This window comes from Chenopodium album, chromosome 24 (assembly GCF_948465745.1).
Source record: "Chenopodium album chromosome 24, dcCheAlbu1.1, whole genome shotgun sequence".
NCBI classification, from domain to species: domain Eukaryota; kingdom Viridiplantae; phylum Streptophyta; class Magnoliopsida; order Caryophyllales; family Amaranthaceae; genus Chenopodium; species Chenopodium album.
Genome location: NC_137857.1, coordinates 12,695,559 through 12,836,588, shown reverse-complemented (window position 1 = coordinate 12,836,588; position 141,030 = coordinate 12,695,559). Strand labels below are relative to the sequence as shown.

The 141,030-nt window shown below is 33.9% G+C and overlaps 8 protein-coding genes and 2 non-coding genes across 10 annotated transcripts; 5 read left to right on the top strand and 5 right to left on the bottom strand.

Annotated features, from left to right (window-relative positions):
• Window positions 1-13,472: 13,472 nt before the first annotated feature.
• On the top strand, window positions 13,473-18,907 carry LOC145610037 (uncharacterized). The gene is made up of 5 exons (XM_081665281.1): window positions 13,473-13,965; window positions 14,745-14,962; window positions 15,422-15,550; window positions 18,311-18,442; window positions 18,627-18,907. The coding sequence occupies exons 1-5, from the start codon at window positions 13,557-13,559 to the stop codon at window positions 18,762-18,764; spliced, it is 1,026 nt and encodes a 341-aa protein (XP_081521407.1). The 5' UTR covers window positions 13,473-13,556; the 3' UTR covers window positions 18,765-18,907.
• Window positions 18,908-19,483: 576 nt separating this feature from the next.
• On the top strand, window positions 19,484-20,425 carry LOC145610565 (cytosolic sulfotransferase 1-like). Its single transcript, XM_081665880.1, has one exon. The coding sequence runs from the start codon at window positions 19,484-19,486 to the stop codon at window positions 20,423-20,425; it is 942 nt and encodes a 313-aa protein (XP_081522006.1).
• A 484-nt stretch (window positions 20,426-20,909) lies between these two features.
• On the bottom strand, window positions 20,910-22,709 carry LOC145610038 (protein STRICTOSIDINE SYNTHASE-LIKE 10-like). The gene is made up of 3 exons (XM_081665282.1): window positions 22,362-22,709; window positions 21,772-22,038; window positions 20,910-21,491 (listed from the first exon to the last, which is right to left on the bottom strand). The coding sequence occupies exons 1-3, from the start codon at window positions 22,658-22,660 to the stop codon at window positions 21,056-21,058; spliced, it is 1,002 nt and encodes a 333-aa protein (XP_081521408.1). The 5' UTR covers window positions 22,661-22,709; the 3' UTR covers window positions 20,910-21,055.
• Window positions 22,710-27,636: 4,927 nt separating this feature from the next.
• On the bottom strand, window positions 27,637-43,265 carry LOC145611139 (elongation factor G-1, mitochondrial-like). Its single transcript, XM_081666385.1, has 19 exons — window positions 42,799-43,265; window positions 40,850-41,071; window positions 39,020-39,141; window positions 38,788-38,938; window positions 36,894-36,965; window positions 36,597-36,692; window positions 36,386-36,474; window positions 36,114-36,180; window positions 34,805-34,843; window positions 34,579-34,639; window positions 33,556-33,665; window positions 33,340-33,483; window positions 33,124-33,245; window positions 32,459-32,584; window positions 32,092-32,212; window positions 30,460-30,560; window positions 30,310-30,370; window positions 28,257-28,310; window positions 27,637-28,178 (listed from the first exon to the last, which is right to left on the bottom strand). Exons 1-19 carry the CDS (start codon window positions 43,192-43,194, stop codon window positions 28,071-28,073), a joined length of 2,262 nt encoding a protein of 753 aa, XP_081522511.1. The 5' UTR covers window positions 43,195-43,265; the 3' UTR covers window positions 27,637-28,070.
• Window positions 43,266-58,389: 15,124 nt separating this feature from the next.
• On the top strand, window positions 58,390-70,089 carry LOC145611864 (uncharacterized). The gene is made up of 10 exons (XM_081667245.1): window positions 58,390-58,964; window positions 59,982-60,059; window positions 60,297-60,338; window positions 60,429-60,534; window positions 61,997-62,055; window positions 62,150-62,191; window positions 62,272-62,376; window positions 62,462-62,549; window positions 63,861-63,907; window positions 69,396-70,089. The coding sequence occupies exons 1-10, from the start codon at window positions 58,458-58,460 to the stop codon at window positions 69,471-69,473; spliced, it is 1,152 nt and encodes a 383-aa protein (XP_081523371.1). The 5' UTR covers window positions 58,390-58,457; the 3' UTR covers window positions 69,474-70,089.
• Window positions 70,090-72,117: 2,028 nt separating this feature from the next.
• On the bottom strand, window positions 72,118-80,724 carry LOC145611788 (tRNA (guanine(9)-N1)-methyltransferase-like). The gene is made up of 3 exons (XM_081667157.1): window positions 80,211-80,724; window positions 78,359-78,718; window positions 72,118-72,955 (listed from the first exon to the last, which is right to left on the bottom strand). Exons 1-3 carry the CDS (start codon window positions 80,703-80,705, stop codon window positions 72,593-72,595), a joined length of 1,218 nt encoding a protein of 405 aa, XP_081523283.1. The 5' UTR covers window positions 80,706-80,724; the 3' UTR covers window positions 72,118-72,592.
• Window positions 80,725-100,925: 20,201 nt separating this feature from the next.
• Window positions 100,926-101,032, top strand: LOC145612902 (small nucleolar RNA R71). The gene has a single exon (XR_014106807.1). It is a non-coding gene; the product is annotated as a small nucleolar RNA R71 (small nucleolar RNA).
• A 19,564-nt stretch (window positions 101,033-120,596) lies between these two features.
• On the bottom strand, window positions 120,597-122,906 carry LOC145612526 (pentatricopeptide repeat-containing protein At3g03580-like). The gene has a single exon (XM_081667879.1). It carries the CDS (start codon window positions 122,904-122,906, stop codon window positions 120,828-120,830), a length of 2,079 nt encoding a protein of 692 aa, XP_081524005.1. The 3' UTR covers window positions 120,597-120,827.
• A 135-nt stretch (window positions 122,907-123,041) lies between these two features.
• Window positions 123,042-123,114, top strand: TRNAE-CUC (transfer RNA glutamic acid (anticodon CUC)). Its single transcript has one exon. It is a non-coding gene; the product is annotated as a tRNA-Glu (tRNA).
• A 1,310-nt stretch (window positions 123,115-124,424) lies between these two features.
• On the bottom strand, window positions 124,425-127,929 carry LOC145612042 (tubby-like protein 8). Its single transcript, XM_081667420.1, has 9 exons — window positions 127,188-127,929; window positions 126,783-126,897; window positions 125,831-126,007; window positions 125,650-125,705; window positions 125,458-125,566; window positions 125,274-125,369; window positions 125,091-125,183; window positions 124,839-124,906; window positions 124,425-124,740 (listed from the first exon to the last, which is right to left on the bottom strand). The coding sequence occupies exons 1-9, from the start codon at window positions 127,685-127,687 to the stop codon at window positions 124,665-124,667; spliced, it is 1,290 nt and encodes a 429-aa protein (XP_081523546.1). The 5' UTR covers window positions 127,688-127,929; the 3' UTR covers window positions 124,425-124,664.
• Between the last annotated feature and the right edge of the window lie 13,101 nt (window positions 127,930-141,030).

Sequence of the window (141,030 nt, the reverse complement as noted above, 5' to 3'; positions counted from 1 at the left end):
TTGCTCATCTTCTGTAATACTAACTTGGCTTTTCATCTTCAGTTTTCAGTTGTCCACTTTGCATCTCAATGTCAGGTCTTTGGGTAAACTAATTCGCCGTCACAATGCTATCTTTCATCCTCGGTTTAGAAAAAAAAGGTTCTTCAGTTGATTGCCCTAGTTTAGTTGCAGGTTGCCAGGTGGTTCGTGTTGGTACAAAGCGTGATCGCGGGCGGGCCTAGTGTGGACTTCAAGTACTCCAACTTGGCTCGAATAGTTTGCTTGCAAGTGTCTCTTTAGTGCTTTTGTTTAGTGTAGTGTAGTTGGTTGTTTTAGGATTTTATTTTTTATTTTTATAGTACTTTGTGTTAAAAAAATTTTTAAAAAAAATTGTCTTTTCTGTTATGAAATATCGTGTGGATGACCATTATCCTCCTTTGTATCATTCCGGAACAATCTAGATAGGGTTTATATTCTTATCCAATCAAGCCCTAACTATATTGTATGTATATATATACCTTATCATATGGAATGAAATACACAGATTTATTTTCTCTCAATCTCTCTCATATTTCTTCTTATTTTATAACACGTTATCAGCACCATTCTCTAACCAATCGCAAAATTTTACAAGATCAATCTTTGGAGACGTGATTAATTGCTACTGCTTGATAAAGTGAAGAAATAAGATAATCGATTGTCATCGGGGTTAAATATCAATCCTCACCGAGAATAAATATAGGGGTATAACCATGTAAGTCTTTAATTTTGTTGATAACTTGATATGCCAATTTGCTGCCGACAAACCATGACTGATGCATAATCTTTTGTTTTATTGAATTGATTAAATAGCTTGTTGTACATATAATTTCATGATTATTATGCTTGAATATTTCTACTGTATTAATTGATCCTTATTCTCAACATATTGAGATTAATTAATTATATGTGACTAGAGTAGTTAATTCTCATATATTTTGATTTAACCTCTATTAATTAAGGAATTTAGTATACGATTGTTAATGATTAATGGTTATCATTGATACTCTTTTATAATAAATCATTATATAAGCTTTATTAGATTATGGTTGATATTACTGTACAAAAATTTAATGATTCTGTTTTTTTTTATACTTCAAAAACGTAATTTGATAACTTTATACATAATAATAAAGTTAGCCTCTTGTTTACTAGAGATAAGAACAAATAAAGTCAACTATATATTTAATTTGTTATGCAACAATATTATAGAATTATATTGTTAAGATTAAGTAAAAGGCTTCTTTTTATGTGAGGCAATCAGGCAATACTCCTACATGTTAGTTCAACCCCAAGCCCAAATATAATGACTAGGAAATCAATTCTAATTTGCATCCTTAATATTGACCAATTGTTTATTTTTACGATGACAAACATAAAGCTAATTGCTTAACCAGTCAAAGTGGTTAGACTTCCTATTTTCTTGGTTTGTTGGATAGTAGTTAGGAATAGATAAATATAGCTTGTATTTACCTCTAATATGTAGCACTGACTTTGTATATTATCTTTACAATTCGTTATTTTCCTTATACGCAACGAAAAAGATAATTATATTAAAAGGCTAATGCCATAAAAGTAATTACATCAAGAATAATTAATTTATACAAAGAAAATTGATTTGAGAAGGCATAATTACAATCGAAATATTGCAGACTATCACCCCATTAATTATTTGCATCAACCAAGTACTGCACATTCTTAGAACTAAGATCCCAAAAGTATAATACATTCATAACACTCTTGTAAGCCTATTTAAGGCCACATACTTAGTCTTAGAATAATTCGAGTCTTCTCTACTCTTATACTATATATGTTCATCTACAACTTATATTACTAATAATCGATCTTTATTGGTTTGATTGAGGGATGAAATTTGCATGATACCTAATAGTCTAATACTAGTAATATGCGTATCTTTATGATGTATAACTATAAATCCATGATATTTACACATCAATGGATAAGGATAGAACAAACTCTATGAGAATAATTGATATTAATTTACAACAATCTTGATTACATTCCATTATATTGTATGGGTGTGAAGTTATATAGCAGCTTTGACTAATCTTAACCTTTCCTCGTATCAATCGGCCTTAGCATAATTTGCATTGGGTTATCATGTTAATAATGCAATGTACAACAAAATAATGTTAGTTTATATATGAAATTTCGTGTAGAAAAGTAATTGAGTGCCAAGTTTGGTGTATATATTCTGAATCACCCATTTAGGATCAACCCATATTTTTAGTTACTCCCACATTATTCTCAATTATTTAGGATCAATGTTGAGATGTTGATTAATGTGCGATAGAATTCGATTATATATATGATACTCTATGCCTACATTAAGTTGATTTATATGAATGATGATGTGTAGATTGAACATGAAGTACTCATATATATGAATTTGAAATTCCCATCCTTAAATCTATGAAGGGTCATAATGATAATAATTGAAGAAATATGAAGGTACTTATTTGACTTAGAACTTTCTAATAGTTTCTAAAGTATAAGAATGAATTTATGTACAAAAGATTTTGAATAGTAATCTAGATACCAAACTTTGGGTGAGAATAAGTGATACTAGATTAACTCACTCCCAGAAGTGAAAAATAATTTGCATGATATTTTATTGATCATATCTAATGGAAAAGTTCATAAGAAATGTAAACATGCATGAGTACATAATATTCAGTTGAGTAAGAAATAATTTTATGAATTTTATGAAATTGAGCATGACACACTTTTGAGAATTTTCAATATAACGATTCTTATAATTGGGCAAGAGGAAAATAATAACTTTGCTTTGTTTGATACATGCATTGTTAAAAAAAAAATTATGGCTTAAAAGGAGAATGAATTTAAAGATTGTTGGACTATTTTTATACCCCCATATGCAAGGATTAGGGGGAGATAGTGTTTATTACATTGTTTTTATGTAATCCTTGCACATGAATAATGAAATATGTTGATGGTCAGTTTTGTACATACATTAATAGAGGTGACCACATGATGATAATCATATATTTTGAAATGATATCATCTTGAAGATGGATATAAATGTCATTGATCATATACTAATTATAAATGCTCTAATAAAAAAAAAAAATTATTGTCCTAGAAGGATAACATCGGTTACCAATGAACCTAAAGCATGTCTGAAGCGTTGTAGTCCAATAGAGTTAAGATATAACAACCATCGGAAAAGGAATGGAGCAACTATTGATAATGACAAATTTGAGGAAATGATAAATCCCATTACATTTCTAAAAGAAATCACTTTTAGTAAAATTTATATGTTTCATGATTATATAAAAGACTCTAGAAGAGTATGAAATATTCAACAAGATTAACATGTATCAAGATAATAGTCAAAACTCCGATCCAGCAGAGTATGAGTAAATTATTGGATAAAATATTTGTTGATTGTCTTGCCAATTGTATAAAGAAACACATGTTGATGTTCAAATATCACATCAAATTCATGGCCATGCATAACGTAAGATTAATAATAAAGTGATCGCTAGTGTTGGAAAACTTACCAGAGTTTAATTTAGAGAAGTGATTGGATGTGATAATTAAATTAGGCCATCGGGGTTGAATAATTACCCGTTATGGAAACCTGAAGTTTCATTTGATAATGTGCTGACGCTCTTTCAATGTTAAATACATGAAATAAATTAAATGGCAAGACAAAACATTGAGATTGAGCTATATTTGGATTGTGATTTTTTAACAATTTGGATTAAAAGAAAAGTTCAAGAGATAATACATTAGTTTTTCTAAGTAATTGGTGGCCAGAAGTTCACTAGAATTATTTATATGTTGACAAATATTAGGTGACTAGAAGCTCACCATGTACAAGTTATATATGATAATTTTAAGTAACTAGTATCATACTATCAATGTTTCTAGTGATCCCGAAGATCATCACCTAGTGAAATTACAAGAAAGTTTATATCTGTATAACAATTCTCTTGATTGGGGCTATTGTATGCATGTCAGCACATAAGAAATAGAAAAGAAGGAAATTCAACTGCACAACATATGTCTCCCCATTGATGTTGAATTATTGATCTCCTGAAGAGAACAAATTGTGAAAGATTTAATAATAAATACATATGTATTATGCAATGTATAGTTAATGAAGAAATAATTTAAAATTGCTCTCTAGAAGATATAAAAGCTTGTTTTAATATAATTATTCTGAGAGATAAATTTCGTTGATTATGATCCTCCCATGAAATGAATTTTATTGTAAATTTGTATACTAAGTTGGTGAAGAACTGTGATGCCTCTATATATGAGATATTTTACCAACTTAGAGGGAGAATTGGAGTAAGTTGGCAAAAATTAATTAAACTGATGATCCCTATATAAATAATGGTAATTTGAAATGTTTTCTAGCCAACTTTCGTCCATATGTTATCAAGATATGTTGCACATTTATGATTTGATTTGTATTCAGTTATGACTCATGTTGCATAGCGTTTGAAAATACATTTTGGTCATATTATGTGTATACATTGAGATAAAATCTTGCCAATTGTACTTGAATCACTACACCTGAAGTGTAGGTTGTATATGATCGGTTCCAAAATAAAGATATGTTTGATAGATATGATATTTGGCAAGATAGTGCAGTTAACACTAATAGTGTAATAGTATATAAATATCATAGTGAATGAAATACCCTAAAAGTGGTATAGATATCTGAATTATTATAATAGATGGCCTATGATGTAAGAAAAATTATGATGGTACCAATGAAAAATGTATTCAGATATCATTGTCAAAATAGCATGCAAATTAAAATTGTACCTTGAGGAATAATATGATGATACCGGTATATGATGGAACCGATAAATAATGCATGTGCATGATATAATGGACTAGTGAATAAGGAATCTAGAATATATGTCCATTTTAATGTCGACATAATGATAATAATAAAAGTTTATCGTGGACCAGAAGTCCAAAGAAATATGGATTTTTAAAATCCACACTGTACAGTGTCTTGCATTATTTCGAGTCTTATTCATATTCATATGCATGTGTGAGTCTTAGGTTATTGGATTATTCATTACATATGTTCGAAGTTGTAAATGCATTACTCATTGTATAATTTGTTAATTATGTTATCATATTTTTATATCTCATATTGCATGCTTTAATTAATTTCTATATAATAATTGTGGTGTATGTCAATGTTCATTCAAAGTATAGTAAGACATATTTACAACTCTGATGGAATATTAGAAAGAAATACTTATGTTCCAATGGGCTTATACTTGTGATGAAAATATTGATGGCGTCGATTGAATAGCATGTTATGAATCATGTAAGAAGAGTTCCTGAAAAACTTATGTACGACGTATTTAAATATTCAGCCCTGCAAAGTTTATATCTTGAATATTGCAATTCAATTATTATCAAACTCTTGATAAGTCAATGTGACTTCTGACATCTCAACCTGAAGATTGAGCATATGAAAGTTAGTGAGAATTACTAATTGTATTTGCAAAAGAACTATCATGTCAATTACGAATATTCTAAAGAATATCAACGAGATACTTATGTGTGAAACTATTTTATTATGGTCTAGAAGAACCATGATAAATGTATATAATTACGTGTGTTATATTAATTCATATGAAATTGAAGAATGGCATTAATGATATCAAGTTTTGTCATCAAATTATTATTAATGAAGTTTGATCAAATAATGATCATCTATTTCTATCATTAACGACTTTCAGAAGAAGTCATAATCGTGTTAGTTTAATTTTTAAATCAACTACTAAACAGATCGAGATTTGAAATAATGATATTGGAGATAAACACATGTATGGTGAAATGAAGACACTTCACATGTTCACGAGAAGACTTGAAGAATTGAAGATGCAACTTCAGCTTAAGAGAATTGAAGATCAACTAATGATATTTTACTTACTACATATGAGAAGATATGCAAACATATTGGATACATTATTGCGGCACTAGAAGATCTCAAGTTATGTATTCATCAGGGGGAGAAAATACGCGCTGCACTATTTTTCCCTTGACCATGGTTTTGTCCCACATTGGGTTTTCCTGGTAAGGTTTTTAATGAGGCTGTATATCGAGCGTATTACGAAGAATGTTGTACTCTTTTTCCTTCATTAGGTTTTTATCCCACAGGGTTTTTCCTAATAAGGTTTTAATGAGGCACAGTCTTCGACAATGGACATCCAAGGGGGAGTGTTATGAAATATCGTGTGGATGACCATTATCCTCCTTTGTATCATTCCGGAACAATCTAGATAGGGTTTATATTCTTATCCAATCAAGCCCTAACTATATTGTATGTATATATATACCTTATCATATGGAATGAAATACACAGATTTATTTTCTCTCAATCTCTCTCATATTTCTTCTTATTTTATAACATTTTCATCATATTGTGAGTCTTATGTTGAGAGCTAATTACAAAGTTTGAGGATGAACATTCGTTTTAGGGAGAGTAGATGTAAGGCCACAAATGACTACCACTACCCATTCTGACACCGGCAATCAAACATCGTCAGTTAGTAGTCAAATGAGATTATTGCACTTGATTCTCATCTTTGGGTTATTAGGATTGATGTAGGTGGAAAGAAAAATACTTATTTAAAGGCTCAATTTATGCCCACATAATTGGAGGGCAACCAATAGGCTTATATAAGTTTAAGTAGGTATGGTCATGCTACCATGGAAGTTTGTAGACTTGATCAAGAGTGGCCCGTCCCCACCCAAATTTCAAAAATAAAAAATATAAATAAAATAAAATTGAAAAGCCTAAAACAACCTTTTTTATAGTAAAAATTTGACCCGATCAGATTTTTGTCCGAAAAATCCACTTAATTCTTTGGCCCGAAGTGTTGGGCCTGCTAGGCCCAAAGGATTGGCCTGAAATGGGTCGATTTATTTGGGCAAAGCTTGGCATAGATGAGGTGGAAGACTAAATATAGTTGATTAAAAAAAAGTTAAAGATGCTCTAAGATACATTGATTTGTCTATGTCCTCTTTTAGCTCATTATTACTAGGTTTCTATACATTCCTTAGTTAGTTTTTTAAAAAAACACGCCTCAAGAGCGCCTAGGCGATAGGCGAAGTGAGGCGTAGGCCAAAACACCTCAGCCTTTGTAACACCCCCGATTTACTAATTAATAATAAACAAGAATTAAAGGAAAATTAACGACCTTTAAAATAAAATTGCGGAAGCATACACCTGAATCGGAGGTATTACCGCCATACTCGACAACCTGTCAAGTGTTAAGGCTTACAAAATCCCAATAATTACAACCCAATAAACTAGGTGAGCTATTTATACAACTTTACAAACTTGTTATAACAAACTAAGCGAAATACTTGAGATCCTTTAGCATACGATGACTTGATCAACCTGTTACAATCTTCACTGCTCACCATTAAGGACAAATTCCAAAATAGATCGTCGCAGGGCCACCATAAGAAAAAGACATGGCCGCAAACACAAGTACCACAACAAAACAACACACACACGTCGGCAAAAAGCTGAGTAATCACCATATATCAGAATACAGAGTATAATAAAATAATTAACATTACTAGCTCAATTAAACAATGTAGTTCAAAACTACATAACACATTGTACTCTGAAAATAACCTTTATCAACTCAACCTCGAATAATAATAATCCTCTACTCTACTCATAACCAATAGTGTGCCATGCTCTTTGTTCTATACCTAGCCTTGGATATGGGTAATTCGAATAAAACCAACAAGTATAAAAACTTGAATACTCCCAATAATTAGAAAACACCTTGAACCAGACCACATACGGGCCAATTCCCACTGTAGGGGACCATAGAAAAATAAATAAAGATTGTACCTCATTCTTAACTCATGATCATTATCTCATTACCAACATACCAAGGACTAGGTTTATAACGTTGAGCCTCAAACCAAGAACAAGATAATAATCTCAACCTTTTTGATCTCATACATCGATCAAATAATCATAAACTTGATAATAAATAGTATCTCAATAATGGCACGAGCTCCCAATTCATATATGACGACATATTCGGTTCATAAAATATCTCAACTCTTATATGGCTAATACTAGTACCCAAAATTAATTAATTTTCAACCCAAAAATAATACTCTGTATTAATAATCCTAAACCTCAATAAAACAATACTCCCTATAGCAACAACATTAAAACCCTAGAAATTATCAATCATAAACAATTAAACTAATACGATACTCATATCCAATCAAATTATATAACACCAATAATCAATCATATCATATACAAATTTGATCACATGAATTACAATTATAAAATTTACCCATAAAAATAATACAGAGTACTAATAACAAATCATATCACACATAATAGTACGAAATATAATACAAACATCTCTAAAAGTTTCGTGTGATTACATATAATAATAAAAATACAAACGTCTCCAAATTGACACAATGTGATTACCTTTCGAGAGTATTAACCCACGGACTCAACTGATCTCACAAAATCCACGGACAGAATTATACCAAAACTTGGCTTATGGAATGCAAAATTCATCATATTGGAAGAAGGTTACAAAACAAATAAAGGGTTGACTTTGGTTTTAGAAAATCCAATTGATCACGAAAGTTTTTTTTTTTTTGAGAATTGGATTAGCAACATAGGATTAAACTGGAGTACATGGAGGCAAAAAGTGACGGCAAATTGCAGAGGTAAGGCTTAAATAATAAAGATACAAAATCAATTAAAATAATTAGGGTTTAATAATATATAGTTGTTGATAAAAAGAGTCCTATTTAAATTAAAATAGGGTTTTAAAACTTTCCAAACTCTAAAATAAAAATTATATGAGATTAGAAAAGTTATTTAATAAATAAAAATAAACTATATATAAAATCATAAAATATTCGGGTATTACAGTCTTCCCAGTCGCGTGCCTCAACTGTCTCTAGAATGCGCAAGGTGCAATGCCTCAACCGCCTTAGGTTTAAAAGCGTGAAAAAAGGGGATATCGATTAATTTTTGTAAAAAAAAAAAAAAGAAAAAACAAAAAAAAAAGGAAAAACCTTTTTTCTTCAAATTGAAAATACCCAGTCTTTTAAATGATAAATCGAGCAAAAGCCCCTTATTTTATTAATTGAATGAAATTGATTTAATTTAACCCCCAATTAACCCTAATCATAAAAAAAAAAAAAAAAACCCTAATGTACGAAATACTGAACAATTGGAGAAATTGATTGGTGGTGCTACAACAGTACCTTTCTTGGTACAGACAAAAAGCACGGAACATACAACAATTTTGTAAAAAATATCCAATTTTATGTTTTTTTTTTTATTATTTTTTTATTTTATTTGTTATTTTTTTTTATATCTAAAGAACATATGTAAAAATAAATAAAGAACATGAAAATATTATGGCATAAACATTTTTTTATGTATATCCACCATAATTTTAAGACAAAATTCATAGAACATTTCACAATAAGCAATGAACATTATATCACAAATTAAATAAAAAGTACATTACATACATAGAACATGGACATATGTTCTTTTCACTCTTTGTTGGTGCAAATAAGTTCTTTTTACTTTGGTATATGTTCATTACATTTTAATAGTATGTTCTTTTCACTACAATTGAATGTTATTTACATTTATATAACATGTTCTTTCCGCGAAACGGTCATACGATGCAAGGTACCCACGTCTATAGGAACCACACACTGCATTTGTGACTTTTTTGTTATAGTCCAATTTGTGATTTTTATAATCATTATTATTATATTTATTATCTATTATATATTTAGAGGAGGACCATTAATTAATTAAGGTCCTTTTAGAGGGACACCACAGCCGGTCCCTTTGGCTTATACTCCCTCCGCCCCCTTTTGTTTGTCACTTTTGAAGGAAAATCACAGGAATTAAGGTGGAGAATGTGAAGTAATGAAAGTATATGAGAAAGTGAAATTCTCAACCGATATAATAATTAAAATAAATAGGAAAGAGACATTTTCAATTAACAAAAAAAAGTAATTAAAGTACATGGGAAAGAGAAATTGAGAGATTCAAGAGTGTAAACGTTAAATTAGTCAAAAGTTGGTACAATTTTTATGGCAAATGTTAGGGTAAAATAGGAAGAGAACTTCATAAGGACAAAAAAATGAGGGTATAAAAGTCTTTTTATATATCTTAATAATTATGAAAATATGAATGTGACAAACATTTTTTGTCACCAAAAATGGCATAAGTGAAAATTCTTGCCTTATATTTTTGGATGTGATTATTTTATTAGCTAATTTGTTTAATTTTCCTTCTTTCTTGACTGATTTATTGAATTTTTTAATCATTGTTATTGATTTATTATCTATTATATATTTAAAGGAGGGGTATTAAGGTCTTTCTAGGGGGACACCACATCACTTTATATTTTGAAGCTTATCTTTTTTGAAAACCCTATCTTAAGTACTACACTACTACCCTAAATTATAAAAAACCTATATATTCTAAATAGCTAGACCTAGTTACTATTTTTATGAGAATCTTTATTACTACATCTGTTAATATTAACTGTAACAAAGGGGTGATGCGCAAAATTCTAGGCAAAACTTTTAAGATAGTTGATTATAGAAAAAGGATAGAAGATTACCAAAGTTAATTAAGAACCATGTGGATCTGGTTTTTTAGAAAAAGGAGGGAGAGCATCTGATATTTAAATAAAAAGGAGGGGACCAGTATTTTAGTTGGAGAGGGATTCTCTTCCCAAAATTTCACCAAAAAGTTTAAAATTTTTAAAGTTCTTCAAATGTTTTCCCTCCTCAAGCATTTCATATACAAAGGAGAGTATAAAAGCAACCAAGTATGTTCATAATTCAACATTACAAACCATAGAAAGTATTTACTTTTACACCATGAAGATACGCTATTGCGTGAGGCTTGCCTCACCAATATCTTCGTGAGGCAAGCCTAAAAAAAACAAGCACAACATCAATAAAACAAGGGGTTGTTGGAGGATATGTATAGTTTATCGGAGACAATAATGTATAGTTTAATTTGTTGGAGGATATGTATTATTTGATAGAGGATATGTATTATATTAGAGGATTAATACTGCTCGTGAGAGGATATGCATAGTTCCTTATAATATATGTATTATTTGATAGAGGATATGTATTTTTTTTTTATACAAGGATATATGTATAATTTGTTAAATGATATGTATTATTTAATAAAGGATATATACAGGTTGTCGGAGGATATGTATTATTTGATGAAGGATATATATTATTTTATAGAGGATATTATTTTCAATAGAGAATATATTTAGGACGAAAGATGATATCATTATTTCAATAAAGGACATATTAAAATCAAAAAAATATAAAACAGGTCATCATCCATCAACACATCATTCCTCTTGCCATCATATGCAAAAACAGGGAAAATAGTACCATGAACATCTACTAGAATCATGATCCAACAACAACAAGGATAAACAACCAAAAACAACAACCAGGATGAGCCCAGCAACAATAAGGATCAACAACCAATTACAACAACAATAAGAATCACCAACAAACAACAACAATCAGGAATAACCACGAGCCAAAAACATATAGGATCCAACCTGAAATAGGATCAACAACACTCAACCAAAGGGAGACTAAACTTTCAAACTAAATGTGGTAACAACAATATCAAATCCAAAATCAGTCAACCAAGGATAGAACAAGGACTTCGATAAATAAATTCTTGAAATTTGACACATAAATACCAAAACAATTTAAAAATAAAGGGATAATAAATAGTTATGCTGCTAGTTCAGTAACATCCAAAGTACTCAGGGTGAAACTCCCTCAAATAACCCAGGGTCAATTTGGTCCTCGTCAATTGGGTAGCTAGATCTAACCCACTTTGTTCCCGAAGAAGGGCCATCACTCTACTGTTTTAGAGGGAGGTCCTTCACTTCCTCAAGATATGGGTTAGTAGTATCATCAGTGAGAGGGGTTGTTTTCCCAAGATCTAAATCACCCCCATCATGAACAATAACCATAGAACCCTCAACACATTTATACCTTGTGTATGAAGAAGAACCCTTAGCACCACCATTTCCGTTGGAAACGCCAATCGCAACAACTTCCTCAACCGGATCTGCTTTTTGAACAGGCTCTTCATCATCTGAAAGCTCACCAATCTTCACATCCATACCCCGAATCCTTTGTAGAGCCAAGTACGCAGCAGTTCGCATTGGTTTCATAACCCCGGTACCCTTAACACATTTGTACCTTGTGAATGAAGAAGAACCCTTAGATTTTGGCGAAGTAGCAGAAATTGCCTCATAAGAGAACAGATCTGAGGTGTTTTCCTTACCAAGATTATTTTTTGGGGTTTTTTCTTTTGGGGGACTCATTAGAGGATGATTTCAGAGAGAAAAAGGAAGATCTAATAAGGAGAGAGAGAGAGAGAGAGAGAGAGAGAGAGAGATTAGAATACGAATGAAAGAGAAGTGAGAGGCGGACTCGATTTTTAGGTTTTGAAATCTGGAGAAGAATCTTGTTTTAGAGAATCTCTATAGTGTAAATGCATGTGGTTGGGGAAGAGCATTCAGTGAATACGTTGGGCAAATGAACAATCGTATTTGAATTGGAATGTGAAAAGAAATATTGTTGGGAAGTGATTTAGATTTTTTTGGTTGGAATGATTATGCTGATTTGCTAGATGACTATTCAATGGCTACACAAAAATTGTAGCCACTTTATTAATTTTTAATCTAGACCCTTTATCGTTTAGGAGGAGATCTCATCCATTCATTTATTTAACCCTATTTATTAAAATAAAAATTCCAAAGCCAAAAAAAAAAAAAAAAAAAACTGCTTTATCCAAAAAAAAAAAAAAGAAAAAAAAAACTTCTTCTTCATTAATGTCGTACTTAATTAACGTCTTGACATACTCCATATAAGTTCCGATTTTTGTAGGTGGTTTCCAACGAACCTTTCTTTCCATAGGAGATTGGTTAATTTCCATACACAGTATAATATCAGGGAGTTCTAATTACATAATCAAATACATATGCAGAATAATTATACTTGATTGCGTAAGATTACAATTTATGGAAGAAAGGTACCAAGAAGATGATTAATGGTGAAATTTGGCGGATGAAGTTTTGATTTTTGTTATATAAGACCTTTGACTCTTTAAAGACAAATTCAAATGGGTAGTGCTACTCTAACTTTTTAAATTTAGGGGTAGTTTTTTTGATAAAATTTTTTAGTAAGTAGTTGTTTCCAAATACCTCTATTAAGCATGTAGTTCCTGACAATTTTTCCTTTGTTATTGTTTGTACCTCATTAAAACAAGTAAACAACCTTTTTCTCACAAAATATTACCCAATCACAAAATGAACTTGGATTACCCTATCTTCAAGATTCCATTACATGTAACATACCACAAAAACAACAAATGACCCACAACCAACAGTAGCAGACTAGCACTACCTTATTCCATGGCATCATTCTTATTCACCATCCCTCCTACTTCTACTGCATCATTCTTCCCCAAAATCACACCCATTTCAAACCCAAATTCAATTTCCAAAATCCCAAAAGTTTTGGGACAATCCCATTTTTATTCAACTCCCAGAATTACTCCTTCCATTACAGCATCATCAGCAAGCTCATCAATGGCTGCTAATGTTGAAAAGGCTGAAACTTTAAAGAGTAAAGTTGTTCCTGCCATTATTGTTGGTGGTGGAAGAGTTGGTAGAGCTTTACAAGACATGGGTAATGGTGATGATTTGTTGATTAAAAGAGGGGATCTTGTTCCTCTTGATTTTGATGGCCCCATTTTAGTTTGTACTAGAAATGATGATCTTGAGGGTGTTCTTCAAGTTACTCCTCAATCTCGTTGGAAAGGTTAGGGTTCTAATCTGCTTTCTTTCATTGTACCTTTCGATTTATTAATTATTAATATTATGCTGTATATGTGATTAAGTTTGAGGAATTATTGTGAGGCTTATTTTTTCAATTGATTAATTCTAAAATTTGAAAGGGTTTTTTTATTAGGGTAATTTAATCCTGATGTTGTGCAAGATAATGCCAATGTGTTGAAAATTTTGAAACAATTTGGTTTGTGTGTATGGAGTGTATAATTTTGTAACAATACAAAAGTTGCAGATTTGAAAATTTATCATTGGGTTGCTGGTTTTAATTGCTAAAATTGGAAGGTGTTTCATGTATTCAAATTGTTAAATCAACAATCATTTCAGCATCAAGTAAAAATATTCCTATGACCTCTGTACATAATCCAACAAGGACATACACATCCTTTTCCTTGCTTACAATCAATCTTTCATTACTTTGATGTGTTGATAAGAATTGATCAAGAGTTTCCCTAAAAAAAAAAAAAAGAATTGATCAAGAGAAATAGAATGTGCTGATGTGTTATTATAAGTCTTGCTTTCCCATTTTATTTTGTTTTATTATATCATTTTTCTTTTTATAGAAGTGATATGTGAGTTTTCATAGTGATATTGACATTCGAGAACCAACTGGTTCCCCTAATGTCAAGTTTTCAGCACTGCTATAAACTGTTGTATGTAAAACTAGATACATATGAATATGCCTGGTTATATTTTAAAAATTTCTGTTTCGATCATGTTGATGATGGTTGTATCCTGCTCATAATCCGGCAGATTTGGTCTTTTTCCAGAATGGGATGCTGGAGCCATTGTTTCACAGTAAAGGTCTTGGTGATGCTGACCAACTTTTGGCATATTTTGCGGTGGCTAAGCTTGGTGAACAACCAATTGATGGTAAGACAGACACTAATCCAGAAGGTCTGACAGCAGCTTTCGGCAAATGGGCTCCTGCGGTAGCAGAAAGATTACGTGCTGGAGGCCTTTCTTGTAAGGTAAACACAATGGGCTTGAAGCTTTAATGAGTAGTGTTCTTATTTTAGAAGAACTACTATTTAAGAACATTTCCTTAGTTTATAGAGCATAGGACATGTTTTCGCACAAGGGAGGTGTTCCCACAAGAGCTTTTGACTTATTTTGTAGTTTTGTAATATTACTTCCAATTTTCCTTGAGTTGTGCATCAAATTGTTTGTCTTGTTCCAAGAACGAAGAGGAGTTTTGTAAAGTAAAGTATATTAATATTTTTATTTATTTTTAATAAAGAGATGCATCAAGTTATCAAATAAAAAATACAGCTATAAAAGTTATGTTGGAAATGTTATGATAATATTCCTATGTCATTACTGATGTTGAAATTTGATTAGCAGTAATAATCCGTGCATTGAAATGCCTCATGGGCTTATATTTAGAGCATATTAAATAAGTTAATTTTTCTGATTGCTGATGACTGCAGGTACTTGATAAGGAAGCATTTCAGAAGCACATGTTAGAGAAACTGATATGGATCTCAGCATTTATGCTTGTTGGAGCCCGTCATCCTGGAGCAACAGTGGGTGCTGTAGAGAAGGACTACCGATCAGAGGTATGGCTAAATTTACTGAAATTTGGTTGTTAAGGTGGGCCAACTTAAATTTTCCTTCATTGTGCCAGATGTATTAAACGTCCCATAACAAGATCATAACCCCTAATTTCCTATCATCATGTATCTGTGGTCTGCTCATGTCCCATCCTTAGGGAAAGAGGATATACCACTATCCTTCTTGCTGACACTTATTTCTCAGCAATTCCTTTCTTTTCCTCTTCTATGGAATACTTAGCTCTTAGTCTTGCTGAATATTTCATAGTTTCTTCGTATTTGATGCTTCCTGGAAGAAATACTACTAGTAGAGGTTGAGCTTATTTTCTTGGCTGTAGATTGTCAGAATTTCCATGCCTTTTAACTTGTGCAGCATGTCAAGGCATATATGCTTTGATGACCAAAAAAAAAAGAGAAAGCAACAGATGTCAACTTTGAATTATGCAGAGATTCATATTTTTTGGTTTAAGCATAGAGGGCCAAGGAGAAAGCCGAGAAACTCGATTTCATCCATATAGTGTTGGCTATTGATGACGAGTACTGATTTGATCCTTGTATTGATAAAGATTATACTTGGATAGCTTAAGTTTGTTTTCTCTTGCATACATATAAGCTGCTAATTATTTTATAAAACTGAATCCCGTGTTTTAGAAAATAGTGATTGTCAAATGAAGGAAATTAAATAAAAAAGAACCAAAGCATACACTTCATTTTACCAGCACTTTGACCTGAGTCTGGAAACTTCAACCCTTCTTTTTGGATCCAAAGTATTGTTCATCACTTAATCTTCACTAAAAGGTAAATCTGACACCTGAACCGACCCTTTGTCTTATATGAGCTCTTTGATCCAAGTGCCATAGCTTTAAACGAATTTAATTAGCTCTGTTAAGATGAAAGTGTAGCTGTGTAGAAAATTGGATTTCTGTGTCACTATATAGGCATATCTGACAAAAATCCACAACCATGGTGAAGATGGCGAGATAGATGCTGCATTTTGTCCATAAAAATTTGGGTTGAGGGTGGCAACATGCATCTATATCTTCTTAATAGATGTTCTACTGATTTCGTAAAGGATGGAACACCTTGCTATAGACTCAAAGCTCAAGATACTCAATGCAACAGTAACTCACAAAATAGAGAGAAAAGCTTGGAACTTTCTTTAATTAATATTGTAATGGAGGCTACAAGTTTAAGCTAGATAAAGATAGCTAATGTAAAGATTGAATCTTGCAATACTCTACTACTAATTACTACTCTATGATAGCATCAAAATCGGCATAACATTCTCATACCCTACTCTCCCCTTTTATACCCTGCATTCCTCTTACAAAATACCCTAATACAATCAATAGTTTTGTCATCTACTGCCTATGTGGCTTTCACAGAAATTCAGACTTCCTCCCACAATTCTTAGTGGTCATTTTTTGTCTTGTTGTTGCTGTCACGTTGCTGCTCTGCTTGTGCCCTGCTTGTGCTGCTGATTTGTGCCTTCGTGTGTACACCTTGAGTGGTTGCTGCAGCTGACTAGCTTGGTCCATAGCACACCTTTGAAATTTTGAAGTTTTATTGTGATTTTACCTTATTTTGAGTTTGGTTTATAAGGTCAGAGCAGTTGTTCCAAATTTCATGGTGGATTAGGGCTTGTTGAATTAGTTCTTGGTTTGTAAGTAAAGAAATTTGGAGCTGGCATCTTTGTTTGACAAGGGAACTTTGCAAGCCTTTATTATATCAGATTGTGGTTGGTGAAAATGCTTCAAGGACGATGACCGGGAAAATTGATTCTAAAATCAACACCACTAAGCTGTAAATTGATTATTCACTCTATGTTTAGGGTTAAATGACTTGAATCTATTTTTGCCCCATCTTAGGCCTTGTTTGGTTAAACAAAATAAATGGGGGAATTGAAAAATCATGGGAATTTAGAAATTGGGTTTGTTTGGTTGGCTATAAAAAGTTAAATATATAGGAATTGCAAATTCATGGGAATTTCCAATTCCTACAAAATATGGGAATTAAATTACCAAGGGTGCCCTTGGTAATTCAAAATTCTCATGAATTGCAGTTTCCTTTATAACAACCAAACAAATTTATGCAATTTCTAGGAAATTGAATGTGAGAATTTAATTTCAATAAAATGCGATTGCCTATGGGAAATGAGTTCCCGTATCAACCAAACAATACCTTATATTGTTTACAGTTTACCTAATACCTTAAAGTTTTAGTGAACTTAGTTTTAGTCAACTTTTTTACGTTGTAACAAAAGGAGTTCCAGGGTGCAACAGGATTTTTCATTCTGTACAAATTAAGGTAATTGAATCTATGTTGCCTTGGTGGCGCGAAGAACATATTTGGTTTGAAGAACATAGTTGCTTACATTGCCTAATGGAAAGCCATAGCTGCATGCTTCACTTTTAATCAAGCTGCATTGCAGTTGAGAGAAAGATGAACGTGAAGGACTTTTATTTTATTAATCTTTTTGGAGATAGCAAGTCTGCCATTGTTATTCGATGTAGATTTGAGAACATTAGGAATTCTTGAAGCTTCAATATTAAATGCTGAAGAGAGCTCACTGTATTACTCAATAAGTCGCTGCTTTTCTTCTACTGTACTTCTTAACACAAGCTTGTATCATAAGACTATTCACTTAAGTGTTTTTGTGCATACTTTTACGTGTAGACGAGAATATAAACCAGCTTATGAAGGTTTAAATCTATGGATCATTATAATTCTCTTTGTAAACAATCTCAACTGTCGACATGTTTTCAGGTGTCAGTTCTTATTGCTGAACTTGCATCTGCAGCTGCAACAGAAAAGGGCTTGGCATTTGAAGAAGGAATAGAAGAAAGATTATGTGCCTATTCACGTACTGTAGCACACTTCCCCACGGCAGTAAAAGAGGTGAATCCCATCTCTTATTTTCTTATTTATATCAAGTTCTGCTATTAAAGGACTTCAGAGAGATGGCTAGACTGCTGTAAAACATGTGACAGCTCCAAATTGAAAGAGAGAATCACTTGGGAAATTACGATATTCCCGCTTAGCCCTATATGTTTCTAATGCTTTCATTAATCTACTCTTGCAGTTCAAATGGAGAAACGGCTGGTTCTATTCACTTTCCGATAAGGCAATTTCTGAAGGAAAACCTGATCCTTGCCCCCTTCACACTGCATGGCTAGAAGAATTAAATATTGTGCAAAGAAAAGAGTTGGTAAGCAAGTGAACATCATAATTGTATCAGGGATCAAAATATTCTGTATTTATTCATTCTTTTACTTGTTAATCTTTTTTCAGACATGATTATAGAAAATTATACAAGTCAATACAAAATTTTATGTATAAAATTATCAGACTTCATTATTTCCACCCACTCATACTTTGAAATTTGAGGTTTCAATATCATGTACAACTGTACAAGTACAATAGTACATGACCAAATCAACTAAAAAGTTAAACTGATGATTGAAGTCTAAAATTGCTTTTTATAATCTTTAACTATTCTACTTACATACATCTAACTTCGTATTATATTAGAGTCAATTAAACTACCTACAGCTATGTAGCCCTTTAAACTGCTACACAAAAACAATGGGGGAGTAGGTTGTATATGAAAAAATTTAATTTATTTTTGATAAGAATAACGCAACGCCCTTATATTACTGATATAGAGACTTTCATATAATATATAGCTGCTGGGCTGCTGCAGACTTTTAAGAACAAACCAAGCTGCTGCTTTGATTTAATTCTTTGACTGCCTTTATTTTATTTGTTTGTTCAATGCTCTATAATTGTGTGCATTTGATTTAGCTTGTATAGAAAATTGGCAACTTGTTATTTTTTAGTGAACAATATCTGTATATAAACTAAGAACTCTACATACTTCAGCTATCAAACAAAGTACAATAGAAAAGTAACAAGAAAAGTGTATACTAATCTACAATAATGGATTTGAATCAAATAGAGGAAGATGAAGAAGTTCAGAAACTGATAGAAACCCTTCCGAAAGTTCCCTTAAGGGGCTCGGATTTTCAAATGATCGAGTATCAAGGTTTCTACTACTACAATGAAGAGGATATTCCTACATTAAGAAATGCCATCACGTTTCAAAAACACTTTGCTGCTCGAGACACTGATATCTTCATTATTAGCCCTGCAAAAACAGGTACAGCTTGGTTGAAATTTCTGCTTTTCGCTGTTGTTAATCGTGTAAATTATCCAAGCATTGATCAAATACCTTTAAACTCCCATCATCATGGAGATCAGCTTATACACAGCCTAGACTTCTTACCACCAACCACATCGTCCTTTACACATCTTAATGAGCTTCCGTCACCTAGGCTCCTTAACACTGCTGTCCCTTATGCATCCCTTCCTGAATCTATCAAAACTTCAGGATGTCGGATTTTGTACCTTTGTAGAAACTCATACGACATGCTTGTGTCATTCTATTACTTCTTCATAGACTACGCTAAGAAGGCCAAGGGAGATGATTTCATACCCCCTACTCTCGAGGATTGCTACCAAGACTTTAGTGAGGGTAAATTTGTTCCTGGCCCTTTCTTTGAGCACGTTCGTCAGTATTGGGAGGCTAGTACAGAGAGATCAGACAAGGTATTGTTTCTGCAGTACGAAAATCTGATAACCGAGCTCACAATTCAACTGAAGATGTTAGCCGAATTTATAGGAATGCCATTTTCCTCCCAAGAAGAAAGTGATGGTATCATACAACAAATTATAGACTTGTGTAGCTTTGAAGATAACAAGGCCGTGAAAGTGTGGGATTGGACCAAAGACGATCAGTTTACACCCGACATGTCGGAAAGGATGGCTTTATTGATGCAACAAAAACTTGAGCCTGAACTATTCTTCAAATTGATCCCATAAATAAATAATGAGTTGCACCCTTTTATTTGTTTCCTTAATGCTTTAATTTGCTTCCATTCCTTACTTTACCTCAAAGTTTTCTAGTAATAGACCTTCTAGTATGTTAAAGAAAATTTGTTATTCCTGAAATATAAACTACTCTACACAATCTAAAATTTCATGTTTGTACATAAAGTGGAGATTTTGTAATTTTTTTTTTTTTTTAACCCAAATCTATTGAAATAAGAGAGGAGATATAACCACTTGAGCTACCTCTCACTCTCATCATCGTTTTTTTATACGTGGACAACTTTTGATTTTTTCAATTACACTAAGGGCCTGTTCTCATTTACTGAACTCAACTGAACTGAATTGAACTGAACTGAACTGAACTGAACTCAGCTGAACTCAACTGAACTGAACTGAAATGAATATTTTATAAGAGAAGGAAATTAGGAGCTGAACTGAACTGAGCTGAGCTGAACTGAACTGAACTGAACTAAACTGAACTGAACTGAATTTCAACGTAAGAGAACAGGCCCTAACTTTACAACCCACCTACAATACCTAATTTATTTAAAAGTTTATGAATACAATTTTACAAACCATATTTTTTTATACATATAACCTAAAATTAGTTACAAACAATATTTAGCTAGTGTAGATAATATATTTTTGAATAACAGAACATATCCACAACTTATTGTGAATTTCTTTCACATCACTACAATCTACTATATCATTTGTATGTAAACTTTCAAGTATCATTCCATCCTCGTTGATTTTAACAGGTTTAGTCGGGTTTTGGGCAATCCAAAAATCTCCATAAGCATTTCGATTGATGTTATCCGGTCGTCCTGTAAGTTTCATAAACACTTCGGTTATTCCGGCTTTCGGACCGGTTAGCCAGTGCCTTTGAACTTGATATAGAGTTGTTTCCGCTACAAGAATGAAGTCCTTGTTCTTGCTCAAAGCTACTCCATTTGCGAATGATAAACCTCTAACTAACACGGTAACACATTTCGTGTTTGGGTTATACTTCATTAATCTTCCACTTCGATCTTTCATATCTATTTTGCTGAATTCCCTGTTAATGATTATACTTCATTAATCGTTGCAAATAATATGAAACGAATGTAGTAGATTTACATAACAAGTTATATTTGCAAAAATATACGAAAAGGATTAATCCTAGTCGTACGTAAAATGAAATAGAGTTATGCACATTCTGTTTTCTTCTTAATGCAACACTTTTTATTACACGCTTATCAATTTGTTATTTCAATCATTAATATCTTTTATTACTAATATAGTAATATGTAAAAATTATAGAAATTTGATATTATAAAGTACTCGGTATATATTACCATCGATGATATTGAGAACTTGAATCAGTGAAATAAATGTCACCACTCTCAGAGTCGATATCAAGGTCGTTTAGAAAACGAAATGGTACCCCATCGGCACTGGTGGCTAGTGAAGTGGCGGCACCGCCTTTACGATCAACTTTCACTAATCCAAAACTTGAATCAGCAATGTATAATTCACATGATGCCATGTTAAACTTCAACCCAAGAGGTCTACCACAATATTGTTCTAAAGGAGAGTCATTTAATCCATCACATGCATTTGACCTGTAATAATCATAATCATAAAAAATAAATTAAAATATGTTACATTTCTACAACGTATATAAATATTTACGTTACTCTATTTTGATGTTTTTGAGTTTATATTGAATAAACTTTATAAATCCTGTAGCGTATATAGACCATTTTTTTAATTGCTTTTTTAAAAGTCACAAGACAGGTGATGAGAATTACTCTTAGGATAACTTGAAATAGGAGGGAAGCGAACTCTAACCAACTTATCCATCCCTCTCTCTCATCTCGACGATATGTAAATTTAGGATTTCCTTATACGGAATAGGTTAAGTAATTAAATTTAAGATGTATACCTATCTTGACTTGTTATTGCAAAGACGGTCCAACCAATTGAAGGGCCTTGCCACTTTAATATCCGACCATCCGAAACTCCAACGTACGGACCATTACCTTCGCAATCAAACGCGGTAGATTCTGCACCTACCGCGTCGAGTCCGAGGGCTAGATGATGATATTGTCGTTCATGTGCATGAGATTGAAAGCCAGGAAGATATACGTTAGGTATATATAATCTTGAAAGAAAGGAAAATTGAGCTTGAGTTTTGAGGAAGAGAAATAATAAAGAAAAAAGAATAAAAATTTTCTGATTCATTATTGTAAGTTATCAAAGTGGTAGGAGAGGTATTAATATTTGTAGTAGTGAAGATTATCAATAACAAAAGTTTGGCAATGAAATTAAAATTTAGTGCAACCTAAAGTACGAAACCATGTGAGAGTAGGGCATGAAAATGATACATAACCATTAACCAATGGATTTATTGCATAAAAAATAATGTAAGTTGTGGCTCACTACTTCTACCCCCACAAGATTTAAAAATTTGGGTCTACCTAGTGCAAGTTAGATTTGTTAGACTCGTCCAGAAAAATACTCCATCCGTCCCCTTTTGATAGTCCCTTATGGGTAAATTTTAGTCCCAAAATATTCACCTCATTTGCTTTTTCCAACAACCATTAATATTAATTTTTTACCAAAATTTCCATTAATTTGCAACAATATTTGTGCAAATTTAAATTTCCCATGTAAATTTTGTTTTCTCATATACTTTTATTACTTTCTCTCTCTACTTTTTTGCATGCCCAATGTCAATTTACTTTTTCAATATATTTTTACTATTCTTATTTGTGTTTATTAATTCCCGTGAAAAATACTCATAAGGAACTACTAAAAGGGGACGGAGGGAGTACTTTCTTCGTATTAACTTTTTGATAATTTTACGAAAATATAATTTAAAATATGTAAGTAATAGAATGTGCATTGACAAGCGTAAAATCACTGATACTGCAATAAAAAAATAAAATAAAAAGAACCAACTACAGTACATCTTACATTACTCCGTATTATTTAATTACAATATTATTTAATGATTCCGAATCCACATTTCTGACTTCTTGTAGTAGTGAAGATTACCAATAACAAAAGTTTGGCAATGAAATTAAAATTTAGTGCAACCTAAAGTACGAAACCATGTGAGAGTAGGGCATGAAAATGATACATAATTAATGGATTTATTGCATAAGACACAATGTAAGTTGTGGCTCACTACTTTTACACGACAAGATTAAAAATTTTGGGTCTATAGATCATCAATTCCATACTACTAAAAGTGAATCTAAGAGAACACTTGTCAATGAAATTAATACTAAGAGAACTCTATACATGAATCTGACTATCTGAGGGTATACAAACTGGTTATGTGAACTTTAAACTATATATGTTGTAATACGGTATTTTAATATTAAAATATAATAATTAACCAAGTGAAGTGATCGTGGGTAATTTATTATGTTGTTTGATGGTCAGTATGTGCTAAGTATTGACACATAGCACTTATATGTTTTAGAAACAAATAGGATGACAAAATGTACCACTATAATTTCATAGGTGACAGGTTGTATTTAATTTAAGAGAAAATAATCAACGACATATATAGGATGACAAAAAGTACATTGCATGCATAATAGTACACAAAAGTATTGTTAAGACAGCTTATACTTTAATGTTACATTATAGTAGACAAAAATGTACCATTGTAGAAAAAAAATCAAATGAAAAAAAAATCCCCATTATGCCCTCTTATATACATGCCTTTTTTTTTTTTTTTTTTGACGAGATCTTATATACATGCTGAACAGATAGGTGCTATACTGCTATGTGCCTATATTCACTCGGATGGATGTATTCATTATTGATAAGAAAATAGTGAGTTTTGTACGAGCGAGTAGCTTTATCAATTAATCTAATATTTACAGCTCAAGCTGCAAAATTTAGAATCAAATAAATACGAATTAAAAAGCTAGTAGTGGAGTTGAGTTTAACATTAACTTGAATATATATGTCCCTACTAGCTTCTATAAAAAAATATGTATCTATTAGGTTAGGTCCCTGTTTAGGCATATCTTAGAGCCTATTCACATTTACGTAATTTCAGTTCAGTTCAGTTCAGCTCCAATCAGTTCAGTTCAGTTCCAATCAGTTCAGTTCCAATCAGTTCAGTTCAGTTCAGTTCAGTTCAGTTCAGCTTTTAATTTCCCTCTCACATAAAATATTCATTTCAGATCAATTTAGTTCAGTTCAGTTCCAATCAGTTCAGTTCAGTTCAGCTCCAATTAGTTCAGTTCAGTTCAGCTCAATTCAGTAAATATGAACAGGCCCTTAGTTGAGTTGATCTAGGAATTTGCTTAGGGATTAATAACAATCAAACCTTAAACATCAAACACAATAACAAGAACAATAATAAAGCAATAAACAAATTATTATAATATAAAGGAGAGAATTTAGAGTTACAATACTGAATAAGGATATGCTCCTTAATCAGAATGGATACAACTCCGAGAAAACTAGTGTATTATTAAAAAAAATTCCCACCAAAATTACTTTCTAAAAAAACTATTACATTAAATAAGATTGAATTTAGATATTGAATATTATTTTGTATAAAATCTAAAGTAAACTTCTTTTATCGACTTGCACATTATAAGGGTCTGTTTTGTTCACCTTATTTTCACTTATTTCAGGTGTAATAAGTTCAGTTAAGTTCAAATAAGTTCATATCAGGTCTAATAAGTTTTAATAAGGGTTAACCAAGTACAAATTACATCTAAAATAAGATTTAATAAGGTCTCATAAGTTCAGATAACTTCTGGTAAGTTCAGATAAGTTCATATCAGTGAAAATCAGGTGAATAGAACACACCCTAACCATCACATATTTAAATATCTTTTCTCTCTCAGGTTTTTATTGTTTTAATATATACAAAGTATATTTCCTACGGATTAATATTGATAAATCGATTTATAGTTAGGGTCTGTTCACATTTACTGAACTGAGTTGAATTGAACTGAAATGATTGGAGCTGAACTGAACTGAGCTGATTGGAGCTGAACTGAACTGAACTGAATTAAGCTTAAATGAATTTTTTATTAGAGAGGAAAATTAGGAGCTGAACTGAACTGATTGGAGCTGAACTGATTGGAGCTGAACTGAACTGAAATTAAGTACATGTGAACAGGCCCTTAGTCACGTTCATGCATTGCACATGGTTTAACCTAGTTTAATGATAAAAGCATAAATTATGTCTTGTCCTATAATTTATTGAACATGGAGTTATCTCATAGGTCATGACGTGTCAAAAATATCAGTAAATAAACATGTCAAAATTCTGATATTTCAGTGTTTAGAAATTCGCTTGTCATGGAAATAAGGTGGTTGCAAATCTTGCAATGGATAGAAACGAAAGAGAGGGGAAGGTGGGAGCTTCTCTAAAGGAAGCAGAGCAATAGAGCATGCCAATGCTAAAACTCAAAAGTATCAATTATCAAGTGTATTAATTGTATTTTTTCAAAAAAATAAAAAAAAAATAAAAAATAAGTGTATTGATTGTATCCTCTTTGTTTCTCATGATGGTTCTATGGTTTTTACTACGAGTATATGCTCCGTATAAAATTTCATGTTATGCAATATACTACTTCGTATTATATTAGTCACGATCAAAGATGGGCATCGTGTCGTCGCGGGCCGTGCTTGGCCGTGCCAGGGTGGGGCTCGTGCCGTGCCGTGCCGGCTTGGTAGCGGGTCGTGCCGTGCCGTACCAAGTTTTGGCACACCCTAGCCCACGGCACGGCAAGGCCCACGTGCTTTCCGGGCCGTGCCGTGGGCCACCGCAGTTTTTTAATTTTTTTTATTTTTAAAAATATTTATTATACAAAATTGATGTATATATATTATAAAAATAACGTGCCGGCGGGTCGTGTCGACGGGCTGTGCCGGCGTGCCGATGATCGTGCCCGTGCCGTGCCAAATTTCAAAATTTGTGTTCACGGCACGGCCCACAAGTGGGCCGCCGTGCCGTGCCGTGCCGGAAACGTGTCGGGCTCGTGCCGCCCGCGTGCCACGGCCCATGCCCACCTTTAGTCACGATGGCCCAAGTAGTGTCTAAACACACATTGCAGTAAAAGTGATGCAATTATAAGAAAACAAAGGGAGTATGTAATATTTGTATTTCGAAGACTTAGGTCCAACGCATAATCATTAAGTCACAAATTCATGCAAAGTAGGGCAAGGGAAAAGATTTCATATTAATCATACCAACAGCTTTGTTGAGCATGATTTTTAATCCTTAGTATTAGTATTAAAGTACCCTCACGATATGAAGGCTTTGGATACGATGGAATGGATGAAATTCAATCCATCTATCGCATGGAAATGATGATTGATCTTATGTAATTACTACCTCCGTTACAGGTTATGTGCAACGATTTGACATAAAGCAGAGAGGAAAAATGTATAATCGTTGCACATAACCTGTAACGGAGTTAGTATATTTTTTTGACACAATCTTATGTAATTATCTTGCAAACGCAATAATTCAACAAATTGATCTCAATCCATTTATTTGCATCCTAGTTCCCACCCTAGTTACAATGAAACAGTAGCATCAATTGCTGATTTCCCAATTAGATTTTTATGGTTAATCCCTAGTGCCAAAAGCACAAGGCTAAATACATAATCATTAACCAGAGAACTTACTGTGCTCCGACCAACAATAGGCAACCAAGTCTCCTGGACAAGCAACAACTTAAACGACAACGTCCTTAGCTTGTGACTACATAGAATAAGACACCCTAGGTTTGGGTTGGTTCAGTAGGTGAATCCTGTATCTGAGGTGTTACTCTCCTTATTTGGTTTCCTAGTCTTGCTTTGGTTTCACTGCCGATTTACTTAAAACTTGCTCTTCTTCCTTCAGATCTAGTTTGATTGAAATAAGTGAATGCTCCTAGGTGCCTAGCAGAGATGAAGAAAATTCAAAGAAAGATAAAGTGCAGGAGTGAAAGAGCGACGAAAGGCAGGGAAATTGATCAGAAATCGATCAAGACTTGTGGCTGTCTTCGCTGCAAACTCAAGGTAAAAGGAGATACTTCATAGTAAAGTTACTTCGTCCTCTCCATTTTGAAGACACGCGCATATAGTTCCTTGGCTGTACAAATTTTGAAATATGCAAAACTGTATCCTCGATTCTTTATATTACAAAAAAAGAACAGACTATATGATAACTACGTTGTACTAGTCTTAAATTAATCCAGAGGATGATGGGTGATATCTTTCTTCCCAAGGCTAAGATATAGCTTAATACAAATTATTAGAGAAAGAGGACATAGATGAGACACATAACAACTGAATTTTCATGGCGTTTACAAATGTAAAATATAGGGCGTAGGGTGAGTTCACAGCATTCTAAACTGCAAATACATCATCAACTATAATCAATAAAGAATGTAATCATACAGCTATACAAAATCATCCATCTTTTAGAGGAATGACCCACAAGTATAAGAGGACCCTGGGGTATATCAATCGGCATATTATTCCAGCTACCAAAATCTGTAGTCAGCATAAGACATGAAACTCACCTACATGCTAACTGAATGCTTGTTATCTGAGCATCTTGAACATCCAAAAAAAATGTATATCATGTAAATTCACCTTTTCCCTGTTAACATATCTATTACTGTTCGGCTGCCTTTGTGGCCATATAGTCGTTCACCAATTCCATCTGCACATCTTGAGGAACTGCAGAATGTTCTTTGTATTCCATTGAGAATTCACCTTTTCCCTGTGTTGAAGATGAAAGGAATTAAATCACAACTACGTGTGTAACAGATGTGCAGTATACATGGTGAAAAAAGCTAACCTGTGTCATTGAGCGCAGGTCTGTGGAATATCCAAACATCTTGTTCAAGGGGATCTGTAAAGACAGAGAAGAAATGAATTTTCCTATAAATAACTTTTGCGCATTGAAAGTGATAACTATCATGTACACCAAAATACTATCATATTAAATAAATTCTTCCCCATCCCACGGTCAAGTTCCTTGTATTTCTAAGTTGCTCCTTTTTTTCAGTTATATATATATATATATATATATATATATATATATATATATATATATATATATATAGGGGAGGGATCCGGTGAGAATAGGTCCATATGTGAGAATTCATACTTATATGAGAACTGATTTAAATTTTAGAACATGTGAGTAAAATTTTAGAACATGTAAGTAAAAATTTAGAACATGCGAGTTAAAATTTAAAACATGTGACTCAAATTAATATTCTGAACATATGAGTAATAAATTAGAACATTTGTGTGAGTAATATGTTTAGAACATCTGATTTTAGGATTTGAACAAGTGATTAAAATTTTAAAATATTTGCTTTATGAAATTTTAAACATATGAGTAAAATTTAGAACATCTGACTTAAGATTATGAACATGTGAATAAAAATTTAGAACAAACTGATATAGAATTTAGAAAGTGTATACGCTTTAAAATCTGGAACATATAATTAAAAATCTTAGAACACACGTTTTAAAATTTAGAACATATAAGTTAAAATTTTGGAACAAGTTATTTAAAATTTATGACATCAAACTTAACTAAATTATGGTTTAGAACATGTGAGTACTAAATTAGAACATTTGATTTAATTTAGAACACCTAAGGAAAAGTTTAGAACATCAGATTTAAAATTTAGAACATACGAGTAAAAATTTAGAACATAAAGAGTGTTCTCACATATGAAAAATTCTCACATAAGAAAAATTCTCATATATATAGGGGAAGGCTCTTGTGAGAATTTTTCTTATGTGAGAATTTTTCATATGTGAGAACACTCTTTATGTTCTAAATTTTTACTCGTATGTTCTAAATTTTAAATCTGATGTTCTAAACTTTTCCTTAGGTGTTCTAAATTAAATCAAATGTTCTAATTTAGTACTCACATGTTCTAAACCATAATTTAGTTAAGTTTGATGTCATAAATTTTAAATAACTTGTTCCAAAATTTTAACTTATATGTTCTAAATTTTAAAACGTGTGTTCTAAGATTTTTAATTATATGTTCCAGATTTTAAAGCGTATACACTTTCTAAATTCTATATCAGTTTGTTCTAAATTTTTATTCACATGTTCATAATCTTAAGTCAGATGTTCTAAATTTTACTCATATGTTTAAAATTTCATAAAGCAAATATTTTAAAATTTTAATCACTTGTTCAAATCCTAAAATCAGATGTTCTAAACATATTACTCACACAAATGTTCTAATTTATTACTCATATGTTCAGAATATTAATTTGAGTCACATGTTTTAAATTTTAACTCGCATGTTCTAAATTTTTACTTACATGTTCTAAAATTTTACTCACATGTTCTAAAATTTAAATCAGTTCTCATATAAGTATGAATTCTCACATATGGACCTATTCTCACCGGATCCCTCCCCTATATATATATATATATATATATATATATATATATATAAAGTACAACTATTAAAATGAAGCAACATCTATATATATATATATATATATATATATATATATATATATATAGATGTTGCTTCATTTTAATAGTTGTACTTTTCAGTGAAGTATTTCCGTTCACTACTATACACCTAATTCACGCAAGTATTAAGTCACCCCCAAAAGCAACGACACTGAACTACTTGCTTTCTATACCACCCTGACTCTCATTAACTAATAACATACACGTGACCTACAAATATTCTTGTGACATGGACATGAACTATAATTACTATGAAACACTATCTATACACAGAAACGAAGTAGAGATGTGACTCGCAAAATAGATACAATCAGTTTTTGCACTGCAACTAAGAACATCATTCAAAGGTCTTACTGAGGTAGCCTGGTTTTGATGTGAAAAGAATTGTACTTACATGTGCAATAATGACAGAATCATCACCATCCTGGTCATTACCAATAATCAGACCTTTTCTCCTATAAAAACGCAAAAGGAATGCATTAGACTACAAACAGATAGGAAGTCTTCACATAATTAGGATAGCAGATCGACAAATACCACTTACTTGTTGATATCACCGGTGACAGAACCTTGAAACTCGGATGGTACTTTAACCTCCACCAACATTATTGGTTCTAGTACCACAGGCTTTGCTTTTGTATAGCACTGAAATAAGATGTAAACAACATAAAACATGAACACTAATAACACAAGGGGAAGGAGCACTTTTGGCAAAGCAAATTAGTTAATTAGAGTAGGCAAGCAGAAACTTCTCATCTGTTTGTTTGAGGGATAGGTAGTCCAGTGTTATTGAGGATATCAGAAAGGGGATACTGGGATAGCAAGCAGAAATTGTTTTTTTTTTCCTTTTTCTTGTGTGTGTGTAGTTCGGGACTGCCCGTGCACTCAAGAGACTGGGATTGTAAAGATCAAATTATAATCATCTATCAGTTTTCCCCATATTCTCTTCTTAAATTCTGATTTTCTGTTTTATTACATGTACACAAAACAGAAAGAAAACAACTGGAGTTCACTTGACATCATCTTGCTCATTATAACTACATTCAAAAAACAATACATGTAATATGGATGATATCCAACATTACCAACAAACTTCCAAACTACTAAACAATAACAACAAAAGCGACAACAAAATAGCAAACTATTTTACAGATGACACAATATATAATAAAAAATAAAAAGACCTCACTAATGCATTATTTGGAAATATTACTCTTTAATGCTTAATTTTTAGAAAATCTAAGATGCAAAATAAAAAAAAAATTAAAAAATTAAAAATAAAATATAAAAACAACAACAACCCAAAACTAAACAAATTGCAATTGAACGATTTCCCAAGAAAATGTATTAATCAAAATTGATTCCTATTTTGCGTCGTTTTAAAAACTTATTCCCTGAATAGTGTCCACGTAGGATCGGGTATTAGATTTTTTTTTTTTTTTTTTTTTTGGGTTCAGTGTAGAACTGCAATTGGTTATAGCGGTTTTACATTTACATGATGAATTCATATAAATTAAAAATTGGGCCCTACTAAAATAAAACATTTTCTCCGTGCCACATCTCCCCTGTCTCCCCATTTTCTCTCTCCTCAACTTTCACTCTTGTTTTTTCCTTTTAAAATCTCTTATTTCTTCTTAGATCTTCTCTCTTCTTTCTCTCTCTAAAATCCAGTTTTTAATTGTAATTTTGTTTTGATTTTCTGGGTAATTTCATACAAGTATGCATTCAGGGGAATATCTCAACATATATATTCAACCTCAAGCACTTCAATTCCCATGTAATTTTTTTACTTCCTGTTATAATTTGTTTGCAATTTTTTACAGGTGGTAGGTCTGTTAAAAATAACTTGCAGGCGATTACATGTAAAATAGTGAGATGATTTTAGTGGGACGATTACAAAACTTGCAGAAAGAACCGTCAATAGCAATATTGGTTCTTCAAATACAACCGCTACCAATGATTGCAGTGTAATTGTAAAACCGCTATCACCAACTATGGTTCTACTTATAAATAAATAAATAAATAAACCAAGTTAATACCCGATCCTACGTGGACACTATCAAGGGAATAAGTCTTTTAAACACGCAAAGTGAGAATTAATTTTGACTGAAACAATTTCTAGGGGAACCATTCAATTGCAATTGAAGCAGAATTTGAAAAAGGGACATGAAAAAACCTGTCTAAAGGCATATATTGAAGCCAACTTAAATGCAAGTTCACTAGAATCCACAGCGTGGGATGCACCATCAGTTAAACAAACACGAACATACTCCACCGGATGTCCAATAAGGGAACCCCTACACAAACAAACAAACAAAAAATTAAAAAAAAAATAAAAAAAATAAAAAATAAAAAAAAGAAAAAAAAGAAAAGAAGTTAATTTCTCAATAACCAACCAAACTTATTGCCAGGAAGCACTAAAACATACCCAAAATAAATATAATACATAAATATTAAGTAAATAAACTTAAAACATCCAATCCTTTCAAAAGAATGCGTTAAAGTAAATCTTCAAATGATAAAATAAACAAATGAGGACTCACGAGTTTGCTGCTTCTCTAAATCCTTTCTCAATTGCTGGTATGAAGTTTGAGGGAATAGCTTGTCCTACTATCAGGTTTTCAAATTCAAACTTGGTTGTCGATCCCATAGGAAGTGGTTCAACATAACTACAAAAAAACAACATAAATAGCAGCAAGCATTAGCTTGAAAAATGCAAAATACAATAAGCAGCTCCACGGATTCCTTAAGAGATATATGACAAGATACTTCCTCAACTACAAAACTCCAAAGTAAAGAGCATTTCTCGCTACCCAACTTTTTTAGGGTACCTTCATAGATCAGTGGAGAGCTTTCCACTACATCTATCTAGGGTGTATCGGAGCTGTGAGTGAAATTAGACCCTACATATTTACGTATTAGTTTCTTCGGAGACCTGTATTGAAAGTTTATGACACCCGCTGGCATGTGGAAGAAATGTATATACTAGGTTATTGCATCTGAAATTTAATTCAGATTTTGGCATAATTGCCTAGCTGATTTCTGTCTTTACTCTTATATATCATCTTTTCAAGGAGATGGCATTCTTTAATATTTTGGTTTGAGAGGGGGTGGCAGGAAAACTAATTTTCACAGGCACATTAAAATATCTTCTAAAGCTCCAATTCAAGGATCCTTGCACCAAAAAACTCAAACAATTTCTTCTTACCCACACACTCTTCCATATTGACCCTGACCTCCACTTTGCTTCTTATGCAAATAATCAAATTCAGCACGTTTAGTAATAGCTTCTCTGAAATTAACACGAGGCTTTCCTGTTTGTGCTTCAACCTGCATCGAAAAAAGGTTAAATTCTGATATAATACACACTTAATATTATACTGCGTGATTTTTTAAATATCATAAGCTTTATTGTCAATAGTACCTTGTATTCTCTTCGGATGCGCTCAACATAAATGGATAAATGTAGTTCTCCCATACCAGAAATAATCGTCTGCCCACTCTCAGGATCTAACCCCACACGGAAGGTTGGATCTTCCTTCTGGAAACGATTCAATGCTTTTGAAAACTGTCAATAACAGATGCATCAGTTAGATGAGGCAGTACCACTGCATCAAGATTTGCCAGTTCCAGTACTCACCTGCCCTCCAGAATCCTTAGAAACTGGTGAAACAGCCAATGACATCACTGGTTCAGGAACATTCATAGAAGTCATAGTGTACTTGACCGTTCCATCAGTGAATGTGTCACCTGGAAACATAATTATATCCAAACATTAATAAAGAGGTTTGACTGGTAAAAAGAGAAAATCAACAGGGGAAATGGACAAAATTTATTCAAAGTTCCAGACTTCTCTGTTTTTAATTTATCTTTTAGGACATGTCATAAGGAAATATAGAGTAGAGATCTCATGAGAAGATATATATACGAAGTATGTAATTTTTTTTTCATTAACATAATACGCCTAATAAAAATATAAAAAATTAAAATTTTAGAAAAAAAAATCGAGCTAAAATTAAAACAAACTTTTTAAAAATATATATAATCTGGTTCAAAATTATGCACATAACAATACAGCTGAAACAATTTGCACACTTAGTCCCACAAACTATATTACCCAAACTTAGATTTGGATGTCGTGCCTGAGTAGATCATAGAATCCGACACTCTACTCCAAAATAGTAGTTATAATCCATCTAAAAATAAAGCAATTATTTCTTTCTCGACTCTCTTTGAAAGCAGGTGATAAAGCCTAAGCTATTTTAAGCTTCTTCTCCGTCTTGACTCGTTTAAGATACAGTTATCATATAAAGTCATGAAAAAATTCTCCCGATACTTATTTTCATTTTAAAAATAACAATAAACAGTAATGTAGTTTAAGAATGTTGTCACCCTTCTCACTTTAAGATGTTACATTGGATCCCAACCCTAGTAGTCTATATATATATATATATATATATATATATATATATATATATATATATATATATATATATATATATAATTATACATAGAGTACTTTCCAAAAATTAAAAGCAATCATTTGTAAATAAATCTATAAGTTTGACTAATGATGTGCATTTTATCAGTAACCCCTAATTCATTCATACATGGACAAAGGAAGGGATAATCACTCAATAGCAATCTTAGAAAGTATATAGACCTGTAGCACAATCGACTCCAAATACAGCAACAATTTGTCCAGCATGTGCCTCTTGAATGTCCTACAACATGAGATATCCCAAGTGAAAGTATTAGAAAAAAACCAACAGTGTCAATCAATAATATTTCTTTATCTAAACAACTCTTACTAAGGTAGAATGGATGCATCAAAACTTGACTATGCATAGGTCAAAAAATATAGAGGATCTTATTGAGAAAGCACTGACCTCCATCTCATTAGAATGCATCCGTACAAGGCGAGGAACCTGATGTCAATACAGTAAAGGTGAAAAATAAGGCACAATTTAATAGAGTCAATAATATACATTTATACAATTAATATAACCACTACCACAGATTCAGCAAACAAATAATTTCAGATACTCCCTGTCCCCAAATAAATTCACTTTTCTCCTTTTCTGAATAAAACTATCATTTCACCTTTATCTATTTTCTTTATTCATTTCAATCAAACACAAAACCCACTTTTTTTTTTAAATTCACCTTTAATCAACCAAACTACACCATCTTGTTATTTATATTCATCTTTAATCAACCAAACCTCACTATCTTATTTATTTATTCACCTTCCTTAAAACGTGTGCAAAAGACAAATAGGACACTTCATTGGGAAAAGAGGGAGTAACAAGGATACTTCAAATACTCTGTCCATATAACGAAGAATTTTAGATTAATTGTGTCCACTAAATTCTAAGCAAATAAGAGAACTACCAATATATGTGCACGCCAAGGAAGTGTAATTCAACAATAAAAAGGTTGAACAACCAACCCTTAATCCTCAAAGGAGAAAAAATAAAATAAAATTAATGAAGGTAGTAAATAAATGTTAAAAAAAAAATTAAAAAAAAAAACATTAATGAAGGTAGTAAATAAATGTTTTTCCATAGCCTAATGAGCACATAAGGAGTGGAGAAAAATCAGAGAGTCCACATATTTTTAGAAAAGGAATATTATATTAAGCACAATATATATTCCCTCCAATCCAATTTATTAGACATGTTTCTTTAATCACGTATGCCAATGCATAAAATAACCAAATTAGTAAAAATTTATAAAAAAAAATAAAAATAAAAAATAAAAAATAAAAAATAAGTTAATTTAGAATATACACTTTGAGAGGAATCTGAAAAGATCCCATGACTATGTTTTTTCAAATCAAAAAGCTAGTTGAATTAGCGTTTGTGAATAGTGTCTGAAGTAAAAATGAGTCAGCTAATTTGGAAGGAGGAAGTAGGATTACAAACTCAGATAATGAGTTCCCTATGCACAATAGAGGGGGTACGAGGTGCAATCCTGTTTAATTCTGAGTTCTAGTTTGTAAAATTTCTTTTGGTAGATGGAATCGTGGAAGATTTATGCTACCAACTACATTACATTAAGATTTTTTTTTTCATTTTTAAAAGCCAGTCTCACCCCTTTCTGATGAACATCATACATTCATACTAATATGGGCGTTGGGAACCTTGACCCATGCCATCTGTAACGAAGTAACACCAAATGGCAACATCGGAGTACCTTAAGTCTCTTGCCAGTGTTGATATTATGTATGAAGTCCCCTTTCCTGATGACACCCTCATATATTCTGCACCAAAATCAAACACCAACAATATTTGAAAGTCGGGTTTTAAAAGATGGAATTTCTAATGTTTAACCTGTCTGGGTGAATATATGGATCAATAAACATGACCCATTGTTTGAAACTTGGGTACATCAAAAAACAAACTAGCATCAAAATTAATTATCTTTAAATAGATAAATAAATAAATAAATAAAGGCATTATTTGTACCTCAAAAATGTCAATTGACCAAATCGTCCTTCTTCCAATTTAAAAGCCAGTGCTACGAGAGGTCCTGTTGTAGACCCAGGTAACAAAACCTAAACAAAACAAAACAAAAAAATAAATAAATAAAATAAAAACACTTAGCTACCGTTTATGTGTAATCCAATCACCCGACAAACTAATTTTAACTGCTTATTTACTACTACCAGACAATTACCTTCTCTTCATTATTATTTTGATCCAAAGCATAGTTGTTGACTTCAGTAGGACAAGGCAAGTAATTGAGAACTCCATCAAGAAGTGGCTGAACACCCTGTTATTTAAGACATACAAGAATGTTTAGAAAATAAGAAGCAGAGCCATCGATAATTAATTATCAGCTTACTCGTCATATATTAGCATAATTGTATTTCCTATTTCCCTATTGGTATTTTTTATCTAAATTATCCTCCTAAGAGAGAGAGAGAGAGAGAGAGAGAGAGAGATTTAGGAAAAACGGCATCGATCCAAGTACCTTGTTCTTGAAAGCAGTGCCCATGAATACAGGGACAAATTTCCGGGCAACAGTAGCCCTACGTATCGCTTCCTACAAAAGAAATAAAAATCCATAATAAATTCATAAAAGAACAATGTACCATTTCATAGCATAACAAGAAAAGTTCTAAGATAGGATAGTTAACATGTAGATTGAATAACTTTCCATCCTGCTGAGAGCATAGAGTTCACAAGAAACTGAGAAAGACCAAGGCAAGAAAAAATAATAGAATATGCACTTAAAATTATTTCAAATTTTTATGCTGGCTAATCAGTTAATGATAGATGAACAGAAGAGGTAGGCCTGTTAATAGACTTTTGCCCATTAAATAAAAAGTAGCAAGCCAAGAGCAACATCCGTCACAACAAATTTCATCAACAAAACTTTTTCTGCAACTACAAGAAGGCTCATTAGTCTGCCGGATTCAAAATGAATGTTGCCTACATTCTTCAAACATGTCCAGCAGTGCTCGCAGCAAGAAGATAGGTCAGGGATAGAAACTAGAACCTTTTTCCAGCATTTCAGCATGCTTTGCACTTTACTCATCTATGTTTCTAAAGGAAACTAAAATCAGGAAGATAATGTTGTCTAACAATCAGTAGCTTCGATAATTCAGGAGCTACTGCAAACTCAACAATCTTTCAATGTAATGTTGGGAAACTAACAGATATTTCTAAAAAAGAAAAGGGGGGAAATCAAAGGCTGACAATGAGCACACTTTTAGTTACAAAGCAATAAATTAATCATTCTTGAAAGAATGTTGTCAAGTGCAACTTGAAGAAAGAAAAAGCTAGCTTATGCGCTCCACCTGAAGCCATAACAATCAGTCAGAGCTCAGTGTTGCAGATTATCATAAAAGTAAAAAGCTAGGATGTTCATCCCAATAAAACAACGACAACAACAACAACAAAGACTTAGTCCCCAAAAAAAAAAAAAAAAAAAAAAAAAAAAAAAAAAAAAAAGTGTTGCAGATTATCTAAAAGGAAGCATAAAAACGTAAACTTCAGCTCCCAAAACTATAAATGATACGAGTATACACTGCAAAAGCAGAACAAAAGCCACTCAAAACGTGTTTGTTAGTTTGAGAGGGACATGAAAGTATAATCTTTGATGCTCTTTAGGGTACACTCTATAATGCTCTAACCAGGAAGCAGTGATAAATGTTTAAGTCAGAAGTTCCAAAAATTTTTACTGACACTTGATTCATAACAAAGGTCTGACACAGATTTCAGAGGAATTTAAGTGCAGTAAGATTCATGTACTGTTTTGAAATGTTGTTGCAGCTTCCTAATCATATATTTCAAAAATCTGTTGTATCATTATAGCTTATATAAGTTATCACTAGGTATTCTTCCCTCAAAAGATACAGTGAAAAACAACAAAAATTTACACCTTTGACTTAGAAGCAAGAATGAACAAATGTTTTCCATCCATAGAAAGTCAGGAAGCAGTGCACCTCCCAGACGGCTCCTTTATGTTCCTTGTTAGATTTCTGTTGATTTCAGAACAGAAGACATTTGTCTAGGCCAATGAGGATCAGAATCCCCATACAGATAATGATCACAAACAAAGACAGCTGAATTTCTTACTGGCCTTATACTGCCAGAGCCTCAAAAACTAAAGCAATACCAAAAAAAAATACAGTTTATAATCATCAACACAGTAAACTGAGATTTGGCTATAATTTTTCTGCAGCTCCCAATTATAAATAATCTTTACAGCAATCTCGACACTTGATATATGTATACAGTAAATTAACTTTAGCTGGAGATCTACCTTTCGAAGAACTTCAAAATGCTCAATAAAATCATTCATACTTCAACTTCTTTAGAGTCTGTATTGAGGACATTAGAATTTAATATCACCAACTAACCTCAAGATCAGAAGATGATATGGGTTCATCAGCCAGAAACAACTCAGCCAATTCATCATCAACCTCAGAGACTGCCTCTATCAGCTCATGCCGCTTTTCTGCCACTAAACCTTCCATATCTGCAGGAATTTCAGCGGTGACAACTTTTCCCCTGCAATTTAAACATTAATTATATAAGAAGTCTACATATTGCAATGTAACAAGATGCAGAAGAAAAGTACAGCATACACACCCACTCGATCCTTCGAAATAATAAGCTTTTAAATGCACAAGATCCACAAGACCCTGAAAATCTTCTTCAAGGCCAATTGGTACTTGCAGAGCAGCACTATGATGCCGAAGCTTTGACCTAGCCTGTGAATGAGAAAAATTATTCAGCAGCTAGCTAGTCTTGCAAATACTCTGTCTAATATAAAAATATAAGACCAAATTACACATATTTTAACAAACTAAATTCTGCAGAGCATTCTATTATCAGTAATAGAGAAATTCAAAATACGCCATAGGATTATCAATCATAGACGTAAAGAAGGACTAAAGCCAAATATCTCGACCCCGTAATAGTTTATTCGAAGATAAAGTGAAAAGCTTCCCCACATCTTAGCAATAATGGCTCTATGCCTCTAATGATCTACTCACCAATACAGTGAAAGATATAGTGAAACATTCCCCAGTCTCACTATTAATAGCGCACAATTGGGGACCAAACCTTTAAGAGATATATTAAAATATCGGAGGGGTCAGTCTAATATGGAAGTGTAACAAGTATTTTGGGACAGATGAAAAAGGAAATTGAAACAAGTTTTCTGAAACAAACAGAGTATAATTTTAAGCCCAATCCAAAGCCCAAACTAATGACGACTAAACTCAAACACTAGCATAGTCATCACCAATTTTAGGAGAATATTCCAACAATTTGAATAAAAAAAATTAATAAATACGAAGAAAAAGAAGAAGAAAGCAAAGAATATGAATTTACCAACTGCACAAAGGGAAGAGAGAGAAAACACATGGTGACGAAAACAACCGACTTGCCTCTCACCATTGGAAAAAAAAAAAAAAAAAAAAAAAAAAAAAAAAAAAAAAACAATGTCTAGTTGCTTCTTAAGGTGGATTTCATCTTTATTTAATAAATAGATCCAGGGACTTTCTCTCAAACCCTACATCTAGAAATCTTCAATTTTTTCATGTTAATGTAACTTTAGTGCCCAAATTTCATTCCCTGTTCTTTAATTTCTGGTTTGTATAGGTAGTCATAATTGTATTAGAATGCAAACTATCCTAACTTATTCATTTTCCATACCCGGATCCGTGTTAAGGTACTTTGGCAAATATGCAGAGACTAACATAGCTCTTCACAAATGTCTTGTCTGCTTTCTAAATTTTAGCAAAAGTATCCTATTTGGTAGGCCAAAAAGGGCAATCAGTAATAACACATGTTTGGCAAAGGTATACGGCTATTACCTATACAACCAACTTAATTCACAGATGGCAAAGCCGCAAAGTAGGGCTCCTACAATCACACAGTGGAGTGGAGCACACAATGAGAGTGACCAGAATTATAGATGCCTAAAATTCTTATTCTACAAAACAATGGTTTTAATTGTCATTGTAATAGTAGCCAGTAATATGATGTATTTGGGTGACTCAAAATCTTGTCCTCTTTATATACGGAGTTCAAATCTGATAAGAATTCCAAAAACCTAATCCCTATGGACGATGGAATAGATTCAACATCCTGCAGCCTACAGCCTTCCATTACCCTCTTCAATCCATATTATCTGCTCACTTAACTAACATCACGTATTCAACATTTTATCACTTGTTATATAATGTATTGTCACTTGTCAATTCACAACACCAATAGTAGCTATTAGTATGCATATTAAAGTAATTACTAAAATATTCTTTGTGTTGCTTACCTAAAATTAAACAATACACTCATCGAATGTGAAAACTTGAGGCTATTGGGTAGTATGAACTCAAAAAAGCAATTGCAAATAAAAATATACCTACATTGTAATACAGTATTGCACCTCAAATTATAAGAGATATAGCATACCTGATTAAGAACCTTCCACGGATCAGCTCCCATTCGGTCCAACTTATTAATGAATGCAATTCTTGGAACTTCATACCTCCTCATTTGCCGATCAACAGTAATCGATTGGCTCTGAACACCACCAACACTGCAAAGGACGAGTATGGCACCATCAAGGACACGCAAGGCACGCTCTACTTCAATGGTAAAGTCAACATGACCCGGAGTATCGATGATATTGACCTGATATATAAGGTTTTGAAATACTAGAAATGAATACTGATCTTGAAAAAGTGTAATAAACACATTGCATAAGAGTCACATAACACAAACAATTTGCATTGGCACATGGAGTAAGAGATAAAGTAAACATAAAAGTCGTATAAACTGTCAGCTTAATAGCTTAAGATGAGTATCATCAAACTAATCAAAGGTGACAACTATCAGGATTTGATTTCAATAATGCAACTCATTCTTAAATTCTTACTGTGATAAGATATAATCATACTAAACACATTTCCAAGCAACTTGATCAAAGAAAGACGCAATTATTGTGTCATGAAACCACTCATTGGACCTTTGCTTTGAACTTTGAAGAATAGTTCAATTTTATCTAAGTAGTACAGGGTCAAGGGTTCACTACACTGTTACAAAAGTTCATAGCCTTAAATCTACTCAGCTTTTACAATGTTCAAGCAAAAGATACCTAAGTAAACAAGCATTCTAGGTCCCATTTACCATCCAATGGTGAAATAAGCTACACCCTACATTAAGATCTAATTACACAGTGGAGCCCTATGATGCCTTCTTACTTTCAATAATTTAGAAAATTGATGGAGATGTATTTCCTTTTTCATGCACCTCAACTTATCATAGAAGATGCTCATACCCTTAAGATAAATTTGCATTTAATAATGCTATTTATTTTTTTTTTTGAATAAAATGAGCAAATAATTTTGGCTCAATTGTAAGATGCATCATTTTCAACTGAATATGCTTTAAAAAATCATAAACAAATTATCCACCTACAGTTTAAAAAAAGTTGAACATTCAATTTAAAAAATGTTACACACCTATTCTTCTCATCCGTATCGTTCAAAGAAATTCTCGATCAACCTTAAATGAGAAGTTCAAAGTCACCAAATCACCACCAAAGTCACCAAATCACCACCAAAGTCACCTTTGCATATATAGATAAAGACAATATCACGTCTTTTCTAACAACCCCACCCCAAACTCCTTTGTAGTTTGTACCTCGTCATTCTTGGCAAGCCTTGATCGCCACTATAGTCATCATCCACACTTTGACCACCACCATCAACACCCCTTTAATTTCCATCATAACCCGACATACCCCACCCACTAGGACCATCTTCATAACCCTACACTACCAGTCCACCAATAATTCCTAAAGTACTTGCTCAGTTTCAAAAGCAAAGGACCATAAATTACAAGCTCTTCTTTTACTCCAACCATGCGGAACCCAAACTCGTTTTCCTTTATCAAAGTCCAACTAAAAAACCCACAAACCCAAAAAATCACACTAATAAAATGATTCTTAATGATGTTTTTAACACCTAGAAAAAAATGTATCAAACTTTAATCCACTATCCCAAACAAGTGTACATGATTTTTAAACACAACTTCTAAAGTTACTACACTTGCACATTTTTTTTTTCAACTAATAATAACTAGATTTAAGTTCTTACATTCAAAATCGAACCCACTTTCAAAAACAAATCAAACAAAGTTATACTCCGTAACTCAAAGTATCAAACCAACCTCATATCAAGTATCAACCATATTAACATCAGAGTATTGATTTCAACACATAACAGGAAACAAATGAACAAATTAAACAGAATTATAACTCAAACAAACCCACAAATCAACAAATAAAAATCATTGACTTGAAACATATAACAAGAAATAAAAACGAAAACATTCCAAATTGTGGTAATCATCCATACCTGATACCCCTTCCAAGTACAATAAGTAGCAGCAGATTGAATAGTAATCCCCTTTTCTCTCTCCAAATCCATGGAATCCATTTTCGCACCAACACCATCTCTTCCTCTAACTTCATGGATCTCATGAATTCTTCCAGTGTAATACAAAATTCTTTCCGTCAATGTGGTCTTTCCGGAATCGATATGCGCCGATATTCCGATGTTTCGGACTTTCGATAATGAGTCCTGCAATTGAGAGCCCTTCTCTTCTTTGACGCGGGCGGCGCTGCCGGCTGAGAATAAACGGAAATGGCGGTGGAGGAATGGAGATGACGGAGATTGGGTTTGATGGGGAGTTGATGAAGTGAAAAGGGTGTAGTAGAGGCGAGAAACTGAGGATCTTGCTGATCTCGCCATTGTTGGAGCTCCTGACTAGAAGCTAAACCCTGCAAGCTTTGAATGATTTTGATAAACCCTATTACTGAGGTACTCTCTTATTCATACAAATCATACAATACTTTGTAGTCGACTCCGTATTAACAAGTCCTTCTCGACTGGGGAATTTAAAATGTGGAAAGTTGGATTTAATATTGTAACTAGTGAGTAGCCCGGGCGTTGCCCCGGGATACTACTTTTGTAATTGTGCAAGTGCTAATTTTTAAGAGCATTTAATAGTGTGTATGTAGTAGGTATATTCAATATTTTTATGGTATAATATTATTTAGTGTGAAACATTAAAGCATAACCAACAATTTGCCTAGATGGTTAAACAATAACATTTCTTCAAAGAGGTCAAGGGTTCGAACCTAATGTGCTGACACTTGTTCTGTCGTGCTGACACCTGCTTTGCATATGATATTCCCTGCTTTGCTTAGAAGCTCAAAAAAGGGTCTTACTCTTTTATGTCGGTGGCAACGCAATGTAGCTAGATATTATGGGGTTTACTTTGTCAAATGTATAGAGGTTACCCGTTTAGTGTTATAGGGGTTACTCGGGTTAGTCGGTAGCGTCATATTGGTTAGTGCATGTCTTGCTCTTAGAGTTATATAATTTAATCTGTTGCAAATAGTTATTCGGTGAGGCCAGTTGCACAAAAACGTGTTGCACTTTTTTTTTTTTGATGATAAGAGAAGTGGAAATTGTTTAGAAGGTAGTGCCTAAAAAAATGCATATAATTGAAGGGTTTGGGATTTAGAGTACTATAGTGAATTGTTGATAAAGGAACTATATACTCGTGCTTATGCATGACATATATTATACTATCTACCAAAAAATACTCGTAGAACAAAGTGAAATGTTAGTACATATTGTTTTACAAAAAGTGAAATGTTGGGGATTTTGAGTGTTATAGTGAATTGTTGATAAAGAAACTGTATACTTGTGCTAATGCATGTCATATATTATACTACGTACAAAAATAAAAAATAAAAACATAATAAAAATAAAATTAAAAAAAAAACACAAAGTTAAATGTTAGTAGTACTTTCTTGAAAAAAAAAGGAAATATTAGATGGGTAGTTATTGTTTTTTTAAAAAAAAAAATGATTAAAAATAAATAAAAATAAAGTTGTTGGATAGGTAGTTATTTTTATTTATATAGAAAAAAAAAAAAAAAAAAAAAAAAAAAAAAAAAAACCTTAAATGCATGAGAGCTGAGCATTTGGGTTTTGGAGGATTTTGGTGAAAAGTGTCTCTACAATTATAATATAGATTTGGGAATACGTGTCAAAATCACGAGTCAATTGTTGTAAATAAGGCTCATTTTTTTTTTTTTATTTTTTTTTTTTGTGCAATGTTCATTTTAATTTAATATTTCTACTTTTAGTTATCTTACACAACTCCATGAGGTGTTCGTTAGCTTTTATCTTCATAATATATCAAAAGAAAGAATAAAAACAAACCACTACAAACATAAACATTCATACTAATACATATTGAATGTCCCACATTAGTCATCCAATCTGTTGCGCGATTTGCCTCTCGGTAGACGTGTTAAATATTCCAATTAGGAAACTGAGAGAGGAGAGAACGAGTGTATTCGATAATATGCTCGACAGTCAAGGTACTGCCCAAGTGTCTTTTATTGAGTTGATGACTATTAGGTTATCACCTTCAATTTCAATGTTCTTGTATACCACATTAAAGAGCTAATTTGAATCCTTTATAAAGAATCGTAGCTTCCGCTATAAATACTTTGATGTTGCCGAGGTTGAACGTAGATGCGTTGAAGAGTGCTTCGATGCTATCTCTGATGATGATTTATGTTGCTACTGAGTTGTTATGAATTGAACCATCGAATTTGAGCTTGAATAAGCTGTCGGGAGGTGTTTTCCATGAAATAAGAATGGATGATGGGTGTTGAGTATGAAAAGAATGATTGTGGGATCTCAAAAGGAGAGATCCCATGGAGGAAAAGGTACGTATGAGACTTTTTTGGTGCCACTCATTGAACACAAATTGTGTTCGATGGTAAATCCTAAAGGTGTCAAAGAATTTAGAAGTTGTTTATTTTCCATATCCATCTATGGAGCCAATTGTTGTCATCGGGATTAAGGTTAGGAGCAAGCCAATTGGCTTACTTAACGAGAAGTTTCCATGTACAGTGAGTTCCCAAACAGGTTTCTCCATCATATAATTGAGAAATAGTGGATGCTTATGATTTTGGGTTGTGGTGTATTTAGGAAGAAGAGCCTGTAATTTTTGTCAATCCCATTGTTTTTTAATTAGAATAGCTTGATACATTTTGATGAGCTGAGCTCTAAAAGGCTTTGGTTAGCCACCCAATGCCCATCACCTACCTCGACCACTACCTTAAAATCGAAACCCTAGGTCGAAATTACCCTACTATTTTAAGACTAAAACCTTAGGTTGAAATTAACCCATTACCCTAAGGTCGAAACCATGTCAAGAAGATTGTAATACCCCGTATTTTTATACGTGTTTTATTTAAAATATGTATTTTATAAAATATTTGGATAATTTTAATATTTTAATTATGGTATTTTAACCACTTATTCCATGTAAGTTGGAAATATTTGGAAAGTTATTTAATTATTTTATTTTATAAAAGTTGGGGTTTAATTTTAAAAAAGTTTGATTTTAACAAGTTTTATTAGCAAGGGATTAGGAAAAAACTAACAAAGGAAAGTTAAGGGAAAAGGGGATTGGTAGAGAAGGGGTATAAATATCCCACTTATGAGGCAAATCAACTTTGCCTAGAGTGGATAAAACCCAAGGTAGACTTCTATCTCTCTCTTCTCCTTATTTTTCTTTCTTTTTCTTTTCCCCTTCCCCTTTCTTTTTTTTTTCGGCTGCTCTTCCTCCCCTCCACCGCTGGCAACCACCGACAGCAGGTGGCCGCCGCTGCCAGCAGCCGGCAGCAGGTGGCTGCCGTGCTTCTTCTTCCCCTTTTTCGAGTATAAAAAAAAAAATAAATAAATATATAAAACTTAACTTTATTGTTTTAATTTAATCAATGCTTAAATCTAATTGTAAATTATGAGTTGATGTCTGATTATAATAATTATGTTGATTAATTTTCAGATTTGATTTTTAATTAAAAAGCCCCAATTTTTTAAACCCTAGGTTCTTGATTTATGAATTATTGAAGGATTATGATGTATATTGGTTTAGATCTTTGTTTCAAGTGTTTCAAGGCTTAATTACAACAAGTTTTAATTAAAATAAAGTGCTGGAATTTTATGTAGAGCACTTAATATTATGTTTCTTGTAGGAATTTTAATTTCCCATTAATTGGGACTTAAGTATGGTGTTTTAAATATAATTTCAGCTTACTTTGATTAAATTATGAGGGGTTTTATAATAGTATATATTGCTGGAAATTTGTTTAGAGTAGATTTTAATACTCTATTATGATTTTAATGTGGAGGAGACTTCGAAGTAAGCAATTTCTATTAGTCGTGGCGATTTTAAGATCGTACTCAAGGTACGTTCGCATACTTAGCGTATTTTGGTGATGTAGTATCATGCTAGACTTGATTTAAATCAACAAAAGGTTTTGTGTGAGACCGGACTCACGTGAGTCCAATTTATAACCTTCAAACACACCAACTCCATTTTCTCTCTCCTCCATTTTTACAATCCTTCATTCATCACCATTTTTTTCACATTTTCTCTCTCCTCCTTATTCTGATCCTTACCTCATTGTACACAATACTTCTTCAATGGACTCACGTCGAGGCTTGCGTTTACGATGGATCGCAGTTTAGGATAGCGGTGTTCCTCGACGATGGCTGCCACCGCCGCCCCTGATGAAGAGGAGGGGACGAACACTGCTCTCAATCTAAAGAGTTACCACCAAGAAGGTTGTAGTTGTTGGAACCAGCGTGGTGGCAATGTGGCAGTTGAGCTTCTACATGGAGTGTAATGTAGAGGATTACAAAGAAGAGAGAGAATATTGGGAGGAGTTTTGAGGAAGATGATGACATTTTTGGGGTTTCTTTTTGATGGGTGTGTAGGAGAGAGAGAGAGAGAGTGAGAGTGAAAGTGAGGTTGGGAGTGAGCGTCACATGAGAGTAGCTAGACGAATAATGAATGCCCAGTTGCGGACCCTCTCTTGCCTGACGATTAGTATGTAAAAACTGACCAATATTATCTAATACCTGACCTATATTATCTAATACCTGACCAATTTTGTCTAATACCTTACCAATATTATCTAATTTCTGATACTATTATCTAATACCTGATCAATATTATTTTATTTCTGATACTTATTATTTAATTTCTGATACTTATTATTTAATTTCTGATACTTATTATCTAATATCTGACCAACTTTATTTAAATTCTGATAGTTATTATTTAATATCTGACCAATATTGTCTAATTTCTGACCCTTATTATCTAATTTCTGATACTTATTATCTAATATCTGACCATTATTATAAAATTTCTAACAAATAAATTTTTTTTTTGTATGATTGGACTCACGTGAGTCCGTTCTACACAATATTTTTCCTTAAACCAATTACAAGTAGTATCATGCTAAAGTCTATGTATGGTATTGTGAATTATTGGTGTTGGTATTGAATTGTGAAACATGAATTATTTGTGATGGTTTATAGATTGGAAAAATTATATCTTTGGCGCATGATTATATGGACTACATTTTTATTCATGGCATGTTAGAGTGCAAGTTTAATTAAACTACGTGTTTAATTTGGTTTGGAATATTAAAAAGGAATTTTATTATGGTTCGTATAATTTTTTTATTGATGCTTTAAGCATGAGGAAGGAGCTATATAAGTGTCTATGTACACGAGGAATAAAATGTATGTTGGTGCCTTTGTGCACTTAAGGTGTTTTTAACACTGAGGGATAGGATTTTTGGCGCTTTATGCGTTTAAGGTGTCTTTGACACTGAGGTAGAATTAAAAAGGGTTCAACATTAATTATTATGTGGTCACTAAATATTCAAGAATTAAATTGAGATGTTTGTTGATTGAATAATTGTTGTGATTGAATTATTATGCTTTGAGAGTCATCACGAAGTCTAATAATACGTAAATAACGTAAACGCACCAAAACTCTTGGAACGTATATACCTTGAGTATGAACAATGGGGGGAGTTATGGGGTTTTATATTTAACCATAACTTCTAATGGAGTACAGGACGCTGTACATTCCTTTTTATTTATTATTATGCGCAGGAAATCCGCCACCTATGTGTGGTTTTGTCGCTGGCACGGTTAGCTCCCGTGTCAGTTAACCTTAGTTTGTTTGGGGGAGGTAGAGTTGGAAATCCGTTCGATGCGTAATCAACGCTAAATGAATTATTTAGTGTCTAATTAAAGTGTCTTGTTGACTGTTGTGTGTGCTTGTTCACATGTGCATTAAGGTAAGTGTATGTTGATAGGTGAAAGCATGTTAGTGTGTTTAATTACGCTTATGTACTCAGCTTTGCTGATTGTGTGTGTTTGTGTGTTTGGCCAGATCTTCATCTTGGCCCTATGATGACCCATTTTTAATGGAGAGTAGTGGGGGCAAGTAGAGATAAACTTTTCAAGTATTGAAGCATATTCATGACGGGGCATGAGTGAAGAGTGAATCATGCTAGTTTCCATTAGTTTACGATGTGTTTTATGCTTTATTTATTTATGACATATTTTGTGTGGACTAACGCAAAGGTTTGGTTTTGGAACGGTTTTGAATAAGGGCCTTTAATGGTTCCAAGTTGCAGTTTGATTTTATTTGACTTCGCTTGTCTTGGTTTTAAACTTTACTTTTGTTTGGTTGACTATTGAGTTGACTTGTTTGAACGGTTTTTATTTTAAGTCTTCCGCTGTGTATCTTTGATAATTGCCTTAGTCGTTTTCACGGTGGCGGTAATGTCTTAAATATTCCTAAATCATATTTTAAAGAATAAGACAGGAATTCAAAGGAAAGGAATTTCTAGGGTGTTACAAAGATGAACAGAAGAAGAATAACGGCTTAGTTTCTCATTGAACAACAAATACATATTTATAATACAATCATAGAAAGATCAACAACTACCAAAGTTACCAGAAATATATACTATTTGATACAAGATAATATTTCCCAAAAAATCCCAAATATATCTCAATAAAACCCTAGGTCGAAATGCTAAGGTAGAAATTGCTAAGGATGTTGGTCGAGGTGGTGGAAAGAGGGTCGGGTGGGGTTGTTTATCGTGGGTTAGGGTTGCCGGCGACTAAGGAAGCATGAGCGCAAGTGGGGAAGGTTGACCAACGCCGGCAGTGAAGAGGGTGGGGAGACGGTGGCTGAGCCTGGAGTTGGAGGAGGTGGTAAGGGTTGTTGTCTAGCCATGTTATAGGGGGTTAATTTTTTATTTATTTTTTCTTAAAAAAAAATAAATTTAATTGTGGGACAATTTTTTTAATTAGGTTCATTTTGTATAATTTAATTTCAAGAGGCTCACCATTTCTTTCTTTTTTTCTTTTTTTTTTAATTTTTTTATGAAAGAAAGGATCACCATTTCCATATAGGGGTCACTATTAAGAATTTCAAAAAAAAAAAAAAAAAAAAAAAGAGGAAATTTTGTCAAAAACCACCCCTAAAAACACACTTTTTTTTTGAAAAACCACCCACAATAAAAAAAATGTTGTAAAACACCACCCAAACTAGAAAAAAAAATGTTGCAAAAAGCCACCCATTGTCAAAACAAGTCGTTGACCATATGTGTTGACCACCCTCCCTTAGCGTAGACCGCTTGTCCCATCTCCTTAAAAACCCCTAGAATTCACTGGAAAATGTCCAGCCGCCCTTCTCCCTCCCCACCCCCCTTGAAAACCATGAAAAACCCCAGACCACCTCCGAAAAATTTGGTTGGAGTGATTTTCAAGGTGGTGGGGGGAGTGATTTTAGGGGTTTTCAAGGGGGAGTGACTGTTAGGGCTTTTCGAGGGCGAGAGGAGGCCAAACTTTTTCGGTTAATTCTAGGGGTGGGGAGTGTAGTCAACATCGGGGGAGGACGGTCAGTGACCTGTTTTTGGCAATGGGTGGCTTTTAACAAACACTTTTTTTTTAGTTTGAGTGGCGTTTTACAACATTTTTTTTATTGTTGGCGATTTTTCGCAAAATAAATGTTTTTAATGGGTGGTTTTTGACAAAATAAAAAAAAAATATATAAAAGAGAAAGCTTCATTTAACCGGTTTTGACTTTCACAAGAAGATTTTAAAACAAAAAAAAGGTCAAATTTGTAAAAAAAAAAAAAAACCCTTTTAGATACACCATTTTGCGAAAAAAACCTTTTAAAAGCTTTTTAGCTAAAGAAAACCCGAATTTTAACATTTTGGCAAAAGAAAACCGAATGTGGATTTTTTTTGTTGATGACAACCAAGTGTCTCTAATCCACGTAATTAATTTCTAATTTATTCTAATTATCCTTTTAATACTCACTTAACAATTTTATAACTAAATTAATTTATAAAAATAAAAAAAAGAACAAAAACCACCACCCTCCTGGCCTCCTCCCTTTCCACCTCCCCTTGCAGCAGCCCTTTCCTTTCCTCCTCCCACTGCAACAACCCTCCTCCCCCACGCCACCTACAACCTTCATCCCCGGCGACCCACCTCAACCTTCAGTCGACCCCCCTTACTACGGCCTGCTGCAACCCTCCACCTCCCCGGCCCCTCCCTTCGAACATCTACCTTTCATTTCTCCCTCAAACAATCTCAAACACACAACCCAAATTTGCTAGGATCTTTTTGGAAGCTTCAAAGCAAGTTTTCGCACACAATCAATGCATTTTTGCTTTGATTTTATCTTATAATGTGCTTGAACTTTGCAATTTTTAATTTGTCCATAAACCTTAGAAAAATCGATTTGGGGGTTTCTAAATTTGTGCATCTTGCTTGCAATTGATGTTTATTTTGGCTTTGATTATATACGTATATGATGGCAGGATAATCTGGAAGCAAATTTCAATTGATTTGGACTTGATTTGAGTAATTTAGAGCCAAAAATTGAAAATTGCTTACTTGTGGTGGTCGCCGCCGGGGATACGAAAGAAAGGGATGGTCGGCCGGTGGTGGAGGTAGATCGCCAGTGGTGGGGGATCTGGGCGGCGGGTCCAATGGGGGTGGGGATGGTTGGCTAGTGGTTGGGAGGTGGTAGTTTTTTTTTTAATTTAATTTAATTATTACTTATAAATAGGTAGGTTAGAGAGTGATTAAAAGAAAGAAACAAAATAAGAGACTAATTAAGTGAATTAGAGGACAATTAGTGAAATAGGTTTCTTCTTGCAAAAAAATTGAGGTTTGTTAAGAGTTAATTAATTTAGTCATGGTGTGAATGTCCACACTCCAATTTCTTCATTGCATTTAATGTAGTAGCCAACCCTAATTGCCACCCTCTAAGGTTATAGCCCACAATGTAATAGTGGTTCTTACTACTATAAATAGCCATGTAATTTCATTTGTATGATGCACAAAATATTACCAAGAGTAATACATAAAAGTAGTAATACTTCTCTTATTACCTTCTTCTCTTAATCCTCTAATTTCTATATATTTCATAACACGTTATCAGCACCATCTTCAATCAGTATCCTTATACCGATTATCCAATTTTTACAAAGATTCAATTTCTTTCACAAAATATATTTTGAGGAGTATGCTCTATAGTTGCCCATATGGGATCCTCGATACCAGAAACTCACAATATATTTCTCCACAAAATTACTCTACATAATTAGCCATGTTGATTAAAAATGAGGATATCAATACATACCTTATTTATGATACTTAGTTTGGTAACTCTCATGCATGGTTATAGAAAGTAATATATAATTACTTTTGCATGTGGAAATATTTGTTGTATGCATGTTAATAGAGTAAATTTCATGGTGTTTTCGAACCCTTGACCTCATGAATAAATTAGGGTTCTCGGACCACTACGGCTTGCATCCCAGTGTGATACTTATTTACGTTTATAAATATTAATAGTTTGATTACGATTATTTTACCAGTCTACTAGAACATTGTATGGTATTTTTACAGTAGTGTAAAGCTTAAACGGATAATTTACCCCCCTATAAAAGGCGGATTACACCCCCTTATTTCACCATACAAACCTTATCCCCTCCTTAAACTTTACCCAAATTATCTCCTCTTCTTCTTCTTCCTCCATTTACACCGGTCACACACCATGTTCCCCGTCGACAACCGACAACCACCACACCCCTTTACCTTTGAAAAAGATTTAAGGAAATTAAAACTATATTTAGTTTTCATTATGGCCCTAGTAGTTTTATTAATGGCAATGATGATTTTCATCATTTTACATAAGTAGCGCTCGGTTTTTCGACAAAGGGAATTCATGCATGTAATCTCCGTAGTACTTCAAGTTTTTTTTTTGTCTTCTAGGTAGATTATATGTGCATTTTGTTATAATAAATGTTCCTTTTGTCTTATCATTAATGTATGTCATTAATATTATTATTATTATTGTTGTTGTTGTTGTTGTCGGTGATATAGTAATAGTAGTAGTATTTATTGTTATTGTTATTATTGTTGTTGTCGTTGTTTAACTAACGTAATTATCATGTTTAATTTTAGCTTAACTTTATGTAAATTATAATAATAACCCAAGGGGGAGAAACAAATATGTTTTAAATGGATTATTATTATGATTACAATTTGATTACTTTAATTATCACTTGCTTAATTGGCTTAATAATAATTACCTATTTGATTGTAGTTAAAATGGGAGACTTGATGAAAAGACAATTTGACGTATTAGACTTGTCCGGACATAATTATCTTGAATGGACAGTTGATGCCCAAATGAATTTGAAGGCTCAGGGATTGGAACATACAATCAAAGAAATTACCATCCCAGAAAACGAAAAAGATGCCCCTGCTCAAGTTAAAGTTCCAACTGATCAAGAGAAAGCAAAAGCTATAGTTCTCTTAAGGCATCATTTACATAACAGTTTGAAAACTGAGTATTTAATGGTGGAAAATCCCAGAGAACTATGGGATAGCCTGAAAGGAAGATATGACCACCATAAAAGGGTACTCCTTCCTTCAGCACAATTTGAGTGGACAAACCTGAGATTTCAGGACTTTAAATCTGTCAGTGATTATAATTTATCACTATATAAAATCGTATCAATATTGAGATATTGTGATCAACCAGTCACTGAAGTGCAAATGATAGAGAAAACACTCTCTACATTCCATGCTAACAACATTGTATTGCAACAGCAATACCGTGAAAGAGGCTTTGCAAAATATTCTGAGCTTAAATCTACATTATTGGTTGCTGAAAAGAATAATGATCTTTTGTTGAAGAATCACAACCTAAGACCAACTGGGTCTCAAGCATTCAATGAAACAAATGTTGTAGAAAGCTCAAATCCACCCGAGACAAATGTTGCTCATAGAGGTGGACGTGGAAAATATAATAACCGTGGCAGAGGTCGTGGAAATTTCTGCGGACGTGGCCGTGGTAGAGGCCAATTTCCCCCTAGAAACAACACTCAAAGGGGGCATCAACAAAGAAACAAAAATCAAGCCACCACAAAAGGAAAAGACACATGTTATAGATGTGGCATGACTGGACATTGGGGACGTACTTGTCGTACGGCCAAACATCTGGTAGAACTATACCAGGCTTCCATTAAAGGGAAAGAAAAACATGCCGAAACAAATTATGTTAATGAAGAAAATGTCCCTGGAATTAGCCTTGATGTGTCTGATTTCCACATAGACAATGGTGAAGCTGGTGGTGAATTTATCTTTGGAGAGAATAATCATGTTTAGATAATTCATCAATTACTATGATATGTATTATGTTTTCATTATGTACTTTTCTTGTATGTTTTTTTTTTCATGTTCAAGTTATGTACTCTTAATTTTTCATCATTAATAAAGTAAGTCCAGTTTAATTATCTTAAACTAATCTTATACTTATTATTTTATGAAGATATGGATCTGCCCGAAGTTGGTTCCAAATTTCAATGCCTTTTGGACAGTGGAACAACACACACTATTTTGAAGGATAGAAAATATTTTTTAAAGTTAAAATTATTTCAAGCAAATGTTAATACCATTTCTGGGTCAGCCAAGCTAATAGAAGGTTCTGGAAAAGCTTGCATAATACTCCCAAATGGAACAAAATTAATCATTAATGACGCTTTATATTCGAGTAAATCTCGAAGAAATCTTATAAGTTTTAAAGATGTGCGTCAAAATGGTTTTCATTTAGAAACAATGATAGTGGATCAAAAGGAATATTTATGCCTCACGGCAGAAAAACATGGCAAAAAACATGTGTATGAGAAATTGCCAGCATATTCTTCAGGGTTATATCATATAGATATACGACCAGTTGAAATAAATTCGATATCTAACCAGAAGTTAGATAATAAGAATCTGCTAAATTTATGGCATGATCGTTTGGGTCATCCTGGTACAGGAATGATGCACAAGATTATAGCAAATTCAGTAGGACATTCAATTAGGAATGTTAAAATCCCGCGATCAGATGAATTAACATGCTCTGCATGTTCACTTGGCAAATTAATAATAAGGCCATCTATGAACTAAATTGCTACTGAATCTCCAACATTTTTAGAGAGGATTCAAGGAGACATTTGTGGACCAATTAATCCTGCATGTGGACCATTCCGATATTTTATGGTATTAATTGATGCCTCAACTCGATGGTCACATGTAAGTCTCTTATCCAGTAGAAATGTTGCTTTTGCAAAACTCCTTGCTCAAATTATTAAACTAAGAGCACAATTTCCAGACCATACAATAAAAAGAATAAGGCTTGACAATGCTGGGGAATTTACATCCCAAACATTTAATGATTATTGTATGTCGATTGGAATTGTTGTAGAACATCCAGTAGCTCATGTTCATACACAAAATGGACTTGCTGAGTCATTAATTAAGAGACTACAATTGATTGCAAGGCCATTATTGATGAGATCAAAATTGCCTTCATCTGCTTGAGGTCATGCCATAATACATGCGGCAACTCTAATTAGGTTGAGACCAACTGCTTATCATAAGTTCTCACCACTACAATTAGTTTTTGGTCGAGAACCTAATGTCTCACATCTAAAAATTTTTGGTTGTGCGGTGTATGTTCCTATTGCTCCACCCCAACGAACAAAGATGGGTCCACAAAGAAGGCTGGGAATTTATGTTGAGTTTGAATCACCCTCCATAATTAAATATCTTGAACCAATGACCGGTGATTTATTTACGGCCAGATTTGCCGACTGTCATTTCAATGAGACAGTATTCCCAGCCTTAGGGGGAGAGAAAGTGGACCCACGAAAGAAAGAAATAGAAATCATTTGGAATGCAACACAATTGTCAATGTTTGATCCACGAACAAATATGTGTGAACAAGAAGTTCAGAAAATTGTTCATTTACAAAGCATTGCAAATCAGCTGCCTGATGCATTTATAGATGCAAAGAAAGTGACAAAATCACATATACCAGCTGAAAATGCCCCTGCACGAATTGAAATTCCATCTGGTGATAAGATCATTGAAAATGAATCTCTAGCACGCCGAAAGCGTGGAAGACCACTTGGTTCAAAAGACTCTAAACCAAGAAAATTAAAAAGACCTGATGAGATCAACAATATTCCCCTTACAGAAGGTCAAGAGAGACAAAGTACAGATGAGAATAGAGAAAAAGATGATAATCCGAAAGGGGATGAACAAGATGACCATGACATAGATAACAATGAAACTTCAATAAATTTTGTTTCTACCAGAAATTATTGGAATAGAAATGATGTTATCGTAAATGAAATATTTGCATATTCCATTGCAATTGAAATGGCATCTGACGAAAATGATAGTGAACCAAGAACAGTGGAAGAATGTCGTTGCAGGCATGATTGGCCAAAATGGAAAGAGGCAATGCAAACAGAGTTAAAGTCACTCGAAAAACGAGAAGTGTTTGGAAAAATAACCCTTACACCTGAAGGTGTAAAGCCAGTTGGATACAAGTGGGTATTTGTGAGAAAACGAAATGAGAAAAATGAAATTGTTAGATACAAGGAAAGACTTGTAGCCCAAGGTTTTTCTCAAATTCCAGGGATTGATTATGAGGAGACATATTCTCCCGTAGTTGATGCAACTACGTTAAGATTTCTGGTAAGCTTAACAGTCTCAGAAGGACTAAAGATGCGATTAATTGATGTAGTAACCGCATATTTATATGGGTCACTCGATACAGATATTTATATGAAAGTCCCAGATGGACTAAAATTACCAGAAAACCACAAGCCTAGACATTTACTTTCCATAAAATTAAAAAGGTCACTTTATGGATTGAAACAGTCTGGGAGGATGTGGTATAATCGTCTTAGTGAATACCTTATGAAAGAAGGGTTCAATAATAATCAAATCAGTCCTTGTGTTTTCATTAAGAGATCACAATCAGGGTTTGCAATTGTTGCAGTTTATGTTGATGACTTGAATATCATTGGAACCCCAAATGAACTTGTAAGAACTGCAAAATACTTGATGAAAGAATTTGAGATGAAAGACCTTGGACAAACTAAATTTTGCCTTGGATTGCAAATTGTAGCACTTAAATAATGGTATTTTCGTCCATCAGTTTAACTACACCGAAAGAGTGTTAAAACGTTTTTTCATGGACAAAGCGACCCCAACAAACACCCCGATGATTGTTCGGTCTTTGACTATGAAATATGATCCATTTAGACCTCGAGAGTAAAACGAGGATGTCCTTGGTCCTGAAGTACCATATCTAAGTGCAATTAGGGCTCTAATGTATCTAGCTAACAATACTAGACCAGACATAGCTTTTTCTGTGAATTTGTTAGCCAGGTTTAGCAACGCACCAACGAAGAGACACTGGAAAGGAGTAAGACACTTACTACGATATCTACGAGGAACAAAAGATCTTGGTTTGTTTTATCAATCAAGGCAAGATGCCACCCTCATCGGATATGCAGATGCTGGATATCTATCAGACCCACAAAACGCCAAGTCACAAACTGGATATCTGTTCACCTATGGTGGAACTGCAATTTCTTGGAAATCAACAAAGCAAACCTTAACTGCGACATCATCAAATCATGCTGAGTTGATTGCCCTTTATGAAGCAGGACGTGAGTGTGTATGGCTAAGGTCAATGATCGGCAATATCCAAGAAGAATGTGGGATGAAAGAAGTAACTGAAAGTCCAACCATCATTTACGAAGATAATACTGCATGTATCGCACAAGTAACTGAAGGATATATTAAAGGTGATAGGACTAAACATATATCCCCAAAACTGTTCTTTACACACGATTTGCAGAAGGAAGGGAAGATAAATGTCCAACAGATCCAATCATCTGATAATCTTGCAGACTTGTTTACAAAGTTCCTACCTTCGAAGAGTGTTGAGCGGTTGGTCCACAAGATTGGGATGCGTTGTCTTCATAAACTATGTTAAAATCAGGGGGAGCATTATATGCACTGCACTCTTTTTCCCTTCGATCAGGTTTTTATCCCAATGGGTTTTTCCTGACAAGGTTTTTAATGAGGCAGTACACTAAAGCATATAGTAATATATTGTTGTACTCTTTTCCCTTAGCTATGGCTTTTATCCTAAAGGGTTTTACCTAGCAAGGTTTTAACGAGGCAACATATACCCTATTCTGTATGGACATTCAAGGAGGAGTGTTAAGAATTAATTAATTTAGTCAAGGTGTGAATGTCCACACTCCAATTTCTTCATTGCATTTAATGTAGTAGCCAACCCTAATTGCCACCCTCTAAGGTTATAACCCACAATGTAATAGCGGTTCTTACTACTATAAATAGCCATGTAATTTCATTTGTATGATGCACAAAATATTACCAAGAGTAATACATAAAAGTAGTAATACTTCTCTTATTACTTTCTTCTCTTAATCCTCTAATTTCTATATATTTCATAACAAGGTTGTGGTTTTTTTTTTTTAACTAAAAAGCTTTTAAAAGGTTTTTTTTTTTTTTTTTTTTTTTTTTTTTGTACAAAAGGTTGCTTTTAAAAGGGTTTTTTTTTTTTTTTTTGACAAATTTGCAAAAAAAAAAAAAAAAAAAAAAAAAAAAAGTGTTGGTATTTGCTAAAACCCCTACGTTAACCCCTCGCTCTCACACTTCCCGGCACTAACAAACCTCATTCTCACTTTCAACCACCATCAATGGCGTCCGCAGCCCTAGAACACTTCCTCTCTCACACTCGCCGAATCCCTCGTTCCCAACTCTCCTCCCTCTTCCTCCACCACCGCCGCCATTTCTGCTCCGACAACTCTCCTCAACCTCCGCCAATCCAACCCGTCTCCTACGCACCAAAACCTAAACCCGCCGCCGAAACTCCGCCGGAAAATGTGTCGGAAGATGGATTTTCAGCGAGAGATTTGACGCGAGAAGATTTTCGGTATTTGAAGGATTCGCCGATGACAATAACACCGGTTTCGTATTCGAAGAGAGTTGCGCCGCTTCCGGAGGATCGTGTCACAGTGGAGGAGGAGAAAGTGGAGCTGCAGACGGAGTCGAAGACGATCGAAGCGAATAATCGAGCTGTTCGGAGAGTTTTTAGGGTTGTTGAAGAAGAGAAGGAGGTTCCTTTTCCTACTTTGATTAAGGCGGAGAAGAAGGATGGTGAGAGAAAGGTTTTTGATCTTCAGGAAGCTATTCGCCAAGTCAAGGTTTACTACATTTCATATTTACATTCCTAATTTTTTGTGAATTTATGATAAATTATGTCGCTTGATTTTTTTTTTTTTTTAGTAAGGTTAGATTTCTGCATTTTTTTTTTAATCTTGAGGTTTATAAGTGTGGGTTGTGATGATCGGAATATCGATCGAAATCTTTCGGCATTGTTTATGAATGTTGATGGTATGAATGTTAATTGAATGTATGAAAGATATATTAAGGACTGAACTAATAGGATGTTGAAATATGGTTTAGTTTTGTTGATTAATTTGGTGAAATGATGGTCATATAACCTAATCGACTGGAAGTTAGTTGCTTCTTTAGTGCCCGCCTCCCTATTGCTCATTCGCTGTTGCTTTCCTTGGTTGCCGAGTTAGTGTAGCTTGAAAACATGATTTCTTGCCACTGGAGGCTATCTGCTCAAGCCACTCCAGTGATTTGTTCTGCTAAATATAATTTAATTTCAAGTTGGTGGAATAGTAAGCTGTACTGAATTTTGATTTACTGAAGTATATTAGCCGAATAGAATACACCCATTATGGTGTGTGTTTGTCAAGGTTCCTGTGAGCTTCTTAGAAGCATCATTGACATTCATTGTTTGGTAGGTGGTCTAACTACCATGTAAGTTTTGATGCAAATGCCACGGTGATAGACCTGATCGTGTTTGCCAAAGCCTGACATATGATCATATGGCTAGGTGGTTACTCATTGCTAAAATTAGCAGATACCTCCTGGTTAAATATTATTGAGTTTGAGTATAGTTTATTTCGCAATATCCTGTTGAGTGGTTGAATAAAAATTTTCTTGGATAACCTTTGATTGTTGTCAATAGCTATAAATTGTAACTGCTACTATGCTAGCCTTTTCCCGGGGACTTAGTACTTTTAATGGTTGATGTTGCTGTTATTCTTCACTTAGTTTTCATTGATTTGTGATATTACCTGCTTCGTTGTTTCTTTTCATAAAAATTAGCGATAAGTATCTGTAGTAACTTTCGTAATTTGTTTCAGGCTAATGCTAAGAGAAACTTTGATGAAACTCTGGAAGCACATGTAAATTTGGGCATTGATCGACGCCGAAGTGATTTGGTATTGTGAGATTTCGTGTTCCAGATAGGAATCCATAGGATAGATTTTTATTTTTATAATTTTTTTGGATCAATACGGCGCAGTTTTTTGTTTTTAGATTCCAGACATGTTTCTTTTTGGTCAAGGTGTTTACATATAGTTTCCCTGGAAATGTTATGCTGGTGCTTATTTTTGGGTGCTAAGTTGCGGACTATGCTATTGTGGTTGGTGCTAATGCTGTATCGCACTGAAATGTAGGGTGTTAGTGGAGCTGTCGTGCTGCCTCATGGCACTGGCAAGGTACTCTTATACGAGACCTTTTTATTTTTATTTTCATGTTTTTTAAAACTCTCGTTGGAATTTGGTCCTAAGATTTCCCTTTTCTTTTAGATTGTCAAAGTTGCTGTTTTTGCTGATGGAGCTGAAGCTGAGGAAGCAAGAGCTGCAGGAGCTGATATTGTTGGAGCAGATGAGCTTATTGAAGAAATAAGAACTAGTAATTATTCTATTTTCTAACATTTATAATAAATCCACTGCTTTCAGAAAGCTAATTTTACTTTTGCCTGCCATATGTAGTTTGTAGTTTTCCTCTGTAGTGATGAGTCCTGCAACGGGGTTTAACGATCTCAAATAACTCTCTTTTGATGGAGATCTATCTTGATAATTATTGCAAATACTAGTAAGAGACAATCATCAGATAATCATTTAGAATAATCTATACTTAGTATTTAAAAACACAAACAATCATACATATCATGCCACATGTAACAAACTTTATTTTTCACCAATGCCACATGTAAACTTTATTAATCACCAATGCCACATGTCACCTCATTTAACATTTCTTTTTTTTATCCACTTTCTCATATTTAAAAAAAAAAAAACTAGCTTTAATTCATTACATGTATGAATGCTATTTGGTTCATTTTCCCCCAACTTATATCAACACCTTCTACCATTACATTCAATTATCACCCATTCTTGTTCTTTATAAACTATTCATTTTCCAATAAAAATATATCAAAAATTAAAATTTTATACTATGTATTATATACCTATAAACAACAAGGCTAGTTAATAAGTAATAACATAAACCAATATCTTCAATAAAGATAGTCTGAGATATTTATCAATAGATGGGAAAAGAACTGCCACAGATGGAGAGATGAATATTTATTGGCATGAAAACTATGGCCAAATTATTAGTTCCTGTAGAAAATGTTGATTATTGGGGCTTACCACTATCAAGAGCAATTCACCTCTAGAACTAAAAACAATGGAGGCTAGGGTTTTGGGGTGGAGGAGAAAAAGAGAAAGGAAGACTTCTTTAAGGCTTTTAAAGTAGTGCACATTGGTTCATGGTGCTAGCATCATCACCTCATGTAACTCAAGATTCAGAGTGAATAAAGAGGCACACCCATGGTTTTAATTCTAGGATGATATTGAGATAGCAATTACGGTTGGAAAACCATTTTCATGGGCAGTGGGGATGGTTGTGGCTTTTGTGGCCTAATATCTCAAGTTGCGGTAAGCTAAATAAACCTTCATGATGCTGTAATGCGGATTTCATACCCCTGGCAGACCCTAGGTGCTTTAGCAATGTGAGGCACACTGCTCTCTTACATTGTTTGATTCTTCTTACTAGTCAGTACCCCTTATATTCTATAGCACTCTTTCTCTGTGATAGCAAATTCTGGTATAAGAATGTCTATGTGTAATGATTTGGAAAAGTCCACTTAATTAATGAGGCTCTGAAGTATATTGTCTAGATTATACTTGAAAGTAATCTTATTACAGTTTATCCTGTATTCTTATATCGATATTAGAAATATTTGTTATGATGAAATATGTCTATAAAGTTTCTTGTATTTGAAATTTCCCATTTCTGTTTCTTGTTTACTGAAAAGGATTCTGCTTAAGCTATGTTCCACCAACACCCCATCTTTGATTATGTGCAGGTGGCAAGATCAATTTTGACAAATGTATAGCCACTCATTCAATGATGCAGCGTGTGACGGTAAGAAGATAGTTTGCCACTTTGCTTTGTCTAGTGCGAATCATAAGACCACCATTTATCTTAGCAATAATTGTTTTTACTTTTGTTTCTTCAGAAAATAGGTAGAATTCTTCGTGGCCTAACACCAAATGCCAAGGTAAATATCATTCACCAATTTTAAAATTGTTTGTAGCTGTTGAATGATTGAATCTCATGTACTAAGAGTCAAATCTGTAGAAAGGTACTGTGACCAACAATGTTGCTGCGGCAGTACAAGAGGCAAAACAGGGGTTGCTTGATTTCAGAATGAAGGATGCTATTGTTCATGTGGGTTTGGGGAAGGTATGATGTCAAACCTTTGCTCCCTCAATATTCTTATATTTTTATGCTGCAACTACATACTTACTGTAGAGCCTGTCATGTGCAGGTGAGTTTTCCAGAGGAAGCTTTGCAAGCGAATGTTGGTGCATTTGTGAATGCACTTTTGCTTGCAAAGCCTGCAGGGTTAAAGAAGAGTAAGTTACCAGATTTTCTTATTTGCATTGTATAGCTTATCTTGTGTGCTCATACTTACTTCCCTCTCTTCCTTCTTTAATATTGTTCTTCTCTTTCCGTATCTTCTTGTACGTGCATTACTGCTCACCTCTACCCCCTCCTTTCTTTGACGTTGTTCTTCCATTTTCTAGGATTTGGTCTAAGGGGGCTGAGGGATGGATATTGTCCTTGCCTCCTAGGCTCTTTTTAAATATTGCCAAGGTTGTCTCTGAAAATTTTCTGCTCCCTTGATAATAGTGGACTAGTGGTTCTACAGTTTTCTGTAGAAACATTTTTTTTTTCCCTGTTCTGAAACAATTGTCATCTTTACAATTTGTTACAAACATTAGATAATATTTAGATTTTTTTAATCACAACACGGGTGTATTAAAGTAAGTTTGTGATACAAGCTGCACAGCGTCTTGACTCTATATTGCCTCGAGGCTTACAATAGATGAGATGTTTACAGCGTCTTGACTCTATGTTGCCTTGAGGCTTTTGAGACACAATAAGTGAGATGTGTATGTCTGTATACTGTAAGTCTGTAAGCTTTTCATAAATAATCATGAATTCTGGTATTGTTTCCTTATATTATGACAAAGCAATTCATATCTCTATGGCAAAGGAGCTGTTTGGCTTTAAGTTGTAATGGACTTATATCAGGCGAAATGAACATACCTTCACTAATTATGCATTCCAATTGTTATCTCAAGCTTATTAGTCGTAAAGCCTGGTTTTGTGAGTGGGGACAAAGAAGATGTACACCTTTTTAACAATAGGAAAGGATGAGTTCCTTAAGACTGCTTCCTGTAGAGCACCTTACAGTAATAAGAATCCTGTGCAACCACCAAAGGGACCAATCATATACATGCATTTCATTAGTAGAAAACTAGCAATATGCTAATATGTACCTTTGCTCAATTTGTCCAATTGACTTGCCTTCTTAATGCCTACAAATCTATGATCTCTAGTTGTTTCTATATTCTGTATGGTTGGTTTGTCATCTGATGGATATGTGCCAGTGTCATCCGTGATGAGGGTTTTTGCATGACTACTAAATTCTTTGAATTATAATGATTATTTTACTTAGAATGCCTACAATCTCTAGTTGTTTCTATATTCTGTGTGGTTGGTTTGTCATTTGATGGATATGTGTCAATGTTATACATGTTGAGGGTTTTTGCATGACTACTAAAGTCTTTTAATTATAATGATTGGTTTGCTTAGAATGGGAGATTAACCCATTGGGTTGCATGTCATATCTGACGCTTTTATGCTCTTGTATTTTGCAGCGTCAAAATATGCTGGCTATGTGAACTCTTTCCATCTATGTAGCACGGTAAGTTTAAAATGATATGTACTGTAACATTTCCTGTAGAGATTGTTCCTCGGTATATGATTGTGGAATAATCTATGCTTTGATGCTTAACTGTCTGGCCCTCCACTTATAAAGGGGTTGGGGGTAAATATTTTAGACTTCAGATTTGTCATACAAATTGTTATATCTCCTTACCTTCTTTGTAACACCCCCAATAATACTAATTAATAATAAACAAGAATTAAAGGAAAATAAACCACCTTTTGAATAAAATTGCGGAAGCATACACCTAAATCGGAGGTATTACCGCCACACTCAACAACTTGTGAAGTGTTAAGGCTTACAAAATCCCAATAATTACAACCCAATAATCTAAGTGAGCTATTTGTACAACTTTATAAATTAAACTTGTTATAACAAACTAATCGAAACACTTGAGCTCCTTTAGCTATGATCATCACTTAATCAACCTACCATTAAGGACAAATTCCAAAATAGATCGTCGCAGGCCATCATTAAAAAAAAAACATGGCCGCAAACACAAATAGCACCACAAAATAACACATACGTCAACAAAAACTGAGTAATCACCACATATCAGAATACAGAGAATAATTGAATAATCAATATTATTAGGTCACTTAAACAATGTAGATCGAAACTATATTACACATTGTACTCTGAAAATAAACTTTATCAACTCAACCTCGAATAATAATACAATCCTTCACTCAATTAACTCATAATCAATAAGTGTGCCATGCTCTTTGTTCTATACCCAGCCTTGGACATGAGTAAATCGAATAAATAAACCAACAAGTATAAAAATTTGAATACTCTCAATAACCAGAAAACACCCACATACGGGCCAATTCCCACTGTAGGGGACCATAGGAAAATAAATAATAAAGATTGTACCTCATTCTTAACTCATGATCATTATCTCTTTAACAACATGCCAATGACTAGGGTATGTAACGTCGAACCTCAATCCAAGAACAAAATAATAATTCGCAACCTTCTGATCTCATACTTCGATCAAATAATAATTTATAGGCTTATAAGTAAAATCTCAATAATGGCACGAGTTCCCAAATAATAAAACACAACATACTCCATTCACAAAATATCTCAACTCTTATAGAGTAATAATACTAGTAACCCAAATTTAAGTAATTTTCAACCCAAAATAATACTCTGCATTAGTAACCCTAAAACCTCAATATAACAATACTCCCTAAAACAACATTAATCAATTCGTCAATTAAATCATATAATACAACACAGTAATCACATACGAGTATATATAAATTTTGCTCATCATACAAATAACAAATCATAAATACACACAATAATACAATATACAATCAATAAAAACAATAATCTATATTAAACAACTCTAAAGATTAAGACTCATGTGATTACCTTCGACATATTACAATCGGACTACATGTAGTCAAGACAAGAAATAGATCGAGTTACAATTCGCTTGCCGCTTCTCTATTGATCACACGATACAAATCATCATTTATATCAATAATTAGGGTGATGGATAGTAGAGAATGAAATAAAAGCTGATAGAAAGAAACAAATTGGGTTTGATTACCAAATATAACGTATTGGCTATTGGAAAATGGCTACGGCTCTTAGTATATAGATTATAAATATCATGTAGGGTTTATGAAAATAAATATCTAATAGCTCATAATAGAGTCGGATCAAAATAATATGAGGTTTAATATATAGATAAAATAAATTAAAAAAAGATATAATTAAAATATATAAAAATTCTAATTTTTATGTTTTATGAAATTACAAAATACTCGGGGTATTACATTCTTTCACTAAAAGTCTACAATTATTCTTGCTCATTTCCATTTTATGGTATTGTGATAACCTGGAATTTGATGACAGAATTGAAGGGAAGAACAAGTTGAGTTTTGATTGATTTGAAAAGTACAGAAATACTAAACAATATTCAAGCTTTCAAGTGGCTTGATTCTCTCCCAACTAAGCACTTGAGCAAGATGAAACCACTCGATAAAAAATGTCTTACATTTCTCTCTCTAATCACCTCTATTGTTAACCCACTGGTTCCCTTCTCTCTCTCTCTCTCTCTCTGAACTTTTTTTTTCCACTTCTCTCATGCACATTTGAACTACAAAGTCATTTTCTAGTTTCTACTGGCATTCTCCCTCATACCCAATTTAAAACAGGTTTTTGATATAAAAGTGAATTACAAGGATTAGGAGGATCATGTTTCTGGCAATGTTCTAATCTTTTCTTGCCAATGTGCTTTACAGTATTTGACTTTTGTTGCCTTGTGGGTCAATGCTTGTTAATTTATGATGATCCTTGACACGTATTAAACATATTTAATAATATATTTTTCTTGTTAGATTAGGAAAAATTTGTGTATATACATTTTGAAAATGAAAAATTGCATATATGAACTCTTCGTGAGGAATTTAGAGCTGTGTGAATTATATCAATAGTAAAATATGATTCTTTTTAAGCTTAAAAGTGCGGGTGCTTAACTAAGAAAATTTCATATACTACCTCTGTTAACTTTTAGTTGCAACTTTGTGGTATTATTTGTGAGATATAAAATATTTCAAAGTTGCAACTAAAAGCTAACGGAGGTAGTAAATTAGTCTATTATAGATTATGAGACTATTTTAGTTGACAAGCCAATAACCCTTATCCTTAAATTGCCATTAATTTGTTTGCGTTTAAGGAAATTTTTTTTTGTCTTGGGTTGCTGAATGACTTTACCTATACCCTTAAGGTGGTAAGTTTACATGGTGCAAGTTTGAGCAGTGTATGGTTAGTGATGGGGCTCTTATTTAGTTTTCTTGTTTTAGTGAATAGTGGGCCATAATTCCCATAAGTTTGTTTTTTAGTTGCAGTTTCACACATTTTCCAGGGGATGAATGAAGCTCATTTCCTAATGCTTTTAGCAGTCTTTATTCTGGTTGTTGGAGATGTGGACTAATTATAGCTACTTTAGGTTTAGCTTATATGCCTATGTTACCTACAATTAAGGATGATGCGTTTTTGAGTTATGATGTGAAGAATGTTGCACATTAAGGTGTGTGCAACGTTGGTGCTCATTACATCATGTGATCATTGTCCAAGGATTGCCTAGGCAATTTTTTTGTATATATTCATTAAATCATGTGATCTTTATTCTAGGATTATTGCCATGCAAAGCTTTTTGTATTTGTCATTTGTGCTACTCATAGCTAAGGTATTACAGTAGGGTAGAATGACTTTTTATATATAAGAGAGTAAGATAATGTATAGCTTTTAGGCTTTTAGCCTTTGTGTAGAAACCCAAACCCCACTTATGGGATTAAGGCTTTGATTGATTGATTGATTGATTGTAAGAAACCCAAACAATTTGTGAATGAAATACAGAACATTAATATTGTAAACAGTGACAAGCACATTCTTCTTTGTCACATTTTTTAATGAAATTCGGGTCAAAGGATATATATTATGATCATAATCAAATCTTTAAGCTCAAAGCTTCAAAAATCAGAACACCAAGATGTCTGGCTCTAGAAAGAAAAATAGATGGGAGATATATCAGCTCTCAAAACCAATATCCTTACTTGGTTCCACTGTTTGTGGCCATATGTGATATTTCTGCCATGCCTTAAGGCATCATTATTTTCAATGGAATCTATTTTCTATTAGATAAGAAGTGTAAGAAACTAAGAACTGCACGTAGTTCTATTAACAGGCTTGGTTTATTGATGGCACTTGTGCCAAGCTGAAGGATCTGTAAACCTAGACAAATAGTCAAAATGGTTGAGAGCTGGTGAGGATGTGAGGTGACTTCATGGTTTGATCACGGTTGTTTGTTTCACGGGAACAAACAACCGTGATCAAACCATGAAGGGATAAGCAAGTACATAAAGTACCACAAAAAGAGAAAAGTACTAAAAATTTGAGTGGACCACCAATAATAAGTACATGTAAAAAAATAATGTACATACACGAGTGGGAGCACAAAGTTTTAGAGACAAATGAGGTAGTTTGGGTACTTCAGGTAATAAAGACAAAGAAATTTGAGGTTATGGTCTTGGTTTTAAGGCTTTAGCTAGGCGAGGCTTAGTCACCTACGGAAGGCGCGCGCCTCGTGCGCCTCAAAGCGCCTTGAGGAAAATAACTAAGATATAAGCTGTAAATTGAATAATGATGGGCTCTTTTTCAAATTTAGACTACCTTAGCTTTACATCTATTATTATTTAATTTATTATGAGTTTTAAAAATTGGTATTATGTACAATCAAAGTAAAAAATAATTTGAAATAAATACATGCGCCTTGCATACAAAAGGCGCGCGCCTTCACCTTGCGCCTCGCGCCTAGGCTGCAAGGACCATTTGCACCTTGGTGCGCCTTGTGCCTTTTAAAACTAAGATTTTGGTCATTTCATGTCATCTATATATGGTAAAAAAAGTAATGGGAGCATCATTCAGGGACGCCTAAAAAGGAATACGGGAACTATGTTTAGGGACAAATAGAGTACTGATTTTAGTGATTTTAGAATTTCCTAAAGGGGCATTTCATTCAAAAGGTAGTATAGATTTGGAATCAAGAAAGAAACCAGGTTGGTATGGACGTATGGTGTTAGTACTTGTTTCTTACTCCGTAATACCTCGTGTCTGGTTATTGTTTGGGGATGGATTTTTTTTTTCTTTTATTTGATACCTAAAGGTATAGTATGAGTCATACCCACCTCTCCCTTGGGTTTCTAAACCCCATACCTTGTGGGTTTGAGGTATGGCCCGCATGAGTTTAGAAATTGAATTTTTTTTTAAAAAAATTACTAGGTGTGGGTTTTACCCATTCTAAACCCATACCTCATACCTTAAATCTACGAATTAAGTGCCCAAACAATTTTGGGATGTGATTGTAGAGAGTTATGGGCAAATAAATGGGAAAATCCACACTATATTAACTAAAGAAAGACACACATGAGTTGCAACTTGCAGCAGAACAACTTGGTTGTGGGAGAATAGTCAGATTACTGTTACAAATCAAATTGTAAGGGGGTCATTTTAGGTTCATTAACAGAATGTGCTCAGGCAATCCTAGGACAGTGATTACATGATGTGATGTGCACCAATGCCTTAATCGCACAAATTTTAAAGTTCAATTTGATTGATTGATGCTATTAGGTTGTTGCTTGTTTATACATTACTATGGGTTTAGGAGGATTCGCATGATGAATGCATGAATCCGCTACCCAATTTAGGTGCACTAAGTAGGTTATATTAGTGGAAATAAAACTTTTGCCTTCAAAATGATAGTACACCAGCCTTCAAAATAAAAAAGAAAGCTACAGTTTGTTTTCTTTTGTTATTGGGAAGTGATGGGATATTCTGCACTACCTGCGCTTATGCAATTGTATTTTTCATTTAATATATTGGTGCTGCTAAGTTGCTTGTACTTGTATTTTTTACTTATACCATGATGGTTTGTGTTTCCCTTGCACAGATGGGTCCAGGGTTTCCTATATCAATACAGTCATTATCCAAAGCTGCCGACCAGTATGTCAAATTGCGTCCACAATGATAATGCACTAATCTTTAGAAGCCACAACCTATTGCACTGGTTGGTATGATGACTATTTTTCTGTAGAGGTATCAGATGCAGGAGAAGCTGGTCTATGAAAGATGGGCGTGTATCTTTGTGCTGATGGTAAGAGATTAGACTCGATGTCAAGTGAAATTGATTTTCGTATGATATGTCATAGAGTAGTGATAGCCTGATTCTACATCCCTACAATGTTGCTAAAGTTTGAACTGTCTTTACTCAGTTCACACCCTTTTTGGTTTTTGGTTACAAATTTCGTTACCGAGTTTATATCCAGAACTGAGCAAAGAGCTCAATGTTGACTTGCAGTTATAAACAGGAATGTAATAAGTTCATTTTGTAGTGTCAACTCAAAATATATACTACGTACTACGTATTTTTTTCACAGAAAGACTCAATAGAGTTGAATAATTATTCACTACCTCCCTTTCATATTATTTGCAACGATTAGATTTTTTCCCTTTCTACTTTATATGTCAAATCATTGCAAATAATATGAAACGGAGGTAGTTTTTTTTATTTGGTAGACAAGTCAGTGAGGTTGTTACTGGCTACACTATGCTTCAGTGGAAATTGAATCTGGTGGTCTGTTAAATTAATCCAAGTCCGTAACCTCCAATAATATCTCCATGATGTTTTGTATTATGTCTGAAATATTTCACCTTTTCTGAAGAATAGTTAGAGACTAATGAAATTCTTACAATTAAATGTTTTTAGTTTGATTAATTAGAAACAATTTTGGTGTCTATCTGTATTTGGTGCTCATGATCAAAGGTCTTATCAAGTCATGTCGTCTCCAACTATATTCGGTGCTAACTGCCATGCCAAGTAACTGGCATGTCAAGTAGTATTTGCAAAATCGTGACGTAGTTATTGTTGTTTGGACTTGTTTCCATTCTTTACTACTCATTCGCAAGGTAGATTCTCCTATTCAGCTATGTTTGTGACAAGGGCTACTGTAAATGATGAATATATGAAGTTGCAAACGATGTAGATCGAGCGGTGGATGGAGAAAATGAGGAAAGGTGAAAGCATGAAAGTCACTCTTGGCGTGGAGGCAAAGGTCTAGACTCTAGATTGGGTCATAACATTAACTTCCTATGTTCTTAATTGGTACAATGACACGAATTTGGAGCCCTAAACACAGAATGTAGGCAAGTTGGACTGTGAAAAAAAATTAATTTTCTTCCAATTTCTTGAACAAGAAGGATGAAGAATTTTTACCGGTCATAACAAGGGCATTTTTAACAAACACTCAACGATTTTGAGCGAAACTGCAACTGATGTCTAACCTTTAAAATTCCATTGTCGTAGCCATGGCATATTGATAGACATTCGTTGAATTTGTGCAAAATTACAAGTGATGCTAACCACTTCAATATTCCATTGTATTATATGAAGTATCTCTTTTGGGCAAGAAATCACAATTTGTTAGTTAAAGAGAGGTATGAAACAATATAGTCAAAATAAAGCACTTGTTAAAAAACAAAGGGAATTGCAAACAAAGTGGAAAATTTAGCGAGTGTCCATAAATTTATTGTGTTAGGGACTAAAAATTCCTTGAGGAAAAAAGGGTAATGACGGCCATGGAGAGAATTTTCATAACAAATCACTTCCAAACTTTTTTAGGCAAGCATATTATAAATCAAAATTCGCTAAAAGTACAAGACTATGAGAGAACGGACCCATACAAACAAATCCAAACTTTTATTCTTGTTTTGTTCATTTAATTTTTCTTAAAAATTTTTTTCTTGGAAAACAAAGATAAACTTCCTTCATTTATATTTAGTTGACACATTTGTTTTAGGCACACATTAAGGAGAGGAAATAGAATAAGAGAGAATGATAAAACAAATGAGTACATTACATAAGTAAGGTACAAAACTTACTTAAAAAGGAAACGTATCAACTAAAAGTAAACTTTCTAAAAAGGAATACATATCAACTAAAATAACAAAGGTAAGCATTAGATATTAGGTTAATATTTTCTCAAAACTACAACCTAACTTATCCAGAAAATGAACATCAAATATTCAAACGTCAATTAAAAGGCCTTTCTCTTAATAGTAATTGGTAATCAACCAAAGGTCCAAAGCCTCACAAAGGTTTAAGAAAATCGACAAAAAAATCTTTTAGAGAAAATCTCACAAGAGCCTAAACCATAGATGGAACAGGCACTGGCATCTTAAGTCACACACATAGCTCAATCTCAGAAAGACTATAATACCGTTACAGTCAAACTACATGGCCATGAAGCTTATGAATAAATAATTTGATCAAGTAATTTAATGCCATCTTTAAAAATACTTTGAAGAGCCAAACTTCTAAATCCATAATCAGCTATGCACTCATAAATCATAATTAACTACTAATTATTTTAGTCCTACTTCCTCCGTTCTTTTTTACTTGACCCGCTTTGACTTTTACACTATTCACGCCCCCTCCTTTGACCGTCTTTTGTGAATAATATGTAATGAAAAACAAATTCATGTAGTACTTTATGAATTTGTCTCAATAAGTACTATCATAATATATAACTTTCACAATTTTTGCTTGTGGAGAATTAAAGTTATTGATCGTTAAAGTTTTGCATTGGCAAGCGTGATAAAAGAAACAGGTCAAGTAAAAAAAAAAACAGAGGAAGTAATATACTAAGTACACACTATACAACTTGTTTTATAAGCAATGAAAACCAAAATTACTGTCTATCAAAACTGTGTCAGAAATTCAGTAATCTGCCAATGAGACAGTGCCCGAGCCAATACAATCCTGATTTTCTAGCGTGCTTCCATCATCAGATTCAGATGGAGGCGTTCTTGTTGGCACTTGGGAGTTTGCTGCCGGCAATGAACTGGTTCGTTACACTCAGGTTCGGGAGTGGGGTTGTTTCCCAATGGATGCCACATTTAATTAGAGGTAAAACCACACAAACACCAAGGCATTCTAGTAAAGGAAAATAACGAACTCGCAAATCACAGATAGTCAGGATTGAGGAAAACTAGATTAATTCAAAACTGAATCCCCTATAAAGGGGGAAAAGGTTAAACGAAATACAACAAAGTAAAATGAGAAGTGAGCATATAGTTACTGTGTATTCATCAGACACCTTCCTTCTGTAAGGACGTATTATCCTTCTCACTTTTATCAACTTCTATCTCCCTATTACGTTCCTCTGAATCTGCATCTTCCCCAAGTTTGGATACATTATCCTTCACATTTTCACCATTTTCCACTGCTCTTTCACTTTCCTCAGAATCTGTTTCAGATAATTTCATTTTCTTTTGGTTCTCTGCACAACTGTCATTCTCTAACTTCCCATTGTCTTCTAATTCTTTATCATGATCACCCGAGTCTGTGTCACATCGTTTCCTCTGAGGAATCACCTGAAAGAAAGCAGCCTTCCAATCTTTGATCTCCAGATACCTGAGAAGTATCTCCACCACTTGGTTTACAGTGAGGACCTGGACATACAAAAACACTCAATTTGTAAACCATGTGAAAATAGACAGAAAAATACCTTTTCATTAGAAGAAGAAAGCATGCACTAAGTCCCTATATCATTGATCCTTGTTCCTATGTGGTTGCACATGAATTAATTAGTAAACTGCAGTCCAATTCTGTTTGAAATGCTGATCTCAAGGAATGCAGTGTTTCTATTTCATAGGTGTTACCACATAATGGCTATCATATCAATCAAGAGGCACTAATATTGTTTACATTCAGCCAGTACAGAAATAAAGTTACTTCCCCAGTTCCCCTAAATGATTGATGTATATTGACTTCAGGAAAGCTTATATTCCATTAGCTTGGGAGTTTATATTCTACAGTTGCAAGTTAAGACTTTTATTACTTTACAAAGTTTTCATTGCCCAGATATCTATTTGCAAGTCCTCAGTTGGCATGTCTGTTAGATAACTTCAGACTTTACCCCGAGAGTAAGTTTCTCCACAAATTTCATTGATAACAACTAATTTGGTGTATATCTCACATATTATGAATTTCAGAAGAATAGAGGACTTCAAATAAAGTTTCTCCACAAATATCCAAAATAGAGATGTTCAATACTATATAGAAAAATGGAAATAAATAATCCCACCTCTCAAAACAATCTCACCTTCAATTTATTCCAAAACAATCTCACCTTCAATTTATTCCAAAACAATCTCACCTTCAATATATTCCAAAACAATCTCACCTTTTACTGGCTACGTTGCACAAACTTGGATTGAGTGTTGTGTCTGACACGGTGTCGGATCCTTAGACACTCTAGAATTATAAAATTTCATATAAGGCCACTATATATGCGGGTGTCGTGTCGTGTCGAAGTGCGGAGGATCCGACATGGACACTCGATGGCGGCAATGGGTGAGGGTGGTAGCAAAGGTAGGGCTGGCAGCAACAGGCTGGGTGGGGAGGGGTTGTAGGTGGCAAAAGGTTTTAGTGGTGAACCTGTTTGAAATGGTTGTAGATCAAAAGGACCATTAAAAGAAAATCCACATCAAAGGTGAAATTGTTTTGAAATAAATTGAAGGTGAGATTGTTTTGGGAAGATGGAGCAAAGGTGAGATTATTTACTTCCAATTTCCCTATAATATACTGAATTAGAGTATATCTTAAAAATAATGGATCAATTTTATATTTTTCTAAAAGCAAACTATATCCTATGAACTAATTTTTTTTTTCTCCTCTATCTACTAACCTTAATAATTGAATACATAAATTCTATTTTTTCTTATTTGTACTTTTTTTTTTTCTAAAAAGTAATTGCATACTACACATATTCCTTAAGTTGATATTAAAAAAACAAAAACACTAAAATAGGAGAAATTGAGATTAACTTGACAACAATTACACCGATCTACGTGTGATTTCATAATAATTTCTCAAATTAATACTACTTTTTAGTTCTAAGGGTTGCATATAGCAAAACCCTAGAATGTAAAGCAATTGATGACCAATTTATATTCCAGTTTTTTTTTAACCATGTAACGGTTTTAAAATCCAAGCATGACTCAAGCATTAACTAGCTTGAGATTTTATTCAACATTAAGATAAGCATATAGGAGTTTCCGAGACATTTGCAATCGCAAGTTAGGTAGGAGTCTTTAAGACATTTACTTAACAAAGTTTCTCCACAAATTTCATTGATAACAACTAACTTTCTGTACAACTCACATTTTATAAATTTCTGAAAAATAGAGTCAAAACTCCTAAGTGATAATTATTAGTTTTACCCTTTGTTTGGATTGAAGGAATTGGAGGGAAAGAAAGGAAAGGGAAATGGAAGAGAGGAGTATCTTTCATTTGGATAACAAATGAGGAAGGAAGGAAATTGGAGGAGAGAGAAAGGGAGAATTTAAATTGTAAGAAATTGATCTCTCCAACAATGGAGAGATTTGGAAGGAAAACTCATCATTCTTCCCTCCCCTTCTTTTCCTTCCTCTTTCTTTATCCAAACACATGGTTAGACAGGCATTCAAAGTTCAACATTAGAATTCCAGCTATTATATGAAAAAGGTACAAGGGTGCTATAGACTAGTAAAATCGAATAATTGCTTATAAGAGAAAACCAGAAAACAGGTGAAAGCTGGGATATTTTTTGATTGATATTTGAAGATAACGGCTACAATGGAAAGATGGCTAAAGCTACTTCCTTGAGGACTACTTCACTACACTACTTACTACTATCTCTAACAACAACCTCCTTTCTCCTTTCCCCCTCATTCTCTATTTATAATAAAACTAAGGACTTAACCTAAAGATTCTAGAATATCCAAAGTGCCCCTCCTTAAATCAGTTTATTACAAAGGGTGTTGTCTATTCTTCTCCATCAGCTACAGCAGGTGGTCAATTTGTGGTTCACAGAAAAAGATTGAACATAATAAGGAACTAGTAATTTTGTTGCAATTGCAAATCTAATACATTTGGCTAGATAAGTATAAAAAGAAGTTGCATCACAGTCGCAGACCTTACTTGATTAAAGAATAAATCAAATACTTCCTCCGTTTTCTTTTACTTGCAACACAGCCTTGTGGCACGTATTTTGAGGTCAGGGATATGTAATGTAAACGGATAAATTATTCATTATAATTTTTACAAATGATACTTAACCCTATTCTAATCTTCGTGTAAAAATTATTTTGATAAAATTGCTCGTTTACCCTCACTAATCATCTCCTAAAACTGCGTGCCTAAAAGGTGTGTTGCAAGTAAAAGAAAACGGAGGAAGTATAATATTATAAGTTCATAACTAGAAATTATCGGTGCATAATATGAACTATTATGAAAATATTGTTGATAAGTGCTTGTCTGCTTGATGTAGTATCAGGGTTCGATTTTGCTATATTCTAAAACTTGGCTCACTTCTAGATCAAGTCTCTTGTATAGCCTATCATAGAAACTAGCTAATGCATGTACCATGCTTAGATCTTATAATTTATAAATGGTTAAAGTTGGAATTTAGTCAATATAATTGGTCATCAAATCCTATATTTTGTAGGGTAATGTACTACTGCTACATACTACCCTCAAAGCACTAAAAATACTCTCTAAAATGGTATGAATTTGAGAATTTATGACAAAAACAATCGTAAACCTGTGCAAGTAATGAAGTAATGCCAGGTTAGTTTCAGTCTTTTCTTTTTTAGAATACCTAACTATCTCTGTACTATACAACATATTTCTCAACCAAAAAAGATAAATAAAAAGGAACAGTTTGTGGCTTTTTGAGCAAGCCTTGTGCTAGTAAACCTTAGAGGAAATAAGGGTAGTAAATGAGAGCAAGCAGCAGCTAGAACACACACACAAAAAAAATCAGAAAAACGAGAGAGAGGAGGGCTTCAAAAGAGTTTCTAGGTTCGGCATTTTAGGGAACCTTCAATATTTTTGTCCGTTGCCAGAAAATCCACTGTTGGATCAAGCTAAACTTTGTTGAGGACACATAGGGCCTCTATTTGAACGATTGGATCATTGTTTGGAGATATGGTTTGTCCGGAATTAAAGCAAAGACCCACATATTGGTGATTTCTACACCTTTTGTCTCTCAATTGTTCATCTCTTATAGTAGTTGTTGTTGTTGGGTGTAAAAACCTTTTTTAGACTGATTTGGGTTTAATTAACCCTCAACTATCAACAAAAGAAGTTTAGGGTGGACTTCTCTAAGGTCCTATGGTTTTTATCCTTCACATCATAGGGGTTTTCCATGTATAATTTGTGTGTGCTGTTTGCTATTTTGTTCATGTTATTGCTGGTTTGATACTGGATATTGTTGTTTATTATGTGGTGATTTGGTTATATGACAATTTCAGTTGATTTGATTGAATTATTGGTTGATTGTCTTGTGTGTGACATTGTGGATGTCGTGATGACCCCTTTCCGATCCCTATAACTAGGAGATGCAATCACCACACTTAATAATGATGCAATTCACCAATTTGGAACTGACATGGAGTCTTGTTTAACTGCACAATCAGGTTTTTAATGATGATTTTTATCACCACAACCATCAACACAAGAGAATAAAATTAGGTGACCATCCTCTCAAACTCCCAAGGGCCTTTTGGTAGCCGATTATATAATGGCAGTAATGGGATGAATTTATTTGGCAAGTAAATTAACATCATACTGTCTATAGTTTTGCAATCTCATTCCCAAACTTTTATTTTTCTTCATAATTGTCCATTACCATCCAATAGCACCCCCCACAGTGATAATGGATGGTAAATTAAAAGGCGCAAGGCGCACCAAGGCACAAATGGTCCTTGCAGCCTAGGTGCGAGGCGCAAGGCGAAGGCGCGCGCCTTTTGTATGCAAAGCACATGTATTTACATATTTATTTCAAATTATTTTTTACTTTGATTGTACTTAATACCAATTAAAAAAATTCATAATAAATTAAATAATAATAAATGTAAAGCAAAGGTAGTCTAAATTTGAAAAAGAGACCATCATTCTTCAATTTACAGCTTATAGGGTTATTTTCCTTGAGGCGCAAAGGCGCACCTTATCAAAGGCGCTTTGAGGCGCGCGCCTTCTGTAGGTGACTGAGCCTCGCCTAGCTAAAGTCCATTTCCCAGATGCTCTGGGAGCGAGGCGTGCCTTGGATGGTAATGAAAATTTGTGAAGAAAAATAGATTATAGAGGTTGAACTATCATTACCATGGGAATGAAAAATGATTTCTCATACAACTTTGTGTACAAACTCATTCCCATTACCACCATTCATTACTACCTAGTTTCGATGCTTTCTCTTTTAGCAACAGAATATTTATGGAAAAAAAAACCCCTAAATTACTTTTATTTTTCTTTTATCTCATTGAGTCTGAAAAGGAAAATCGTCTATGACATGTACACATGCTTGTGTCAAGTCCGCACACAACTCAACCTTCCAAAATTCATTAAGATGAGACATATACCAGGACATTATTGTTCTACAGTTCCCATAGAAATCACCGCATTTTTGCCCAAATCTAGAAAAACTGTTATATGATACTAGTATTTCCTTAAGGAAGTCAACATCAAACTGGAATAGAATAATATACTATGCATGTTTCTGCTTTTTTTAAGGAACTTTCAGCCCAAATTAAACTTGGAATCAATTAAAATAACAAGCTCATATGATTCAATTATGAGAGACTACTAATATGTGAAGTGAACTAGGAATGAAAAGCTTAAAGCCTATTGAACATGTGTTCACATCAAACTATCCAAATGTAGATTTATACTTCAATTCACCAACAAACAAAGTAGACAAAAAGGAATAAGATATTTGACAGAAAAACAACTGGTCAGCTAGTTACAGCCAAAGCCAATACAAAAGATACAAGCTGGTGCAACGAGAGGGGTCAAACTAATATGATACTGACCTGTGAACTGGACATTTTCAAGTAATTCCCAATAGGAAGCTTTGCTGCTTGAATACCTTGCTCTTCAGCTTTCTTCATAGTTAGTCCTTTCCACCGGTTACGATCTACCAAACCACCAATGATATAAATTTTCTTGGGGTCTAGATCATCCAAAACGGTTTCTGCATCAGCAGTTAAGTAAACCAGATTCTCTTTCTGATCTTGCAAAGCTTCAATATAAGACTGTTTCTCTTTCTCGATGATCCACTTATCGAATCCTGGAATTCTATTCAAATGGCTTCCCATATTGCCCTCGCATCCGGTCAGCCACAGATGACCAGGGGAAGTGCACCTATTATTAACTGCATAACAATACATTATCTGTAGTTGGCATTAATTGATTGATAGAGTTCAGAAAAAGGAAGCTTAATTAAACAAAACAAATGAGATAATAAATATTTTCATTGCAGGAAATTAAATAAAAGAAAAGGAATGGCATAAATCCTTTAAGAAGCAAGGTTCTGTTCCCTTTGCATCTATAGAAAATCCAAGCAAACTCGCAAAGTTTTGAATGTCATTCAGCATACAGCAAAGTTTTCAATGTCACTTAGAGTTCCGGGTTCCTATGAAACATATCATTTTTTATCATACACTCAATACTGATGAAAGTAAAGATAGAACAGCACAGTAGCTCACACAGTCACAAGATCAAGTGCACAACATTGAATAAAATGTGAATCCTGCACTACTTTGTGACCATACGAAAGCTGGGCAACAGCTTCACATGACTGTCTACAAATGCAGGCGCGTCTGTTTCAGCGTTCGTACAAGAGGTTAAAACTTTCAAAAGAAGAGACATGTGATATACAGATATTGGCAGCAACAGTAAGCATTTTTCTACCATCATTTCCAATTTTTAAAAATTTAAACTTCATCATAAGACAGGGGATGAGGTAGTGGTGTCTACCTACTGAAACCTAAAATTCCCCTATATTTTCCTCTTTCAAAAAGGTTGTTGGTATATAAATTTAGAAATCTAGAGCACACATCGATCTTATAGGCACACCATCAGAAACCCTAGAGTCTAGAATGTCCATTATACATCCGAGTGTAACATACATACAATAAAACCTCACTCATCTAAGCAAATCAGCAAAAAAATAAAGCTCTAGCCTGTATGATACACCTGATTGTATAATAAAACATCAATCTTCCAAGGTATTTTTTTTTTCCAATTCATTACATAAGACAGGGGATGAGGTAGTGGTGTCCACCTAAAAAAACCTACAATTCCCTTATTTTTTACTTACTCTTTCAAAATGGTTGTTGGTAAATAAACTTAGAAATCTAAAGCACGCATCAATCTTATAGGGCAGCATTAGTGAAATCCCAAAGTCTAGAATGTCCCTTGTACATCCGGGTGTGCCATACACATGGTAAAACCTCACTCGTCTAAGCAAATGAGCAAAAAATAAAACTCTAGCCTGTATGATACACCTGATTGTATAATAAAAATCGCCCTAAAAATCGAATAAACCTTGTTCACCACTACAAATCATTTCAACCCAGTGTAAAGGATCATTGTTACTAGTTATTGTTTATAGTTTATGTTAATTGTGTAATTGATTTACTAGGCTTAACTAACGAAACTTTCAAATGCTCAAATGTATTCGGTTGTATTCTATTGCTTACTCATGTACTATATATACTCGTGGAATCACATAATATAATTCAAGCTTTCCAACATTATCTCTCTCATAACTCTATCACCCAGAAATGAATTCAGATCAAACCCAATAAAATTCTACATATTAACATACAAATGCAACAAATACCCTAATAAAATTCCAAGAAAAAGAGAGAAAAATGAGACCTGTTGAACAAGACTATTGAGTTCATTAGGCGTCATAAGATGAGAAAACTCAAGATCAATAACAATATTCTGACCATGAAGTTTAGCCCAAGCAAGACGCTCCAACTTCTTTTCTCTCTCCTCAGACCGCTGCTCCATTCTCTCCTTTCGAACCCCTTTTCTTGACTCAATCAATTTCAACTTCTCTTCTTCAGAAGACATGTTTGCGAGCTTCTCATCCCATTCTTTCCGTTTCCTCTCTTTCTCTCTGATCTTGTGCTCTTTTGCCTCAGCTTTCTTCTCCGCCTTCTTGGCCTCGTATCTCTGTTGCTTGATTAACTTCTTCTGGGCGCTCTTCGAGAGTGGTTGCGGTGGGGCTAAGTCTGTGGGTTCGGCGGTTGCGGCGGCGGCGGGCGTTGTGGTGGGGTCGTCGGCCATTGTTGTGTGGTAGTGTGAGAGATACCTAGAGAAAGTGTTTAAATGTGGGCTTGATAATGAGAATATTTTTTTCAACATTGACCATTTGCCCCTAACTTCTTGATCAGAAATTGAGCCATATTCTTGACTCTTGAGTGAATTTTAGCCGGACTAAAAACTAGGGTGAGTAGGAGTTAGGGATACAAATCATCGAGGTTAAAACACGGGAAAAAAAAAATCATTGACTTATCCAATTTTCTATCGAGCCGTGAAAAAGATTTAACAAAAGACAGAAACAAATCCACTATCTGTTTTACGTCAAGCAATATGTGGAGTAACTCCCGACATAGCCGTAAAAGCAAGACGTGTAGGCGGATCGACTCATCAAGTTCCCATTGAAATAGGATCCACAGAAGGAAAAGCGCTTGTCATTCGTTGGTTATTGGGGGCAGCTTGAAAACGTGTGGGTCGAAATATGGCTTTCAAATTAAGTTTCGAATTAGTGGATGCTGCCAAAGGGAGTGGTGATGTCATACGCAAAAAGGAAGAGACTCATAGAATGGTTGAGGCAAATAGAGCTTTTACACATTTTTTTTAATCCATGAACAGAACAATATCTATATAGACACTTGGATCCATGGATCCATACATCTCGATCAGAAAATAATCAATAAAAAAAGAAAGAATCGGAATTGATCGATACATTTCTTTCTTTTCTTGAAACAAATGAAAGATAAATCATGGATCAACTAAGCCCTCTCGGGAAGTCGTTTAAGAATAAGAACGAGGAATCTCATGTAAATACAATGCTATTCATGGAGATTCCATAAATATTCCATTTCAAAAATGGAAACAATTGGTATTTTTTTGGAAAATGGATGCAGTTACTAATTTATGATCTGGCATGTACAGAATGAAAACTTCATTCTCGATTCTACGAGAATTTTTATGAAAGCCTTTCATTTGCTTCTCTCTGATGGAAGTTTGATTTTTCTAGAATGTAATCTAATTTTTGGCCCAATTCTTCTTCTGATGATCGATTCAACCTCTGATCAAAGAGATATACCTTGGTTATATTTCATCTCTTCAACAAGTTTAGTAATGAGCATAACAGCCTTGTTGTTCCGATGGAGAGAAGAACCTATGATTGGCTACTCATGAAATTTCAAAACGAACAATTTCAACGAAATCTTTCAATTTCTTATCTTAGTATGTTCAACTCTATGTGTTCCTCTATCTGTTGCCCAGTTAATCCATTAGATCAATGGAGCATGTTAATCAAATGGTGGAATCGTAATTATGAAGAACAGTTCATAATCGCCAACTCATATTTATGCGGGGCCCACTTTACATGCTTAGACACCCACATTCCCATAATGTAAGTTAAGGCGATAAGAGAATCCATCCGATGTCTGTGTTTGACGTTGTTAATTTGCCAAATAGTACTACAATATATTTGGTCCACAACTATGTTTTGTGTTAGAGAAGAAAGGTCCACTTTCACAAATTATTATTGATCTCTTGAGTTTCCACGTTAAATTAGCAAGCAATATTGCTAGAACTCATTCTATTAGGAGAGAGAAAATGAGAGTAAAAATACAATATAATACAAGTACTACTCCTATAAATCTGGTTTTGACAATTCGGTTTTAGTTTGGAATGAAACAATTTTGGTTTAAAGTTGATCGGTTAAAAACGGGTCCATTTGGTTAGTGGGATGGTTTGGATCGATTCTGATAATTATCAGGTTGGTTTGATTTCAGTTTATTATTTTAGGGTTTTAAAACGGTTCAGGTCATAATCCGGTATGTTTTAAACAGATCGATTTTGGAGTGGATTTACCAGGGTTATTGCGTGTTCAAGTTCATATCAGCTCAGTTTAAAATTGGGTTGGTGATTATATGGGTCTAGTTTATCGAGTAGTGGGTCAAATCAGGTCGGATTAAAACAGGTTCATTTCATTAACGGGTTAATTTGGATCGGCGAAAAATAACTACTTGGTCAGTTTAATTCATTATGCGGGTTGAAATGGGTTCGAAGTGGGTTTAGTTAGGTTATAGCAGGTTTGGTTTTATATCGATTCAAGATTTGAACACGCCAGTTCATTTTCAATTGTTAGATGATATTCATCATCTTACTAGTCTATCATACTTTATTTATAATATACTATAATCCCCCGTAATTTTGTGAAATTATAATTATATTTTAACATATTTATGTGAATGTTTAGTTTTGATTATTTATTTACATAAATTATTTTACTATGATATAAGCAAATTAATTTAATATTTATAAAGTTAATAAAAATATTTTATTAAATTATTTCTCTAGCCATATTTTAATTATGAATGATTATGCAAGACCAACCCATTATTTGCTAAGCCTATTCTTTTTCTAAAACCCATTCACTTTAAGCCCAAGTAACAATCCTAGTTTTATTAGAACTAGGAAACCTAAGCCCACTTAATTTACTAGTAACCCACAAACCCATATTTTCCCCCCTAATCTCACGTATTTCCTTCTCCTCCTTTTCCCTCTTACTGCCTTACCCCTTCTCCCTTTGGTTGTTCACGATCAACAATAAGACTTTGTTTGGTTCAATGTTAGTAAAGGAAAGGAAGGGAAAAGAAGGGAAGGGAAAAGAAAGGAAGAGAAGGGAAAGGACAAAAATCATATTTTCCAATGTTTGGTTTGATGGAAAGGAATCCAGTATTTGGTATAATCTTAGTAACGGAAGGGAAGGTAAAATGAATTTTATAAAGGATTTTCAATCCCAAATTATATTACATTAGCTTCTGTCAAGGAGGATCTAACAAACAGTAATATACTTATACATTCTCCAATGTTATTCTAATGATAAACAAACCATTAATATATACTAACTATACTAATACGTTAGTTTCACATCAATGATTGTTAAAGGACAAAAAATTGTAGCAAATAAAATTCCAAAGCACTTTAATTATTATAAATCAAAGATTAAATATACTAGAGTAAAAATAAGCTAATACCCAAAACCATAACAAATGACATAATAAAAATAGTAGTCATCCTTCGTACTGTGACCAACTTACTAATGACCCATAATACTAATAACTAGATATGACGACTAAAGTGTTTGATTATTGATAAATATAAATGGTAGTATGTTAATTAGAAACACCCTCCTCCTCCATCATTTGAATAAGAAAAGCCTTACGAATTCTTTGAGGACAACCAAAAAATTCTCTGACCCTCGTTTCAGTAGCATTTAAAAATCTGTAAGCTTTAAATTGCTTGCTTTCTTCAACTCCCAAGTTCACAATTTCCTCAAATATTTCATCACTTGAGTAAACTCGTGGACGAATTTGCTTCAAAATGGAATTACCTTCCCTTATTGCTTCAGCAACACTATCAAGTCCTTCCTTTAAAACTTGGATCTCATAGTCATCATCCGGACTTCCTTTTCTTTTCTTACCTTTAGATGAACTCTCACCCTTGCTCTCACTTTTGGAAGCACCTGAAGATCCTAATTTTTGCATAATTGGAGAATTAATACAGCCAAAATCCTCTAGTATTATTTCATTTTGGCTTACTAGGTCATCGATAGCTTCAATGTTATTTGGTGGGGAATCTTTTCCATTGTCACTCCTTTGACGTGCTATCTCTTTTGCTGTTAGAGATCCTTCACCATTTGCCCTATCTTTTGCATAAAGGTCCATGAGTTTGTCGTAAAATGGTATAGGTGTCGTCATCCATTTTTTGGCTTCAGGTTTAGTCTGTAATATGTAAATTAACACATTGTATTCATCAGTGAACATTTCAAAATAGAACAATGCTTAAATTTCATTTTAAAAAGAGTAAAAATACCTCAATCAAGGTTTGCCATACTTCAGGCTCTGCTAAAAATAGCTTGCTCTCTGAATCCCATCCAAAGCCACTGGAATGCTTAAACATATCATGTGCATCATTAATGTTAGTTGAGACGAACTCTACAAGAGGGGGGGGGGGAATTGTAGGTGAGTTCCTAGTGACTATTTTTCGAATTATAAAGCATAACAAAACAGAATAAAACAGGAACTTGTAAAGCACACAGTATTTTACGAGGAAACCTTCTAGTGCCCAACTAGAAGTAAAACCTCGACCCTACCTTAGGGATTTCAAACACAAACCACTTCACTATAATAGGGCAAACACCAAGTTACAACCTACTATAATAAAGACTATACTCTCAAGTTCCTAAAAGAACTCTCTACAGAACAGCACCCTGTTCTACCCTGTCTAAGTCCCACACTTAGACTCACTCGTACTCCCCAAGTACAAATCTTCTCCTTCTCACCAGAAGCTAACACAATAAACAAGATTAACAAAATACTTACTACCCAATTAACCCAAACCAAATACAAATAATAACACCTAGTATATGATAGGCAAGCTATGCATGAAACCCGAAACTAATATGACAAGTTTATAAGCTTGGCAAACTTACACAATTTAAGCTCTGTAATTCTTCACGCATAAAACTCACAAAAACCTAAACTCATTTCAGCCTCTACTATTTATACAAGCAAGACTCGTATAGAAAGTAGGTTTTCAAAAAGATAAATAAGTTAAACTTAACTTATCTTAAAACACGGTTTTAAGTAAATCTATGTGAAGAAAATCTTTTCAGAAAATAAGATAGAAATAATTAGTTAAAAAGCATAATATCTTTTTAACAAACAGATTTTAGGAAATTAGCTTTTAAGTTAAAAATCTTTTCCGAATTCTATCTTTTTATATTTTCCGGATTTAATTAATTTGCCAAGCTATCTTGTCACGCTTCTAATAAATTCCATGCATATCCTACTTAACATATTTAACAATAAATCTAGAAGATAAAATCTTAACTAAACTATTGCTGCGCTGTGCTCTTGATCTGGTAGGATTACTTGGGCTTCACGTTTTACTAAGTTCCTCCAAAGAACTTAGTCCTTCATCTTCAGGTTCCTGTTAGGGAACTTAGTTCCTGTGAGGGAACTCTTCTTCTTATTGAATAACTTTCTGAATAAAGAGCTTCTTCAAGGCTTCCTAGCATCAGCTACTTCTTCCATCTCCAAGATCAATTTCACCTAAGCTAAACAAACACTTGAGAAACCTTTATTAGATGAGTTTGCTTCAGTTTAAGTTCCTCATCATCAAAACCTTTATACATCAAGAATTAAATTTTTTTTTAAGTCTTTTGGCGATTCTGCAAATGCTCTTTCTTAAGTAGTTGAAGCTTGAGCTTTTCACGCAATTCCTTGACCATGAAATCATAAGATGAAGAAGTCCACTGACCGTTAATTCTATTACCAATATGTTGTTGGTGAAGTAGTGACTCAATGAGCAGTGCATCCATGATTTCGGTCCATTTGATGACTCCTCCATTCTTTTTTTGATGGTATGTCCATCTAGTTAACCTACACAATTCAATAAAATAACATACAAGTATGCAGTTTGTAAATTTCGTATTAAAAAATAGTTGGCATTGATAAGTTAGTTTAATTATAAAAAAAATACATAACATTCAATTTTGGTAATCCGACATCTTATTATATGAGACAACTAACAAACTAAAGTACATAGGCATTCCACATTTGAGCATCTATATTATCACGAATAATTTTTCCTTCTTCGATATCCTCATCTATTGCATTGCGCCTAGGCCGTCTTGATAAGTGGATATTATACCGTTATTCTTGGGTTATTTGGGACGTCTTTACTCTAGAAATTCAACATATAGTTCGTCTTTCTGTATGTTTTATCCAAATTGGACTCGATTTCTTCTATTCTGGTTGTTTGGTTGCTATGTTGTGATTTCAGGATGAAATGGAGCATTTAAAGTGATGATGAGGATGCCACGACATTTTGAGGTGGATTGGAGAGCTTTATAAAGAGATTTGCAAGTCATGAGAAGTGTATTGGAGTGTTAGATGATGATTGATGATAATGCTACATGGCCGTGTACCATAAGCTACATGGTCGTGTGATTCCTCCATCCACGCTTATGTGCTACATGGCCGTGTACCCTTAACTACACGGTCATGCGAAGGTTCCAAGTTCGAGTGTTTGCTACACGGTCGTGTACCACGAGCTACACGGTCGTGTGATTCCATCTCCGTATGAAGTCCGCCTACACACACTCATGTACTTCTCAGCTACACGACCGTGTACGTATATGATGAAATTTAAAGATCAAATATAGGTCAGCTACACGGTCGTGTACCCATCAGCACACGGTCGTGTACGTGTTTGCAGGAGATTTATTTTCTTTATTATTTTATGTTTATTTTTAGGAAAGTATAAATAGGGGTTTTAACCCTATTTTAAAACATCTAATTTCTATTATAGCTTTTTCCATTCTACGTTGTTTTTGAGAGAGCACATAGAACTCCATTGAAGCATTCATCTTAATTCAATTTCAAGTATTTCTCTTTCATCTTTAATCTCTTTAATTTTCTTTTGTTATTATGTTTTCTTTAATTATTTGTCTTGCTATTTCTATTATCATGTGTGAGTAGTTTCATAATCTAGGGTTAGGTTGAACCCTAATATGGATGGATGTGTTATTTGATTCCCAATTCCCAATTTAATTAATTTATAATTCCTCTTTGTTAGGGTTGGTTTTATTATCAATGATTAATTAGAAATAGTATTATTGAATGTGATTAGGTTTACAACGAAAGTTTATTCTTGATTGATTTTAGAACCCTAATTAAAAGTTGGAGCTTTTATACATGAAAATAGCTAATTGTTCTTGCTAGGACTTATAGGATGTCGTTCTCAATGTCTTTAATATGTATGATTCCATGAAAATAGGTATGATTGCATGTTAGGGAAGCTATTAGTTGATCGAAAGAAACTCTTAGTATTGTTTTAGGGAGCATCTGTCTTGTGGAATGTTTATTGATTTAATTGAGGGAAGGGGATTGTTCTATTGCATTGATTCATATTAGTGGGGATGCTTAATCTTAGATATTTTTAGTTCTTGATTAATTCCATAGTATTATTATTCATAGCTTATTACTTAATATTGCTCTAGTAATTAGTTGAACTATAGTCTCTTGGGATCCGACCCTTACTTGCCCGTCTACATAGTAGTGGTCTTGTTAGGTTATTTTTGTTAGGTACGGGACACGCCTATCACGTCTCCTACTATTTAAGAGCTCACGATCAACTTCAGCAATAAGCTCCTCATCAGGATCAATGCTCATTAAAAAGTTATGTAATATACAACATGCTAAGAAGACATCTCTTTGTGTATCAAAAGAGTAGTGTGGCTCAGTTGAACTTGCAATAATAGAAAATCTTTTTTTTTAACACCCCAAATGCCCTCTCTATAGCATTGCGTAGTGACGCGTGCCGAAGATTAAAAAGTTCTTGTGCATTTTCTGGCGCACGAAAAGAGTACTCTTTTAGGTGATAGCGTACACCCCTATAAGGGGTTAAGAGCGCACCAGTGAGCATGAAACCAGCATCAACTAGATAATATTTACCTAAAATAAGTCATAGAAATTAGATGATTGACGTATGTTATATGAAGTCAAATGTTGTCTCTTAAGTTATAGTTATTACCTTCAAAGGTATGCAATCTATCTTCTCTATTTAATGCATCTTTAATTATTCTTGAATCTGATGTTGTTCCCTCCCATCCCGGTAACGCATAAGTAAACTTCAAATCAAACGTGCATGCAGCCAAGACATTTTGAGCATGCCAATTTTTTCTACCACGATACCTTGGTGCATTAGAATTAGAAACTTTGACACGGACATGTGTACCATCAATAGCTCCTATACAATCCTGACATAAAAATTAAAGTTACACAACCTTATATCTTTTATGTACAATTATAATTAAAGTTACTTAAATCATATAGTTTACCTTAAAATATGGGTAAAATCTATTGTTGTTCATAATCTCCGAAGGAATAGATGTGCCGTCAGGTTGTATAAGAAACTGATCCTCTATAGAAATGATAGCTTCCAAAACTCTATGAAAATATCTACTTATGGTCTCACCGGAACGACGAAAAACAACTTGCAAAACGCAATTCCTTACGTTATGAGCTATAACATAAATAAATATTGCAACTTGCTCTTCAACACTAGCATGACGTGTGTCTTTTAATTGACCCCTTGTACGCAATAGGGTACATAATTGAGCAAAAGTCTCTAGTAGCATACGTAAAAAATGACGACTTCTTCTAGGATTTATAAGAAATGTAAAAAGATTTCTCCTTGCAATCTCTCGTGCAATAGTCTCTTCTCTAGATGGCATATGGTTATGAATCACACTCCGTTTTTGGATTATGTATAATCCATATGTAACTAAACAAATCATTTTGATAGTAGCATATTGCCTCATTTTATCCCAAGTCATTACCAAAGAATCAAATTCACTACTGTCATCTTCTACATTTGGCTCATGATCACTACCAATAAAATCTTCCATCTACGGCATAATATGCAACAAAATTACATAAATATAATTATAAATCAGAGTAAATTATTGCAGAAAAATAAATAAACATGTATAATTTCATAATACCAACAAAAAGTACCAAATTCATAATACTGACATATATTAACAAAAAGAACAATAATACATAGACAAATACGATTGGACAAATAATAATGAAGGTCAAATACAATTTCATTAACCCATAATAAATCCATAATCAAACGTCATAGCAGTGACAAAAATCAAACCCAAATTATATTAAGGTAAAAAATTAGAAAAAATGAGAAAGCTTAGCTTACTAGGATTTGCTACAGACCTTGATTAGTGAATAAATTCTTGAAATTTTCAAATAGCTTTGGGTAATTTGGGGTATGCTTGATTGCAATGAGAAGGAGAATTGTGGCTGATGGTTATATATACTCTGTATGACGGCAAGGGTTTTTGTGTATTGGAGGGAAATATTAGTCGTGGGGGGGAAAATTATAATATTGGAGGGAATAAAAATTTAGATAAATGAATTTTATAATTTGACAGATTTTAATTTTCCCTTTTTTATCAAATTCCTCCAATTTTGGGAGGAAAGGAGAGAGTATATTTTATTAAGGGAGCTTTCCATCCAATTCCTTTCATTTCCAGTCAATTCCCATATAATATTTTGAAGCAAATAAAGGAATAATTCATTTTCCTTTCCTTTCCTTTCTTTTCCACCCAATTCCCCCCAACTAAAAAGGCCGTAAAAAAAAAAAAAATTGATGCTGCTCTTGCTGCCGCCTCTGCCCAGCCACGCCGCCACCCTGCACTCGCCATCGACCACCACCACCGTAAAGCACACCCTTCTTCCTCCTCCTTCTTTCTTTTCTTTTTGTTATTTAATTCAAGTTTTAATCTTTATTTAATATTTGATCTTAATTTGTTATTACTACGATTTGATTATGCATGTGAATTATAAAAGATTATAAATTTCTAAATTTTGCTATGTTTAATTTAATGACAAAAATTTCAGATTTTTATAAGTATGAAAGTTAGGGCTTAAACCTTGATTTTTCATGATTTTAGGGTTCATAACGTGTTGATTAAGTTATTTAATTATATTATGTATAAATTATGTTTAAACTCAATTATCTTGATTATAAATTTATTTTCAGATTTTAATTGTGTATATTTTAGGGTTTAAATTGTGAAGTTTGAAGGTTTGATTAAGCTCTTATGAAACTAATTGAACTCCAATTATATATTTCAAGTTTAAATTGATGTATTTATACATTCTATAACTAAATCAAATTTTCAGATTATTGTTTCACGTTTTTAAGCCTCTAATTACATTAAATTGGTGTATTTTTTGGGGTTAAAGCTTACTAACTTAATCTATAATGTAGATAGTTTCAAGGATTACTATGATTCAAAAATTTTATGCATAAAGTTAATTTTCAGATTTTTATAAAGGTCTAAACTTGCTGTAATTCATTTATAAGGGCGTATTTTGGTTTTTATGAAGAAAATTTAAAGAACTGTATATAAGCCTTTAATTTTAGCTAAAGGGAAGGTTTTAAAGTATTGTTTAATTAGATTTGGAGGCTTTTAAAGTAAATTAGTATTGCTGTAAATTTGATTGCTTGGGTATTGATTGAGATCTTATTGTTAGGTTTAGGAGAGGACTTTATTGAAGGTGATTTCTAGTTAGTAAAGTGGCATACCAATTTATTTATTCAAGGTACGTACAAGTTACGAAACCTTGCTTTTAGGTGCATGTTTAAGGACGGATCGAGAACTTAGTATCATGAATAGGGATGACTGGGCTAAATTGTTTGGTTATACATTGTGAATTTCATATGATGTGCACTATTCTGTATTGCAAGTATTGTTCATGCTCTAATTCTACAAGGTGCGCTTAGAGGCAAAGGTATGTGATTGGTGAAATAATTTATTTATTACTCATTCATGATTAATGAAATAGGATGAGTAAAGGAAGAATTCAAATCCTATAAGATGAGGTTAAGGTTTTGGGGTGCCTTATGCACTCAAGGTGTTTATACACCGAGGTAATAAAGGAATAAATAATAAATGTTGATTGTCACTAATAAATCAAGAATTGGAATTGGATGGTTGTTTTACTTGATTGAATTGATCATGGATTGGTTGTGTTGTTTTGCATATGAGTCATCACCAAGTCTAAACCTGTAAATCACGTAAAGTGCAAGATGGATGAGCAATAAAACTCTAGATTGGTGCACATCTGGAGTAATGATAATCAGGGGTTAGGGTACACGGGGTATTAGCCATGCACTTTTCTTGAGGCCGTCTGATCTACGAATCTCTTATTTCAAATATTTTTCAAAACTAGGAGTTAGGTGAGATCTCATAATAACTACGGTCACGGAGTCGCGCCCGTGGTCGTTGGATGTTTATTGGTGTTTCCGAAAGGAGGCATGGGGTTTTTCTTTTATTGATGTTCCAAATGGAACATGGGTTGGACAACCTTGTCTATTGCTAAATCCAATGAAATAAATGAATGAGTTAGTTACAATCAACTAATGAAGTCTTAATAAATTTGATAGTTGAGTCATGTGTTGAGCTTATAATTTAATGATGCATAATGTGTGATTATTAGTAGCATGTTAGGGATTTCTTATTTTATTTCGCAGCTTGTATGTACTCAGCTTTGCTGATTGCGTGCTTTTGTGTGTGTCTTTCTTTGGTCATGGCCTTCGCCTTCCAATGACCTTGTGACGATCCAATTTTTACACTGGTAATATTGGGGAGCAGACTAACCACGGGTTCTTACACATGCAGCATTCACATCAGGGTTGTGGGATTTTGAGTGGAGAGTTGGTTATTGTTCGCAATTTATCTCTTTTCATAAGTTGAATTTACTTAAACTCTAGTTGTATTTCTTTACTGCTTTCACTGGGTTTTGAATAAGGGCCTTAATTGTTCTAGCTTGTATCACTTAATTTGGTTTTATTTGTTGGTTTTGAAACTTATTTATAACCGATTTAGTTTTTCCGCTGCTAATATTTGATATAGCCTTAACGTTTGAACACGTGGCAATAGCACGCCAGTAATTCTCTTGGATTTTGTTCAGGATATTTACAGGTTTTAAGAGAGAATTATTGGGGTGTTACATATACAAATTTGTAAGGTACTCCATATTATTGTTTCATTATCACGTTATTATCGAGTACTTATTTGAGCATCTTAGAAATGGTGTCACAACCATAATTTTGTTGTCGAATTATATATGAATCATCATCGATTTTATGTCATGCTAATTGATAATTATGAATGTACCTTTTCGTTGATTGGTCTACTAGTTGATAAATGTGATATAGTATGAAGTATTTATTGCTATAAATTAATATAATATTATTAATTAAATAGGAAAATTTGCCAATTACTACCGCGTATTAATGCGTATTTGAAAATTACTGCCGCGGAATAAAAAACTTGTGACTTACTACTGTAAAAACTTCAAAAAATCTGCGATTACTACCAATCTCCATTTTAAATCGTTTATGATGTCACTAACCCACGTTAAACCCATGGTTAACCTATTTAACCACCTAAAACTAAAAGAAAAATAAAAAAAAGGCCTTACCCATGGTTAACCCCCCCCCCCCCAAAACTACCCAATTCAATTTCCCTCCTCTTTCTCTCTCATACCACACAAAATATTTGCAGCCTCTTGTATTGTTCTCCGCATCAAAGTCTGGACAAGCTACAAACCTCCTACCAGGGTTTTCTTTGGTCCAGGACTTCATAATTGAAGTATTCAACCCACATTTGCATTTCCAACCCTTCCACCTTGCCCCCCTAAACATCTCCCTATTGAGTCAACAACAAAAACATAAACTTTTATCACTTATTATCTTTAAATCTTAGTTTAATTCAAAGAAGTATACAATACCCCTAAATTTGTCAATCAAAATCGCACTCCAAAACCCTAAATTGCGAATTCCAGAAATGTCGTTAAACCCTATCATTATAACACAATTAAACAACACGTTTGGGAGCGAAATTAAACAAATTGAGAATTTACCTGAATTGATTTGAGGACACCTTCGAGGAATTAGTCTTCAATTTTGAGAAAGAGCAGCAATTTGGAGAAATTTCTAAGTTGCTCAGTTTTCTAAATTGGGGGAAAAGAGTGAGGTTTAGTTATGTTAGTTGGGGGGGGGGGGGGTTAACCATGGGTTAGGCCTTTTTTTATTTTTCTTTTATTTTTAGGTGGTTAAATAGGTTTAACGTGGGTTAGTGACGTCATAAACGACTTAAAATGGAGATTGGTAGTAATCGCAAATGTTATGAAGTTTTTACGGTAGTAAGTCACAAGTTTTTTATTTCGCGGTAGTAATTTTCAAAAACGCATTAATACACGGTAGTAATTGGCAAATTTTCCTATTAAATAAGATATTAGTAGATGTATACAATTATAGACTTATATTATTGTATTATTATGGAAAATTTGTCAATTACTACCGCAAGCTAATACCACTTTGTAAATTACTACCGCAAATTAATAAAGTTGTGAATTACTACCGCAAAAAATTTTAAGATGTTGCAATTACTACCAAACCCCCATTAAACCCAACTATGACGTCATTATATCCCTTTAACCCATGGTTAAAGCCCTTAACCATGGTCAAACATGGGTTAAAGCCCTTAACCATGATGTCATTAAATCCCAAACCCATTTTCTTTTTTTTTTGGCTGGTTAAAACCCTTAACCATGGTCAAACATGGGTTAAAGGGATATATTGACATCATAGTTGGGTTTAAAGGGGGTTTGGTAGTAATTGCAACATCTTAAATTTTTTGCGGTAGTAATTTACAACTTTTTAAATTTGCGGTAGTAATTTATAAAGTGGTATTAACTTGCGGTAGTAATTGGCAAATTATCCTATTATTATCTATATAATATCATAAAAAATATCGTACATATTTCATGTCTAGTGATCAAACATCGGGGAGTTGTTGCACATAATATTTTTATCGTAAGAAACTCAGATATGAAATTAAAATAAGGTCATTATTGATTGACATCTTATCAACATTGATATCTAAATCACAATAGTGATATACATTAAGATTTTTTATTTAAGAAAATATTTTTAATCAATAATCAATTAAGTTTTACAATATTACAATAGAACCTGACCTCATTGATAAATAAGGTAAGGGTACTTGCGAATGAAGAAGATTTATTAAAGCAAACTCCAACTTAATTATGTTGCGTCAAGAAATCTATACAATAGTATAAGTTAGGCTTGATTTACCTAAAAATGCTTTTAAATTCAAAATTATAAAAGCAAAAATCTATTGTCAAGTAATCAAAATAAAATTTTGATTTTCAACACAAAAGGCAAGAAATTTTAAATAATTGGCTTTTACCACCACTTAACTGATTCAGGGAGAAATCCATTAGTGGGGCCTACAATGCCTACGTGTATATTATTAGTCCAAAATAATAAATAAAAAAATCCCTAAACTAACCCAGCCAACCCACCGCCAGCCCCACCTTCGGGAGGGCGCCGCTGCCACTCCCTCACTCTGACACCCCCGTTCCTACCTCTAGCCACCAAAATCTTCGGCCCCTCATTTCCTCCTCCCCAAAACCGGCAGCCTCCCCATCAACCACCAAAAACCGTTGAGTAAGTAATTTTTTTTATTATGTTTAATTTACACGTGTTACCACGTGATTGGTAAAAAAATTACTTTCAATTTTAAGTTTTTTTTAAACAATCATTATTACAAATTAACATTAATTAAATATTTTAAAACTCTATTTTTTTTTTAAAAAAAAAAATAAAATTCATTATTAAAAATTACAACCACCACCATCCCCTGCCCCAGCCACCTCCCTGCCCTACCATTAGCCTAGTCCGGGCGCCAGCCCGCCGTGCCTGAACCCCAGATTGCCTCGTCGGTCACCGCCCCTTCCCTAAAACTTTTGTCGCTTTTAAACCATCACGCCCATTATCGAAACAATGGTGGTGACGGTGATGGTGATTTGTGTGTGTGCTTAGAAATCGGGGGCAGGGGGAAGGGAAGGTGCCCAAAAAGTTCACCCTTAAAGTTCTTATACGCTTATCTCCCTTGGTTACCCAATCTTCCCAACTCCTAAGGACATCAATATAGTTTCTAATGCTTCCGTACATTCTCGTAACTGACTTAACAGAATGTAATGTGAGGCAAATCGTATTTTTGGAAACTTTTATTAATTCAAGTCCAGATTGAGCTTAAAAAGCAGCATGTGCTTGATCATGATTTAAAAAGAATTTTAGTATGTTTTTCCCCTTTTATAGAATTCAACATCCATGGGAAAGCATTAGCAAAATCTTTAAAATAAGATTTAAAGTATGCACAATACACGGGCCCTAAAATATATGCTTATGTACCTTCTCTATCCCCTTTCTGGCTGTTTTACAATTGGATGCATTATCGTTGATGACTTGAAGGACGTTTGAAGGCCCAACTTCGTCAATTGATTTGACAAGATAGTCTGCAATTGCTTTACCTGTCCTCTTTACGCCAGAAAAATCATTCGCATACATAAACTTGGAGCCCTTACTGTTGGATGCCACAACATTAATGAGAGGTTGATGCTTAATATTTTCCACCCATCGGATACTATAAATGTCCCTTGAGTGGTCCAAGTATCCTTGACCGGAGTCAATTCCTTTTCAACTTCCCGTTTACAGTCATCCAGCAAAGTAATCCTTGCTCTGTCATATGGGGGTGGAGAATAGTCACTTGGAGCACGAACCAGTGCCTTCACCATGGTAATGACTATGGATTTCTCAACACATTAAATGGAATACCATTTGAACACAAAAGCTCTAGTAATTGCAAGATCCACTTGGTGTCTCTCCATAGTACCAAAAGCTTCTTTTATGGAGTTTTACAATGGCTGCTGCATCTTTATTACTAATAGTGGATTTAGTAATGGAGGGCGATAAACCCGCTTTCTCATCATCTTCTATTCTATTTTTTTCTCAATTTCGAAGTTCTTCATGTCTCGAAGAAATCACTGGGCATCGAGCGATTCCTACTGGTTTTCTGGTTGGAGGACCAAGCAATGGTTGAAAATTCTAGTATATGAACTAGTTAAAGTTTTTTTTTGCAATGGTTGTATTGAAATATCTTTGTTCCTCTAGGGTATTTCCTTTACATAAATCTAAAATTGAATTTCATTAAGTAGAGGCTTTGTGTTTTCTCTTGAAGGATCTTCCACTAATACCTCTTTAATATCATCACCACCATTAAGCTCATCGGCATTATTAATTTGTTCTTCTAGTTCAGGATTAGGACTTCTCTAGGAATTTGTTGCCTCCCCCCCCCCATAAAAGCCATTTTTTATTCTTTTGTTTTTTTAAAATTTTTTTTTTGTCCTTTTTCACGAAATTGGTGTAGATGGAGATGGGGTTTATAATTTTCTTCTTAAAATACATGATATTGATAGGAAGCAAGAAGTGATTGATTAAGAATTTGGAAGGGTTTTGTGACTCTTCGTTGTCTTGATTTTGAAATAGATGAACTAATGCAATGGAAAGTAAAGAGACAAACTTGTAAATGATGAATAATTGAATACATTTAGTGATATGTATGATTATATTCTTTTTTTTTTCGACAAGAAGAAAAGGGATTTCATTATTAAAATATAGCCGGTCGGCACTTAAATACAAAACCTAAGAAATTAAAATTTCCAACACAAGAACACGCCTTAAAAGTAATACATCGTAGATTTGATTGACAATCGCCTTTATAAAAAACTTCATCTAAAGCAATACCATATGTGAGTTCGCACTGGTTCGGCTTGAAATCCACTGATGCGTAGTTGTTTGAGTGAAAATACTCATGTGATCCTCCGGGTTCTTGTAGAGATTATGAAACCCTAGTCTTCAACTCTCGCGATAGGAACATAAAAAGAAAATAAACTCAAGAGAAAAATCATCATCTCAAGAATGAGATCTATTTATTGAAAGCAATTTAAAGGTTTTTGGGGTTTACCATCGGTAAGAACACCAGCGGAAGCCCCTACAAAGATTCACAATTGAGACCAAAAGGAAAAGAGATGGTAGAGATGGAGAGAAAAGAGAGAGGAGAGAAGAAAAACCTTCAAAAAAATTGAAAAAACCTAGCAATGGAGGCTAGGAAAAACCATCCTAAGGAAAAACCCTAGAGGGAACTGATTCACTATCCAGTAAAGTGCTTTTTTTTTTTTTCAAATATACATATAACTATTTGTAATAATAATAAAGGATATTAACATTTTCAAATCAAATATAAAATGTAATAGTAATTTTTATTAATATATGGGTCTATTTACCGGTTCATCTTACTATACTTTAGTACACAGGTCTATTTATCAGTCAATAGATCATAAGATTAGTACACGAATCGATGAATATGTAATCCCCCGTATTTTTAAATATTTTATAAATGAAAATTTATTTTATTTATAATATTTATTTGTTATTTTTCATAATTTAATTTCAAAAGTTTCAAATTATTAATCTGGGTCGAAAATTATTTGAACAAATTATTGTATGCACCTTTATTCTACAATTTATGTCCAATCACACAAGCCTAACCCATTTGTTTACTTAATCGACCCATTATTTTTATAAGGCCCAATCTTTCTTTTTACCCTACAATAATTCTCTCCTATAAATACCCCATGAATCTCCAAAAATTTCCCACACAAAAAGGTTAGTCTTATTTTCATCCTCCTTTGTTTCATTATTTTTCTTAATGTTAATTTAATTGTTTTGGGTTTTGATTTTAGTATAAAGATTATATTTTTAGTATTAAATTATATTTTAATGGTATAAAGATTATAAATTTCAGATTATATTTATGTTATAAATTTCATATATTATGAATTATAAACCTAGGGTTTCAATTTATTGAAAATCATGATTTTAGGGTTTTTATGAACAATTGATTTAGGGCTTTTATAGTAATGATGTTTTGAAATTATGGTGATTATAACTACTGATTAGTTTAACTTAATTCCAGATTATTTTGAACACATAGATTCGTGTTTTAATTTTTAGATTTCCGTTCGTTAATATTAATCCCGTTTTAATCCGATCAGGTTCTAAATTCATTCGATTTTGACAAAAAAGTAGTGTTTTCCATGTGGAAACAACGTTGGTATATGATTTTTGGGCAGTTTTTGGTTTTTAACGAAGTTTTTTTTAAATTTTATCCTTGAGTTTAAAGGGTAAGAGATAATTTAATTTTTCTATGGATAACTTAAGTATAAAGATGTATTTTGATGAAGTTTTGAAGTGGTTTTCGATTAGTTTAAAATGCTGGAATTTTATTTAAAGTAGTATAATTGTGATTTTAATAAAAGGTTGTGATTACCTATTAAAAGGAAGATTTTTAGGGGTTTTTAATATAATTTTCAGATTTTTATTATACTTTGAACTTGCTGTAATTTCATGTATAAGAGTGTATTTTAAGGTTTTTATGAATAAAAATTTAAAGAACTATATATAAGCCTTTAATTTTAACAAAAGGGAAGGTTTTAAAGTGTTGTTTGATTTGGATTTTGAAGGTTTTAAAGTAAGTTAGTATTGCTGTAAATTTGATTGATTGGGTATTGATTGAGATATTATTATTTGGCTTAGGAGAGGAGTTTATTGAAGGTGATTTCTAATTAGTAAAGTGGCATACCAATTCGTTTGCTCAAGGTACGTACAAGTTACGAAACCTTTCTTTTAGATGCATGTTTAAGGACGATGGATCGAGAACTTAGTATCATGTATAGGGATGACTGAGTTAAATTGTTTGGTTATACATTGTGAATTTCGTATGACGTGCACTATTTTATATTGCAAGTATTATTTGTGCTCTAATTATGCAAGGTGCGCTTAGAGGCAAAGGTATATGATTGGTGTAATGATTAATTTATTACTCATTAATGATTATGCAAGCAGGATGAGTAAAGGAAGAATTTAAGTCTTCTAAGACGAGGTTGAGGTTTTGGGGTGCCTTATGCACTCAAGGTGTTTATACACCGAGGTAGTAAAGGAATAAATAATAAATGTTGCTTGCCACTAATAAATCAAGAATTGAAATTGAAAGGTTGTTTTACTTGATTGAATTCATATTGGATTGATTGTATTGTTATGCATATGAGTCATCACCAAGTCTAAACCTGTAAATCACGTAAAGTGCAAGATGGATGAGTAATAAAACTCTGGATTGGTGCACTTCTGGAGTAATGACAACCAGGGGTTGGGGTACATGGGGTGTTAGCCGTGTACTTTTCTCGAGGCCGTCTGATCTATGAGTCTCTTATTTCAAATATTTTTCAAAACTAGGAGTTAGGTGAGATCTCATACTAACTACGGTCACGGGCCCGTGGTCGTTGGATGTTTATTGATGTTTCCGAAAGGAGGCATTGGGTTTTTCTTTTATTGATGTTCCAAATGGAGCATGGGTTGGACAACCTTGTCTATTGCGTAATCCAATGAATAAAAATAATGATTTACCTAATATTAATTAATGGAGTCTTAGTAATATAAATAGTTGAGTCGTGTGTTGAGTCTATAATTTAATGATGCATGATGATTGATTATTAGTAGCATGTTATGGATTTCTTAATTTATTTTGCAGCTTGTACTGTATGTACTCAGCTTTGCTGATTGCGTGCTTTGTGTGTCTTTCTTTGGTCATGGCCTTCGCCTTTTAATGACCCTGTGACGATCCAATTTTTACACTTGTAATATTGGGGAGCAGAATTACCACAGATTCTTACACATGCAGCATTCATCAGGGTTGTGGGATCTTGAGTAGAGAGTTGGTGGTTTGCATTTATTTCTTTTGCAAGTTTGAATTTATTTTAATTCGATTTTATTCGACACTATTTCTTTTGGGTTTGAATTTATTTGAACACTGAATTTAATGACTTACTACTTTTATTGTGTTTTGAATAAGGGCCTTAATGGTTCCAAGTTGTATGACTTAATTTGGTTTCATTCGTTGGTTTTGAAACTTATTTATAACTGATTTAGTTTTTCCGCTGCTATTTTATGATAAAGCCTTAGCGTTTGAACACGTGGCGGTAGCACGCTAGTAATTCTCTTGAATATTGTTCAGGGTCCTCACATGTTTAAAGAGGGAATTATTGGGGTGTTACAGAATAATGCTATATTATAATACTTGTATTTCGATAGTACAATAATCTTATTCTTAAGGGATAATACTTTCGGACATAGGTCATCTATTGACCAATCTATCATAGAATAGTTATGTTGATCTAATTCTTTAGGAATAATATTTTCGTATATAGATCGTCTAATGTTCGATCTATCATAGAATTTTAAATTTGATCTTATTCTTTAGGGATAATACTTTCGGACATAGGTTTTCTATTGATCAATAATAATTGAACAGTACTTTGTATTTCAATAATAAAATAGTTGTTCTAGATGTATGGGTTATTTTTCCTGTAGGTTTGAAAGGCATTAACTTGCTCTATAGAACTCCTGCAATCTTGCTCCCAATGTCCTACAATTCCAAAATTTTCACAAAAAGCTTCACTAGAATTATTAGAAACAACAGAAACATTAGCAAGTAGGAATAGTAGCGCTAAGATTATCTAGTTTCTGGCGAATAGATGTAAGTTGGGCTTGCAAAAAGGATACTGAATCAACGTGATTTTTGCCTTTACAAAGCCTCTAGAATTCCCATATTGGGAATTATGCATTGCCATATCTTTGATAACTTGACCTGCATCATCAACATTAAGATTCATAAATCTACCACTAGCCGCGGAGTCTAGAATCATTCTAGATGCATTTCCTAATCCGCTATAAAAAGCTTGAATTAAATGCCACTTTGCCAAATTATGATGGGGACACTCCCTCTGCAGATCTTTGAATCTCTCCCAAGCTTCATAGAGCGCTTCATCTGGCTCTTGGGCGAAATTCTAAATTGCACTTCTCAATAGAGCTGTTTTCTCTGCAGGGTAATATTTATTATAAAAATTCAAAGCAAGAGTTTCTCAGTTAGTTTTACCTAGTGCAGTTCTATTCAAACCATTAAACCACAGTTTAGCTTTTCCACATAATGAAAAGGGGAAAAAAATCTCCTTGATCTAGTCCCGCGTAACCCCATTCTGCCTAATAGTATTAATCTGCAATGTGAAGATTTGGGTCTTCACCCTTGGCTCCACTGAACTGCTTCCTTTCTATCATAGTTATGAATTGGGGCTTGATCTTGAACTGGACTCCCTCGAGATCTAGAGTAGGCAAAAGGTGTGGAAAGTCCGTCGAGGACGGTTGCAAGTAACCGCTGAGCTTCTTAGGTGCTGTCATCTTTGATTTTGAATCTAAAGGAACTTCTGAACACTAGAATCAGTTGGTGGGTCGTTAGGAACATCGTTACTCCCAGAACCTGCCAGGATTTGTCTGTATAGATTCTTTTATCTATGGAAAGAGTGTTCGATCTCAGGATCGAATGGAATATAACCTGATTTGGAACACCTGGGCATAAACAAAGAATTAGAAGACAAATATGAGAATTGCCTCAAAGAAGTAACGTACTATGAGATAAGAGAAAATTATCTAGACTACAAAAACAATCAGAAATAAAAATAAAACTGTTTCCCCTGCAACGGCGCCAAATTTTGACAGGCTAAAGTCGTATCACTTAATCAAAAGTAATTCCTAAATCCTCTAACTAATGCATATAGGAAAGTAGGGTCGAATCCACAGGGAAACAAGTCTTTCTATTCCTAATTAATTAATACATCTAAATTATCAAGGTAACCAATGTTGTTGTAAGAAACTAAACTACTGAGATCAAATCTAGGGAGAAAATCAATAATAAGAAGGCCTTGGTCACATGTTCACCAATTATAATTATTATTATAATGTTAAACTACATATTCTCTAACCAATATTACGTGTCAACATGTATTTGGTTGAAAAAATAGAAAAAAATAATTATAAAAAAAAACAAAAAAATTAAAAAAATAATTAAAAAAAGTTTTTTTTTAAAAAAGTAAAAAAACGACCACCACCAGCAACCCCCCCAACCACCGCCAAACCCTAACCGTTCCTCTAGCCCCACCAAACACCGGCCGGCCGCGGCCATAAACCCATGAAAACGGCCGTCCGGAACCCCTAACTATTGAAAACCAGCCCGCCAACAAAACCTACCCTGAAAATCGCACAATCCCACCCCAGAAACCACCATAACCACCACCCCAGAAACCACCATAACCACCACCCAGAAACCGCCGATAATCACCAACAATGTCATCCCAACATACCTAACCAGCAGGGGAGGGGGTTTTCGTGGGTGGGGGAGGGGACTTCGGGGGTGGGGGAGGGGGTTTTCGGGGGTGGGGGAAGGGAAGGGGTGGGTTTCGAGGGAGGGGGAGGGGTTTCCGAGGATGGGCGGTGGTTTCCGGCACCGGGGAGGGGTTTTTCGGGGGTGGGGGTGATTTCCCGGCGGGGTGGGGGTGGGGGTGTGGTGGCCGGCTGCTGGGTATGGGTGGTTTGTGGGGTTTTTATTTTTTTTTTAAAAAAAAAAATTAAGCCAATCATACGCTAACACGTGGCTAGGTGACCTGCTACATCAGGTTAGATGACCTGTTGGGTGCAACGAAAATTAATACCCCTAAAGTTGGGTGCAATAGATAATAAACGAAAGTTGGGATTATTTTCGGCGGACAAGGCAAAGTTCAGATTATGGGAGCAATTTTTCCTAATAATAATAATAATAATAATAATAATAATAATAATAATAATAAAATCGGGTCTGCTTTACTCTACTGCAATCTGGTCTGCTCTACCCAAAAGCTCAAAAGAACAGGGCCTAAAATTTACAAAAAAAACCCCCTTTTTAGTACGAAATATAAAAATATACTCGTGATTGATTTATATTTTTTCCTACAAAATAATTAATAAAAATTAAACATATTTGGTGGCTTTTGAAATTTTCTCTTAGTTGGATGTTTTAAGTAGTTTTTTTATTTTATTTTTTTTTTGTGTATATTTATAATTTATTTGACTTTAGTTGGATACTATTATTTGTTTTTTTTTTTTTTTTTGAAAGAAAAAATACAAAGTATCACCTTGTACTATATATGTAACATTTACTAGTCCTAGTATTAATTTGTATTTTCCTAAAATAAAAGTACAAAGTACATGTTAAAAAAAGAGTACAAATATAGTTTTATTTTGTATTGTGATTACACAATTATGGATTATCTATGCAATCTTTTCCAATGTGACAACCAAACTTTTAAAAAGTAACGTTATATGCTTTTACTTGTACACACTAATACATTGCACAAAGCTCATTAGCTACTACATAATATTACCATTAAAAAAAAAATTTCAATCACGTGACTTATGACCACTTATTAGCTGTCATCTTCTTCCGCTATCATTTCTCCATCTTCCTCCATTAATATAACTCTAAAAGGTTCCATTAAATTTGAAACTTTAAACAAATTACAGTTGATACTCAAGAAAATAGAAGGTTAGTTCTTACACTCACAAATGGGTACTCCACCAACAACATTTCAGATCGCGAACCACCACGAACTGAAACGTGTCTGTATGGTGTTTCGGGACATATGACCTGTTATGGGCAATACGCCGCTTTCCCACATTTCAAGTATCGTTTTTCAGAGCAATTAAGTCTCCTTACACAAACCCACTTATGGAGACAATACGAGAATGTTCAATTGTTCGTGTTCTTATGTCATTTTAACTCTATGAATAAGTAACTTATTTATTTATTTATTATTATTCAAACTTTTTCCATGTAGGTATTCCTTTCGGAGGAGTGTAAAAAAACGAAGAGATTCATCAAAACCTTTGAGCCAACATGGAATGAAATTGATATCACTATAATGTGCGATGGTTGGTCGAGACCTACAAATACGCACATTATCAACTTTCTTGTGTGCTCTGTTCGTTATTAATTTTTTACCAAAACTTTCTCCACTTTGCAATAATATTTGTGCAAATTTTACTTTTCCATGTAAGTATCGCTTTTCCATGTATTTATATTACTTTTTCCCTCTACTTTTTCGCATACTCCATGTAAATTTACCTTTCCATTGTACTTTTACTACTTCTTACTTATGTTCATTAATTCCCGTGAAAATTGCCCATAAGGGACTATCATTAGGGCAGAGGAAGTAGAAGAAATTGGCGAAGAAAGAGTTATCCGAATAGTGACAAACAATGAGGAATGTGTGAAAGTTGTTGGTAAAAACTTAATGGAGGCATTTTCGTATTTATATTGGACAGCTTGTGCATCACATTGTTTGGATCTTCTTTATTTTAGAGGATCTGGGGAACGTAAAAAACATTAAACTTGTGATGGTGAAAGCAAACAAGATTTCTGAGTTTATCTACCACTACAAATAGGCAATCAAATTATTAATTATTAACATGAAAGAAATTACTAATGGTAGGGAACTCACGCATCCTGGTATTGGTATCACCTAGTTTGCAACACAATTTATGATGCTGGAAAGTGTTGTGAGGCATAAAACGACTTTGCAAGAGATGTTTGACTCCACAAAATGGCTAAGTTCTCGATATGGACAATTGATGTATTCTTTGGTAATTGAATTACGTGAATTATTATCAAATAACCCGTCAAGTTTTGTAGCTTCATTTTGGGATAAAGCAGATTAAATCATAAAATTGCAAAAGCCCAGTTTAAAAGGGGTCAGACTTGTTGACGGAGATATCCAACCAACAATGGAGTTCATTTATAAGGCAATGGAAAGATGTAAAATGACCATCAAAAGAGATTGTCCATATCATTAGACTTATCTTAAAAGGATTAATAAAAGATGGAACCTCCATCCAACAACTATACACTAGCTTACATGCATCAGGTGATATGAATTATAATTAACGTTAGTACTTTATTTTTCTAGTTATTTATTATACAATCAAACTAATACATTTTTAATTCTAACCTTGCAACATATTAAGGGTATTTTCTCAATTCTCAATAAATGTATGAAAATCACGATATTAGAAATGGCCATGAGCTTTTAAAAAGGGGTAAAAAAACGTAATCTCACGATTGACGGTTGACATAGAACAAGAAGTTAAAGCGAGCTCTCTAATAAGTAAGTCATTATATTTGAATGTTAAACTACATTCTCTAACAATTAAATTAGTTGTTTCAATAAACCTTAACTATATTAATATTAATATTCAATAAACACATTTACCTTTACAAGAACAAGATGGATAATTTTGCAAGTACTTTGGCTCAAAAGGTAATAACCTATATGGATCTAGGTAATAAAATATTCTACATGTATAACTCATATATATATATATATATATATATATATATATATATATATATATATATATATATATATATATATATATATATATATATATATATATATATATATATATATATATATATATATATATATATATACACGTCATCATACATATTTAATCATTTACTGTGATAATGTAGCTATATATGTGGTGGATGACATATGGTGAAAGTGCCCTAGAACTTTAATGAATTGCAGTGAAAAATTTAAGTCAAATTACGTCATCATCGAATTGTGAGAGAAATCGGAGCATGTGAAGCCTTGTACATACTAAAATAAGAAACCATTTAAAGTATAAAAGGCTCAATGTGATTGTTTATCTTTGTTACAACATAAAATTGAAGATGAGAGACTTTGTACATTGTAGTATTAAAATAGTAGACTCGTGCCTAAAGCTCTACTAGGATCATCTTCAATATGAGTATCATTACCTTCGCCGTCGACATCATTATCATCTTCCTCACCTAGCCATCCCAAATCAACTCCATCGGTAAATAAGGGAAAAACCATCGGTAAATGGATTACCGATGGCTGGCATCGGTAAAAAGCCGTTGGTAGTCAAATCGTCGGAAAATCTAAATTTACCGATGGGTGAATAAGGCCGTCGGTGATTGCCATCGGTAAATAACGTTTTTCTAGTAGTGATTAATTTAAGCATTTCCTCGTCTCCTGACCTTTCAGTACATACTGAACCTCTATCAGCTTTATCACCACCAAGTAGTGACAATGGCGATGATGAAGACAATGGTGTTGGAGGTTTACGCGACCACTATTCATCTGGCCACTCTATTGGAGGTTTTGAAAACACCCCACATTGGACACCACACATTCAAGAACATAATAATCAAACATTTGAAAGGCATAGAAAGGAAAGACAACCTTCTATTGAAACAATTGATAGTGATGCATCATGGCCTAGATTGTTGACAAATGTTTTTCCATACGAATCATCAGGTTCAAACTACTACGGGGACATGTCTTACTCATATACTACCTCCGGTCCAATTTACTCACAAATAATACCCCTTTGTTGCGAGTAAATTGGACCGGAGGTAGTAAAAATTTTCAAAGACCCTCTCGTCTTGATACAAGCATAGCATTTGGAGGAAATGAAGGAGGTGAATTTGGTTCATCTGATCTTCCACACCAAGATAATGTTCAAAATTTTAATCATGGCACCATCAATTATAGAGGTGTTGTAATACCCCAAATTTTGGAGTATTTTTAGTCAACGATTTCTTTTCAAAAATAAACTTTAAAATTAATTATTATTATTTTAAAATTTTATAGTTATTATTATTATTTTCGGATTTAAAAAAAAAAACTGATTTTGGATAATATACAGAGATTGGTTTGAAAGCTGATAAAAAGGGATTTTGAAAATTTGTTTACCGAGATAATGCAACAAACTCAAGATAAGTTTAACCTTTATCGTGTGAAACTTCTAGAATCAAAGCTAAACAACTCAATTATATAAACCCCCACCCCCCCCCCCCCCTTACCGCAAATTTCAATATCCTATTTTCAATCTTTTCTCAAGTAAACTATCTCTTAAAAACCTCAACCTTGCCTTTCGCTAGAAAATCATAGCTCAACACCGTAATCGTTTTACAATCAAAATATTTTCATAAAAAATATTGGATTATTATAAAATAAAAAAAATAATTCGAATCCGAATTTGTTGAGTTCGAAGTCGAAGTACAACTCGTCACTTTTCTCCTTGTGTTGGTTTTGGTTTTGATAACTAATCATTATTAGTTTATTTTTTTTTATTTCTTTTTGATTTCTTTACCGATTTTGCTGGAGTATAGTTGTGTTTGATTTAGTGGATTTGGGGTTTGGGATGTCGGTGATGATGGTGATGGTGATGATGATGATGATGATGATAATGATGGTGATGGTGATGGTGATGATGATGATATAATACATTCATCTAACTCTATAATTAGTTGTTTATATTTTGTTTTTGGGGTGACTAGATTATGGGTTGTGATAAATTAATCACACGCCCAATTTTTTTTTTTTATATAGTCGTATAATTATCTAACTTAGAATCGTTTATTTGTAGACAGAGGCTACTAGGTGAACGTTCCGGAGGTTAATTACCTTGAGTTTTTACGCACGATCAAGGTAATTTTCAATGTCCATCATCTTTAGAATCTCGTTAGGAAATTGTTTTGAAATATTGTGTGCCAAATACGTGCTTATGTAATTATATGTGATGAGTGTGCTATCGTATGACGTTATAGAATCATATTGTATACGAGTTTTCTATTTTGTTTATTAGTATATGTATTTTCGAAAAATTTGATTATTTGTTATCGTATGAGTTTTTAAAATAAATAAAATCTTGGGAATTGGATGATGGATTATATGTGATTGATAGTCTCTACGTCTTGTAGGATGACTATGGTTTAATAATACTGAAATTGTAGTATTGATACTTGAGATTAAATTGATTTGTGCAATACTTGTGTACAATGTAATCGGATGATTTAATCTAATAAATGTACAGTTAAATTTAATTTAAGAAGGGAAATGAAACCCAAAAGGGTGAAAAACAGGTTGCCACTAGTAGTTATGGTTGCTACTAGTTGGTTTAAATTATTGTATATTGTTGTTAGTCTTCCTCCTAATCACTGGGTATTAGTGAGGGGTGTGCACACTAGGGACATTCTGTTTTATTTTATGCCATTTGGGGTTACCCAAGACCCTATGTAAAGTAGGTGGTGATGGGGACTAGTCTTGGCTTACTGGCGTTCCCTTTTCCTTCCTTAAATAAAGTAATAATATGTTATGTGACAATTTGAACTTGGCTGAGTATTATAATGTCTATGAGGCTATTTTATGTATAATATGTTTTCGAACTAAAATTGTTTATTTTACGGGATGGAGTTGGAATTACTCATTTTATCTGATTTTGGGAGTTTTCCCTCTTTTCTTGTTTCTGATTTATTTTGCAGGTTGGTAAGAGGGTACTCAGTTACGTGTGAGGAGACGTTAGAATAATCACGTAGTTAAGACAATTTAGTTTATTTCCGAATTTAATTATTTTCTTTCAATTATTGGTTTCAAAAGAAGCCTGAAGGGCCACGTCAATAGAAACCTATGTTGTTTCAAAAAGACGAGGAGAACAAGTGTGCATAGCAAAGTAGAGTTTCAAAACCCCAGTACACGCACGAAGAAGCAACAATTCGCATTGGGGATCATCGAGTTTACCAATAGCATCCATTAGCACAATGGTCTTCGACACTTTCTGCGAAACAAGCTTACCACAGAAAGAGGAATCAGCACTGACAGGACCACCCAACAACTTAACACCATGCACAGGACGACTAATATCCGGAGGAAAGACACCAACAAGACGGCTACGAGGGTCCTCCGAGGGCCAGAATATTTCCGTTTTCTCAACGTTGACATAGAGTCCGAGACGAGGTCCCTCCGCCAAAATCAACTCCAAAACCTTTCCTACCACCAAGGTGTCACCAATAATAGTCCCATCATCCAAATATCAAGCAAGCAAACATAAGTAAAAAGAATCCCTGATTTGGCACACTAACGGATGAAGAACCAAAGCAAGCAAATGGCCTAGAGGATCACCCTATTGCACTTCCTGACATGACCATAAGATATTCTCCCCATAAAACAGCCTGGCTGGAGTAGAGTAACAGAATTCAACCCATCGCGAGAGAGCTGGACTACGGAGAACCTTACGTAACAAAGCTGAACGGTCTACCAAATTAAAGGCATTTTGGAAATCCACCAGCAACATAGAAAGGTCAACATCACTACCACGAGACTTAACCAAACGATTAACAGCATGAAGAATAGCCTCACCACCCGTAGGAACCCCAACACCAAACTAAAGACCTCCTAGATAGCTCCTAAGACGCGGACCAATTAAAGCAGCCCCAACCTTTGAAATCAGACGCCTCCAAACGGTACCCACAAGAATAGGCTGAATACCACCACCAGACTTAATAAGTGGCGTAAGAGGAGCACTAGCAATGTGTTATCCCAACTCAGCAGAACATTTCCCAGCAAGAAATAGATTAACCACCTGCGTAATAGAGTCCACCAACTCATTCGAAATAGCAACTGCTAAGGCTGGCAATCCCCCGATCCGATAACCCGAACGAACCTGACCCAAAGTTACTGAGAGAAACTCGAATCCGACCCGATCCGAACCCGAATAACCCGAATTCGACCCAATTTGACCAAAATTTCAGATATCGTAATAATATTAAGTTTTACACTATTTTTTACTATTTCTAAGTATAACCCGAAATCGACCCGAAATTTGACCCAAACCCGACCCATTGACCCGAATTGCCACCCCCTAGCAACTGCAAAACCACTCAAACAATCTAAAATGTGTTGAGCCCGCAAGCCGTCTCTATCGCATGACGTACCTCGCGAAAAATCCCTAATTTGATCCAAAACAACAGCAGGAGTAGCAATAAGGTGCTGATCAACGGGAATATCCAGTAACATAGGAGCCGGAAAGGAAGGGTGTTTAGCTTGCAAATCTACAAGGGTAACATCATTGTAAGGGGCAAGACCAGAAGATGAAAGAACCCTAACCGCAGCAGTGTAATGTCCGTCAGAAATCTTTCTCTTACACTGCTTAATGTTACGCTCGGACAAATCATGGTCCTCACCAGCGTCCAACAAAGGTGGAGACACATCAGCCAACGTGTTTCGCACAAGCTGCACAGAACCACCAGGCTCACACCAAGAACGAATAACAGCGGTGATACTCTCTTCCTGTCGCTGTCTCCTGACACCCGAAGAACACTCTCGACTATTATTATTATTATTATTATTATTATTATTATTAATTGAACAAAAATATGTTAACTAATACTTTTTCACGTTAACATGTTAATATTATAAATTAGTAAAATACGAAATACATGATTTAAAACACAAGAATTAAAAATAGGAAAAATGGAAACTAATAATCCCACCTTTGGGCTTTCTGCTCAAAACAATCCCACCTTTTCGAAATCCCAAAATAATCCCACCTTAAATCCCCATCTGCTCAAAACAAGCCTTTTACCGGTTTGTAAAATTGGTAACCTGTTGCAAAAGGTTAACTTGCCACGTGTCGTCTTTTGATTGGTTTTTTTTAAAAAAAATTAAGATTAATTAAAAAAGCGTGTCTTCTTCTCTCTTCCCCAACTACCTCCCTGCCGGACCAGCCGCCCACTAGACCCAACTACCTCCACTTGCCGAAGCTTAACAAAGAGTACTCCCAACCATGCCCCAGGTCACCGATCGGAAAATCCCACCTGACCCACAATTCCATACCACTCAAACTCCACCAATTGCAATTTGCAATTTCATCAGACAACACAAACTCCAAAACAATAATAATTGCAATAAGGATTTGCAATAATAATAATAGCAAGAAAATAAAAGAAAATTGGTTAGAAGAAGAATATTCAACAATTGCAAGGTGCTTTAATGGAAGACTCAATTAGTGTTCAAGATTTATTGTGTGGGTCAGGTAGGATTTTTCGACGGTGAAGGTCAGGTGGGTCGCAGGATCGCTGAGGTCAGGTGGGTCGCGGTATCGCTAAGGTCAGGTATAATTCTGGTGTTTTAGGGTAGGGTTGGGTGGGAGGGTTGTTGGACTAGGCGGAGTTCGGTGGATTAGGTGGTGGACTAGGTGGAATTGGGTGGGAAGGCTGCTGGCAAGGTTGGGTTAGGTGGTGGTGTGGTGGTGTTGATTAGGTGGTAGATATGGGGGGGGTGGTGATAATGGTGGAGCTGCCAATGAACGGGTTAGGGAGGATAGCTTAAGAAATAAAATTTTAAGAAAATAAAATTGTTAACCGGTTAAACAGGCTATGGGTAAAAGGGATTGTTTTGAGCAGATGGGGGTTAAAGGTGGGATTGTTTTGAGATTTCGAAAAGGTGGGATTGTTTTGAGCGGAAAACCCAAAGGTGGGATTATTAGTTTCCATTTTTCCTTAAAAATATGAAATACACGGATGAAAATAAGCAACGAAAATAACATATATAATTTAAAATTATTAAGATGCTAATTTTCACCCAAGCTCCTTGACCTTGCCCATAAATGCTCAACCAAGTCGTTCTTTAATGCCTCATGAACTAGTCAATTGCGAATCTCCCCTCTTAAAAGCTATCTATCTACTAAATTATCAGGATCATAATGCCCGGGAGTTACGGTAAATGTTGTTGCTTTTCTGGTTAAGGACGACCCTGACATATTTTCAGACAGTTCTTGGACGAATTCAAGTGGATCTTTATACTTTAAATATGTATCACGCTCTTGTTCAACTATCATGTTGTGGATGATGATGCAATTAATCATGATTTTCCACATCAACTCTACACTCCATGCCAAAGTAGGCTTCCTAATTATTGCAAACCTAGATTTTAACACACCAAATGCACACTCAACATCCTTTCTAGCACTCTCTTGACGTGTAGTGAACAATTTATCCTTTAAGTTTTGTGAGGCTGCAATAGCATCTATGAATGTCGACCATTTTGGATATATCCCATCTGTGAGTTAATATCCTTTGTTATAATTATTTCCGTTAATAGTGAACAAAACTTGTGGAGCACGATTATTTATTATATCACCAAACACCGGAGAACGTTGAAGTACATTAATATCGTTGCAAGATCCAGGCGTCCCAAAGAAGGCGTGCCAAATCCATAAATCCCTGGAAGCAATCTCTTCTAAAATAACAGTCGTCGTTTTAGATCTTCCTTGATACATCCCTTTCCATCCAGCTGGACAATTTTTCGATACCGAATGCATGCAATCAATACTGCCCAGCATGCCAGGGAAACCTTTAGACAAAAAATCGATAAGGTTAGTCTTGATTAACTACTAAACTATTGCAAAGCAGCTTGAAAATGAGGATTACTCAATAAATTTGGATCAAAATGAGGATTATTTTGATTATATTGAAAGTTTCGATTATTTGGAAAATTCATATTATTCCCGTAATTTGAATTATTACGATCCATATAGAAGGGTATTTGAAATTGAAAGGGAAATGAAGAAAATAGTTTTTTGTTTCAGTGATATTAGATTTTTTACACAATATATGAGATTAATGGGGAAAATTACAAAAAAAATGAAAGTATATGAAAATTTGGAAAAATTATACCCATTTTATAGAGAAAAAAATTTTATGACCGTTGGTGCTTTTGGTTTTCTGAAATAAGTTACCGTTAACTAATTATAGTCGTTTTAGAGATTTAAGTCACAAAAATTATGTCACCTTTTAACTTGTGACAAGTGTCACCTTTTAACTTGTGCTTTTGGCATTTGAAATCAAAATTGTTGTCGTTGCTTTGGCTTTTTCCGGCAATAAGCTGCCTTTTTTTTTCTTTTCTTTTCTTGCTCACCTTTTGGCTCTTGGGACGAGAAATGTTTTCCTTTCCACAGAAAGGAAACTGTGGGATCTTGATACTAAGGGGATCCTTTCCCAATTCCTCACATTCATGAGGAAGGGGAAGAGGATGAAAAAGGAGGGCTAAGAGGATGACATTCCTCATTGATGCTAATGCTCTAATGAAAGGAAAAAGGAGAGAGAAGGAGAGAGGAGAGGAGAGAGAAGGAGGAGCGTGAGAAATGAGGGGAGAGATAACAAGGAAAGAGGAGAAGAGAGAGAAGGAGGCGTAAGAAATAAGGAAGGGTGAGAAATATTAGGATTTCTTTGGCAAATGGGAAGCGGTTCACTGTTTGAACCACTTCCAATTACATTTTTGGGAGCGGTTCAAACTCAAACTGCTTGCCATTTGATGTCTGGTAATTTTTTTGAGTGGGTTTTTGTTTTGATTTCGAAGCGGATTTTAATAAACGCTTCCTATTTGGGGCTTCCCGTTTACTTTTTTCTACTAGTGGGAAAAATAAAGTAAAACATAATTTTAAAAAAATTACAATTGTTCTCGTCAGCTTACCAAATCAATCGAATGCACGGATTAAAGCTACCAATAGTTACCACATTCTTTTTTTTTTTTTTTTTTTTTGAATAGTAGGTACCACATTCTTGATTCTTGACAAAATAAAAAACTCTACTATCTTAATTATACTATGGTAGAAACCTAATTCTACTTAAATAGAATGGTAGAAACCAAAATCCCTAATTTAGTGCAATTTAAGTACTTAAATACAAATCCATTAAATTAAACACACAATCAATTTAATTATGATGAAAGCTAGGTGTTTTTTGTCTGATGCATTTGAGAGTTTGAGTTGAGAGAAAAATAGAAAAGGATTTTGTGAAAATGGGTTCACGTGAGTGGATAAGAATTTTAAAAAATATAAGATAAAATTAAATTGTTTTCCTATCTTCACTTGAAGAAGTATAGGAGAACTAAAGAATAAGTATTTTGTTAGCTAATAAAATAGAATGCTATTAAAATAAAGAAGCTAATAAAACAGAAATATTTAAAATAGGGGTCCAAATTTTTGGACTTTGTTTTTAAAACAAGAGTAACTTGGGCTTATGGCCTTTTTTTTTTTTTTTTTACAAAATGGGGACAATTTGTCTAAGATGCACCCTTGTGCAGCTATTCTACATGTAACACCGACCCAATAAAGAAGCCTAGTTGCAAAAATCGCCCAAAATGAAGATACGACCCAACCCAAACCCTCACTTCCCAAACGTGACCCACTTCCAACCGCCATATTCTAGTTTTCAATTTTTTTTAGAAAAAAAATCCGTTTTACTTCTCATTAATTTTTCAAAAGCAAAAAAAAAAAAAAAAAAAAAAAAAAGTCATTTCAAACAATGGATATCAGAGAAGAATGAAAAATCAAAAGGATTCTCCCAATAAAAGGTCAATTTGTATGAATATCACTGACTTTCGTCGTTAATTTTCGTCCGAATTTTTCGATACTCTGTTTGAATTATTTGTTTCATAATCATATTAGGAAACCAATGCTTATGTTCATATTTTGAATGGTTATGTTCACTTTCTGAAATGCATATGTTCATATTTTTATGCCTATGTTCACTTTCTAAAAAGCTAATTTTCACATTTAAGGGAACTTATGCCTATGTTCATATTTTGCATGATTATGTTCATTGTCCGAAATTCATATATTCACATTTTTTTTTAATATGTTTATGTTATTAATACTTATAATGCATAAGTTTCATAATCATATTATTTTTATTTCTTCAATTTTTTATGTTCATAATTAAATGTCTTATATTCATAATAATAACAATAATAATTTATATGTTCATAGATAATTTCAAATATTCATAATGTAAATATTTGTTGTTCATGAAATATTATCATTAACTCTGTTTATGCATATGTTCTCTTTCTTAAATGCATATGTTCATATATATATTTCTTACGCATATATTCATCTTTTAAATGCTCACATTCACTTTAAGGAAACCAATACTTATGTTCATATTTTTGAATTGTTATGTTCACTTTCTGAAATGCACATGTTTATATCTTTTTATACCTATATATGTTCACTTGTTGAAAAGCTAATGTTCACATTTAAGGGAAACTATGCATATGTTCATACTTTGCATAATTATGTTCATTGATTAAAAAAAAATGCAGAAAATCTGATAAAATTCAATTCATTAGAATTAAGAAAATCATATATAATCTAATTAATCGAAATTTATCACAAAGTCATTACATAAGAAATCGAAAATCATACAAAGATCAAATTGATCGAACATAACCAAAAATCAAATGAAATTCAATTCATATAAATTTTAAAATAAAACATAAGAATTGAATTGAAATTCATACACAGATGCAATTGATCAAAGCTAAGCTAACAAAATTCAATTCATTTGAATTCAAACATTTGTACAAAACTTAATTAATCAATCGAAATTAAGTACAAATTCACCACATAATAAATCAAAATTCATACTTAATAACTATTTTCATGTCGTAAGAAACAAATTCAATAAAAAAAGTGTAAAAATGGGGAAATAAAAAAAAACCGAGGAGAGAGAAATTGAAAAACGAAGGAGAAAAACAGAGGAGAAGAAAGTGATAATGGAAACTTTGATCGGATGAAAATTAAGCACAAATTTTGATGAGAATTAGGAAAGAAAAGAGAAGAAAGAGAACTGGGAAGAAGGAAACCAAAAATCGTGGGAAGAATGTTAGTGCTGGGCTGCGTTTCGTGCAGAAAGTCTTGTGTTTCAGTTTGTTGTAGCTATTCTACATGCATGAGGATGCATGTAAGAATATGCAAAATGGAGATACATGTGCTTCTATGTGGGCTTAATAGGTCCGCCCCTAAATTATGAAAGTTGTGAATGTCATGGTACATATTTAAGATCAAATTTCAAAAAACTCAATTCTTTTTTTTGTTTAAAGAAAAAAGTAGAAATAATTGTCGTGGATTCATGTTAGAACTAGACTAGTGGCGGCGTGGTGCAAAATCAAATCTATAGTAGTAATCTATTCTATTTACATATTACTAAAGGCAAAACCAAGAGGGACACTTGGCAATAGTATTTTAAAAATTTTCCCTCCAATAATACTTGCTTTAAAAAAAAAATTATTCCTCCAACAATACTTGCCTAAAATAATTTATTCTTATTTTAAATTATTACATTTAGATTACGTAAAATATAAACTAAACTTTCTAAAATATTAAATTCTTCATTTTAATTTTATATGTGGCCGGATTTATTAATGTACTTTATACTATTTTTTTTTTTTTTTTTTTTTTTTTTGTTTACATGCCTTCAAATGACGCTTCATTCCTCTTAAATTTCTTCCCAAACAATTAGATTCATCTTTCAAAATTCATACGTAAACTAACTTTTATGCGGTAATTTGCATTCTTTAATTAACCCTTCACTAAAAAACATCTCATCAAAAACTTTAACCCATGAAGCATGGGCTAAATACTAGTTAATGATTAAAAACATGTGTTCGATACAATTAGAAAGGAAGTGTACTGTTATGACATAAAACATTGAAGCATAAGACATTAAGATGATTAAAGGGTTCAAATTTAACAATAATGTATAGAATTTCAGTTTAGATTTTGATTTCCATCATAAACACCATCAGCGAAACTATTTTCCACTAAGCTTAGACGCTTAGTACAGTAATTAAAGGCAGTAGGATACATATATACATAGACTAAAGGCACTATGATAGAGTTGATGAAAGGCAAATGAATGTAATTTTAGCTGAACAAGGTTAACAGCAAAAACAAGCTTCTGCAAGGGATTTGAACAAATAATACACTAACTTCCTTAGTGTATTTCACGGTATGTAAATATTTTGTTACAACAGCAGCATGTTTCCTGGTAAACCAGCATATCTATCATACACTAACTTCTTAAGTAGTCAACTTCACGATATGTGAATGTTCTGTTACCGCAGCAGCATACATATTTTTCCAAGTAAAGCATATCATCTCCCATATTACTGATTCTTGAATAATAGTATAATACATATGTCATCTCCCACTGATAACCTCTCAAAATTACATACTGCTGGCAACCCCCAAAATGTAGGAAACAACAGATGAAGAAGTCTTTCATACTATACAGCAAAGTTTTGGATCGATTAAAGCCAAACAGATGTAGAATGCTAGGTTTCCTGTCAGTAGATGCCTGTTGCATTGAAGATTTCGGCATCAGTTAACATCTCCTAATATTATACAAAGGCTAGGTATCTCAGAATCAGCAGACTTTAGAAAGATCAATGAATCCATTACCTATCTTCCAAGCTGCAGGGTAATTTGTCCTCCATTTCTCTACAAGTCATTATATTTAAAAGGGAAGTGTAGCATAGCCTTAAGTGATATGTGTAAGAAGCTATTACAAGTATTAGAAATACTAAGCATGTGTTTTCACTAAATTATGCATAATTTTGTCATAAACTCTTAAACTAACATTTCAGATAAGAAAATATGTTTGAAGGTTACACATAGCCTCTTAGGGATACGTAGAAACATATTGCAAAACCCATTTTATAACTCGCCTTTAAAAAAAGGAAAAGTGCACATAAACACAACATATATTTACCTCCATAGTAAGCTGGATGTTCTTAATCGAGCTCTGAATTCTAAGCCCCGCTCTTAACTTTTTCTCTGAAATCTAGCTTGTATATCTTTGAAATCTGAAGGTGCAAATCAGTCAGATTTTTTTGGTAAATAGTCTAAATACTACACAAAGATAGAAAAAAAAAAGTGATAGAATGATGTGGCATTCTTGATGAAAGGCAATGAACTTGGTCTTGGTCCATCTTCCCCTCCCGCTGTGAAGGAAGACCCTTCACATATTGTACCTGTAGAAATCACAATTTCAGTGATTCGGTCACAAATTAGTGATACATGAATATATCATACTAAGTCTTAGATATTGTCTTAGAAGAAGGCAATATGGCATTAACTGCTCAAACAAAAGTATACGAAGTCTTAGATATTGTCTTAGAAGAAGGCAATATGGCGTTAACTGCTCAAACAAAAGTATCCAGAGAAGATGAAAAGAACAGGAAATTCAGATATTCCACACAGAAGATACCTTCAGAATATATGTGCTGAGTACTCTATCACAGAAAATTACACTTACTCTATGTCTCTACCTTTCCCTTGATAAAAAGATTTTAACCCCCAATGTAGTGACGTTAGTCAGAACCAGGGAAGCATCAAGAATAGTTTACTATGAACAGGAAAACTGATGAATTGGATGTATTTCTAAAAGACAGTTTTTGTCAAGGACGCCTTCAGTTTGGGAAAGGAATCATAAACATCATCACCATTTGAGTAATACGAAAAGCTCATCATCATTTGAGTTTCATTACATAAGCTAAAATTCAAAACCTATAGAAATTAAAATTCTTTGATGTTTGCAGGCAATACTAATATGGTGATAAACTTTATGATTAACCTCTAAAAAGTGCCTAATATCTATCTTTCATAATTACCTATTTTCTCGTTAAAAATACAAGTCAAAAGCCACTGCAACTTGGACAAATTTAATGTCTTTCCTGTTCCCAACTCAGAATGCTGAAATTACTGTAAACCCTAGTGATACACTTACTTACATGCTTCTACTACTAAAGAAGCCTTCACAATAAATAACTAAATATCGTAAGTCATCAGAAAATCAGTCCAAAAAATTGACAGCTGAAGCCACAAAGCAGCATAAGGATAGTCTGGTAAAAAAAGGGACCAAAGGCCCCATTTGGTTTGATGTAAAATGCTATCATTGAAAATGATTTCCCATTTATTCTCACTTTCCTTTGTTTGGTCTGTGAAGGGGTGGAAAACGATTTTCTCAATAGCTCAAACCAACATTTTATCCTACTACATTATAAGAGCTGGCAAAAAGCGACATGACACAAGAACCCAACCCGAACCTGACTCGAATACTGAAATACCTCTACAACTTCACACTAGGATATAGCATAACAATCACAATTCACAATTTCATTATAGCTAGAAATTAAAAGTATTCTGGAAAGTACCATCTTAAATTCTTCATCTTGGTTGGCTGCAGTTAAGGAATTCTTGGTGTGGTGTAAAAACTTAAGGGGTTTTTTGGAGGGTTTAGCTAAATCAAGAAGAAACCCGAAAATGAATTCAATAACAACATCAGGGATGAAGTTTTCTGGCCTGAAACTCACTCCTATCCCTTCTCTCTCCTCTCTATCATGTTGCTGTTGCCATATACAGGAGTATGTAACTTCTCAATTTACCTCATTGCTGGGAAAACAAAGGAGTTTGATTGTTGGTTATCACTCTTGCATGCCAAATTCGAGACAGCCAGCTACAGATGAACTTGCATAACCAGTAACCTGCAGAGATGACAGTATGGTGCTAGGCCCATCCTCGTAGCCTTCACGAGGTATATGTAAACATGTAGTACAGAGTAGTTTCAATGAAAAGGCTAAATTGAGGACGCAACTATCTGTAGCTGAGACTTCAATAGACAAGAAGGTTAAGTTATAATATATACATTCTTCAGTTGCCTGTAAAAGACTATTCTCAGCAATGGAATATAGTATACTAAAAGCTACATGTATAGTGATGTTTACATTTATCCAGTAATTATAGAATGGGTTCAGGAAAAAATTAATGTCTTGCAAATTGTACTCTCCTTGGGCATATTACATATGCAATGCATTATGATCTAGGCCATAATCTATCTACGAAAATAATTGGCGTTAAACATTAAGAAATCAATTGAAAATGTAGACAAGAAACTCGTATTAAACCATTTAACTAGGTAAGTTGCCCAATAATACTATTTTAAGCAATTCATCTATACAACTAAAAAAGAAAACAGATAATTTAGCTCTAATGATTGTTATTTACTCCAAAATTAAAAAAATTTTCCCAATCAAGTCACTATTTATACAATTAGCAAAATTCAAGCAAACCTATCTGCCAGTATGTAGCTTAATCCATAGTTGTAAAAACATCAGGTGGAGAGTTGATAGTTGTGCACTTGTGCTGATATTCAGTAAAAAAAAAAAAACTCAAAGGATGTTATGCGAGCTGAGAGAAAGGTCAGGAAAAGCTGATCCCAAATGAGCGGGAGAAGACTGGAGATAATTACCAGCTGAGTGCTGGTAGCCTGGCAATCTGGCATCATGCTCTATAGTCCAGAAATGATCAAATGGCTTCAGATCTCCAGATAGAAGCCCTTGATAAGCAAGTCAAGTCTAATATTGGCTGACTTCTTGTTTTAGTATGATACACATCTTCCACAAACAGTAGTACAAATCCAGACAATTAACAGATGGTAATGTGTTTTTCTGGAAGTCTTCTCATGCATCTTTCACAAACAATAGCACAACTACAATACCTGAAGGCACGGACCAGTTTTGCAGTAAGTATCCTGTCTATACTCTCCAATTGTTGTAGAATTTCATAGTCTTCCTCCCATAGATGCCTCATAAATTACATCCTAGGAGACATGTTCTATTTTTCAACTTTCTGCAACAAATATGTCCTATTTAGAGTGATGAAGCAAATGTAAGTCTTTTGTTCTGTATATATGATTAAATAACTAAATATCTTAAAGGAAGAGCCAGCTTGGCCCAGCTATGAAATTGGAGCTCATTCAAAGATATAGTATAGTTTTGTTTTGTTTGTTATCTCAGGTTAAAAGCAAATGTAAGGTCCACTTTCAAAAACTGAAGAACTCAACTTTACCTCTCAGACTACATGGCTTCAGAAATTAATTGTATATCAAGATGTAGCGAATAGGTCATTAAACTCACTGTCGTCTGCTGCACCCTGAAAGTAAATCATTCAAACCACAATTCCTGCAGAAGCAAAGGGAGTTGGTAGCCTCAATCCTTAAACGTCATGGAAAGCTCAGTGGGACTCCAGGAGACAAAGTAGAATGCATTTAGTCCCCCAATCACAATAACCCACAAGACCTGCCACTTAAATCCAACTGCACCCAGGTTCCTTCATAACATCTGCCACCTTCATGGAATCTCTTGTTCTTTCAACTTCTGACCACAACTGCTTAGTGGCATATATGTTGGAGAGAATGGTATAAGTTGAGGAGTCATTGGGTTTTAAGTGCAAACAATACTCTGCAACTCGAGCAGCAACATCAAAATCTCTGTGCGCTTCACAAGAAGTGAGGAGAGACTTCCACATTTCATAGTCCTCTTTAAAGGGTGAACTAAGAAGAAACTCTTCCGCCTCCTTAACATAACCCGTATGGCCTAGGAGATTCACCATACAGGAGTAGTGTTCTACAGAAGGTGAAACACCATAGTGGCTTTCCATTAGTTGAAAATAGCGTCTGCCTTCTTGAACCAATCCTGCATGAAAACAAGCAAGGAGCACTCCAACAAAAGTTCCTGAAGTAGCCAAGACCCCACACCTCACCATTTCATGAAACAGGTGTAATGCTTTATCAGAGTAACCATTTTGAGCAAAACCTGCTATCATTGAGTTCCAAGAGACGGCATTTTTCTCAGGCATCTCAGAGAACAGTTTATGAGCATCCTCCACCATTCCACATTTGGAGTACATGTCAATCAGTGCACTTCCAACATATATATGGTAGCTCAGGCCCACTTTCTGCACATACCCATGGAGGTGTCTTCCTTGTGCAACAGCTGCCAGATTAGCTACTGCCTTGATGGCACTAGAGGAAGAAAATTCATCTGCCTTTTCCGACAGCCTGTGCATTTCACAGAACACCTCAAGAGCTTTGGTGTGTTCATTGTTTTGGACAAGTCCTGAGATAATGGCTGTCCAAGAAACAATTTCACTCCCCTGTGCAGACTCAAATGCTTTTATAGAAGAATTAATAAGCCCACACTTCGAATAAAAGTTTACAATTGAATTCCTAACTAAAACATCTCGGTCCAAGCCAAGCTTTATTGAATCTGAGTGCACTCGTTCCCCTACAACAAAGGCACAAGATGCAGAACAAGATGTGAGAAGACCAATAAAGGTGCACGCATCAGGTTTCATTCCCTGAAGTCTCAGCAGTGTATAACTTTTAACAGCATTTTCATGATCACCAATCAAACCATAGCCAGTAATAAGTGCATTATATGATATTACATTCTTTTTCTCCATCTCAGAGAAAGCTTTTTTAGCATCAGTCATGATCAGAAACTTGGAGTACATATCAACAATTGCAGTACCCAAGTAACAATCAGATAAGATACCAAATTTCAATGATTTAGCATGAAGTTTTCTACCAAGTGTCTCATCAGGCATCACAGATGAAGCATCTACAACAGCCGAAAATGTAGTATAATTCGGAGTAAGCCCCCGAATTTCCATCTCAAGGAATAATTCAATCGCTTCTTCTTCATAACCATTTTGAGCATACCCAGTAATCATAGTATTCCACACTACAACATCCATAGTTCCCAATTGATCAAATACAGCACGCGCACTACCCAACTCTTCATAACTTGAATACATACCAACAAGAGAACTACCAATAAAAACATTCGAATCGAAACCAAGCTTAATCACATAACCATGAACAGACTCACCAAACCCACAGCTACCCAAATTAGCACAAGCATTAAGAACACTAGCAAGACTAAAATCACTCACAAAACCCCTCCAATAAACACCCCCATTAACCATCCCACAAAACAACCCACAAGCTTCATTACAAAACCCATTTTGCGAATACTTAGAAATCATCAAATTACACACCACTTCATCCCGTTCAGACATTTCATCAAACACTTGGCGGGCATCGACTATCCGACGAAAACTACTGTACATAGAGATTAACCCACCAGAAACAAAGAGCTGATTCTGATACCCTTTCTTGAGAATTAAACTATGCAAGCTTAAACCGAATGATTTGTGTATTGATTGAGCACAAACAGTTAAGGTGGTTGAGAATGTAACTTCGTTTGGTTTAACACCAGCTCTTCGCATATTAAGGAACAAAGAAAGGGCTCTGTTAAACAAACCTTTTTGCGAGTAAGATTGGATTTTTGATGTCCATTGCACCACATTTTCGCCAAACATTCTAAGTTCTGAGTATTTCAGGGTGTTAGTGAGGAAGATGAAGTAAAGAAAAAACTAAAATTTAGCAAAAAAACAAAAAAGGAGGGAAAGTAATTTTAAAGGAAATTATATATTAGTTAGGATTATGGTAGCTAATCCGTTGTAGTCTAGTTGGTCAGGATACTCGGCTCTCACCCGAGAGACCCGGGTTCAAGTCCCGGCAACGGAATATTTTGTTTATATTTTGACTTTTTTAAAAAAAAAAAAAAAATTAACAAAATGAAATGAGACTTCGTGGAGGGGGCCTAGTTTATTTTCATGATAAACAAAAATCGTTAACCCAACTACGTGGGTAGCAATTTCAAAAAAAAAAAAAAAAACAAAAATCGTTAGCGGGACTCACATTTAATAACAGTTGTTGACTTATTTACATAATTGCCACTATATAAATACTTTTTTGTTTATCATAAAGGTAAATTTGTATTGACGATTTGACGTCTTGAGGATACTATGTCTCTTTGAAATCCTTGAACCACCGAGTAATTGGAAATATCATTACCTGTTAAACGGGTTTGTTTTATGTTCATATAGACTCTATACTCGTTAAGGGGTGATGAATGGACAAATGTTTTCGATGAAGATTATGAATGTGAAGTTGACTCTATTTTCTTGAATGAAGCATTGCATTACCTTGTATGCCGCTAATGGATTGTTATATTGGATTTGGTTTCAGAAATCCTTCTCAATTAAGGCTGATCAAATACCAAAATATGAACAACTATCGCTTGGTATCATTGCAAAACATGACTGTCTATGTGCTATGTTTGAGTTGTGGACACTAAAAGAGTATGATAATTGGGATTCTTGGGAAAAGCTGTATCGAATTGACTTGTGAGAAAATATTCTCATAAATTGCATCCAGTGTTAATCTTTGCATTCAACAAGAAAATTTATGTCCTTGTGCTGGTTGACAGTCTTGACACAGATAACGATCCATCTTCACATATCATAGCTCGGAATCCCTCTTTTGAAAAGGTCTACAAGGTGATTGATTATGTGGAGAGTCGTGTGTCTCCTAATTCTATCCAGTTAGTTAATTTTGGTGGCAACCGAACCATAGGAGCATGACAAGGGACCATATCAAGGACGCGGACAAGATGGCTAAAAGGATAAGGTTGTGGGTTTAAGAATTAAAATTGTGATGTTATTAGTACTAGTACCTAGTAAAATAGCTACTAATCCTTTTGTTGACAATCAAATGTCCTTATGGTTTGACTTCGTGAGTGGATTTCACCGTATGTGAATATTATGTTACAACAGCAGAATTTTTCTCCTGGTAAAGCAGCATGTCTATTATACACTAACTTTAGTAACTTCTTAAGTAGTCGATTTCACAATAGGATATAGTTGATGAAAGGCAAATGGATGTAGCATCAGATGAAATGGTTAACAGCAAAAACAAGCTTCTGCAAGGGATTTGGAACAAATAATACACTAACTTCTTTAATAGATTTCACGATATGTGAATGTTCTGTGACAGCAGCAGCAGCAGCAGCATATTTTTCCCACTAAAGCATATTTTTCCTGGTAAAGCAGCATATCTATCATACACACTAACTTCTTAAGTAGTCAATTTCACGATATGTGAATGTTCTGTGACAGCAGCAGCAGCAGCATATTTTTCCCACTAAAGCATATCATCTCCCACTAATAACCTCTCAATATTACATATTTGCAGGCAACCCCAAAAATGTAGGAAACAACAGATGAAGAAGCCTTTCATACTGTACAGCAAAGTTTTGGATCGATCGAAGCCAAACAAATGCAGAATGCTTGGTATCCGGTAAGAGGATGCCTGTTGCATTGAATATTTCGGTTACAGTTAAAATCTCATACAAAAAGGCTAGGTTTCTCAGAATCAACAAGGCTTTAAAAGATCAATAAATCCATTACCTATAATCAAGCACAAACTTTGACTTGCCCAATCTTCCAAGCTGCAGGATAGTTTGTCCTCCACTCCCCTACAAATTAGTCATGTGTTTGCAAGTGTTAGCATAGCCTTAAGTAAAAGAGGCTATAATTCTATAAATAGAAATAATAAACTATTGCTTTCACTAAATTACGAGTGATTTTGCCATAAACTCTAAAACTTTCCAGAATCGTCTTTTACAACAAAAGAAATTGCACATAAACCCAAACCCTTACCTCCATAGTAAGCTGGATGTTCTTAACTGAGCTCTGAATTCTAAGTCCAGCTCTGACTTTCTCTCTGAAATCCAACTCGTATTTCTTTGAAGTCTGAAGATGCAAACCAGTTAGAAATTTATAGTAAATTACTACACCAAGATGGAGAAAAAAATTGATAATAATAGGAAAAAGCATTCTGACCTTGTTATAATGAGGCGCTCGTGATGAAAGGCAATGAACTTGGTCTTGGTCCATCTTCCCCTCCCACTGCGAAGGAAGACCCTTCACATTTTGTACCTGTAGATGTCAAAATTTTCACTGATTCAGTCACAAGATTGTTGTAATAAATTTGATGAATATTGTGTATTCATTAATCAAGATTGACCTGATTATTAGTTGTATTCTTCGACTGTGTGGACTGAGGCTGCTGCTTCGAAATCCATGCTTTAAGACTTCTGTGCCTCCCAGTCCAGGTAGCAATGGTGGGAGTAAACCTGTACCAAAATCGATTTTAATTAGAGATAATTTTGGTGCCTACATTATGAACTATTTGCTCCAGGATCATAGGTGCACTTACTCAACAATAGCCTCAAGCAATCTTGATCTTTCAACCCGTGTCTTAGGGGACCGGCCCTGTGGTTCAAGAATTCACATTTTAATCGCGATTTTAGCAAGAAGTGAATTATTAGTACCAATCTCCATAACTTTATTGATTAGAATTGAAGGTCCTTTGTATCATGCTATCAGTGTAGTTGTACCTTATTCCAGACATAGTATCTTGAACCCATGAGGTTTGCTGTTACTAGACCAACAAAGCTGTCGTCTGAGGTAGACAATACACCCTTTGTGTTCTGCGCAATGATGAATACAGACCTTCCACTACGTCGTTTGTGGTAAGCAACAGCCAGTTTTCGGTTTTGTCGACCCTGACCCTCCTGAAAAATCAAAGCTGAGAAAATCACTAATCACGCAAATATCTTATGCTGTCCCAATTATAACCAGTACCATTCAATCTTTCTACTTGTATGGTAGAAATTAACCAACCAAATTTATAACATTGTCCTTTGCTGTCATACAAAAAGACCATTTAATGACCTTTAGCTATGTTTAGAGAAAGCTTAATCCACTGCAGTAATACTATTACACATTTACACAGCACAACAGCTACCTAAACTTCATAATTTGAACTAGTATTCTATTTGTTTTATTGTTTTTAATTAAAGCATAACTTGAACTAATATAAAATCAACAGAAAGATCACTCCAACGGTACAAAAAAAAATTGGAAATTGAACAAGCATACGAAATTATATAGGAGTAGAAAAGTACAAAAAAATATAAATGAGTTAACTGAACTTCTGAGTTCTGACATAAGAATACTAAAACGCCAAAGTCAATAAATCAGAAACAAATTTTTTTCGAACCCAAGTACTCGTGTTTGACATAGGTACGTATCCATGAGCTATACAAGTATGTAAATTTCCTAATATTTGTTCTGAATTGAAGTGTCAGCAAATACATATACTTATGTTGAGCATCATGTGTCAAAGTATCCAACGTAAGAAATCAAGGTGAAACAAAAAAGTGCCAACAAATAAATCCTCAAGAACACAAAAAATGAACTGTTATCAGATTATCAAGCATCAAAGTATATGTTGCTAATTCAATAATCATAATAAACAGAAAAGTTTAAAGCAAACAAGGAGCATACATTGGTATACAAAGAGTACAACGAACCGCCACGAAATCCTTGCGGTGCAGCTTCCTTGATTATAATACAAGTGCACCTTCCAACATCCATTGGCAGCGGTCTACACAATAATGCCCTGCATAAATTCAGGCTAAAAATCATCAGCAACAATTTTCACCAATTTTATTTATTTATTAATTATGATCATAAAACACCTTTAAAACATATCATTATTTAGCTACAAATTTTCACAATTTCATTAATATATGATCACAAAACACCCGTAAATCATATCATTATTTAGCTACGAATTTTCACAATTACATTAATCTATAATCTTAAAACACCCTTAAATCATAGAATCATTATATAGCTACGAATTAACTCTTTTATCAAAATTGTACAGAAATAAAACCAACCTATTACCTATTAGGCAATGTAGACCAAGAAGAAGCAGGAGCAGCCTCAGAGTCAGAGTAATCCCACATATTCACCGATTTCGCGCTCTCAGTCTCCTCAGCAGCATCCCAAACCTTAAAACCAAAACCGAACCCGAAACTCGAGTCGGGTTCATTCATTTGTATACATAATTGAAGAGAAGAAGGCTTCAAAGCTCGTTCTTTACAATTCAGCAATGATTTCCCATCTGGGTACTGTTTCTTGGTACAAAATTCAGTCATTTTTGGCACCAAATTCTCCTTATCATCAGTAAAGTTGGAAACTTTCTTTGATTTTAATATGGGAATATCATTTTCCTTACAATTCATAATGTTTTTGCTGCTGTTTTTGAGAGAAAGGTGATTTCCAAGAGGAATGACAGCAACTTCTGCTACATTTTCATTGGTTTTTCTATCAATGAGTGGATTTGTGTAGAGTGAATTATAAGAAGATTGCCGTAAAATTGACGTTTTCTTCAATCCAGCCATTTTGTTTCTTGGGATAAAAATAAATTTTTTTTGGTTTTTTTTTTGGGAAGATTAATGTTTGGTGGTGCAATTGTTCATGAAAGAAAATTGGGGGAATTTGGGAAAGAACAAAAGAAGTGAAGAAAATTGGATTGGTTATAGCATTAGAAAAAAGTGGCCCACAAAAGTGAGAATTGTCTGATTTATCTGGGGAAAATCTTTGAGTTTGTCTTGGGTTTTGTTGTCATTAAGAAGGTGTTGGTGTTTCAAGGAGTTTGAATTTTGAAAGTGGAGAAGGAAAGTGATAGGGGAGTTTGAATTTGTAATGGCTACTTCTTTTAGTAACGGTAAAATTTTTTGGAGTTCTGTTTTTTTTTTTTTTTTTTTTTTTTCAGGAAATATTTGTTTGTTAAAATAGATGGCAGTGACTTAGTTTTAAAATTACAAGGTAAATTTAAAAAATTAAATTAGACTATATACTCATCTTTATTCTTATACGAAGTAACAAACTATAAATATATGTTGGTGTAAATTTATAAGCTGATGAGAAAAAATATATATTAGTTAAAAAAATTATGAAAAAAAAAAGTTGATGAACTTTATATTAGTTTGGCTTAAGTTTGAAAAAAGATTATCAAAAAAAAGTTATGGAGTAGTTTTTTATTCGTTTCCTTTTTTTTAAAAAAAAAAATTAAAACCTTTTATCAGTTTGGCTTAAATTTGAAGCCAATTCCAGATTTTCAGGGTAAAAATAAAAAAAAAAATATCAAGAGTAGTTTCCCAACAAAAAAAATGAAGAGTAAACTCTAATTTCAATTATTATAGGGTGGGAGCAATTTGTTTTTTTTTTTTGTTTTTTTTTTTTTTTGTTGAAAGGATGGGTGGAAGCAGTTATGAATAGAGCTGTCAAAAGTTGACCCGACCCAAATTTAAACTCGACCTATTACTAACCCGAATTTTAGGATTTAGGAATTTTTAGGATAAAAATAGTACTCCGTATTGACTATTGAGTTTCATGCTTTATTTTCAATTTATTAACATGGATTTCAATTATAAAACAAAAGTGGCCTTTCTCATCTTACTTGACTTATCTCTTACATAATCCTCGTCAAAGAAAAACTGAACTGGACAGCAGCCAAAAAAAAAATATAAACAAAAAAATAAAAAATACACGGGACCCAGACAATAGCAGGTCTTTCTCATCTTAATTGACTTATCTTTTTTCTTTTTATTATTATTATTTTAAGGGAATTCAAATTTTATTATTCACTTGTCTGTTTAATATTTTTTTTCAGAAAATGTTTTAAATTACGTAATTTAATTTGGAGTTTTAAATAAATTAAAAAAAAATTTAAAAATGTAACTGGACCCAATATGACCCGACCTGATATCAAACTTAAAACCTATTAATCCAATATTTGATACCCGAATTCGAATATGACCCGACTTGATTATTATAACCCGCAAATTATTGACTTGAATAGAACCCGACTCAAACCCGATAATGACCCGACTTGGAAATGACCCGACTTGATTATGACCCGCAAATTATTGACTTGAACCGAACCCGACTCAAACCCGATAATGACCCGACCTGATTATAACCCGAAAATAATTGGCTTAAACCGAACCCGACTCGAACTCGACTGTAACTCATTTAAACCCGTAAAAACCCGAATTTAACCCGACTTGTTTTTCACCTGACCCGAATGTAACCCGACCTTTTATTGACCCGACCTAAACCCGATCCGAACCCGAAAAGATGTATGACTCGACGTGACCTGACTCAAGCATGACCCAACCCGAACCTGACCCACATAGGTCCTGACATTAACTCGTATTGACCCGACCCGAGATGACCCGACCCACACAAACCCGACTCAAACCCGACCCATTTACCCGAATTGATAGCTCTAGTTATGATAAGGTAGTTATTTTTTAAAATTTTTATAATATTTAATTTTTAATTGTAATTGTGATAAAAGAGGTAATGTTGAAAATTGAAAAGGGTAATTTGGGGATAGTGAAATTTATCACTCAAAAAGCCCTTTTTCTTTATATATTACTATAGATATACTTCGTACTACTATGTAATATATTAAAGGCGTTTCTAACAATGTACACGTGTCACGTAAGCTCCCCTCACTGCGCCACGTCATTCATTCAACTACTCATTACACAATGTGGCTCTCCTTTTCATTGATTTTCATTACATGGCATGCACTCATAATAATAATAATAAAAAATTTCTCCACAAGGTTTGAACTCGTAACATCTAATTCTAGAACTAAATGTCTTACACTCTTACCACCAAGATATGTGATTTTTATGTAATCTTTTGAATACAAAATATTAATATGTAGCAAATGACAATATGAATAACAAATTATATTACAAGAAAATTAAACATAAATTATAATGTATATTAATGATCAGTTAGTTTCATGTAATAATCCTGGACATCGTCCGGACCTAAAAACTTGTTGAATTTGTTAAAGGATTTTTTTGTAAATAACCACCCCAATATGCACCTTGTATTGATTTAATAACCACCCATTTTTTTTCAAAATTAAAAAATACCACCATTAATGTCAAAATCAGTATATTTCACCACCTTCTTCAATTTCGGCCAGTTTTCCAACTTAGAGTACACGTGTCACCACATAATTTCTCAAAAATAAATAAATAAATAAATTAAAATAAAAAACCTTTAACCCCAGCCCCTAGCAGCTCCCCCATCTTCTGCCACCCCACCCAAATCAACCACCTGCCGCACCACCCTCACCCCAACCAACCACCACTCCTACCAGCGAACCTCACCAAGCCTCAACCCTTGCTCGCAAAACCCCACCTAGCCCCCACCCCTAACCCCTACCCACATCGCCGCTTCACCCCCAAACCCGCCACCCACTTCATTGCTTCCTCAAAATACCACTACCCACGTCGTTGTTTCCTCACGAAACCCCCGCTTCCTCTGCTCATTCCAAGGTTGCACTCTTCAATTTGTTTTTTAATTTAATTTTCTATTTTTTAGGGTTTTGATTTGTTTGTTTGATAAGATTGTTGAGTGAGTTTGTAATTGATTGAAGAAGAGAGAAGAAGAGGAGGAGATTTAATTTAGAGGGTTGCTAATTATTCTAGTGACTATGGATAGAACTATAAAAGAGGCGGGTTGTGGTGGTTGTGAATGTGGTGGTGAGATTGAGGAGTGGAGGAGATTGCAGGAACAAGTATGGGGAAGGGTTGGATGCCGAAAATGGAAATGGGGAAAGGGAGGGGTATTGGAGGTGGCAGAGTTTCCACCTTTCAGAGATGGTAATGGTGGGTTTGGGTTTTTTTTTCGGAAATTTCATGAAATGCCCCTGAGTAATTTTTTTATTCACCAAATACCCATCAAAACTTTCAAATTCACCAAATACACTTGAGTTTAAAAAAATGTCACCAAATGCCCTTAATGACTAACGGTGTTAACCGCTAGGTTAGTCATTAATGACTAATATGCCACGTGGCAGCCTCTAATTGGTCGTTGTAATATAAATAAATTAATTATTTAAAAAAAACTTTTAAAATATAATAAAAAAACAAAAAAAATAAAAAAATAAAAACCCACCACCCCCAAGACCCACCCCGACCCACTACCAGCCCCTGCCAGACGGTGCCGGCGCCGGCCACCAGCTCCCAGCCGAAACCAGCGCCGGTCGCCGGCGAGGGCAGCCCCCCCACCGTCGACACCCCCTCCTCTACCCCCAGCCCCCTCTCCCTCCGTTTCCCCTCCCCTTAAACCCCCTCCCCATCCTTCGAAAAACCCCCCCTCCTTCGCGGCCGGCGTCCAAACCCCCTCCCCGGCCCCGGTGAACATTTTCCGCCCCATCCCCCGCCATCCCCACCCCCTTTCCCCCCAAACCACCACCCAAAAAACCGAAAAAACCCTTTAATCGAAAAAACCCCAAATCGAAAATTAGGGTTTCGATTTGGGGGTTTTTCGGTTTTTAGGGTGGTGGTTTAGGGGGGAAAGGGGGTGGGGATGGTGGGGGGTGGGGCGAAAAATGTTCGCCGGCGCCGGGGAGGGGGTTTGGACGCCAACCGCAAAGAAGGGGGGTTTTCGAGGGATGGGGAGGGGTTTAAGGGGAGGGGAAACGGAGGGAGAGGGGGCTGGGGGTAGGGGAGGCGGTGTCGGAGGGGGGGGGCTGCCCTCGCCGGCGAAAATGGACCACCGGCGCAGGGGGAGGGATGGGATCTGGCGGTGGTGGCGTTGGTGGCTGGTGGTCGGCCGTTAGGGGTGGGGTGGGTCTTGGGTGGTTGGGGTATTTTTTTTATTTTTTTTATATTTTTAAAAGTTTTTTTTAAATAATTAATTAACTAATATTACAAAAACCAATTAGAGGCTGCCACATGGCATATTAGTCATTAATGACTAACGATGTTAACCGCTGTTAGTCATTAAGGGCATTTGGTGACATTTTTTTAAACTCAAGCGTATTTGGTGAATTTGAAAATTTTGATGGGTATTTGGTGAATAAAAAAATTACTTAGGGGCATTTCATGAAAAATCCGTTTTTTTTATAATTTAATTTTTATCTTATATTTTGGGGGCCCCTAAGTTGGAAAACTGGATGAACTAGACATAAAATTAGCCGAAACTGAAAAAGGGTGGTAAAATCTACTGGTTTTGACATTAATGGGTGTTATTTTGTAATTTCGAAAAAAACGGGTGGTTAGTTCAATACAAGGTACATTTTGGCCGGGGTGGTTATTTACAAAAAAATCCTTTGTTAAAACTATATCACATTCGGAATGTACGAAGTACTTCCTTGAGTGCATCTAAGCGCATAGGACTTATGTATTTGGTGATACATTTTCTCTTTATTAATCATATAGGAGGATAATCAGAAGTTCGGTGATACATTTTCTCTTTATTAACCATATAGTGGTACATTTTTGTATACTACTATGCATGTATAATGTACCATTAAAGTATAACTTTTGTGAATAGTATTTTTTGTGTACTATTATGCATGTAGTGGTACATTTTGCCATCATAATTTCCACCTTCAGGTTCCCATTATTTACAAAAATGACATCCGATTTACAAATTAAATACATAGGGCCTATACACCAATACTTTCCGTACTTCTTCCCCCCACAATTATGTGGAACGAAGAGGTAATAATTGTGAGATATAAGATATTCCCTCCGTTTTTAAATACTTGTTGTACATTTTTTTTCCAGCTGTTTTTAAATACTTGCTCAATTTCCTTGTTTGGAAACTTTTAATAATATTTAATTCATTTCTCTCACCTAGTGGACCCAACATAAATCATATTTTATTAATTTCATATTAGCTCTCCTCCAATTCTATCAACTACTTTTGTTTATTTACAATTTTTTATTCTTCCTCCTACCCCACTACCTCCATATTTTATTATTTTCTCCAATTTCTCCTTAAACTCTGCGCATGAAAAAATATAGCAAGTATTTAAAATGGATGGAGTATTCTTTTGTTGCACATAATTGTGGGCAGAGGAAGTATTAATCATCGATTATTGTTGATTTTTTTCTCAAATTTGACATAAGGAGATTATTGTATATTAAGACATTTAGGGAAAGTTATTATGTTGATATAGGTATAGTATAAATAATTAAATGAACCTGATTTACACTAATTTATTGTCAACCATTAACATTAGAGACATTATAACATATAGAAAAAGGTCAACTATATTAAAATAAAAATTTTATGTTAAAATAAAAGTCATTTGATATTAAAGGCCATAAAAGGTTAATTACTTTCAAATGAATTATATACTGGTCAGTATGAATAATGAAGGTCACTATATTGAAATTAAGGCCAATATATTTAACATAATATCATATCAAGTTTAAAATAATATTAAAGGTCAAACAAGTTTTAATAAAGGTTATAATGTTAAAAATAATGTTACCATGTGAAAATTAGAGTCACTATATTCAGTATAATGTCAGTTGCTTGCGTATATCCATAAACCTCAGATCCACAATACTATTATTAGTTTTATCCTAATGTAGGAAGTTATGATAAGTTATAGTTTAAAAAATAAAAGAAAAAGAAAATTAAAAATAGGGAAGGCAATAGGATTTCAGGGTTAAGAGTTTGGAAGTTTTAACCCATAAACGTTTTACAAGTTCCTAAAACTTGTTGGTGACTCTTTTATCTCTGACTTCCTTCCATTTGGACGCCACCATGCCTAAAAGCTTGATCACAGTGGGGCTCAAAGTCGAGTTTGAAAAATTCCCTACACAAGCTTAATTAATGACATAGCTCAAGATAAGGTTGCATGTCAATGGTTGTTATAGGAAAAAGGAATATAAGTTGCAATGGAGTTGGAAATGAGGAAATTGTCGTTGGAAATGAGGAAATTGTCTTTGACAATAATACATGCACTTGAAGGGGGTGGTGTTGATTAAGAAAGTCAGGATGAACAAATGAACGAAATTAGAAGTGGACTGAAGATGAATTTCGACTGGAGTTGTTTGGTATAAGACTTTAACATTTAGATGATATGTATAAAGAAAAATCTCTTATATATACTCTTAAAAGTGACGGTGTGAATATTAAGGATGGAATAAGAAAGAAGGCATTGAGAATTCATCAAATGGTAATGACCAATGAGATGGTCAAAGAAATTTTAAGAATACATATAGGAGAGTTTCAATTTTCAAGGTGAATGTATGAAGATGGTGACATAAATTATTGTGGTATTGGAAGGAATTCTCCCATTGTTGGGATAATTTAAATATGGATTAAGGACATCTTAGGTGATGAAAGCCAATATAGAACAAGGTTGAGGAGATCTTGTATGATTTTAAGTAAGTAATGACTATGCAATGAGATTCGTGGTGAGTCACAAAAAGGTTTATATATAAGGATTATTAAGGGAAAGCTTGGGACTTATTAAAACTTTCATAATGTTAAGGTACTAAATTGCGAGAAGCATCATAATTTTGGAATTTAAAGTTATGGATTAGTGTTGGCTATGATTATAAGTATGCATTGTATGAGAAAAAGGGTAATGTTTTATAAAAAAATGAAAGAGTTGAAAAGTATTATTGCAAGGATTGTTGGAGAGAAGTTACATCATCTTGGGAAGCGCTTGTAAAGGTGTAAAGACGAAATAGATGAAAGTAAAAGGTTATGTTGAAGTTAAAATAAGTTTCATAAGGAGATAGTAAAGGAAGGATATTTCTACCAAAGATAATCAGTTAATTGATAAATGGAAAAAGACAATGATAGTATTAAGTTTGAGGATGTATATTAATTGACACAATGAAATGAGTTTAATATTATGCTTTGGGTTGGAAATTGCACTTGCATCGCTATGAATATTAGGAGTTGAGTATTGTTATTCTTGGGATAAATTTATGGAATTTTACTCATAAAATTTAAGAATATGGAAGATCTTACAGGATATAAACAGTTGTGTGGGTTTTGGGTGAAGAGAATGGAGTTCGAATAATGTTTGCTACAAAGGGATGACACAAAAGTGGGAAAGTAAAGATGAAAGTTGTTGTGGATTGTCCTACACCTTCAAGGAGTTTTACGTTTAAAGTTTTAGTTCAATTAACAAGATGGTATATGAAGTGGAGAAGAATTACATTATGAAACATCATGGAGTGACGTAGGAGTATACTAGTAGAAAAAACTAAATGGGAAGCCCCAAATGGCAAGCGGTTATTGAATTCTGCTTCCAATAACACCCAAAATAAAAATAAAAACTAAAACAAGCAAATGGCAAGCGGTTTTTGGGTGAACCGCTTGCCAAAATGTAAATGGCATGCGATTTGGACATTGAACCGCTTGTCATTTGCTAAAAAAACCTAAAAGCGCGGTTCTCTCTCCTCTCTTCCTCCTCACGCCTCTTCTTCTTCTCTCTCTTCTCTTATTTCTCACGCTCATTTATCTCTCCTCTCTTATTTCTCACGTTTTCTCTTCTTCTCTATCCTTTCCCCTCATTTCATCCCCTCTATTCTCGATCTCCTTGATTTCTCTCTCCTCTCTCCTCTCCCCTCCCCTCCATTCTCAATCTCATTTTTCACGCCTCCTCTATCCTCTCTCCATCTCCTTCTCTTTTTCCACAACAACCACCAGCAACAACCACCGAACAGCCCTCCTAACAGCTCGCAACACCCATCAGCCCACCCAACAGCCCGTAACAACGTCGATGAGCTTCTTTCTCTGTCTCATGAACTTCGATTTTCATGGTTTTTCATGTCAAATTCGACCATGAGTTTTCATGGTCGAATTTGACCATTAAAACCCAAATTTCAAGCTAATTTCGAAGTTTTGGTGGAATTCAAGGTATTTTCCCTTTTTTCTATGTTTTATTTTGTTTTTTAAGTAGTTTATTTTTTTTATTTTGTGGTGATGTGTGGTTGTATTGGTTTGTTTCAAGCGGATCTGGTTTTGGTGGGGGTCGTGGTGGCCTAGTGGGTGAGGTGGGTTTATTTTTGTTTTTTATATTTTCTTGAAATTTATGTTTGATTGACTTCGATTTTGTTTATATTAGTTGATTTGTTGAAGATTTTTGTTGAACTTGGTTTTGATTGTGATTTATTTTGGGGAAATTGATTTTCTAGGGCTGAAGTTTTGTTGTAGTGTTTTTCTTTACTTGATCTAAGTTGACCAAAATTGGAGCTGAGAAGAAACTTAAATGGCTGGTGGAGTTGATTTCAAGGAAGGCGGTCAAAGCTGGTGGTGTGGGTTGTGATGGTTGCGGTTGTGGGCTAGTGGCGGTGGTGGGTAGTGGCGGTAGTGTTAAGTAGTTTTTATTTTTTTTATTTATTTTTTTTTTAGGTGTTGAATTATAATGTAATATTACAACTAATTATTAATGGAAATATAAATTTTTATACATATGTTTTATTTTTGTGTATCAATTTTTGTGAAATTTTTTATTTTAAAAAAAAATTATTTATTTTTTTTAAGCCATAATGGGCAGCGACTTGGCACCAAAACCGCTGCTCTTTCACTACAAATGGCAAGAGGTTTTGAACCGCTTGCCATTTAAAAGGCTAATGGCAAGCCTCCTAAGCGCATGTGGTTCTAAACCTCTTCCCATTAGGGGGCTTGAACCGCTTGCCATTTAGTATTTTCTACTAGTGATATAATTAAGGACTATAAGAATATAAAGTCATTTTCTTATAACAAGGATTTGAATACGTGTGAAGAAAGATAATTGAATTTAAATATGGGTTGTTTAGGAATTTGTATACGAATTGAACATCCCATGATATAGAAAGAAACATTTATAGTTGAGGATAATCTAGGTTAAGGATTATGTTTTGGATTTAATGCAATGATTGTAGCATGGGAGTTGTTTAGGAAAGGGAAAGGTTGAAGCTTGAAATCGCGGGGGAAGAGATTTTAAATACACTAAGTAATTTCAGTGTTGCAGTTGATCGTAATGGTGAAAAAGTTAATCAAAGAAGGGTGACTACGTCAATATTAATGAAGAATGGAAGCTTGGTGCGAAAAGGTAGGTGATGATAAATGTGACGAATTTAAAGAGAAAACTCATAGAGGTCAGACACAACTCATCAGATTTGGGTGCACCTACAAGAAAATAAAGTATATAAAGAATTGAGAAGGTGTTTTGATGGCATATAATGGTTAATGAACTAGCAATTATGTGATCCAACATTGGATTTGGTAAGAAGTACAATGTAAGCATAGGAGAATCAAGGGGAACGATATTACTATACGAGATTCCAGGTTGAAAGTAAGATTGATTCTCAATGGATTATTGAAAATCGACTTAGGGCAAAACATGGAAACAATGTCCTTTAATTGCGGTAAACTTACTTGTAAGGAAATTACATCAAGAAGGTGGTGAGGCTCCATCGAGCACCTAAGAATGTTGTCTTAAACTACAAAGATTTTCTAGAAAGTTTGGATAAGTGAATACAAGAACGTTGGGTAAACAATGGGAAATGTGTATGATGATGAAATACATGTTGTGTCATTTTTTATTTCACGGTGAAAGGTACCTCGGGACTATAGGAGCTATCCAAGGTTAAGGGCTAGGAGTTTGTAAAAGTTTACCCAAATTACGGGTCATGAAACTTCTTAAAGGACAGAAAGGGAACCTAAGGTATGTTTTTATATAAAGAGGGTCTAGAACAAATAGTTAACAAAATGAACATGAGAATGAAAAAAAAAATAATACTCAAAGAAATTTTGGTGTGGCGTGATAATAATCACTGACTTGAAAACAAAATCCAGCACAACCAAGGTGCACAATTGTATTTGCCGATATGTTCCTTAAGGTTACACACACCACTCCCATACAAAGGCACTTTTGGGTGGGAGGTTGGAGACCAGTAAACTTATGCCCAAAGAGAAAATTGTGTTGGATTATTGTGTTTGATAATTGTGGTAATCTGATTTTTCAACCATATAGATATATAATGGAAGATGGAATAACCAAGAGTTGAAAAATCCAATGAGACAAAAAAATCAGAAATAATAGATAGTAAACAACCCCTTAAAACATCCAATTAATTACGTGTGTTAAGGGGGAGTTACAAAGGAAGGGGAAGTGAAAGAGACGTTGTTAAACTCAATTTTTCTTTCGCGCCCGATAAGGTGAGCTCCGTCCGGTGGGAGCTCTCGCTAGGTGGCGTGCCTGGCAGGGCGAGCTCCCGCCCGGTAGGGTGAACAAATGACAAAAATCAACTTTGCTCTCGTGCCTGGTCGAGTGGTCACCGCCTCGCCGGGCACCCAGACGTATAAAAAAACACTTATTCTCGCGCCCGGTCGGGCGAGAAGTCAGCTACCTTTTTTCTCTTTACTCCAACAAGGTATTCATGTTTATATGAGATTCGAGGAAGGAGTAGGAAAGGTGACTAACAAACTATCCTTGCAATGACCTTAGTAAAGTACATAGTGTTTTCATATACTAGTTAGGAGAGGTATGTATTGAATGGTGGTGTGATAATAATATCGAATTTATCGAGTTAGAGACCAATGTTGGTCTTGAGAGGAAAACTAGTCAGGATCTTTGACACAAGGAGTTCATAACATTTATCTATTAGAAGATTGCTATGGAATGTTTGAGGATATTGTTATTTATTATTACTCAATCATGACTCCTTAGTTGATTTGAGTAAAGGATTAGTTATATAACGAGTACACTCATCAAGGATGGCAATAAGTTAATAGTGTTGTAATTTAATCAAAGACTGGATAAAGAAAAAATGTCTTGAGTTGTTTGAGTGGATTTGAGTGGAGTTACGGGACGTAACTCATTTTCTTTATGGGGAGTAGAGTGCGATAGAAATTCATGCTTTTTCCCTTAATTTTAGTACTTTAAGTGCCTTTTCAGTCAATTTTGCACTTGATTTTGTAATTGGGTGTAGACACCTTATACACTAGTTTGTGTAAGTTTGTGTTTAAGGGTGTATATTACACAATAGTTTGTGTAAATTTGGTAATGAATCCGTTATCTTACACACTAGTTGTGTAAGTTGGTTATTTTGTGCGCTAGTTTGTGTGTGAATAAATAGATGAGGTAGAAATTAAGTATCACAAAAGTACAACAACTAAAAGAGTTCCAAGGAAATTTTTAGAATTTACAAGCATTTATTCGTTTTCAAACGAGCTTTTTCTTGTGTTCGTACCTAAGTTTCGAGGACAAAACTTCTTTTAAGGGAGGTAAACTGTAATACCCCTTTTTAATGTATTATTATATATTATTTAATTATTTATAATTCAGGGACAAAAATTCTTTTTAGTGCGGTTTTTTCACCAAATGCCCTTGAACTTTTCAAAAATTCACCAAATACCCTCAAGTTTTTCTAAATTCACCAAATACCACTGACGTTTGTTAATATTCACACCGTGACCTCAAAATATCCCTGACGTTAAAGTTCCGTTAGCAATAAAATTTAATTCACCAAATGCCCTAACTTCGTTAAATAATTACGCAAAATACCCTTATTTTTGGAAGTACAACTTCTAGTTTGAAATTTAAGAAAACTAGCCGTTAGCTTTGATTCTCAACCTATTTTTGCATAAGTACTCGATACATAGCATCCCTATTATTTGCTTAACCACAAATTTTTAACACCATGAGTTATCAATTGAAATCATCCTCCTCATTGTATGAGTACTTTTGTGTAAGAGTTGCAAACATCTTTATTCATAAAAAGAAGTGCTTGAGACCTCGCAAACAGTGAAAAAGAGGGTCAAATGAAATAGAGGTGATTACTTACAGGCTTGGACGGAAAATGAATCGGGCTTATGTTTCATATTTTGTCCAACGGTCAGCAAACTCAAGCCCCTTTTTTGCGGCTTGACAATAAATTTATACCCACCATAGTAAACAGCCTGGGCTTGCCCACGGGCTAACGGACTCAGAACTTCTTACTACAAATTTCTTCTACAATAACAAGATTTGTTTGCAACTTTTACACAAAAGTACTCATACATTTAGGAAGATGATTTAGATTGATAACTCATGGTGTTAAAAATTTGTGGTTAAGCAAATAAGAGGATGCCATGTATCGAGTATTTATGCAAAAAATGAGTGAGAATCAAAACTAGCGGCTAATTTCTTTAAATTTCAAACTAGACGTTGTACCTCCAAAAATAAGGGCATTTTGTGTAATTATTTAACAAAGTTAGGGCATTTGGTGAATTAAATTTTACTGCTAAAGGAATTTTAATGTCAGGAGGTCACGGTGTGAATATTAACAAACGTCAATGGTATTTGGTGAATTTTGAAAAACTTGAGGGTATTTGGTGAATTTTTGAAAAGTTCAAGGGTATTTGGTGAAAAAACTGTTTTTAGGGAGGTAGACTATAATACCCCTTTGTTTTATGTATTATTATACATTATTTACTTATTTATAAAATATATTTTAAGGGTCAAATAGTTTTAATTATGAGATTTTAAATAAATAATTATTACTTTTGGTCAAAGGTTGTACAATAATTGACTCGATCAAAGGGTGGTATGTAAAATAATCTACATAACCATTCAAACATAGCCCATGTTCATTTACCAGGCTTAACCATTTTATTCTTATATTTGGGACAAATATATCATCATTCTAGTTCCTAATTTTATTTTATGCTAAGATCTGCTCTACTCTGCTCTGCTGACTCCTGCTCTGCTTTGCCCGGAAGCTTAAAAGAACAGGGCCTTAACCTATTCTACACTATAACTACTCTTTTAATCCCCAAATTCCCCCCCCCCCCCCACAAAAAGATAACAAGTAAAAAAGGGTTAGTTTTCTTTTCCTTTTTTTTTTCTTTCTTTTCCTTTTTCCTTCTTTTTCTTTCCTCCTTTCTTTTCCCTTATTTCTCACGTGATATGTCACCCCTT

Excerpts from the sequence above, each read along its gene's own strand:
- LOC145611788 (XM_081667157.1), bottom strand. The coding sequence starts at position 80,705 with ATGTTGAAAAAAATATTCTCATTATCAAGCCCACATTTAAACACTTTC. Across the intron at positions 78,719-80,210 it reads TCAATAGTCTTGTTCAACAG|ATAATGTATTGTTATGCAGT; the intron begins GTCTCATTTTTC and ends TGCCAACTACAG. Across the intron at positions 72,956-78,358 it reads TGAAAATGTCCAGTTCACAG|GTCCTCACTGTAAACCAAGT; the intron begins GTCAGTATCATA and ends TTGTATGTCCAG.
- LOC145610565 (XM_081665880.1), top strand. The coding sequence starts at position 19,484 with ATGGATTTGAATCAAATAGAGGAAGATGAAGAAGTTCAGAAACTGATA.
- LOC145610037 (XM_081665281.1), top strand. The coding sequence starts at position 13,557 with ATGGCATCATTCTTATTCACCATCCCTCCTACTTCTACTGCATCATTC. Across the intron at positions 14,963-15,421 it reads CTGGAGGCCTTTCTTGTAAG|GTACTTGATAAGGAAGCATT; the intron begins GTAAACACAATG and ends TGATGACTGCAG. Across the intron at positions 15,551-18,310 it reads AGAAGGACTACCGATCAGAG|GTGTCAGTTCTTATTGCTGA; the intron begins GTATGGCTAAAT and ends ACATGTTTTCAG.
- LOC145610038 (XM_081665282.1), bottom strand. The coding sequence starts at position 22,660 with ATGAATCAGAAAATTTTTATTCTTTTTTCTTTATTATTTCTCTTCCTC. Across the intron at positions 22,039-22,361 it reads GCAATAACAAGTCAAGATAG|GTCAAATGCATGTGATGGAT; the intron begins GTATACATCTTA and ends TGATTATTACAG. Across the intron at positions 21,492-21,771 it reads AGTTCTCAATATCATCGATG|GGAATTCAGCAAAATAGATA; the intron begins GTAATATATACC and ends AATCATTAACAG.
- LOC145612526 (XM_081667879.1), bottom strand. The coding sequence starts at position 122,906 with ATGTTTGGCGAAAATGTGGTGCAATGGACATCAAAAATCCAATCTTAC.
- LOC145612042 (XM_081667420.1), bottom strand. The coding sequence starts at position 127,687 with ATGGCTGGATTGAAGAAAACGTCAATTTTACGGCAATCTTCTTATAAT. Across the intron at positions 126,008-126,782 it reads TGTACTCTTTGTATACCAAT|GAGGGTCAGGGTCGACAAAA; the intron begins GTATGCTCCTTG and ends TTGATTTTTCAG. Across the intron at positions 125,370-125,457 it reads AGAATACAACTAATAATCAG|GTACAAAATGTGAAGGGTCT; the intron begins GTCAATCTTGAT and ends TGACATCTACAG.
- LOC145611139 (XM_081666385.1), bottom strand. The coding sequence starts at position 43,194 with ATGGCGAGATCAGCAAGATCCTCAGTTTCTCGCCTCTACTACACCCTT. Across the intron at positions 36,966-38,787 it reads TATCATCTTCTGATCTTGAG|GAAGCGATACGTAGGGCTAC; the intron begins GTTAGTTGGTGA and ends TTTCTTTTGTAG. Across the intron at positions 30,371-30,459 it reads GTCACCGGTGATATCAACAA|GAGAAAAGGTCTGATTATTG; the intron begins GTAAGTGGTATT and ends GCGTTTTTATAG.
- LOC145611864 (XM_081667245.1), top strand. The coding sequence starts at position 58,458 with ATGGCGTCCGCAGCCCTAGAACACTTCCTCTCTCACACTCGCCGAATC. Across the intron at positions 60,060-60,296 it reads ATCGACGCCGAAGTGATTTG|GGTGTTAGTGGAGCTGTCGT; the intron begins GTATTGTGAGAT and ends ACTGAAATGTAG. Across the intron at positions 62,192-62,271 it reads GCCTAACACCAAATGCCAAG|AAAGGTACTGTGACCAACAA; the intron begins GTAAATATCATT and ends TCAAATCTGTAG.